The following is a 144,179-nucleotide window of genomic DNA, read 5'->3' as shown; positions in this document are numbered from 1 at the left end:
ACACATATATTTATTACAAATTGTCATCTTTGTGGGCAGCTACCAAGAGGATGTCCAAGAGATTCACTCTGCAGCCTCCATTTTTAAAGATATCCTTAACAACTATGAAGAAAGAAAGTGAAATAATGTCATGAGAAAGTTTTATGATAAAAGACTATAAATCAGGATAATAAAAATTTGAACTGTCTGTAAGATTTGCTTGATGGTCTTATAATTCTGTCTGACTGGCAATAAAATGACAGATTCATTCAGTGTTGAAAATGCAAAAGATGAAAAATGAAGTGAAAAAATCCCTAAATAAATATACATAATTGGTTGCAAATTAAATTTCACCACTTTGGAGGAAGATCTAGGAGTCTTTGTAGATGGTTAACTGAAAATTTGAACTAAATGATAATCAAAACTGTAAAAAAAAGTAGGAATTATTTGGCAAGAAATGGAGAACGAAACAGAAATATTCTTTCTTCCTCAGTATAATTCTTTGGTGCAGACACCTCACGAAAACCTTATGACTGATCAAAACAAAGACACATAATGGAACCAGAAGGATGAAAGGCTTACCAGGAATATCCTTAGAAAGGATTAGAGTTCCTCAATTTGCAAAAAAAGAGCCTTTAAATGAGGAATGTTATATATGCTAACAGGCACCTAGGGAAGTGAAAAAACAAAAAATTTCAAAAGAACAAGACAAGGAACATTTTCACAAGATAAATCCTACAATCAGATCAGCTTAATCCCTCTCAAAAAGCCATAAATTTATTAATGTCCAAAACAAATAATGAAGATCTGCATTTCCCTGAGTTCTCAAGATACACTTTCGCTAATTGTCAGTTTTGATCTAGAGCTATTGTCTTTTAGCACTATTCAGCATGAACAAGAGCTTGAAACCTTCCCACTAGGTATTCCTAGATGTCACACATGCAGAAATGAGCTTATTTTAAGGCACTAAAATTTCAACATATAGAAAATAGAGAAAAGCAGTTCAAACAAGCAAATAAACAAAAAGAATTACAAATATCCCTTTGCTCTGCACATCCATTTTTTGAAGCAAAAAAGACATCTTCAATGTTAGAAGTTAAAGCTAATGTCAGGTTAGGGACTCCAAAAACTGTAATAGCTACCAGAAAGGGGGATCAAAAGAAATTACAGGCATTTGCAGCAAGCACACTTTCAGATATACCTTGACGTGGGTCAGCCAAATCAAATGTCTAAAACCTGCTTATATCAGCTACTTTACAATCAATACATGCATAATTTATATCTTCTAAGTTAAAGTCACTGAAGCATTTAACTTTATGAGCAGAAGAATGAACCTTTGAAAATAAAAAAACCTATGTCATGCTTAATTTATTCTTTTCCCTGACAGAACAACTGACCCTGGTAGTCTGTTCTCTTCAGGCCTTGGTAAAACAGTGAAAGTTAGAAAGGATATCAGTGATTCCTGTGTGGCACATTCTGGATGTACCTTCTTTTACATGTATACCTACAATATTTGTGCTAGGCAATCTAGTGGCATTTACATCATCTCTATCACCGGTCCCAGTTGAACTCTAGTCTGTGGTACCTCAAGTAGCAACTCTTTCCTCAAATGTTTACCCTCTCGAATACTGCCTCTAACAAGAGCAAGAAGCTTTTATCTTCCTCTAATAACCGTTGCTTCTTTCCAACAGTGAGTAACTAGCAACAAGATAGCTGTTTTGCACTCTAAGCCAAACATTTGCTTGCCTGCAGAGAAAAAAAGCCTGTGACAGCATATGTGTGGTTCAGCACAGCACTTGGAGACATCTGCCACAGTGATATGTTTCACCAGCTCAGACCACCAAGGACCAACTAAGTTAGTCATCAAGGGTGACTGTAAGACATAGGTCCCTGGTGCTGTCAGCTCACAGCTAATTTTGGATATGACTATTGAGGACTGAGTGCTGTGAATAACAAATGATAATGGTTGCTAAAAGTTGAGAAATTTATTTTTGGGGCAGTAGACTGTTAATGAATTTTAAGTTAGCACAGTTTAGTTCTGAAGTGCTAACATGGCCTGATTTGCCACCCTCTGCACACGTGTGACATTTCCAGAGTTTCCAAATATCTCAAATAGCAAAAAAATGCTGTTTTGTCCAGCAACATTGCCAACGCTGTGCTCCTCTGTTTCTTTCACATAACTGAGCAAACCTTTTACAATATCCATTCTCACTCCAATATTTCAAAGGACACAATTGTTCACTATTTTCTTACTTGATAGGAGACTGTTTATTTCTACAGTTCAGTTGTTTCCAGTTTCTGCCTAAAAGTGTTAGTGTTGTTTTCAGCCAAGCTTTTCCACTTTTTGAATCTCTACCTTAATTCAGACCTAATTTCTCGATTTCCTTCAGAGATTTACTTTATCTTAGTATAAAAAATTCCCTAAAAGAGTGTTTTGAGGAGCTGCATTTTCTAATTTTTGTAGTAATTTTTCAGATTCTCTTAGAAATGCCAGATAACTTATAAAAAAAAACCTTTTAAACTTTTTTTTTATTTTTCCATGTTTTTATCACCTCAGTGTTCTTGCTACAATCAGAACACTTTTACAATTGTGCAATTTTCTGTCCTTTCTCCTATGCTCTTGGCAGTGCTTCGTTTTGTTCTGCACTGCCAGTCTGAAGAGTAAAAAGGAAGGAGAAAACTATGTCATAGACTGAGCACTAACAGTGACCTGAAGTTTGATGTGTGGGCTAAAAATTAAATTTGATTTATCTCCAGACTGCATTGGAGAGTTCCTACCTGAGCTTGCTATACTGTCTGATTTCTTCTGAGACTTATGAGCCATTCCTCAGCTTTCAAAATGTCAGTCTACACAGGAAACATTTCAATATTCCCAGCCAGAAAATGTCACTCCGAGCTGGATTTCTTTGTGAAATCATGTAAACAAAAGGCCATCAAAGCTGGTGAAATTGAAAATTCTGTGAAGTTAAACATGTCTCAGAGGCCCTTTTCCTGCCTTCTGGCACTGATCCTAAGGAACACAAGTTCTCTGAGCGTATCTTCTAATAGCGTATGCTAAAATTAATCTATGGTATTAGTAGCAGGGAGAGGTGTGCTGGAGATAAGATTAGTTTGTTTTGAACACTGCGCTTCGTTAAGATGCAAAAATATCAAGCAAAAGAAGGAAAAGAAATAATTGTTCATGCAAAAAAAAAAAAAAAAAAAGCCTTTGTCACACAGTCTGTAAGGAGTATCCATGCAGCCAGGATCCCGTTCATACAGAAATAAATGCCCCTTTAAGCAAGTAAAACTCAGCCATAGATAAGAGGAATCCTTCAGAAAGGAGAATAATTGCTAAGTTATCTTAAGACACACTCAAAATAAAAAAAATTGACAGAATGCTTGGATGTTTCCTTTAAAATGATTTCTTGTAAAAATACATGAGGAAGAAGTGCATGCACACACATCCCCCCCTACACGCACCCTCGCGTTCCCTTGAAACCGTGCAGTGCAATTAGTTAGCACCAGTAACTGATTTGCTTAATGACCTTTGTGGGTTTTTTAGCAATCAGTGCTCCTTACTTTGAATATTAACGGGAGCCTGGAGATGGGGCACTCGAAGGTTAGTGCCTTCTGAAGCAATCACCCATTTGGAAGGAGACTAATTAGCAGATTGCCTTCAAGACTGTAGGGTGGTAAGGGTCCGTGGGAGAAGGTCTGAACTTACTGGTCAATTCAGAGAATAATAGACAAGCTTTGGGTTTCAAAGGCCCTGAAAGCAAAAATTTCAAAGTCACTTACAAGCTGAGAAAAACTGCTTTGAATTTAACTAAGCAATGTTAGATCAGCCACCAAAGGGAAAAGATAGCTGTATTACGCAGGGGGGTAGGACTAGCAGACAACAATAGCAGGAAAAGGTGACAAATAGATTATCTCTTATAGATAAGTGAGTGAGACAGGGTATTTATTACCAGTGGTAAATGGAAGGGCTGTCAAGAGCAGGCAGGAAGATTACAATGTGCTTTAAGACTAATATTCTTCTCCAATCTAGGATTTTTTTAGTATCTCATATAGTTGAAGCTTTTTTATGCCTGTCTTTCTGGAGTTGCTTGCTATGTCTCCCTGAGGATTAGCAAGACAAGTGATTGTTTCATAACAAAATGGTAATTCCCTATTTTGCATGCTTTATGAGATCTTGTAAGAGTTAATTCTGATGGATGGAAATGACATCGATTTTTTCACACCTCTTACATTTGGTAAGTTGCTGGAGTGCATTGTGTTGTGCTGTGCATGTGTTAGACCTGCCTGTAAGATTTTGGTCATTCTGCAGTATGCAATACTGCATCTAGAGACAGTGCCACCCTACCTGTCACCTGCAAGGTTTCACATGGCACTCTTTTTTCCTTCCTCAACAACCTCTTGTTGAGGTGAAAGTAGAAGAATAAAACAGGATAAATGAGAAAAAAAGATTGATATATCCTTTAATAAAAAGAAGCTGGGAAGTAAAACTAAACTTTATTTCTATGCTAGTACTGTGGTCTGTATAGATTAATAATGTGCACAGTGAAGAAACAATCTTGATTTTGCAGACTAAAGACAGGTTTTGCACTAACTGGTCCAGCTCAAGAATGGACTCTTGTGGATGAAGTACTTTGATGAAAATGCTAATTCAGTGCTGATCAGGAATAGGCAGTGCAAACAAGATGTAGAAGCTCGGAAGAAATGAGTAAAACACTATCTTAAGACTGTGTAAGGCCTACAACATCTTGAATACTCTATGGATTGCTGGGCTATGCATCTCAGAATGTATATAGTAAAATTGTAAATTAAACCAGGAAGAGCATCAGGGATAATATATAGAGACAAACAGTGAAATACTCAACAATGACTCTCTGGCATGGAAAAAAATAAAATAAAGGAGAATTAAAAAATTTTGAGTGACACAGGTTCAGGCAATAAGGAACAGTCAGTTATCATCTTCACAAACAGAAATCAAATGTATGAAATATAGTTACTGCTCAGCAAGTTCTTACTGATAGTGCACACTTATGCGTGCAGAAGATGCTGCTAGCTAATATGGGTTCAAAAAACCTTTGAAATATTCATGGAAGAAAAAATACCTGAAAGATAAGAATGCCACATGATGTATGAAGTTCAGCAACTGCTTGGGCTTCAGACTGCTAGAAATCAAAAGACCATCCCTGGGTACTGCACTAAATTAGACTTCTGCTTCATTCAGTAAATACATTTTTCTGTCAAGTTCTCCTATATTCCATCAGGATGTCCACTGAGTTCTGTCAGAGGCCTCACCAGGTGCCTTGATGCCTTTGTACAGTCATACATGCAAACTGATAATGGCACCTCTTAGGTATTTCCCTAAATAGCTGGAGGGAACTTACAGGAAAGAGGAGGCAAGACAATTTGCAAGAACGTGTAGTGACAGGATAAGGGGGAACAGGTTCAAATTGAAAGAGGGGGTTTAGATTAGATATTGGGAAAAATTCTTCACTGTGACGGTGGTGAGGTACTGGAACAGGTTGCCCAGAGAAGCTGAGGATGCCCCATCCCTGGAAATATTTAAGGCCAGATTGGATGGGGCTCCGAGCAACCTGGACAGCAGGTGTCCCCACCCATGGCAGGGGGGTTAGAACTGAATGATATTTAAGGTCCCCTTTCAACTCAAACCATTCCAGGATTCTATGATTCTATTTTTGTGATATCATGAGACACAATGGTATTAGAAGAAGTTATTACAAAACCTCATTAGGGTACCAAATCATAGTTACCCTTGTATCACTGATCTCCTTATAGCTATTGTGATTATCTGTTGATGCAATAATTTGAATGTAAACAAAGACTTTTGAGTTTTGGTCAACTTTTTGTCCTTTTCCATAACAGAAAGTCTTTTACTGGGAAAATAAATATTTCTGCCTCTTGCATGTTTGCAGTGAGCCTTGAAAAAAAGTAAATATTTTATATTAAGTCCTTGCTTTGAAGTCACATGATTCTTTAAGAACCTCTGCTTTTATTTAATAAAAAATAAGTCTCTTGAAGCTTGGAAAATGTGCTAGATGAGAAATAAAAAGAACCTAGTGAAAAAATACTCATAACTCTCTTTATTAAAATTGCATGATGAAGAACAAAGAAATTGTGAACATCATGGTTTGTAGTACTGAATAAAATGTCATTGACCCACAACATATTATTGATATTCCTGGTAGATGCATTTTTCCCATTTATGAAATGAAAATTCTTAATAGTGACAACAAAAAATCAGCAAGAGTAGAAAAAAAGAGAGGATACTTTGCAATGAGTTATATCAGTGCTCCTTACATGATCAAAAAAAAAATACAGTAGGGACACATCAAAAAAATACTTATATCAGTCTTATGAGTCACTGCATAAAATACATGGTGTTTTCATTGTCGCTTGGCCAGAAATAAAATGCTTATGTACACCAGGTTCATTTAATGTCCCCCACAAGTGCCCCAAGGCTTAATAGAATATTTTTGACATGTAGATTGCATTGCATTTTCCTATATGCCATACAGAAATGCATAACACACGATATGGAAGTATGTCAAATATATAACTCCTACACATCAATAAAACATTTTGCCTTTAATTTCACAAAAGGAGAGATGTAGAAACAAAATGCTAGAAAAAATTTTGTAGGAGAAATATGTCAGTTTTTGCTCCTCTCACTTAAATAAATACGAGTTCTGGCAAAAGTATCACACCTGTTCGTAAGTCTGCTGAACAAGTCAGAGATGCAAGATCTCACTCTTAGTTGTACAAAATGGTGTAAAAAGCCTGTAAAACCAGAATGATATTTTTATCATCTGCCTAAAATCTGAATGACAAATAATGCATTGTTGTGATTTTGCCACCCAGACTTCCTCATGATATAAAGTGGCTTGCTTGTCCAGTCTGTTTTTATGTTTCACTCCACAGCATTAGAAGAAAAGACATTATTCACTTGGTCAAGAAACTGAAACCAAAAAGTATTAATGGTCTTATCCTAGCTGATAAATTTCAAAATTAGAGGCAATGTTTATACATCAGGCAAATTGAAAAGGGGAACTGGGAGATAGACTACATAAACACTGTTGAAAAGAATAGCTCCAACTCTCCTTTCAATTCTAGACTTTTCTATGTTCTTAATGTCAAAAGGACAAAAGGAGCACTGGTGATGCCTACAGATTCTCCAGGGGTAGTTTTTGCAGTGATACATACAAGTAAGGGAGTGAACAGAAAAATGCCAGCTGTGGAAGGATCACTGGAGGTAGCTAAAACAGAAAAGGGAGTGAAGATTCAAGAACCCCCTGACCAGGAGCAGGAGCATACTGAGACCTATGCGACATTTTTGGAAGTTTCCAAAATATAGGAAACGGAAAGGGGGCATGAAGAGGGAACTGAGATGAAGTTCTTCATGCTTATCAGTTCTCTCAATCCCTGCAGCTGTGAAGTATGAGGCAGGACAAGGGCTAAAATGCTGTTAACAGCAGCAGCAGTACTACCATTGCACTGCACTGATGACGTGGACGTAGAATGCTGGCAGTTAAGCACTGGGGTGAGATTTGGATGGTCATCTGCTCAAGGACTCCGTGACTTTGACTGTTTCATATCTGACAGTCAAGCCTGTGAATGCAGAAATCAAATTAGCCATTCTGGAGAAACTAATTAGGGAGCTGCAAGCCTCTTGGTGATTGCATTCATTTAAGATTTGGAAACAGCTGAAGAAAGTTTGTATATCACAAATGTTTGCTACACACTTATTCATTAATCATTATTGAGCTTGGAAGATTGCCAATAAAAGAAAAAGCAGCAGTTGCAACAGGTGAAAATAAACTTATTTAGTTCATGCCCTAGTTTGGGCAGGTTTTGTTGCAGTGTTGAACGTCATAGTGGTATGCTTTTTTTTTTTTTTGGTAAGAGACTGATCAAAGAAATAGAGTCAAGAATATTTTGCAGGGACAACTCCCTGGAAATTTCATTAAACATGGTCAGATGGTTAAACAAGAAGCAACTCCTCTTCTAGGAACATTTATATCAGACAAATTTTCTTATTACCCTGTCTTCCCAGTTTGGGACCTTGATACCTTGTCCTTTCCCCTAAAAAAGAAAATAGGACATGGCTCAATCTGCATGGTAACCCCTTGCAACATTCATTGGCATGACTAAAAATGAAGCAGTTTATGTTTAATGAACAAAATAAAATTATTTATAAAAATTATATAGAGTATTTCCAGCCTAGGTATTTCTTGCTTGTAGAAGTCAAAGTGCAAAATGCTTGACTTGATGACAAGAGGTTAAATTTTCCCCATTAAAAAAAAAACAAACCAAACCAAACCAACACAACAAAAAACCAAAACCCAACCAATCAAAGAAAATAACCCAGACAAATTTTCTACTTCCATAATAGCTGAATGGAATTGTCAGAACTTCCATATTCCATAGTGAGAAGGAAACAGTTTACCACAAAACCAGATTTAAAATCATATAATATTGAAGTAATTTTTGCCCCATTTGAATCCTATAAAAATATATATTCTATTTTCATTTTCTTAAAATTTGTATGGATCTTAAAATATGACAAGTTACAGACCCAAATTTCTTGCCACAGAACTTGCACTTTGTGAAAAGAAGTGGAAAGACCAAAGTAAGGATTGAGTCTCTCATCTGCTTCTTTTTATGCCTAGTTTTTCAGGGAAACAGAAGAGCAGCTGGTTCAGGAAGGTCAGTACCTTGCATAAAAGGAAATTTTCCATCCACAGAAAAATAAAAAAGACTAGGGACCTGAGATAAGAGTGAAAAATTCAAATTATCAATAAGACTTTCACTAGAATTTAGGAATATCCTGCAGTCAGCAATAAAACAATGGGATCAATGCAAGGATTCAAGGTGTAAAAGTATTATGGTTAGATAAAGAGAATATTGATAGCTGTATTTGGAAAAGCTGGGAGAGGGAATTATATGTGCATTAGTGCAGAGAAAACAAGATCTTATCAAATGCAGCTATTGTAATATATTTATTTTATTTTTGTCCTCTTCTCACATCAAACAATTTCTTTTTTTTTTTTTTGTCAGCTATCAGAAAAGCTCTAGCCAAGACTGAAAAGAAAAACTAATTTCTGTAGGATCAACTGGGCCCAAACAGAATAACACATGACTTGTTCTTCCATCATACAGGAAAATTTAAAAAAGCAAGGAAGGTTTTCTTTATAGCTCTCAAAAACAACTATGAAATTGTATCCTTCCCATAAGCCTAGGGAAGTTCAAACTTACAGAAAAGTTCTCTTAGTTCTGCAGATTTCAGTGTAATTTACATAGGCTTTTTTTCCTTTTTTTTTCTGAAGAACAACATTAATTTTTTTTTTTTTTTGCATGTGAGATACAAGGAATAACAATATGCTTACAGATAATACAACTATAATAGAGATAGTGCCCACAAGTGTCACAGTCAGCAAATGGTAACACCAGTATTATTTTCAAGACATCACAGTGTAAGTATGCATTTATATACTGGATCCTGAATATTGGCTTACACTGACAGTAATTAATTAATCAGCAATACTGCTTGCAATAAAGATATCAGTGCAAAAGAAAATACTTCCATGACCATCTCATATCCATATGCTTATTCACAACAGATATAAATCAATACAGATACGATTTCTGCACTATTAGGCCAGAATTTTGTCTTTTGTTGTTAAGATCCTCCCTTACGGAAATTGAACGTAAAAGCAACCTCATAAAACAACAAAGCCCTGCTTTGAGCAGGAGGCTGGAGGGACGACCCCCTAACACTCCAAATTATCCTCTGTTTCTGTGTCTATAAAAGCCCTACATATATACATAGTTTCAGAAAATCGGTCTCAACAAGTATGAACATTGATATAAGCTACCCCAAAATATGTTGGCTTTTAGAAATGTGATATTGTTTTGTTAATGTGTTCAACCAAAATACACAGAGAGCCCAGGGGCCTTGAAGTAGGTCAGAATATTTGATTCTCTTCCAAGTGCCCTCCTTCTGTGTCATTCTGAAGTAGTACTTTGATCCTGTCTTATGTCTTTGATTTTTCTGAATAATAAATATAACTTTGAAAAACAACCTTTATGGAAAAGTTTGATGCTGTTGTACATAATATTAAATCCCTCCCAAAATTATCAACTCTATTTCATTTGAAATAATTAATTGCAAACAATTTTATCAACATCTGTTTAAACTAGGATTTCTATAGACCCAGTAAGAGATTGAAACAAACACTTCAGCAGAAGCACTATCAATGACACTTGCAGAGGCATATATGGTTCTACTTAATTGTCTCTGGCATCAACCTGCCATAAATAATAAATAATTGACTAAGATAAGACTGATTAAGTTTTCAAGTGATTTAATAGTTCATTTATACAAAAAACAATGTTTTCAGAAAAATACCTTTTTAATCCAAGTCTGTCTGTATGTGAGTCTATGAGGCCACATGCTAAATTTGATGATATTGCTCTGTTCTTCCACAACTTTCAAGAGCATACACTTGACAGGCTTAAATCACTAGAAAAGTATTGATTTAGGAAGGTGCTGGTAGGCATTAATCAAAAAAAGGAAGGATGGCAATAATTTCCAACCCCTTCTCTGTCTCTTAGATCCCAGCCAGCCCTCTAAAGCAGGATGACAGAGTGCAGATACCAGCTAACCTGGAGCAGACCTACAACTCTTCTAGGTCAGCATAAGCTCCTAACCACAAAGCAACACTGTCTGTGTCAGCCCTTGCTGACCACAGCTCACCACAGATGTTGATGCCTTGTTGGATAACAACACCTCTAAACCATACAGACAGTTCTTATCAGAGAAAGAAAAATGCCCACGAACCAGCTCCCAGGTATGAGCACTGCCCTAGCAGAGAAGAGGGAACATCAATGGTGGGGAAGGAAAGGTGATCAGGAAAAAGACAGAGAAGAAAGCATTTGGGGATGGAAATGCAGGAACTGCAATGGACATGCTGACTTTGAGAGAGAAGATATTGTATGAATCCGTGTTGGAAGAAGTCCTCGTGCTGTATGTCATTGAGTAAAAGATATCTTGGAGAGAAAGGGCTGGAAAGGAGCAGGTGAATTTATTACCTGCTGCGGCTTCACTAGGTAAAAAATTATAAAAAGAGATCTGAAAACATCTTATTTTTGACGTGCTGAAGCGGTCTTACCCCCTTGCAAGAAATTTTTCCTGTAACATCTACACTTGTCTCTGAGGTGCAGATCTTTCCCCTAATAGCCCTCATGAAAGACAAAAATCCACACAGCTATTTGAGCTGATATATTAGATGATGTTTACTTTTGAGATGGAGATTTTCATACAGAAGTTTTTAAAATGTGCATTATAAAATTCTGTATAAATTATCACACTGTATTGAAGACATATTCCACCTCTGCTGTGCATTTTTACAATTTCTGTTTACTGCAAAACCATATAAGTTTCATTCCTCTTTCTGGATTGTGTTAACACACAGTGTGCCTCTGAAGTGCTCAGTACACAGAGCAGTGGGTCACCATTCCTTAATTTGTTTTATTCTTTCCTTCAAAATTTCCAGAGAAGTGGGAAGAAATTCACTCTCTTCACTTTGGTGACATTTAGAAAGTTGATGTCACATTAGTTTTCAAATATTTTCAAGTTCACTCATCTTTTATCTTTAAAAATATTAGAGGTGCAACATAGGCTACATGAAGCAAAAAGAATTTTGATTGTCAGCTTTTGATGACTCCTAAATTGTTGGTATTTAAAAGTTTCAAAGTAAGATTGCAAGACTCTTTCCAAATTCACATCATCATTTTCAATTACCACCGTTAAATCCAATTTCTACCTTACATAAGAAGAAGTTGGATACTGTAGGATAGAACTAAGTCCTCAAGAGGCAAAAGAATATTTTCTTTCCTGTACAACTAAAGCAAAACCGTAAAATATGTAAATTGATTTGCTCCATATTAATCCCATGCTATTTTTTTTGTTCTGTAGAAAAAAATTCAAAGTTGCTTCAAATTAAATAAGCTGAAATTTATAACAGCTGAAAATTAAACAAAGGACTGTTTTTCTGAAGGTACCTCTTCCCCAGTGACCCTAGTCCTTTTGAAATTGCCATGGCAAGCAATCTTTCTTTTTGGCAATACTGTTAAAAATTGTATCAAGAGATATTTAATGCCATGGAGTTAAGCTTCAGCTTGCTTTCTCTTTCAAAGGGCCTCCCCATGACCTTCGTCCTTCAAGCTGGAACACGTTGCCAGCATTGACCTAAAGTGTTAAAGTGCTGTTTGTGAAGAATCAATGCCACCTCCAGCAACTGGGGTTCCTGGTGGTAGGGCAGGGAGTCAGACACCCTCCACATGTGATCTGTAATAGGATCACAGAATGGTTTGTGTTGAAAGAGACCTTTAGAGGTCATCTAATCCAAGCCCCCTGCAATGAGCAGGGACATCTTCCACTAAATCAAGTTGCTCAGAGCACCATCCAGTCTGACTCTGAATATTTCCAGGGATAGGATATTGCTGTGGTTCAACCCCAGCCAGCAGTCTCTTGCTTGTTCCACCACCCACAGAATCAGGGAGAGTTGGAAGGGTAAAAGAGAGAAACCTCATGGGTTGAGATAAAGACATTTTAATAGGGAAAGCAAAAGCTACAAAGGAAAGAAAAACAAGGAGGTAATTCAGTGCTCCTCATGGGCAGGCCAGTGTTCAGCCATCTCCAGGAGAGCAGGGCCCCATCACCTGTGATGGTGACTTGGGAAGACAAATGCCATCAGTACAAATGTCCCCCCTTCCTCCTTCCCCCACATTATGTACGGAGCATGATGTCACATGGTCTGGAATATCCCTTTGGCCTTGGGATCACTGTCCCAGCTGTGTGCCTTCCCAGTCTCCCAAGCACACCCTTGCCAGTGTGCCTGCATGAAAGCAGAGCAGGCCTTGGCTCTGTGCAGCAATAATAAAAACCCCTATATATTATCAACTCTGTGTTCAGCAAAAGTACAAAACATAGCCCCATTTTAGCCACTCTGAAGAAAATTAACTATAATCCAGCCAGAGCCAACACAGGCATCTACCAACTTTCTGGGCAACATGTTCCAGAGTGTTTCACCACCCTGATCACAAAAAAAAAAAAAAAAAAAAAGTTTATACCTAATGTACCATCCTTTGGTTTAAGAACATTACTCCCTGCCATAGGCCACTGTTCTGTTAAAAAGTCTGTCCCCATCTCTCTTACAAATCTCCTTCAAGTATCAGAAGGTGAAAAGGAGCCTTTATCCTCTTCAGCAGCTTCCCCACAAGCTTAATGATAGTTTAATTTTTTTTAACATATGGTCTGCCTCAAGAAGAAGTGGGCAAACATCAAATATAATGAAAAGAGAACTTTCTTTCTCATTTATGTGACCTGAGAAAGGCAGTGAAAACAAAATTACATTTGACTGAAGAGAGGATAATAAGATCTTCAGGTTACAAGTGGAGTGGAAATTCTCTATGCCCTGTCCTGATAAGGGCAATTAGAAAGGCATTATCACAATAAAACCAAGTGTTCTCCAATAATCAGGTGCAATTCTAGTGTGTGCTCGTGCTGACAGATCACAGTCCAAAGGCAGAGGCAGATAAGCTGGTGTCTAGAACAAACACCAGTTAAGGAGATAGTTTAGAAAAAGAATTAGCTAGTAACGACAAGAAAAAAATGGAACAGATGCAGAAATAATTGTCATAAATATACATTAGAATGTTCATAAAATAGACATTTTTGATAAAAGTATTATCTTTAGTCATGAGATTGCCTATGCTTCTGAGGTACTGTAGTGCATGGAGTGCCAAACACTTTGAGCTGTCTGACAAACAGATTCTTCCTGGCCAGAAGGTGTGGAAGCCACCCCCACTGCAAGGTTCCCCTGATGGGAAGGCCCCTAAAAAGTTCTGTGCCAGTATTGAGAGACGAACAGGACTTTTGGTTTTTTCTCAGTGTTCAGGTTATTTTTTATTTTTCTCTTATCAGAAGTTCTGCATGCCGTCTACATACCAGACTTAGCATACAAAGAGAAAGGCACCAAAAAGTCACAAGACACACAGGTTCAAGGTCTTCTAAAACTATTTTGTCCAATTAAATCTTAGAACATACTTTATTTCTACCTTTCTACCAATAACTAATTATTTGTCTGTTTTGCAACATCTGCATTGTGGCTCTTTCTAACCAATTACTCCATGCTCCCAAAACTGCAGAGAATGGAGTAGATGAAGTATAAGAAGGAGATCAGACAATGCCCAAAATCCTCCATCTTGTCTCCTATCCACCTCCATACTAAAACCCCAAAACTCTGAGTTTTTCACCCTGTGATAAACTATACTACTATCTATTTCACACACTCGTAGATTCCAATTCATCTCAAAGCTTTGGAAGATTTCTCCATGGACGAAGGTTAAAAGCAGTGTTCTCCTGGGGATCGGCACTTCTCAGCACAGGCAGAGAAATATTCCCTGTGGTTCCAACAAGAAGGTTCTCTTTCTGCATTAATTTTCCTTTTGAAAGAGTTTGTTAATTTTTATAGTTCTCTTGAAAAGAGGGATGGAACTAATTTTTTTATGATACCTAGCAGAAATTGTCCCTGCCCATGGAAGACAGGCTGGAAGCAGATGACTTTTGAGGTCATCTCTTCAAACCCAAATCATTCTATGATTCTATGACTCTGTGATATATATAAAATACCACAGTTAAACTGTTCATAATGCCTTTCCCAGGTGGTTAAGAAAGCTATGAGAAGACTGCAGCTAGTACAGCATTTTTGGTATCAAGATACTAAAACTAGAGACATTTTTTGACATCTATGACAGCTGTATAAAACCTGACAGATGATTTATGACCAAATTAGCATGCTAATAAAGCACTATCAAATAATCTCTTTCATCATGTACCTATCATAGCTTAAGTGAAATTATGGCTCTTGCACACTATTCTCTAGCACAAGGCACTCTTAGGACACAGGACACTCATCTCCAGGAGAAAACATAATGCCTTAGAGATACACATACTGTTTTTACAAGCTCTGCTTCCCTTCTTTTGCAAGATCATAGCTTTACCATCCACATGGTGTTTCATGGCATTGGAATTAGTGCTTATGTTTTGTAGTTGTGTTTATAGCTGTCCTCCCAGTCTTTTCTCCAAAGAAATTGAGACTCTTCCATGAATTAGAATTCCTCTTCCCCTTCTGACCCTGTAACTCCTGCATGAGAGATGACAGGAATAAAGACTCAGATCTCAGCTTCCAAAATTTCTCAATTTTCAGACTAAAGATTCAACTCTGACTTCTGTGTCTAGAATATTCATATTTCATACTCTTTACAGTATTCAAGATGTGCAACCAAACCTGTTCTTTTGCATATTAATCACATAAGAGCCACATGTGTAGCCGAAGAACTAAACTCAAATTTGAATAGAGAAAGGTCTCTGAAGACAGGCCAACAACAGATGCTGCAGCTGCTGACAAGGCAAAACAGAATTAAATAGGTCAATATTTTACATAAAAAACATACCTCCTAGTCAAGGTGAAAAAGTTCAGTTCAAGTGCTTCAAGAAGCAATTTCTTTATCAATATTAGTCTTAATCAGTAAACAGGAATAAATTCAAGGACTAATATACTAATTAACACGGAACATAGTTATTGTCTTGATACCAAAATTTAATGCAAAAGACAGAGGCAGAAAGAAATTAAATAAAATGTGAAAATTCAGAGGAATATAAAAATCAGAATAAAAGCTGATTTGTAAGTAGTTAGAGAACCAAAGTGGGAGCTTCTGAGAACCAAATCTGTCTTGTAAAGCAAAAAACCTCCCACCATTAAGAAGAATAACAGGTATGTATTCAATGAACAGGATCAACAGGAATTGGAAAGGTAATAACTATGACATCACAAGAGAAACAGATAGACTTCACATTTTCAGAGGGAGGAAACCTTCCCATAAATAAATTATTCAGATGAGCTATGAGGAAACAGTATCATTTCATAGAAGGTAAAGTGTAACCTGCAAGGTCCTTGCTCCTCCTGACTAATTTCTTACACCTTCAAAAGCTCCATTGATTTCAATTAGTGATTTCCTGAGGAGCTCCAGTGGGAAGTGCTGTATAAGGGGATTATCAGGAGCTAGACAGAATAATTTGTTTTCTTTTGAAGAAGAGAATGACAGGAAGACATTTGTGTAGAGAGCACACTGACATTGCTGGATTAAATATTTGTGTTTCCACACCCACATTGTGCATCATTCTTACAGGCTTTGCTAATCAGAAAATGAACAGAAAAACATAGGTGAGCATTCTGTTAGCCTCAAAAGGCTTTTATATGAGTCTAAAGGAAAACACCTGTCTTATTCTTAAGGTGCAGATTACTTAGCAGCAGTTTTAGCGAGAGGCAATTGATGTATATCAGTCAGATTTGAGGAAAATATTTAAAGATGTTTGTCTAAAACTTAAGATTTTATTAACACCAAAATAATCAAGATGTTGAACTTAAAGTTTACTAATGTCAAGCTTTTACATCAGGACATAAAAAAATGGCCTGTGAAAGATAGTTGTTATTAAATGAACAGTCATTTTTATAATTGTTCTTAGTAATCACTCCTGATAAGATTTTTTTTTCTTTTCAATAAGAAATAATCACAAGTACATAATAAGCATCAAACTCTTCTCCTCTCTCCCCAGAATAAAACCAAATTGACAACACAAAAATACACGAGTTAAACATCTGTGAGAATTTTTAAGAAGCTTCAAGTGTCTATTAAAGGCTCTTGGTCTGTAATTGTTAATAATGAACTCTATCCTAAATATAACAAATAAGATATAAAGATGAAGGTATAAGCTAAAACAAGAAGATAAAGCTATTACTGTAGTGCAAACGAACAAGAAGGGCTGCATGCAGTATTTTTATGCAAAGGGGTATTCTGAATGCAGGCAGAAAACCCTTGTATTTTATTCAAGGTGAAAAAGATATCACAGCAAGGGTTTGAGAAATATAACTGCAACAGTGGGAGAAGAGAATGAACTGCTGTGAAATAAAACACAAGTTCAGATTCTGTGGAGGTCAAAGTATCACATTTGTCAGTATGACACAGCTCCATGATAATTCTCATGGCATCCACTAAAACCTCTCAAAATAATGATAAACCTCCTTATCACTATACATTTTAATTATCAGTCTGGTGGTAATTTTGGGCTGCTTTTTCTTCCAAGCTCTGTCCATCAGGTAAACAATGCTCTTGCTCTCATAGCAATTAATTTTTAATTAGAAAATAATAAAACATACTATTAATTTGCTTTACCTCATAAAGTTTTATGTAGTTTTTTAGAATTACAATCCCAATTCCTATACCAGATCAAGCAAAAATCATACAGAACCAATTCAGTGGATGAAATGGGCAGTGGTCTCTCCTGCCAGTGCAACTTGTCTTAAATAAATTGCATAGACAGCTACCATGAAAAACCTGTTAGCATTCAAAAAGGAGCCTCCTCTCACTAATGCAAGTCTCAAGTCTCAGAATGTCTGGAATGTTCCCAGCTGCCTTCAATGCAAAGATGTAAATATCTATGCAGAGATGTTCTTATCGCACTGAGATTTGAGGGTACATGAAAACAAACACCAACTTCTGCCTGAAAATTATAGGTTTTGCTGTGATTTTACTATCTTTCTTCCTGCAAGAAAAAAAAAAAAATCCTGTGAATAAAAGAGCAACAGACATTCCGTTATTGTGTCTGGCACAATATTTAGGTAACATATGTTGGGAGCAGTCACATTTATTCTTCTTTTAGGAATAAAGTTTATTCCTTAGGTCTACAGATAACTTCCAAGTGGTTTCACATTACAACTGGAAGAAGACTGACCCTCAGATATGTTATACACCTATGCACCACTGTAAGATGTGGCATTTCAGGGTATTACCTCACTTTAAACAAACTCCAGCTAGACCTTCAATTAGGTGTCCAGAAAGTTTGTTCTTCAGCCACTAGAGAATAACACTCTCTTTAATTTTTTTTTTATACCTGAGTCTCTTTTATTTATTTTTTTCTGCAAGTTTTAGATGTGAAATTAGAGATACAATTTTCTCTATATGCTACAGGCAGTGAACACCTGTGGACAAAGACATGGATCTTCACAGTGTGCGCAGTGTACAAGCTTTGTGTTGATTTAGTGCAAACATCACAAAAGAAACATATTTGATTGAAAGCAAAAAAGGATTTCAGGGAGCAGCAGAGACTAAAGCAGACGTGAATATATTGACAGTTGTCTTCCTACAAATCTACATTTATTGCCTCGATCCCACTTTGCCTCCAAGATACATTATTTTAAACACAATATCAGTAAAATAAAAGGGCTCAATTAATTGATTTTTATTATTCATTCATTTATGAATGAATGAATTTTATGATGAAAACTAACATCTGCAAATTACTATAAACCTCTTGTGGTACAATAGAAAAGCTCAATGTGAGATCCTTTTGAACTCCTCTTATTGCTTTTTTTCTGTCAGCTTTATAATTGCCAATTTTCTTAATTCATGCAATCAGCTTTTGCTGCTTTCAACCTATTGTTGAAATGATCATGTTATTCTTGACACTGTTTTGTTCATATTGACCAGTCCTGATAGGAAAACAACTTTATTTCAGAAAGAGGTCCAACCTATTGCTGATTTATAAAGCAGATCTGGCTTTTGGGGCAACATCAACATTTGGATGATACTATTCAATTCAGTGACAATTGCACAAAACCTGATTTTAATAAGGTGTAGTCAGCAAATAATTCAGTATTATAGTTAAGAGTTTACGTACAAGAGATACTTTATATTGTCACAAAAAAAGCACCCTTCATTAAATATTACAATTTATCTGCTCTGCTTTCTAAATCAAATGTCAACATCCACTGCTAATATTAATGCACTTATTTTTACTGAATTTTAGGGAACAAGTGAATTAAAACAAATCCAGTTCAGAATTGGACTGCTGAAAGAATTTACATTAAAATGACAGGGTATTGAATATTTCTGAAGTTTTCCAAAGAAAATTTTAGAATTAAGTTACAAACTTCAAATGAAATTTAAAATTCAGCATGTTAAAAGTGCTGTACTTAAAATATTTTTCTTTTTTACACTGGGTTGACAGCTCTTCTACATTCTAGTCAAACATCAGGAAAGCCCAATGAGTAAGCAAAATTGCCAAATTCTATGAAGGAAGTCAATATGTTTACAGAGTGTGCAAGGATACACTTGACAGTACATCAAAAGCAGCATATTTGTATATAGAGTAACAGGGATTCACAAGAGGGATTAATTTGGGATTTCATCTTGGTTGCTTAATAAGGAAATTCAGCATGCATCCTTCTTCTCTGGTCAGCTGGTCTTTGCATACCTTTTTAGTTGAATTCACTATTCACTGCAAGGGGATTGGACTACATGGCCTTTAAAGGTCCCTTCCAATCCAAATTGTTCTATGATTCTGTGATTTTGCTTTTAGAAAATAAATCCCCCCCGTAATGAGGTGAGTGACTAATAAAGTATTCCACACCCAAAATTGAAGTGTTCTTGAATATGAAAGTATTCTGACCACTCTGGACAAAATCTATGCCAGTTACACATTGATTTTGGCTACTAAGAGGCTAACTTAATGCATAAATTCCTTTGGAATTTGCTAACAAGAGGAAATTTTCACTGTCAGTTTAGCCAAGTGAATATTACATAAATTAGCTATAATAGGTTCAAGAAAATGTCATTCTATCCTAGTGTCATGTCTCCTAAAATAGTTGCTATGAGATATAAAGTATGCAATAAATGCAAGAATGTAATGATACTTTCCCTCATACATTGCAATAGGAAGAAGTGATCATGAGGACAGTTATGAAGACCAGAGTTTTCTGGTCACTATTTGATGGCTATCGAGGGAACTACTTGGGCACAGCCTTAAAAATTGCCCTGAACAGCATAACTGATAAGGAATGGAAATATGAGAGTTAGGGAATATTTCAGTGAAGTTTCTGATGAGTTTCCAGAAAGGTTTGTGGTATTGTGTAAAACATTTGCATAGAAATGTTTAGGGAAAGGGCCAAAGATGAGGAAAGGGAAGGCTGTGAGTCACAAGCCCATAGCTGTATGTGCCGGTAATTCACTACTGGCCAGACCTGCACATCTGCTGGATTTGGCTGGTTCTGCAGAACCTTTAACAAGAACGTCTGTTGCAATCCTATGACCTCTTTCTGGAATGGTGACAGACAGAACAGATACAATAAATGCCTGTTTAAAAGGCATGATTTTCTTCTCTCCATATCTTGAATATATCTGTGCTGAGTTCCACCTGTCATTTTATTTGTCAGTCAGTCAGCATCACAATGCCCTTCTGTGACTCTGCAATAGGTTGTCATTTTTCACACCCCAGATAACTTTGTGCATCTGTACATTTTGCTGCACTGAGAAAGCTGACCATCAATTGCAACTCTTAATTTTTAATGGGCTACTTATCTATGCAGTGATCATCTCTATAGTTCCGGTAGCACCAAAGTTTCTTTGAGAATCTTTTTGAGCCACTACTCAGAGAAGAGATGTCACCTGGATTCTGCTTGATCACATTGCCTGTGATTAATCCAAACTGACAGATTTGTGAAGTATTTTGTAGGAGCCATATTGACACTTCTCCAACAAACTTATCCATGTTTCCTCATTACAGTCTGTATCCTCACTTCTCTCCTTCCCTTTGTCTGCCCTTCCTCCCTTTCTCTGAATCGTCTTCTGGTGATTTCATCTTATGTCTATGTTCATTGACAACTTGGCAGTCTTCCGTCATAGTTCATAGACTTTCTTATTGGCAAAATATGCTCCAATTATTTTTAATATCCTCCCTTATTCCTCTGGAGCTCTCCCCTGAAAACTTTTCCCTTGACTGAGATAAAGTTGCTTAGTAGTATAAACACCCTTGACTTTGGGAAACCTTGGACCTCTTGTGCACTCAAATTCTGAGTACTTTCATACTTTTTTTTTTAAACTTCCCTCTAGAAAATTAAATTTGGACAGAACTAATCCTCCTGTTTATATTTTCACCAAAATTAAACAATCAATTTGAAGAATGTTGATCCAAATTTTTTGCTTATAGTTGGATCATAAATGAATCAGTCAACCAAAGCAGGCCCAAGACAGGGTTACCTGTTCTTACACTGTGACCCAATTAATGAAAAAAAGAAAAATCTTGTTAGAACCAGAAGTGTTAGACCTCAATATTAGAAATAATATGTGTTTCCTAACAAGTGTTTCAGAAGTTAACATTTCTCACAAGGACAGCATTTCTAACAGCATTTGTATCTGCAGAAAATTTAGCCAGGTCTGACAGTGGCATTCAACAGCAGAATCCAATCATTTACTACTGCAAGGGAAGTCTTTATTCTTCCCCCAGTTATGCCTTTTTAGGAGGAGTTCTGTTTTAACTGTGGAAATGTTTCTAGTTTTGTACTGTCAATTAAAGATAATAGAAGAGGATAGGTAACCCACTATTTCATTCTCCATGAGCAGCACACAATTCACAGTTCTGTTTCAATCATTGCTTTCCAGGCCTGTTTCTGTAACTCCATCCTGTGCTGAATTTCACCTTGTCCACATTTCCTGTTAATTCTTCCATTTGGTTGCCTATAGTCTTGCAATTGCTTTATAAATGCTTTATACACTGGTGTGTTAAACTCACCACTCTCTGTCCCATCTTTCACTAGGTACTAATTGGATTGCAACACAGTTTTTACTGTTATCAATATTAGCACTGTCTTCCTCATTGATCTTTCATTATCTTCTTAATGATATTACTTCATCCACTGTCACATTTTAATTCCTTTTTGTTTTATTGGAGGTTTTATGTCCTTTTTAAACTAAGCTCCTTGATCAGCCATCATGTAGTTTGGCTCTGCCATGCTCCATTATCCCTCAGTACTCCTTTGGCTGCAATCAGAGACAACTGATGCAAAGAAGTTTAATGTAAATTTTAATGATCTAAGAAGCTTGAATTAGATGCTTTTGAAATACAGGTACTGACTAAGCTAAACACACCACAAAAAGATGACAGAGTGGTTTACAAAAATAAAGGGACAATCTTAGTATTATTTAAAACTATGTAATTGTTTGACTGTTCTCAGGTTGAAAAGAGACTGCTTCAGAAATGCAATACTGAAGTTTAGTCCATTTGTTCTTCATTGCAAGGGCTGAGGAAGCTGGGTAATGAGGATTAACATGGGACACATTATTTCATGTTAGCTGTGGCAATGAAAGTCTGTAATTAGGAGGTATTTGAATTAGAGATTAGACCAAGCACCAATGAAGGGAAGAGAAATGTTTCTACTGATTATTTAAAAAAATGTTTAGATTGGTCTGTAACAGTCAGGGTTTGATGCAGCTGGTAGTGAAGTTAATGTGATTAAGGGGAATAGAAGCCAGTTTAAAATGTTTCTCACCTTCTGTACATCTTAGTGTTCTGAGGTTTCAAAAATGTCTGAATAAGGATATGCACAATATTAAGGACAGAGGGCTGGTTTTCCTATTCAAATTTCCTTAAAGATTGCAGGAATCCTCTACAGGTTTTGGCAATTGAGAAATGTATTACTTTTAACAGTAGAGGTTCAAATCTGAATTTTACTTTCAAATTTTTTTCATAGTCCCTTGAAAAATAGTTTTAAATTGTTCACCATTTTTCTGAGGGATTAGACTGAAGAACAATATGTGACATGAAAGATGAAGGTCCTAGAGAATCATAGAGAAAAGGAAAACCCAAAACCTACTTGAGAAATGATGTCTTTTCAGAATCCCCAAGAATCCTACTCTGAAGTATGAGATTTGCTCTTGAAGTCAATGCAGCAATTCTGCCAGGAGTCCAGGTCTCAGTTCCCATACTTATTTAGCTTTCTCTTACACATAGCAGATGATGCTGGGAAGTGTGCTCTTCCCACAGAAGGGGAGTCCTTCAATAAAGAAACTTTTTTTAGGTTTAAAGTCTTCAGCCATTTTTTCAGTATGAGATGTATGCAGTAGAGAAAGCTTTGGAAAGAAAACTGCTTTGAACTGGAAGTAAAATTAGGTCATTATAAGTTTCTGTCAAGAACTCAGGACTCACCTGTTTATACCTTAACATAACTTTTGTGCTAAGCCTTTACTGAAAACTCTTATTAGACTCTTCTTATTAGAAGCTATTAACAGTTCCAAGCAGTAAATGGCACAGTTAATTAAATTAAAATGTATTTTCATCCACCAAGATATTTTCTTTACTTATTAGTCCTGAAAGGTTATTTTCCTTTCACATATTTCAGTTGTGAAGGAAACCTGTAAAATAAGTCTGACAGAAAAGATATTGAAAAGGTAAAAAATAACAGAGTTAGAAACAGGATTTTTTGATTTGCAAAGTTATGTCCTGGGCCTAAAAAATAGTTTGTGAAGATGACAGCACAAGGCAAATTATATTTTTTCCTGCCACAAAGCCAGGATTAAAGCTGTGAAAATTGTTTTAAAAAAATTCATTCATTTTTAAAAAATTCATTCCAACCATGCTGCATACCAAGCAGACATCAAAAATTTATCTTATGGCTATAAGCTACACATATAAATAATATGATACTCCTTTTAGAATAAGAATATAATGCATAATATAATGAAAATACTCTTTGTTGTGATAATGACAAATATATTGTGGGGTTTGCTGACACATTCAGAGCCAGCACACTGAGTTTTTAGATGTATTTTGTTGTGACAATCTGAGTCACAAACTAAAGAAAAATGGGTTCCTCCAGGAAACCTCCTATGACCCTTTAATCCCTTCCAACCTCCAGTTCAGGAATTCCAGCATTTACCCTTGTGATTGCTGTCTTCTGCAGTATCTACTCTCACCATGCCCTACCAACCTTTCTCCTCATCATCACCTAAACTGCTCCCATAGCTCCCAGCTGGTGAAGGCATCCTGCTCCTGGTCACGTGTAAAATGGAACTACTCAGATCTTGATGGGCTGGTTGACACCAACTCAAGTTTAACAGCCTGCAGCAGCTATTCCTCCGCTGGGTGAGGGGAGAGGGGACAGCAGTAAGCTGAACAGAAATCTCTCTCCTCCTTCTGCCTTCCATAAGAAACTAAAGGAACACAAAAGCTTTGTGATCTCTACTGAACCATCACATATGGCTGGAATTACTCAGTCAGCTCCCAAGTTCTCTGGGAAATGAGGGAGAAGATAAAGGAACAGAAATAGTATGATTTTAAAAGCCCATTTTCCTTAGAAAGCAAAGTTAAGAAAATATATAATTGTGTTCTCAGTGATGGTGTTTCTAACTAGATGTCAAATAGTACAGCCAGGTTTTCTTTTGTCAGTAGATTCTGCAGAACCTAGACAGTAAAGAGAGCATCCAAACATCAGTGGCTAACTGTTCTCAAATGTGACATCTTTTGAGGTTTACTGTATTATTCTGGCATTGACTGACCTAAAACTGCACACTTATACACAACAGAGAGAAATGTTGGATACCAAAGGGCTATTTAATCTAGCGGAGAAAGTCATAACAAGAATCAATGGCTGGAGCTTGCAGCTAGACATATTCAAACTTATATTGAGGCAATTTTTAATTGCAGTGGTGATTAACTATCAGAGCCGTCAAGTAAAATGATGATATTTCCCCAGTTGTTGAAATCCTCAAATCAAGACTGACAGATGTTCTGAGACAAGCTTGAGCCCATTACCAGTTATCTGGCTTACTACAGAGCTCAACTAGGTGAAATTGTACTGCTGGTACAATTGCTGGGGTTATATTTAGCACAGTCTGAGCGATCTAGTGATCTCTGTTGGCCTTGAAATGTATGAACTGATGAAGTAAAGCTGACATAAAAAGCTGGAATTTGCAAACTGGCAGAGTTGAGGGAATAGAGGATGTTTCAGTTTGGTCGTTGAACAGCAAAGAGAAGAGTGGCTTGCGCTGACTGAAACACATTTTATGCAGAATTTAAGCAGTGCTAAAAAGGAATGAGAAAGGAAAATAAATAGGCTAATCCAAATACTTTGTTTTATTGTCAAATTATTTTCTTTTCATTGTGGACAGTTATTAAATTAATACAATTTTCCTTCAAAACACTGAAATTAGAAAACTTGTATATAAAAATTTATTCACAACAAAAGTTGTGATGAATTGGCTGCAAAACTGCAATTAGTATTTGATCATAATTCCCTTTTTGCTGAATATACAGTTTTATATACATCACATACAGTCAGGCAAGCATTGAAAAGAATATTGATAAGAAAGGTTACAGATGTAGCTATAAATATTAGCATGGCATGTCCCGATTGAGAAAGAAAAGGTGGATTGACAGTTAGAGATTACTCTAGGGTAAACTATAAAAGGGTTAGTATGACCATTAAGATAAGGTGCCCTACCATAGATTAAAAGTAAAGTTAGTTTTAAATAAAACCTTGACAATATTTTTCACATAGTTTCCAATATGAAATTGAACAAGACAGAAGTGAGGGCTCAACCAATTGATACTTGTGTCAGCCAAGGGTAACAGTTTATTCAGATTAACATATTTATAAAAATGAATCCAATATAATTCTTGAATGAGTGTCTAACCAATATTTTTCAACAAAGATTAATCAAAATAATACTCATTTTGATACTCATTATAATAATACTCATTTATAACAATAAGACATTTAACAATTGTTTGTGATATTTTCTTAATTTATCTATAAAATTTCTACTTTCTACTAATTTATGTTCAAAAACTTTGCCCAGGACAAGGCATATTTTCCTAGTAAAACAAGGTCTTTCAACATCAAGGTGATGAGTGTCTTTTTTTACCTGTCTTCATTCCGTGGCTTCCCTGGGGCAGTGGTACAATATCCCATGGTTCCCCTTCTACCACTGACTTTCCTACATGGGCAGTTGCATTTCTCCAGGTATCTTCAAGGATAAACAGTCAGCTTTATTTCTTTAGAGTAAATAAAGAAAGTCAAGGAGCATGAGGAAGGTCCCAAACCTGCCAGTTTAGCTATTCTACCTATAACAGTCTCTCAAGAATTTCATCAGAAGTGATCAAACATGTAGATTCACCAGCTGTCTGTCTTGAGACTTTGACACTGTGCTGATACAGCGTTATGCATCCTGTTTGTTGTAGGAGCCAAATTTAAAATCAGTCCTGTTAAGTCTACTTCTCCTCACTAGCAACAAGAATTGTTTTCATGTATTCACGCAGAATTGAATTCTCAACAGAAACCACAGCACATCAGTACACAGTTTCACGAGCCATCATAAGACAAGGGTCTGTTTGAACATGTCAGCCGTGCCTGTTTTCTTCACAGATTTTGATTTTGCTGATCCCTGTGCTGTACACACAACAAATCTAACACTTTAAATTCCTAATAGTTTTTAGGCCATCGGTGAAAATGTTTGCAGATTAAAATGCAGTAAAAATGGCAAGGAAAAACAACAATTACTACAGAACTGAGACAGGTGGTATATGAATTAAAAACAAAAAGGAAAAATTCTACTGTCTAGTAATGAAGGATATTTTTTCCTACTACTTGTTTTGCATCTCATACCTTTTCATCCCATTAATATAGATTAAAAATATAATTAAAATTTTACCTAATGCTTAAACTGAGAAATTGCACTCTAGATTGCATGAATATTTTCTCATAATGTTCCAAGAAAAATACACACACACACAGAAAAACACACATACATACAAAATGAGCAGCAGGAACCTTTTAGTTACCCTAAACTGGATCTTTTGTACAACCTTATATATATAGGATAATGGGTCCTGGTTTTTTTAACTATTATTATTTTTCACATCTGAAAAGAAGCCAACATTCATAAAGCTGGATTAAAAATCTCTGCAACATATGTTGTCTTCTGTGGTTACCCAAAAATGTTAACAAAACATCATGGAAACCCTTGCTAGGGCTCAGTCCTCATAGCTTTAGATGAGTTTAGTTTTGTCTTCTTCTTATACAAGATTTCAACTTCAAGCATTACCTTTCTAGTTCCAAGTTCAGCACTGACATTGACTTTCTTCTGAATACTTCGTCATTCTGCTGTCACAGATCTCCTGAGACTGCCCCTTCATTCTTCAGGTCATCATCAAAACAATGATTTTTTTTCCCCTTTCAGTCCTCAGAAAAAACCCACAAGCAATGATGACCTTGCATTACATATAACCTTGACTAGAAGTTCACTTAGAAACACTGATAGAAAGCTTTATTTTATTATTGGAACTAGCCACTGGCATCTTTTTGTCATTAGTGAAATCTATCAAATCTTACTAAAACTCTGCCTAAAGTGGGAGGAGGGTGTTTCAGATGCTACAGAGCCAAGTTTTTGAGAAGAAAATTGTAGTCTTCTGTGAGAGCACTGAGATGAAGACCACACTGAAAATTTTCACATTATTCCTGACAGTGAGTTTTACCTGACACCCTGCAGAAATTAATCAAATTAGTCTAGAGAAGTATGAAACCAAGGAAATAAAGACTTGAGATACATGCAAATGTCCTCTTTTGAAAGATGATGTTTAGTACTGCAGAGACAGAAATCTGCCTGTAATGGACCTCACTGTCAAATGAACTGCAAGACTAACTAGTAGCTACCTTTTAAAATCAGCCTTTCCCTAGGAAATGCTCCACCATTTTGACTGATTAAGAGAAAGACAGCACTTCTTTCCCTAATGCAAAACATCAGTGTATACTCAAGTAAATTATTTAAATACCCCATGTTCTGCAGCAGCAAGTCTAACTTGCTTTAAGATATTTACTGTGTGAGATGCTGCAAGCACAGTTTTGGCTGGGTCTTCTCCAGTGCTTATCCTGACCTCAGCAAATCAGTGTGCATGGAAATTGAGGGAGCCAAAATTTCCAATCATTTTTCCTTCACCTGTCTTAAACAGATATTGTCCAGTTTGCTGAATAGGTGAGAGACTGCTCTTTGCTCAATTCATCCCCTTGAGCACCATAGAAATCATCCAATGGTATAAAGAAAAACTCTGCTCCATGTGCTAATTCACTCTTTGTCCATAACCCCCAGCAGATCCTTTTCATTCACACATAGTACAATTGTTACTTGACACAGCTCCATAAAAATCACTAATGACTTTCTGCTTCTTCAGTTCCTTTATTTCAGGCTCCCTTTGATCTGCATTTTAAAAAAAACATTGGAGATGTTAAAATCAGACTATGTCCATGACACACAGCACAACACAGCTCAAGGATCAACACTAAATCCACACGCCATGTTTGGTAGGATGCTTTACTTTGAGGACACCACATCAAGCTGGAATCAAACTGGGCAAGAAAAATTCCTTGTGCCATAACTTTGAGGAACATGCAGTGTTTGCAGTGTGTTCCATATTTTTCAGCAACTGCACCCACTGAGATCAGAATATCATAGAATCATAGAATAGTTTGGATCAGAAAGAATCTTTAATGATCCAATGCCCTTATACAGACCAACTCTCTTCAGTCCAGGGAATTTTCTTAAGATATGCAATTAGGATAACTGTCCTCTATAAACCAATATGATAATGATTTAATCCAGCTGGAGGTAAAAGTCTCAATTTCAGTACCTAATTCAAATTCAAACCACCTTTGATACCACTACATGATCAGGGATTTTTGGGTGGTAGTCTTCATAAGTTTCAGAGGACTAATAAGTATATTTCATATTTCTTCAGAGGGTCACTTCAGTTGCTCAACTATTCTCATAAAACAAAAATAATTACATGCTGCATCAAACATGTGTCTATAAGTGTGTTGTGAATCACAAAAATTACTGGTTCAATTCCTCATGTTGAATAAACAAATGGATAGAGTTGGTTGGCCAAACCATCATGTTAAACTGTTTTCCACAAGCATTCTATATTTTGTTATCTCTCAATCGTATCATCATGCAACATGCAGCTTTGTTGATAAAATTTCTCTGGCAACTTCCTTGCATTATTTTGAAAATTGACTTTTTATTTTTTCCAGATTCCATTTAATTTTCTGTTCATTTGGTCTCCAAGTTTAGAAGGTGATATTGTGTTCTGTAAGTACTGAATATAATTGAGTGGCTGTATTCTGCCTTAAAGACCACATTCTCAATATGTCTATGGGTCACCCCTTTGTGATTCCCAGCCTCTTATGCATCAGTATTATTTACTCTATATTTTAATGATTAGGTAGCCTGTGAATAAAATAGGGGTATTGTATGGTCATGTATAATTTTTCTAAAATTCCAACTCCTTAGCCTTCCGAAAACACTCTCTGATTACTTGATGTGTGGTAACAAATGAAATTACGTAATTCCACATGTGTCAAAATAGTCTAAAACTAGAGGATAGCTAGTAGAAAATTACACTGGCTTAAGAATAGAAGGAGAAAGTTTTTTGCAAAAGGGGGAATACAGACATTTTTGCTAGACAATATTTTTTCCCTAGAAGATTCAGGAGCTGTCTGAGCTGCCTGAAGCAGAACATATATCTTTAGATATACAAAAGCATCTGAATGCTCTTTAATGAAGGCAAATATACATGAAAGCCTCCCACCTAAGTACTGGGGTCTTCTAATTCATAGTCACTTGATTACTGACACAAACCCCAAAATTTCTGTTCAGTAAAAACACATCTCTCTGAGCTGTTCTTATCCCACACTCAAAATAGTTATTTTGTCTAAATCCAGAAAAAGAATAACCAGGAAGGGAGGAAAAACATTGATTAAGGAAAAAGGCCAGAAAGAAGGTCAGCACAAAAGCATCCAAATATGCGCTAACAACTGTTACTCCAAAGACTCATACATCCAGACTTCTGCTATTGAGTGTGACTAGTTGCTGGGCTAGAAATGAAGCAGACAGAAGTAAAGAGCCATACTCCTCATTTTAAAGACTTACAGTAGCACAAGGATTTCCTGAAGAGAAACACACAGAAGTGTGATGTCCTGATTCACACAGACTTTTTAATAGCCATCAGTGACTGAATTATCAAAAATCTGTATAATACTAAATGAGAATCCCATTGTATTTTGGCCATCTACAACATCCTCCGATTCAGCAATTATTTGTATATCATGTTTATATTCCTCTTCAAGGAACATAATCAAGTAGTTGATTATGACATTAGGGTGAAATGACAGAGCCTGGAAAGACAAACTGAAAAGACAATACAAGATACTTTAGTCAGCTGGGACGCTTTTCTATTTTTGACACCAAATCCCAGTATTCTAGCTCAATGTTTTGGGGCACCTTGACCTGGCATTACTGCAGTTTCCAAGAGCAAGTACAGTAGACAAAACTCAACCCTCAAATGACAATTTTGTACAGATTCTGAGAAAGATATCAGAAGAAAAAAATTTCTCTACCAGGAAAACAGACAGGCATCCTCAATTCTTCGTGTGTGTGAAAGAAGAATCTCGAATAATCCACAGGAGCTATAGAGACACTCAATATGTTAACCATAAAACTGCAGCTTATTAACCATAATAAGCTTACAGAAACATTGTGTACTAACAAGTGTTATAACCACTGTCAATGCAAGGATGCCACATGAGAATAGCAATGAGGAAAGAAGATGATATATCATTAGACTTAGGAAAAATTAAAGATGTTCAGTTTCATTTCTCCTCTGCTAAATCCTTTCAAAACTAGTGTTCGAGTCAAATCTTTGCCTAGAGCAGTGACAAAAAAACCCCAAAACCATATGAGTTTTCTGAGAAAAAGGAGAACTAGTCTAAGACCAGAAAATATGAAATCAGTAAAAGTTTTAGACATTTTGAAAAAATAAACAATAGCAGCAAGTGGGCTTAGAATTGGAAAAAAGCCACAATATTTGAGGAAATGATAAAACAAAGAATACAAGGAGCAACAATTTCACATAAGACAGGCAAGAAAAACCTGAATATATTTCAAAATAGCTTCACAGATATCTCCAAGAGAAACTAATGAAGGAAAATTGGAGGACAGGAACAGAAGAGGAAAAGAAAATTACAAATCTTAATAATAGAACCTGTCAAGAAAGGAATGAAAGTCAAGGTGCAATACTTATAACTTTATGCTTACTGAAATGGTTTGCAAGTAATGCATCACCTTTCCCTTAAAGCTGATGAATGCTACGTGCTTGACAAGAAGAAATCCTGCGCACAAGACATCCTACAGCAAATGGCTGCAGAACAGCTGGGGTTTTTGTTTTCCTCTACTTCATAAAATTCACGACTGGTTTGTTCTCTGAACAGGAGTTCACAGTCCTGATCCATCATTACCAATTTAACAAGATGATCAAATATCACACTCCTAATAAAAAAATAATAATAATCTTTGTCCAGTCTAATGTGAGCATGGATGTTCTCTCCATCCACATAAATTCTTCATCATTTTTCATACCTAGTAAATTCTTGGCATCAGTGATATTTTGTGACAGAAGGTTTAATGGATTAAAAAGTCCTGAAGGAAATGTTGTTTTTCAAAACCTATAATTTCACTTTCAATTCTATTTACTGAATGGTAGTAGTCAAGCATATACTTTGCCTTGTCAGTCAGTATGATTAGTTGTGTGATGCTTCAGTGCTTTAGTGCATCTCTAATAAGCTATTACTTAGCAAAAAGAAAGGAAAAAAGTCTTCAATGGTCTGGAAAAAATCATTATCTAGTTTTCTCTAAACCTTTGACACCATGCAGTCTGTACCTTCTGAATTGTGGTTGTTCACTTTCTGAAGCCTTTTGTCAATAGTAATTTTGACAAGGATTTACTATTTTCAAAATATTCACAGCTTTTTTTCAAATTGAAATCAATAATAAACATTAGAGAAGAGAGAGAAAAACAGCATTACACAATCTACCCTGCATTTTTCTTGGGAACAGAAACCTCTTTTATGCTGGATGGTATCATTTAAGACTTTATAACAAACATTGGTAATCTTGTTAGTTACCAAGCACTGAGAATGGGTGACTAGTATGGGATGTATATTTTTCCCTTTTTCCCCCTTTTTTTCCCTTTTTTCTTTGCCAGAACATGGTTAGTCTGGGAGCACTGCAGCATGACACAGACAGATTGAGGACTGCAGCCTTGAAACACCCTTAAACAGAATGCACTTTTTATCTCTCCAAAAGCAAATTTTCTGTCTAATAAGCAACAAGTAGATAATACATTTTATCACTGGTGTGCTTTTAAGTTACTTTAATAACACAGAGGAAAACTGCATATTAGTTTACTGCTGGAAGAGTTTTTTCCCTTTTTTGTCTTCTGTACAAACCTTCAGTGCAGGTAAAGACGCATATTTCATTTCTCCAGACAGATACCACTTTAAAAGAAGGTAAGTCTCATCCCGTCACCAACTTGTAAAGTTGATCAGTTTTTTTAACCTATGCAAGTCTTCCAGATTGAGTCCAGGGTTTGTCATGCATGGTGTTTGGTTAATTTGCTCATCGCTTTCTGTGTCACGTACTGTGTTTTCTTCATGGTGCAGGATAGCAGGGAGGAAGCCTTGTCCTGGCAGCTATTTTGAATCAAGATGATCCCCCTGAACATAGTGCAGGAGTTTGTCTATCATGGAAACTACTGAGCATGACAAAAGCAAGCAGGTTCCCAGGGACAGAGCCAGGCAGAAAAAAAAGAAGTGCCATGCAAACACAGAGATGGAGACTGTTGAATGAGGAAACCGAGGAACAGTGCTTCCAGAAACAGTGGAAAAACTTGTCTTTAGGATGCACAGACAACTATGCAGAATTCACTTCATGTCCTTTAAAGCAACCCTAAAGAGGACGAAGCTGTCTGACAATTAACTGATGTACAAATTCTTATCTTTGCTTTAGTCATTGCCATGAGTACTGGTTTAGTTAGCTCTTCATTAGTCTTGTTCATAGTCACCTAAAATCTAGATGAGATTCCAAGCTTGTTTTCTAGTTCCATGTGATCTCTCCAAGAGGAAAACATAGACACAACTCCCCTATCCAGGTTAGGATCCCTGCAGACCTTGACTATTTTTAGCTAATTTTTAACCCTGTGCCAAAGACAATATGGCAAGGGGCCATGAATTAGTCTTCGCATGTGTCAACTGACCATTGCAAGTTGAGGAGACCTACAGGGAGCGTGAAATTTCACAAAAGTATTAACTCCTGTAATATGGTAGGGGATACAGTTTCACCCATGCTGCACAAAGACCTGACCTTTTTATCTTTGGCGTAGAGGACTTAGCTCTCAATGGAGGTAAGCTTAACTGAGGTCTTTTATTAATCCAAAATTCATACCTTGACATGTTTTTTTCCTAGTGGGAAAAAAAAAAAAAAGTAGCTGAAGGCCCTAAAAAGTCAAGGTTTTGTGGCTGCAGTCTAACAGCTGAAAAGGAAGGGCAAGAACTGTTCACTAATAATTTTTAGTGTCCTTTGGCCTCATTTTGAGACATGGTCTATTCTTCATTTAAGAGAGAAGGATAGGACTTGAGAAGGAAAACAGAAATGCAGGGATTCACAGCTGAGAAGTGTTGGCAGCGTGTGTCCCTAGAAACAAACATTTTAATGAACACTTCAATACTGTTCCTATACTCAAAGCTTTTTATAAAAGGCACTGCTAACTGTGTGTCACAAATGTGATAATAAAATGCAGCCAAATAGAAATAGATTCAAATAACAGTTCTGTAAACATTAAAACAAATAAAATATTTTTAGTCCTTTTTCTGAACCACAAAACAGACTGGAGATTCAGTTGATAAAAAGCACTAATTATCCTGACTCAAGGAATCCAAGGATACCTCAGGAAATGCACATTAGAAAAAAAAATGGTCTGGCCGTATGTATTCTGGCAAGGTCTGAGTTTTTTGGCTGATTTAACTGAAGGAACCATCATAATTATAACCCCTAAATAAAGTTGTAGTGTCAGGACTAATACTGTTGAAGCAGACAAAGGTCTAGATTGTGCTGTAAGGATGAAGCAGCAAGCAAATGAGGACTCTGAGAAATATGATGGTGTGGCAACCGGAAATAATTTAAACTTCAGGAAGCAAAACCTGTGATTTCAGCTATCTTGGATTCAAAAAGGTTTTATAAATAAAATAGAGAAGCTTACCTGCTGCAGGCTCCTGGGATATCAGAATACAAGAGCACAGCCACTCTATTGCAGAAAGGACATAACCATTGTGCAGAGGCACAAAACCTTCCATTCTTTTCAGACACATTTAGCTATTATCTGTACTGAAGTATTAACCTTTCCCACCTTTGTGCTTCCTTGAAAAGCATGGCAGGAGGCCAGCAAAAGGATGACTTTAATGATACCAGAGTCTGTTGCAAAACTCAAAGACTTTAGAGATTACAGCAGTTATAACTAGTTCCACATACAACATGTCCCATAAGAGTGTAAAAAGTGGGGACAATAAAGAAAGCATGCAACACAAACAGTGTTAAGGAAATGCCACAGTAAAAGGATAGGACTTTGAAGGGATAAAAATTTCCCTTCAGAGCAACAGATGACCTGCTTACCTTCAGCAAAGTATGCAGAGTGCTGTATGCAGCCATAGCAATTTTCATAACCCCCAAAAAACCACAATAAATCCCATTGAGCTTTATATCTGTGCCTATGCTCAGGTTGTCTATCAGTTCAGTTTTGTACCCCCATTGTGTGCCAAATACAATATCCCACAAACAATACTGCCTGCTCCACATGGTGCTATGTAGAGAGACTGTGAAGTCCCTTGTACTCTGGGCATAAAGTAGTGACTGACTAATTAGAACTGCAATGGAAGGTGCGGGTCACACCTAGGTTTTCTTTTCTCTGAGTCTCCTCAGGATAAAATGAGCACTGTTCTCTGAGACATCTCTTGTAATGGACACTGCAGCAGACTATTACACTGTAAACTACCCATGGGGGCACCTTCTTCCTCATCCATCACCAGCAGAGTTGACTGTGCCCCGAGGAAGCAGGATGCTGCATTTTTGCAGCTGGAATGAAAGAATCAGGTCTGCAGGAAGCAGCTCTCCCTGAATCAGAAAATGCCCCTTTACACATGCCAGCAGGAAGATTATTTCACAATGCTCCTTCTGAAGAGTTTAAGGTTATCAACGTGCTCTGTAAAGTCCTGGCTTTTCATCTATGACTGTTACAAGGTGCTATTCATCACTAAAGGTTAGTAGCTGGAGTTTAAAATCAGTGATAAGAAAACAAAACAAAAAAGAAATCTGAAAAAAACCCCAAACAAACAAACCAAAATCCCAAGCAGACTCCAGTTTTGTTCCCTGCTCTCTGAAAGAGGTTAATCACAGTGAGACTTGTCTGCAATACAAATCAAAAATTTTTAAAGATGTGAGTTAACCTTACCTTTCTCAGCAATGGAATAATTCAGATTGTTATAATTCTGGGCCACTTATGATGCTAGCCCTCACTGCTGGCATTTTCTGAGAAGGTTCAATGTCACAGCACTGTCTTTGTCTTCCTAACAGTACCCACAGCATTACACTACATGATATTCAAGTCAAGAACTTAAAACAAAGCTTCTCCAGAGGTGCTGAGTGTGGAATGCCATACTAATTCCAGAAAAGCCAAGGGACACAGATATTTTCTCCACCACTGCCCTTTCAGTGTGATAAAAATGAACTAAAGTTAATTTCCAGAAGTGTAATGAAAAAATAATATCAGCAAGTCTGTGGTTTACAGTGACAGTACTGTGATGCCTAATTACACTTACTGATAATTTCCAGGGGCTGCAAGCTCTGGAAACATACGCATGAGCAAACACACTTACTCAAAAAGGAAAATATTGCACGTTTAGTAGATTATCAAAGGAAGTTTGCTATGGGGTTTATTCACTAGGTCTCATCTTTGCATCTGAAGACTCTGTGCTAAAAAGTGGAGTTAGGGCAAAGAAAACATTAACTCCTCCATGCTCATGGTGATCACACTTTAGAAGGATACTGCCTGCACTGCTCCCAGATGCTTGCCCTTGCAACCAATGGTGTCCCATGTCCCCCTCTCATATTGCCTTCCCTACTGGGTCTTTCAGATCCTCTCCCTTCTTCCAGGGTTGGGTAAAAAGCATGAGTCCCCCGTTAACCATGGGTGTAACTGCGGTAGGTGGTGTGCAAGTAGGACTCACCTGAAAATATAAATAAACAGAACAGGAGCAAGGGAGGAAGCCAAAAGTCAGTAAAGAATACACTACTGACACTTCTGCAGCTAGCTGGTGAACTAGGACAGCAAGATAGGCTGAGAGTCGCTGCAGAGGACAACTGAAATAAAACTAGCATTAATCCTACCCATCTACTCTCAACCTTGCACCTGCATGACACATCCCCATTTATCAAGGTTCAGAAAAAGAGACTGAGGCTGAAGTTCTGAAGCCTGTTCATGTAAATAAAACGGATTTTGGATCAACCTCTCATATTTAAAAGCACCAGCCACTGTTCTCACAACTCAATTTTCAGCATCAACTATCCAGGTCCCTTGTGGCTCTCAACAGAAATCTGCATCAGGTTCACTTATGGCATTTCTGAAGATCAGTAGGCTCATTTATTTAAGAACTTAAATATTGACTCAGATCTGAGCAAATGCTGAGTCCATCAGCATTGACAATTCTTGTACTGAAAAGAAAGCATTTTTTACTCTGTGTCATACAGATTTTAACAGGAAAGACAGGGGGAGACAGCTGTTTACTCTGATACTGCTTCTTAAAATACCGACCACATAATGGATGGTGTGGGTACTAATGAAAACAACTAGAAATTTTATTCCTGGATAAAACCCAGGACTTCAGTTTTAATTAATATGATTGAGATACAATTACCTTGAAAGAAGCATGATGAGTATCAGCTCCAGCATTTTTTAGAATCTGGAATGTGTCCAACCAGTACTTTTTTCCCATATCTGCACAGGCCTCTTTAAATGTGAAAAAAAGAATTAAATGTTTGCTTTAATCAAAGCCCCACAAGTGGTGTTGGAAACCATGAGTTCTTCAGAAGAGGTTGCAGTTGATTTAATACAATTTATAATACAGACAATGTTGTTTCACTCGATATTCCTGCTGCATCAAGGTTTTTCATCCACAGCAAGAGCTGGTATTCCTTCAGCTGTTCTATGACAGTGACTCTCATAACTGAGTTTTACAAAAAAATACAAACTTCTGCTAACCATTTTCTGTATACTCATACAACATCACATAAAATACCAATATCAACTGTCATTCCATATAAAAAGAGACATTCCTCAAAAGTTCCCAAAAAGCAGTGCCCTGATTTCAGGTGAAAAAGTATGAAAAATCACAAAGAATTCAAACTTTATATATCATATGCACTATATGTTAAATACTTACTGTTTTAAGATTTAAATGAGATATATAAAAAATAAATACCTGCATATCTATGTATAAATTTAAATTGAAAATATACACATAATTTATTCCTTAAATTATATATATATAAATATATAAAATTTAAATCCTGAAGCAATAGGATTCATTTTCAATGTGCTTCATTATTAAATTTGGCTAAATGAATCTTAAGAACCCACTCCTACAAACATATGAAGCTATCATTTCAGCTAAAATCTTGATAAATTTTCATTAAAAAATACAAACTTTAACCAGAATTCATCCACCCCGGACTCATCTTCATTATGAAACTCAAGAAAAACTTTGTTTTGCCATGCTGAGCATTCAGCTTTCTGAAGATGCAATGTCTTAATCCACCCTATAACTCATCTGATAAGTTCTAATTTAATAAGCCACAGTGACTTGACTATTTGCAAGCAAGCATTTACCACACTGTATTTATGAAGTAGGATGTTCACTGGTATGTTCCATTTAAAAGCTCTTTTTTTGAATCTGCCCTAATCTGAGTTATCTTCCTTGCATAGAATACTGCAAAACTGCACAAGCTTTGCAAAACAAATCCTGCATACTGTTGTGATAGAAAACAAACAAAGGAGATTAACTCACCTTTTTTGATACCTACAAGAACTGACTGAACTCCGATTTTGAGTAACACACAACCTTAAAAAGTATTCGCCTTCAACTATATAACATGTTTTATCACTGTTTGCATATCTTGACACTGAGTTTTCCATGCCCACATTAGTGGGTTGTCACCATCTTCTGACGAGTATGCCCAGTACTGCTTCTTTGTCAATTTCAATTAAAAAAAAACTTGTATAAAACAGAGATTCCTTCTTTCTAAGCTTTTAATAAGTGCTATTACATTTCATCCTAATGTCTTTTCTTAATTTCTCAAAGTGTTTTGTTATTTCAAGGGAAGGAGGGAAAGAAGGAAGGGAGGAAGGAGGGATAGAAGGAGGGAAGGAAGGAGGGAAGGAGAATCCACATTATCTTTTCTGTGGCTGGTTTTAGTTACTTTGGTTACTTTTTGCACTGGAGTGCATAGGACAGGATGAGTGGAGATGATAAGGAATAAAAATACTTAAAAAAAAATATTATTAAGTTGCATATGTCCCTAGTAAAATAAAGATACCTTTATGCTAATTGCAGTAAAGCCTGAATTTCTAGAATGAGAAATGTTTTTACCAATTGCTGAATGAAAACAAACAATATCTCTGTGTTGTATTTAGCTTCAGAATAGGGCAAAGAATTGCCTTGCCTCTGTTTGCAGTTTCCGCCCTCTCCATCAGGACAGAGAGCCCTTCTGAGGATCTATGCACTTCTTACAGCATTGATTATAAATAGCATGTGTTGCATCCCAGGTTTGGGTTCACATTATGGGATTTTTCTTTGTTAGTTTTCCAGTTCTCTGTACCCTCATGCATCCCCCGGATTTTTCCCTACTCCTGTGGTTTCCGTGCCCGTCTCCCCGTTCTTGCGGTCCCACTCACCCCAAAGTCTCGTGTCCGCCCCTGCCGTGTTCCCATTGGTCTCTGTAGTACACGTCATCACCGCGATGTCTGTACCCATTGGGCGGGAGGGCTCCCCGTCCGCCCTATCCCTTCCCTATTTCATCCCACTCCTCGGCATGCTCGAGGCCATTTGCGTCCATGCGAAGCTGGGAGCGGCTGCAGCTTTTCCATCGCAGCTCTCGCAGCCAATAAAGCATCCAGCCGCCACGTGGACGGATTTGGACAAATTCCCTGCCTCTTTGTTTCTTCCCTCACGCCAACGGCAAAGCGCTGCCAACAGCCCACCCCAGAGCGTGACAGCAAAAGCGCCCGGAGACTGCGGCGAGCCTCAGCCCCGACGAAAAGCTGAGACGCCCAAGCCGGGCATTCGGGAGCTGACTGGGGCAGACAAAAGCAAAGAGCAGCCGCGAACATGCATTTAGTTTCTGTAGATTCTTTTTTTCTTTGAGGCTGGAACCACCACTTGCCAGGCTTTTCACATCTCTGGGTAGCTAGCCAAAGATTTTTAAAATTTGGTGGCTCTCTATGCTTGTATGATCTGTGGTTTAGATTACTTGAACACACGTGACTTGACACTCTAACACTTCCCAGAAGCCACAGCAACTGTTTGGTGGTGCACTTGATGAAGTGACTTTTTTCATGTGCCACTGTGTTTTGACTGAGCAGAACTTTGATCTGCTTATAAATGCAGTTTGAAATAGGTTGGTTCTCCTTCAGAAAATTTGGTGAGATTAGCTGCCTCAGAAAATTGCTCTCTTCAGGCTTTAACACAAAAACAGAGATCAAGTGAAGCACTTTCATGCATGGTCTACAACTCATACCTAGTCTGTGGTTACCAGAGACTAACTGCCTTTGAAATTAAAGCAAGCTGAGAATGTAAAGGGAAACATCCCTCAGGAGATGAGGGTAAGCAAGTTCAGAAAAACATATTATACATGTCTCACTATTCTTTCCAAGAACATAAGATTGTGGGCTTATAATAGATACAGTACAAGTCACTAACTGATAAAATCCCCATGCTCAATTAATCAGACTTTTTTACAGTCTATATAGGGGCAGTACAGGCTTCCTGAAGCAGGCAGAGTGATGAGGCTGCTCTGAAAAGGAGGTCAGGTTCCAACAGTCTGTCCATTTTGTTCACTATAAGCAAAATATTTCTATAATAGAAGCACCAGGAAACAATCTTTAAGATTGCCCAAGACTCAAACTATATTGTTTTATTCTTAAAAACAATGGAGATACAATTCTGAAAACACCATCGACTTCCAATGATGTGCAGATGATGTTTACGGCACATGGGCAAGCTGTATGTAGGTGTCCAAGTCAGGTGAGTCCAGGTGAGCAAGGCATATTGACTTAAACTCACTTAGCTTGAACTCAGTGCTCAGTCAGTGTGATTACTCTTCTCCCAGATCTCTCTTAGGTCCGGTGAGAATATTGCCCATGAGAGGTTAATTCCAAGCTAGAAGGACAGCATTACTTGAGTTTTTCCCTTCAGCTGGACTATTTGAACCACTCATTTTCCTGGGTGATGAATATTAGGTGTGGAAAACCTCATAATTTCCATTGGACTACAACATAATTTTCCAATAACATACAACACTTCACTCCTGGCTACAGTGGAGACACACTGTTCCTTCGAAGTTGTTTTTAAAGGACAGCACAGCTACCCTAAGACTTTACAAATTAATTCAGAGGGTTTTTTTGCAAAGTAGAAGTGCATTAAACCATACTGGAGTTGGTTGTAAGAAAAACGTTATGGTCATAGTTCCCTTCCTTTATTTAAAATCCTGTTTACAATCTAAGTCACCTGGAACAATGGATGAAATCAGAACACTGCATGCTCAGTTTTTGCCTCAACAAAAAGCTTAAATGCTAATCAGAGACCACATGTTATCAGCCTCAAAAGAGTTACAGGTTTCACTGTCTAGTTGTATACTTTTCAAAATAATTTCTGCAATTTATCCAGCACATCATGTTTTTTTTTAAATAGGCAGCTGATCACACATCTCTTTACAAAGTAATTAGACAATTTGTTCAACATTTGGAATCAGATTTGCATGAAGGTTTTTTTCATTATTTATTTGATAAAGAAGCAGAATACAATATCTCCTGCTTCAGGTGAAAGATATGGGTAATTGGTATGACTCAGGAACTGACTATCCTAGATGCATTTAAAGTTTTAAAGTACTAAAGATCAGCAATGTTCATCCCTCCCCACCCAGCTAGCAACTGATCATTATATTATATTTTATTATATTATATTATATTATATTATATTATATTAATTATATTATTAATACATGTCCTGCCCTTTGTCAGTATCAATGGATTTACAAAGAATTATGTGTTGACAGGAATAATTTCTCAATAGCAGAATTAGTTCTGCAAGCTTATGAACCCCTGACAGTGAGCGACATATTGAATATAAAAAGTTCTCAGATCAGGTGCCAAGATTTGCCCAATATTTCATAGTTTTTCTGAGCATATTGTGTTTTATTATGCAGTTGTGAATGGCTATTAACATTAGCAAAATTGCTGAGTGACAATTTCAAGGCCATAAAATTTTAGCAGTGCCTACTGTATCTAAGTCTGGCAACTGTAATTCATGACAGGAAGTTTAACTTCTCTTTCAGAAATAAAACACAGCTGTGAAGGTCCTATCATTTTATATCTCTGGACTGTCAGGTAAAGCTTGTATATCTTACAGTGCTTATCAAATGGCAGCCTTCTGAGAAATAAAGCTGACAATTAAGTGAGTCTGAAAATTACGAGTGTAAATTCCAGAATCACTGTCAATATACTGATTACAATCCAATGACTGAAAGCTGTTTCTTGTGCAAGTATGAAAATACTCATATCAGGCCTAGGGGTGTCAGTAGACCATAACAAGTAAATATTTTATATTAATTAGAGAATGAGGAGTTAAAGTCTCCATCTGTTGAGACCATGTACTGCACACAACCTGGAACTTGCCCCAACACAAGGTCAGTGGAGACAGATGAGCAGTTTGGCAGGAGTCTGGATTCAAACTCCTTGCTTCTCCACAGTGGATTTCACCCACATAAAACATTGGTTAGTGTTCAGATCCCACCTCTGTTAAGATCCTAGCCTAAGTGTAAAGAGGGATTAGGAATGGTGCAGTTATAAACTTACTGGCACACAGGTTTTGTAATCTTCAATAATTGCATTAACACATGTGTGTGTATATAAGGCAAAATGACAACATTTCTCAGAATCACAGAATGCCTTGGGCTGGAAATCACCTTAAAGACAACCTAGTCCAATCCATTTCTGGCAGCTACAGATGGCATCCTCTGACACTTACTTATTAAATCATGCTTCCCAGTCCATTTAATTTTTTCCAAACTTGAACCGACTATATCAAGTGTCTGGTCTAAGCAGGATTCAATAAAGAAGGTTTGAATAGACTTCCTGGAGCTTAGGCAAGAAAACATCTTCCACATCACAAAAAGAAGGATTGGTTTTGAATGGAGAAATAATAGTTTACCCTTTTGAAAGAAAGACCGCTAAAGACCACTGAGAGCACTCAATCGTTGCTCTCAGCATGGGTTTAGTTTTGTCTTCTCCATCACAAATCCCGTGCTTTAGAGGCCTTAATTATTTGAGTCTGACTGCATTCCCAATTACCTGGTCTTATATTCACTTTACCCCCTGGGAAGTTAGGCCCAAATAAGTTAAAGCCAAAACTGTCAAATGCATTCACTAATGTGGGGCACTTAATTTAACAGCACTGAGCCATCATGCTCCTGAACACTTTGCATTTGTATGTTCAAAGCACAATTCCAAGTGATTTCAGCTGCAATTGTGAGCTCAAGACTTCCACAGATCTGTTCCTGGATATTTCATGCTGAGCACACAGAAGTATAAAACTAACTCACAGTTAGTGGCCCACTGTGAAAGAAGCGACTTTTTGCTCTTGGCTCTGTTTGAATTTGCTTTGCTTTTAAAAAAGACTAAACCAGATCATCATGCACTACACAAACCTGATTCATTTTAAAGCACAGTTAATCTTGTAGGTTAACTACAAGTAGAAAGAAGAACTGAAGGAGGCCAAAAAGTATTAGTGAGGTTTGGGTTTGTTTTTCTATTTGTTTTAGATGGACAAGGAGATTTGTGCAAAAGCAAAGGACTCAAAAATGTCAGCAGAATTTTGGCAGTGAGGTGAAGAGTAAGGTTCCTTTTCATAAAGGAAAGGTTTCCTTTTCATAAAGGAAAGAGTGGGAGGGAGTATGGATGAGAACTCTAACATCTCTCATGAACATTCAATCCCCCATTCCAGCTGATCTTTGATGGTGCCTTTTCCCCAAAGACTGACTTATCTGCCTGTGTTCTCCAGGCTACTTCTGCAGCAGAAAGTGACCCCATAGCAGAGGGCCAGGACAGACACCCCACCTCCACCCCATGGGATGTGAAAAAGAATGTGGGAAGAAATGACAAATGCCACCGGGGGAGCCATCTCCCCTATCCCCAAAACACACAGCATTGCTTCATGCCCCCTTAGCAGCAGTAGCAGCAAGCCTGGTTGTGTGTGAGGCTGAGCAGGCAAGAGGCAGCCTGGCTGCTCAACAGCAAGTGCTGCTGTGACAGATGGCCCAAGCTGCCTTGAAGAAGAGACAGAAATTCTTTAGTCATCAAAGCTAAAGACCCTTCGAAGGGTCCCAATATTGTCTTTCCAAGGGACATTTAATTTTAATTTTTCCACTATAGGTAGCCATGAACTTTGTGCGCGATACTGACCTTGTCTCCAGATGCATATCCAGAATGGAAGGCAGGTGGGTAAAAGTGAGTAAAAGAGCCTTTCAGACACTTCCTCATTCCCAGCCAATTGATTTTGCAGTGAAACATACTTTTTAATGTAAATTATTTTGGATGCATCGACACCAAACACATCTAACAAATATTAGAAATCTCACAAAGCCTTGAAAATGCCATTATCCCAGAGCCTGAGAAAATAAATGGACAGCCAATCTGCTCTGCAGGATCTTTCCATCCATCTCTGACTAATATTCAGAAAAAATCTGTCATACCCTTCACCCTGACTTCAAACTAATAACACTTGCATACTAAAGACTCCCATTAAAGTTAACAGTTTTGTAAAGTGCACGGGAAAGGAGTATAACAAAAGAAGGATTACTTTCTCCTTTTCTGTGTACTTTGTAGTGAAGGTAATGCCATATGTCACAAATACTCAATAAACCGGATAGGTAATGTCCCCTGCCTGTAAAGAAATGTGCAAGAAGACACTTTAGAAGCCCCAAATTTATTTTTATCTATAGATCCAACTATACTTTCACTTTGCTTTGAGAAAACCAGGACTGTCTAAAACATGAACAGACCATGAAGGAGATGGTACTGCATGAGTCCACATGCCTACTTCCTTCATCAGATTTCCATGTCTACTGGACATTTGCAATTATTATCTCTTTCTATAGAGTTCTCTACTGGGATGTTTGTTGCTAATTTCATATGCAGCAGAGCTTGGCAGCTTTGTGTAAACTGTGCTCTCTCAGGAGGCATTTGGGACCAGAAAATGCTATTGGAGCTTAAGCTTGTTAAACTGCCTATGACATGAATGAGAGCTGCTTGCAAAGATGAGAGACACATGGTGACCTCAATGAATACAAAATAAAACAACTTTAAAAGAAGGTTTTCCTATAAGAAGCTGCATCATTAACTGACTGTGTAACTTGAAATTGTCTTTGGGGACGTATATATGCATATATGAAAAGAGAAGAAAGCTTAATGCATCTAGCCTTGAAACATCAGTACAAGATCAGGAAATGACTGAACTTTAAGTTCTTCCCTTTGAGGAAATTCTAGATTTTTAACGGGGTTTTTTTTCAATAGAACAGGAACATTATGTATTATAAAAATCCTCTCCCCCAGTATTCACCATGACAAGTTGTGATAACAAGTTTAAGAGGAAAATGTTCTCATTACAACAACCAGTTTTCTTTCGTCTCTTCCACTTTCAGTCATGCTCCTACAACCCAATTTACATGTCTTCATATTGCCCGTTGGCTCTTTATTTAACTCCCGTCTCCTGTCCTTTGAATAATTTAGAGATGGTTACCCAAATATATATGATATGATCACACATCTCTTCATAAAGACTGAATAAAATGTCATTTTTAGATGCATAGTTCTACCAATTAGAAACCATTTTTTCTTTTTCAAATCAGATTCCAGTATATAATTGTTCTAGTACTCCTTGCACAAACTTATTTTACTAAGAATTGCAGTTACTTAACACTTCTCAATTCTTACTCGTATCCTCCTTCTGATTATATATTTGTCTGTTCTTACAAGCTCTCAAATCAGAGCCTTATCTCTTTCAGCACTATATCAAAGCTTAATACTCTACTTTTCCTGACTACGTAGCTGGAATTTATAGCATTAGTATTCACTTTGACCCGTATTTCCAAAGCCTCATCTTCAGCCATCTTATCCAAACTTGAACTGAGGCAAAATTTCACCTGCTATTTGTAGGTAGTTTAAGATTATTTCTTTAAAAAACTCCAGTTGACTGTCCAAATTGCAGATTCATTTCACATCTCCCTTTTGCTCCTCATAAGCATCAGCTGTCAGTGAAGGCTCTACGTATATTTGTCACTCTGCAAACTCAAGGTCCTCGGGACCTTCTCTGCCATTGCAGCCCTGGATTGCTGCGGGCTGCTGTAGGCTTTGCTGGAACAGAAGTTGGGAGACATGAAATTTGAAGCAGAAGTCATTTATTTCATTATACCCCCAGTGTAGCCTCAGCCTATTGCACACTGTTTCTTACACTGGCTTTTAGTATGATGCCACATAAGTGGAAATGTCAAAAGAGAGGAAAATTGAAAGGAGAAAATAAACTTTTCTGGAAAGATTAGGAAAAAGAAGAAAGACTGAAAATGAGGATGATGGTGGAATAAAAAACAAAACCGCATTTGCATTGAATGGGGGGAAGAGGTAGGGGAAGCTGAGATTAAGAAGGGAGGGAGAGAGAGCAAGACCTCTTGGTAAGAATGAGTGCAGTGGTAGTCAGGAACAGGGCAAGAATCTATAACAGAAGAATAAAACAGATTAGGAAAGTGGAAATCTGTAAATGCCTGGGTGACAAGAACTAGAACTGGAAGCCAGGTGACATAAGGACACAAACAGCTTAGCAAAAAGCTGAGAAGGGATGAGAAGCTGCAATACAAGAAGACAGTCTGGGGAAAAGGGAAAAGACCCAACATGTGAGCCTTGGAGGAAACAGTGACCAAAGACCTTGTGATCCAATACAGAAGTTTCTGTGCTCACCAGCTCTCTGCTGTCAGCAGCACAGCACAGCAGCTTTGCCATGCAGGGACATGGCACCCTGCCTCCTTGAGTACAGGTCCAGTGCTAACAGTTTGTCACATTCCATTAGACACTTTATTAACTCAAGTGGAAGAAGCCTTTGCAGAGGATGAAGAAACATTCACCCCTGCTGGCGACCCCAGCAGGTGTAGATACAATGCCATATGCTCTAATGACTTGAATGCTTATCTTTAAAAAACTGCATACAGCTTATAAAAAAATAAACTATGCCTTTTTAAAATACTTCAGACTAAAATCTTATAGATTGCATATTCACCAGCCATTTCTATATACAATATTTTCATTCTCCTCCAACATTGGAGTCATATATTATATTTTTAAAGGATCTTTCCTCTCTTGCTGTGCTGAAGGACTAATATTTTGGGAACAGAGGACATGCATCTCCCAAAGAAGACCCACATATAACACCTGCCTCATTTGTTTCAAAATGAGCATGGCAGGGAAATATAAAGTCTTTCTCCTGGGGAAATGCGTCTACCACAGATTATGTGGGCCTACATGGTACAACAGCTACACTACAGCAGAAGGGCAACATAAACATCTCTGATATTTTTCAATCAACATCTTTCCAATGACAGTTGTAACATGGTCAGTATTTTTGCTGGTGTAATTCTGAAAAATCCTGATAGAAAATCTGTAAGGTGCTGAGGAAGCAGACAGCAAATGAATACATTAATGAGTATTAAAACTTTTTTTTAAATATTGGGATTCAACTTTACAATGATATAAAATCAAAGCAAATCATTAGCACTTAGACTTTATATTCTATTAGTTTATATAGGCACTTGGAAATACCTCAGTCCATTTGCCAAACTGTCTCTAAATACTTCAGAGTGAATACTTAACTAAACTCCACATTTTACATATATATTTGCAAATTTTTAGGGATCTCAACAGAATGAGTGTGCAGAAAACAGCAACTGACATCAAAGGACTACAAATTCTCTTTGTCAAAGCTCAGGTGAAACCTGGACTGTTCATTCTTATAGTCCTTGCCTCTGCCTTCTGTGACAGGAGTAGTGTGACTGGAGCACTTGTTGATGAAGACTGAGGTAAAAAAGACATTGAGTATCTCAGTCTTCTATATATCCCAAGCAACCAGGTCTCACATTTCCTTCTGGAGAGGTCCTTCATTTTCTCTAGTTTTCCTTTTATCGCCAATGTACCTATTGAAGCTTTTATTGCTGCCCTTCATGTCCCTGGCCAGATTTAATTCCATCAGGGCTTTAGCTTTCCTAACCATTCTTGAAGACTGAGGACGTCACTATGTCCCTGGGCAACCAGTGCCAGTATGCTTAGTCACTCTCACAGTAAGAGAAAGAATAAAGCTTCTTCCTATGTCTAAATGGAATTTCTTCTAATTCAAACTGTGCATGTTTCCTCTAGTTCCATCACTGGGTACCACTGGAAAGAGTTTGGCTTTGTCTTCTTTAGTGTCTCTATCAGGTATTTATACACATGTATGGGTCATAGGGCCTAAGAACATGGTGTCAGAGAGGGAGTAAAACCTGTGAGCATGAATGGGAGAAATAAGTTTTATTTAAATTTCACCTGGCCTTACATATGGTCTTACACTGATTTTTATTACATGAATAGCCTAAATGTTCTGCTAAACAGAAGCTTAGAATTTTTCAGCCAAAGAAAATAATTAGGTATGAATATGAAAGATGTATTCCAAACACTGAACAGCATAAAGAGAAAACATCCATGAACAATGTGACACATTCAAGTCAAATTTCAATCAATTAGTCACTGCTGAAGCAGAAAATGAATACAGGTGGTAAAGTGCTGATGAACAACTTCCAGTATTTGTGTGGACAGCCACAGACAGACACACAAGCAACTTCAGTAACACATGTTCCTTCTGAAACTTATTTTTTTTTCACTTAATCTTTCATATTCAAAAAATACAAAGAACATGCTTTAAACACAGTGGAAAGTGCTGTAAGAAACCCGTACTTTCTTGAGCCACAGATTAAATACTTTTAATTGTATTCAAATAAGTGATCCATACAGTTTAGCAGAAATGTAGATTTCAGACCTCACTATGTACCTATAATATTATTTCCTTTGCCTATGATTCAAGGACAAATCCACCCCGCTGCAGCAGTGGCTTGCCACTATATATGCAAGTGACAATTAGAAACTGTGACAAAATCCATTTACACAGATATGAGATTATAAGTTAAAGTAAACACACCACTGTTCAATCTAAATTCAGATAATTTTCATCATTATTCACAACAGAGAGGGAAGAATTCTGAAAGTTCTTTTAATACATCATATTATAATGAATATTCACAAAATAAAGACATAGTAAAAGACCTAGAGTTGAACAGCTAAGAGAGGACATTTTCAAGTGCTGTAATAGTGTATTAGATCATTTGACCCTTTTTTTCACCCATGCCTTGTATCATCTGAGATATAATAACATGATTACAAATTTGACCATGTACCTAACTGGCTTACTCTGACCTTGTAAAACCACAAAAGCCATTTGCAGTGTTCAAATACACCACCACATGACATTATCAAGGCTGAAAACTAAAAGTGAAATAAATGCAAACCTTAGATTTTGTCATCAGGCTACCTGACTTGCATACCTCAGCTAAACAAAATAAAACCATTCTATCAGGCAGAACTAGTGTTATGCTAAGTCTTCCATCTTGAAACTATTGATTTGGCCGATTCGCTCCAAAAATTCTAGAAGCCATTTAAATGAAAGCTGTTGCAAATAATTACCTGTCAATATTTCTTTCCAGAAAATAAATATTTATGATATCACATGCTTAAATGTTTTCAGATAAGTGATCTTATAAATATCTATTTAAAACCCTGGAAAGGTTTTACAAACAGATCATGATCTCAAGGTCTACAAGTCTCCAAGGCTTCATGGACGTCCACTGCACATTAAAACTTGACCTTGCTGAGCAAGTTAAATTATTTAAATGCTACGAATGGAAAAATCAGATTTCTGTTGCCACAAAGTTTTACACTGATAGTCATGTAAAATTTTGAACCATTTTAAGCCCTATTATAGTTATTGTATACAGTAGTTAACATACATTGAATTAAGTATACATAAAAGGAGGTCCCATTGTGATGGACCTACTGCAGGTCCATAAATCTGTAAGCATATCAATTCAAGAAAGTTTATTTTTGCAGCTCTACCCATTTCTATCCATTAATGATTGGAAAAAAAATCTTTTGCATTTCTAAAATGTTGTTCATTAAGATATACTTAACACTGAATTTACTGTGAAACATAGATCCACATTCTTCTTTTGACATGGAATAATTACAGCTCTCAACATTTGATTTTGTTTAAAAATATTCTGGAGTTTCAAAATTATAGGGCATCAGCATTTTTAGTGGAGAACATTCTGTCTTCATCAAAATTTACAGAGGACAGAAATATTGTGGAGCACTAGCTTTTGAGTTCCTTGGCAAAATAGAGATTCTTTCCCTGGAATGATTTTGGCATTTCTCTTCAGCTAACGAAGAAACAATTATGGATGTTTGCAAGAAAATAAAAATGTCAATGGTCAGTTTAGCCAATTTCTAGACAGCTAGATGAGATTGCCTATCATGTCAAGCTGTATGCCATCACAGCTACACATGAAGACCATAAAAAAATCAATTTAATCAAAAATTTACATTTCTGTAAATTTTGTGAACTGTTTAAGGAACAGCTCAAGGAAAAAACCTCAAATTCTAAATACACTCCATTTTCCTAATTATCTTCATATCAGCTATGAAAAGGGATTACTCTGGTACTCCCAAAGTCACTGAGACTCTCAGAACAGGACAGACAGTCTGTCCTGTCCTATGCTTTTTTGTTCACGTCCCTCAGCCATATAGTGAGCTCAGGGTACCAAACCTGGGGATTAACACCAGGACTGTGGCTATGCAGAGACTGCAGTACAGAAGGGTGGGAAGCCAGCAACAAGATAGAGAAAAGGGAATGTAGGTAATGATGTGCACTTCTGCTCCCATTGCCAGACCCAAAACTTACACTCCTGAATCATCACAACAGGGTCCTATAGAAAAGAAATACTGTGAAAGCACAACAGTGAAAGGCACTGGCCCAATCTCTCTGCCTTTCATCTTTCCCCTCTCTGCTTGAAGCCACAGGGGTGAAGAACATTCAAACAGACTGTCAGAAGTGTCTAGATGGCTCAGGTACAGAAAGCAGGCACTCAGAAGGCATCCACACATCAGGATAGAGATACCAGTTTGGGATAGGATAAACTATTTCCTAGATTTCCTTCCTCCTCACTGATCTGAGATATGCACCCTTGTATCTTGCCTCTCTCCCCCATCTAAGTTACACTTAGGTTTGGGCATGAGGTGTAGCCAAAATGTAATTTCCATAGCCTGACAGAAAGAGAGAAGAAGAGACAGAAAGTAATTCGATTTTAAAAAGGAACATATGAACAGTAACATTATTCTTATACACTCTTTTTCTTTTATTCGTTTCCATATTGAGGTACAATATAGATTAACAAAATAAATTTAACCAAACCAAGCCACAACAAACCAATCCAAAATACAACAAACAACAAAATTAAACCAAAGAGCAATAAATTATGCCAGTGAAAAATTATGTTGAATGATTTTTCTCATGTCATGAGAAAGAAACTCTTGTTCTTTAAAAGCCAGTTTGACACAGGTTTGTTTCAAAAAGCAGTTAAGGGAACAACCCATATTAAAATGACCGTAAGTATTTTAATTTTAACTAAAACATATGCATAGTTTAGTAATTGTTCTACACCATAATTTTTTTCACTTCAGGTATTTTAGTTCCCTACTTTGCCTGTAAGTGTAACACTGCAGTCAGTGATTAAGTGCAGAATAAGATCCAAACTTCGAATTTAAATACAGCCATAAGAAAAACAACTGCAAAAATCACATATTAAGAAAAAGTATTAATTTTGCTCAATGAAAGCAGGTGTATCAAATTAACAATACTTCAAAAACTTCTGAAACTCTCAACTCTTAATTTGTACAAGTCTTCTAAAGGAAATTCATAGTAACCAGAGTTCCTAAATATTTTCTCAAGGAAAAACTAATAGGCATGCTGATAGCATCGTACACCCCTAAACCCCATCTCCTAGATGGGTAAAGTAGAACAATAGAAATAGGGGATTTTTGAAGGTCAGTGACCAAAAAAATAAAAAAAAAAGGGAAAGTGTTTGGGAAGGATTGATAAATTAACTTGAATCTAACACAACTTTTCCCCATCCTTCTGTTAGTGAAATTGAAAAAAATACTTTCTGGTCACTGTGAATTAAGAAAAAAAGATAATAAAGAATTAACATGGCAAACTTAAGGGAGATAATTGTAAAAATTGGTGGCTGTTATGTACAGCCAGGTTACTGTAGAAATAAAAAATCATTATAATAACTCACAACTCAAGGATAGCTCCTAGCTAGTGGACTACTACAGCAATAAGCCTCTTAACCTTATCATTGGCAAAGTGTTACTTGGAGCTGCCCTATCCTGTATCCTTCCTGCATCCTGTATGTAATGTGTGTTTCCTACCACTTTGTCAAAAGGAAAAGAAAGCACACCACCATAACTGACATTTAGTGAAACTGGCCTGAAACAGAGGTTTAGTTTCTCTTGACTGTTAATGAAATTCCACCAAAGGGATTTTTTTTATCATGAAACTATAAAAATGAGAGGAAAAGGTAAAAACAAAGAAGGAAGATATTCACTCACCACCATGCTTTAACTTGGTGGGCGGATTACTTTATTTCTCTTATCATCACATTATGTGATAAACTTTTCTGTATACTTTCTATGCAAAGGTCATCTTGTGGGACTGGTGATTCAGGGACAATATTTTTTTCCCCATAACACAAAAAACTGCTTTTTTCAACAAAACACAAGACCTGTCCTAGAAAACTTGTTTGCAAGAGACCAGGTTCTTAAAATTTTTCACCTGCTTTTGGAGAAGCACCAGGAATGGTTAGATTGTGGAAATGTATTGTGAATGACTCAAACCCTTAAACTTTTTTTTTTTTATTTTTAAATGAAATTCAATGCTATGGTAACATTTACTCCTTCAAAAGTTCCATTCACCTTCTACTTTCAACAGGGAGCTACAAGGAAATGGGGGGTGGGGAGGGGGGAAGATTAATACAAATTTCAATTAATTTATTTCCTGGAAATGATAATATCTTTTGGGATAAATTTTTAAGGCAGCGGGATTTTTGGGCTGCAGCAGAGGTGACAGCACAGTGGTGACTGCACAAACATTTCTACCACACCAAAGGTCATTTGCAAACAGCAGTAACTCTAAAATGTCAACTAAGTGATGATGGATGGATGCAAGTACTCCTATACTTTATTTTGGCATCTGGATTGTGAATTCTGTAAATTGCAACCTGGCTATAAAATGAAGGAAGTTCTGTGTCACAATGTGCATAAAGGAGTTGCTGAACAAAATACAAGTACTGCATCTTGCCTGTACTAATTGCTGACGTGGGCTAAAGAACTGCTACAGGCTGAGCTTCCGTTCCTTTTGTTTCTTTACATGGGAAAGTCAGAAGGGAAGGGGAGATATTGTTCTAGTTTGGTTTCGAAAACAAAATTATCTGTAGAAATAGAAAAGAACATTTTTATAAATCCTGTCATTCACTCCTGTGTGGGGGAAAATTATGTGTTTAGTGTTTGCATACTAAGAAAACAGCTACCTGTTTCCAACTAACAATTATCTGATCAATTCAGTCAGACTCAAGTTTGAACATAGTTTTTATAATGCATATATTCCAACTCATGGAAAATTTCCATAGATAAATGAATTGCAAAAAACCATACTCATTTTTTTCAGTAAAACCCCTATAGAATAGAGGAAAATTAAATCAGTGGAGTTCCACAGAAGTGGTACGAGTTTCTGAACAAATCATTGGAGAATCTACAGCATTTAAAGATAATTAGAGGTGTCTGGAATACATAAATATATCCAGGGGGTCTCAGTTCATTGGGCCTTTATTCTAAAGTCTCTCCTTGACTTCAGTTTTAGTTATTTTATCTTAATGTGAAACAACCCATGTTCAGCACTAATAAATTAGTGTTTTCACAGGTTACAATAATTATAAATGCATTCTATTGTGTAGGCAAGGAATGAGTACAATTAGCAGAATCCCAGGGGACCTCAGAACTAGTATATGAATCTCTGCATGTTCTTAAACTGACAGTAGTTTGGCAATCACTGCTAAGGGTACTCTAAGGAAAGCCAGAACCTGCAAGTCTCTGTACTGAAGAAGCACCAAGAGGAAGCTGAGCAAGATTGCTTTGTTTGAACTGGGTTGCAAATTCTACACACATAAATATGGCCGACATCTGTTGTTAAAATATGATTTCATGGAGAAATTGATTTCAAGAAGTGATATTTTGTTAAGGAAAAGGAAATGGAGTACTCTGTAAGCCTAAGTAACATTTCTCCAAAACATTTTTTTTACAAGTATTATGTTGCAAATTTTCATATGCAGAAAAATACCGTTTCCCAGTCATGCTTCAGCATCAGGGCCTGACCAAAAAACAAAGTAATGCTGAGGCTTTTTAGATTAAAATATTGTATTACCATCTCTCATGGTGTCCTAATCAAACAATGTCCTCTCAAATCAATGTCCATAATCTCTGAGACAATTTAATTAACACCAACAACCTGAATGAAAACATAGGACTACCATTACATTTTACAACTCATGCAAATCTCATATAGATGCAAATTCAAGGAAAATCGAGGACCAGGGAAGTTCACTCATCCCATGGCTGAGACTTTTTACTCTTCTCCATTTTTCATATTGGCTATTTCATGGAGGGTTTAAGATTCAAATTTACTGAAGCCAGAAGGAACACAGGTATAGAACCACAGCACAGATAAAGAAAATTAGTTTAAAATTCATTATTACATCTCTTCTTAAAAAAAAAAAAAAGGCAACTGCAGTAACCCCTATTTACACTTTTAAAATTAGGGCACTGAAACAAAGATCAGAGACTGCCTTATCATAGGTCAAGTAGGTCAAGTTATCCCCAGCTGAGAGCTTTGGTGCAGAATAATCACTAAAATGATCAGTCCTCAGAAGTGTCAAGTTATACTTAAGAAAAAACATTTGCAGAATTGGGATCTAAAACATCTGTCTCTGAAGTAATTCAAGGAACATTAGTCACACTAATCTTTTTCAGATTTCATTTGCACTTGAAGAGATATATTAAAAGTATTCAACCAACAACAAGCCAGTTGTTCTGAAATGTACTCTTTGAATCAAACTGCACTAAAGCAAATCCTACACAGGGCAGACTGTTACAGGATTCATGTTTTCCTGGCAAAATTCTCCTCTACAGATTATCTAGGTAACTTATTCAGTAATAAAACACACTAGAAGCATCTGCTTCCATGGTTGACATCTTAACCCTCTCATGAAAAGTCACCTAAATTTTTAAAACGGGACAGCAAGGATAGTCTATTGAAGAACCTGAATCATTTGTTTAGGCCACATTAGGAGTTACCAATGGGTCGAGGTAGTTTATCTTTGTTTTACCTTTGCCTTCTACTCAGCACTGGTGAAACACACTGTCTCAGTGCTGTGACCAATTCTTGGCATCCCAGTACAAAAGAGATCTGAAGTGACTGCAGAGCCCAGGAGAGGGTCCAGAGACCTGTGGCTGTTCAATGTGGAGAAGAGTAAGCTCGAGGGAGTTTTATCAATGTACATGAATATCAGAAGGGAGGGTGTACAGAAGACAGAGGAAGACTCCTAGTGATATCCAGTGTCAGAACCAGAGACAATGGGCACAAACTGAGACACAGGAGGCCCTGCCTGAACATCCCTATTTTACTATGAGGGTGATGGATCACTGGCAAAAGCCCTGCATAAGGTAGTATGGGAGGCAGTGATAGGAATTACAGTCGGTTCTCTTCCAGGGGAGTGTCCTATGTGACAGGATCATTTAACTTCTTACTGACTTTACCTCCTGCCCTTCAAGTGCTATATTTCTCTACATAAAATGGGGCCAGCATGCCAAAATGAATAGAGGCTTAAACCTAGGTTACACAGATCTAGTTTCAAATTAGGGCTGAACCATGAAAAGTAAGGGTTTGAATTCTTCTGTCGGTAACAATTTTACCTGCAGTGAATGTTGAACAATTTACCTATAATAATGAAATGTTGGAAAGACTGATGTACTTCCTGCTCTGGGCATAAGTACTGTGATCTGCTATACTTGCTTATATTATTTTTCCAGATAAAGCCACTTTAGGGACTTTGGAGTGCTGTCTTTCCTGGGAATCGTGAGGGGCAGACAACTGCAGAGATTCTCCATTCTGCTAATAGGGTGGCAATTTCACATGCATGGCTGTAGGATTTTAGCCTTTTATAAGTCTTCTAGAGAAAGGGGAGTTTCTTATAAATTAAATATGATATCTGGACAAGTCTGTCTGTGGATCTTATCTAGAATGCCTCAGTATGCACACCTATTTCTGAAAGGTATAGCATGTAGTTATAGCAACCTGGTCTGATAACAACACAAAGTTAGCCATAGAGTATTTCCTTATTTTCTATTCAGAAAAGCATTTTATTTTCTACCTGTTTGATTTTGTACTGAAAATATCATTCAGAAAGTTTGTGTAGTTTCCATCCTAGGCAGTTTTCAAGGGCTGACTAGATGAATCACTGAGCAACTTCTGATCGCAAACCTGCTGCTGCTTGGAGTGGGAGATTGAACTGCAGATATTTTGTGTCTCTTAATCTCATTTTTCCTATGACCCTATATCAGGTTTTCTGCTTTATCTAAATTTTGCCACAAGTTTTGCTGGTGCTTCTATAAAGGTCTTAAGTAGAAGACAAAATCTGACTGCTCTAATGTTGGACCCATCATCAGGTCATCAGAATATGAGTGTAATTTTATTCTGATAGAAAATGTCTGCCAACATGGTCCTTTCTTTTTGTTTCTAATTGACTGGGGTTGACTTGTCTTTTTTTTTTACCAGGTTGGACAGATAAACTCAAGACAAATTTAGCAATGGATTTTGTCTGTACGAGCAAACACTACTATGGGCACTCACTAAAACATCAAAATATTATTTGCATTTTGAGTTGTGCAAATGATCACCTGCATTGCTCAAAACAGCTTCTGCTTCCTTCATTAGATGGCAGAGCCCTGGAAAAGAAAAGCTGCCAGATTAATTTCAAGCTTCTTATGATTCTGCTGAGAGAGATAGAAAAATAAATGGGGAATTATCATATTAAAAAAAAAAATCTCTTACTTTTAGTTTGTCTGAGTAAATTAGCCCAGGTGAAATTTTCTGGAAGGTAATGAAATGAAATATTTCTTCTAATGCATGTCAGACCTCTTAGCTACTTTCAGCACTGTATATGCCATATCCTTCTGCAACAATGTGCTTTTCCCACAAAAACATGCTCTATGGTGCTGTAATGATGAAGTTTGCAGTTGGCCTCAAGAGTTTCTATGTCTTACCTTTTCACTTGATTAATTGCATCCAAATCTGACAGCTTGCATTCAGGCCGGGGAGCCTCAGTCAAGAACTTTCTTAGCTTCATTTCAAAAGACTTTTTCATGTCTTGCAAGAACAAGTCATTAAGTTAACCTGTTACTGAGAAGTAAATTATTCTAATAGAAAACATGTTTTAAAGCACAGTTTAGTATAAAACCCTAACCCTCTGACAAGTATGCTGATGGTATGTCCCTTACCAGGTTAATATGAATTAATTCTTCTATCAGTTATGCAGGATGGTGAGCATCCTTTATGTGAGAGAGAAGTGGGTATTGGGAGGGCTGATGAGCCAGCTGGGAGCTTGGGTAGAGGATGGGAGAGGATGGGGGAGGTGGGAGGGAAGGGCACAAGGCTCTTTTGGGATCTCAGTAACAAAGACCTAACCACAATTGGCTTCATAGTATAGATTAAGAAAGAATAAAGAAAGGAGAGCAGATATTGCATGTAATGCCTTATATCCTTTCAGATGGCTGGAACCCCCTGGTGGTGCTGCATTGATGGATGGAATCTGCACAGCAAGTTATGGGAAAGCCCATCTAGGTTTTGTCTCTCTCACCTCACCCCTGTCTGCCTTTCTACCCTGCCCAATGCAGAACATGGGCAAGGCTGGTTAGTGTTACACCATTCCCAGCAGTGCCTCACAAAAATACAGAGAACATGAGCACAAACTGAACTACAGGAAGTTAACAGTCAAACACAGCAAAAAACATGATTTGTCATGAGTACAGAAAAACACTGCAATACGGTGTACATAGGGGATGTTGAGCCTCCATGCTTGGAGACACTTGAAACCCTGCTGGCTCTATGCAGTCTGTGTTGGCTGTGTTTTGGGCAGGGCAGTTGCACCAGACCATGTCTAGAGGTCACTTCCCACCACCCTCATGCATTAATTCCATGAACGAAAGTAAAACACATTTTGTAGCCTTTGCAATTTAAGTCATTATTAAGACAAAGTTTCTAAACAGAAGCAAAATCTTTTCTACTCCAGCTAGTACCTTACGCAGAAGATTAAAAAAATGAAAAGAATGTAGGATGTGTCTGAACCAAATTATTCAAAAGCTGAGAAATGTAAATTATGTGACTGCCTTAGCAAACTTTTTTTGACGCTTGCTTGAAAGATGATTTCTAAAAAGTTCCCAAGTATCCTTATCCAATCTTTTTAACTCTTTAATCAGCATTAGTCATTAGAGCTGTCAGCTCTTCTAATGAAACAATGAATACAATATCACCTATGTTCTTGTGGGCATGTATTTTGATGCAAAAAGGAGATGAATCAAAATTAAACTTTATTTTTTTCTTTTTTACAGCCAGTGAACAAGCAATGAGTTTCTAGTCACTATTAGCTTTGCAGTAGCAGGTTAGAAATACTTTCGTGTCTTTAAGATGCAGAAAAAATCTTCATAGCAATTTATATATTCAAAGCACATCTCCAAGCAACTCTGCCTGCAGCTGTGATTGCTCAGCAATTATTTAAAAGAAGCTTCAGGTATCAAAAGTTGGATCCGTTGATAATGCACTTTCAATGTCCAGTTCTGAAGATTTCTGCTTAACTAATTTGCCCTTTCTCACATACTACCTTTGTGGCAGAGGCAGGGACAGAAGGCAATTTCCTGAGCTTACATTCATCTTCTTTAACCTTTCTAGTTCCTACTCTGTTCGCCATCACCCAAATTCTCTGCATAACACTCGGCTTCCTTATCCAGTGAGGCAAGGAACGACCCAGCTACCTCTGCTATGCAACCTTAATTCACCTAAGGGCACTGGACCATCACCAGATGGACTCTGAGCATTAACAGACACATGCTGCCTTTTGGAAGAATTGAATAGAGATTACCAAGTACAAAGCCTGATAGCTAAAACACATTTGAGCTAACAAATCTGAGTTTCCTGAGTAGTCATTGCAACCCTGGCCAACATTGAATTCTTCCTTCCAGCACTGGGTGAGTGTATGGAGAAATCCCCTGTGCTCCTCAAAATTTAATACCAGCATGAGAGGGAAGAATCATATGGAAACAAGCTGAGTTCATGTTCCTTAAATCAGAAAGGGTTTTAAATCTTCTACATCCACCTTTTAAACCAATATACAGCTGTAGCCACAACACTTTTTCATATGGAACAACCACAAGATGGGAAAAAACTGCACTCCTTGCTAAAATGTCAGTGATTTGCTAATCCTGGAGATATGGCAAGGCACCAACCCCCGAGCAGTTCATTTGTAGCTGTATTTTTTCAGAACATCAGCCCTTCTTAACTGTTTTGGTTCTTCTCCTATCTTTGTTATTTTTTGTGGCTAGTGTTCTCATACATGAATAAATATTAAGTGCAGTTTAATCTTAGTTACTGGGTACTTCAAAACTGTCATGATCTCCACTACATCCTCCAGGAATTCTGACTTAGAGTTCAGGATAGTCTGCATTTTATCCAAATACATAGAGACATTTCCCCCCAAACACACACTTTATGATTGATCACCCTGGTCAATCACGTTCTATCACTCCTCCAGCCATCATCAGTGACCTTAAGCTGGTCCTCAAGGAGTGATTCTTCCTAGGATATCAATTGTGTGCTCAACAGAGAAGGATAAATGACCAAAAAAATGTAGAGGAGATATGCCAACAAATCTGGGTGAGATAATGTACCCCTGTATAAGTTCCATTACACTGGAAGAAAGATTACTAAAAAAAAACATGCCACTTAAGATGAGGTCCCTAGCAGCCAAATTCCATGTATATTTATAAGAACAGTTTGTGATGATAGTTAGATTTCCCAAGGATATTCTAGTGGAAAAAAAAAAAAAAGGCTCCATGCACACAGAGAACAAGCAAAAAGAACTGCAATGCTCACTTGTTCTGTACTCCTTGCTGTACTGGAGCAGTATTTATTTTAAACTCTGTTTGTCTTGATCACATTACCACATTGAAAATATCTCTATCATATACTTGTTGTATGTGTGACTCAATCATTATTTATGGTTTCAGTTTAAAAGTCTTCCTTTGACTTAAGCAGTGAATTATCTATTTTTAAGTTTTGTCAAAGTCATTGGTCTAGATATAAAATTATTACTTTCTTAAAAAAATTAAAAAGTTTATATCATTTAAATTGTTTTGTCAGCAATGAAAGCATGATCCAAACAGCAATAATGAAGCTCTAGATGGAACCAAATCCCAACAAAAGTCACATTAGCAGTCAAGAGTCTCCCTGTCATAGAATCACTTGTGTTGGAAAAGGCCTCTAAGATCACCAAGTTCAACTGTCAATCCAACACTGCCAAGTCCATCACTAAATCATGTCCTAATATTGAACATTTTTGTTCTTTTGCAGAGGCCATTCTCCTTCCCTCAGTGTTGCTCCAAGCCCCTTATTTCTGTCTCTGCAGAGGGGTTTTTATAGGGCCAATAACCTTCATTTATACAGGGAAAAGTTATAGCTGAGAGCGAAAAATAATTTCTATGCTGGTAAAGACTTTCAGGAGTGTTTAAAGGACTCAGGAACCACAGCATTCTCTAAAAATAATACTAGCTTTTGAAAATGTCTATCCATTCTTTAGTTCCCCTGAAAACTATGTTTGCAGTTGGTTATACAGAAGCAGGACTAGTAATGGGTGGTTCAATGTTTCTTGAAGATGAAGGACCCATCTGCTGAAACATGAAATAATTTAAGTTATCCCAAGTCAATGCATATAAAAATATTTCATTTCACAAAATAGCTTACATTTTTCTGCTGAAGAAGTTATAATTTCGCTTAAGCAATCAGTATATGATTGAACAGAAACAGTCTGAAGTGAATATTTCATTATAAGGAATTTTTCCCTCAACTGTACTCAATACAACAAAAATTACTCTGACTTGCTTGTAAAACTAAAACAATTTTGGTCTTTTACTCTCCTGTTGTTGTGCAGCTTTAGTACAAAAAACCATTCCAGGCAACTGGCTACAGTTGTCTGCTACCTCATAGCTCAATTTTAAATGCACCAACTGACCAGTGTAAATAAATTTCAGGTATATAAAATTACTTTTGTTATGCTACTATTCTATCTTATAAATGTCTATAATTCCATTAAAGATATACGAAAAATGGCAACAGTACCACCTGAGCAAGCATTTCAAGTGCTGATGTGCTACGCAGTAGTTATAAATGAACACATTCTTTCCCAGTGATTACCCAGAAATAGTAATCCTCTTTTCCTGTTCCTTATTTAGCATCTGGGAGCAAAACACCAATCACCTAAATTCCACAGATTTTTAAAAATAGCTGTACAGAACCTCTGAAGGAAGAAAAGGTTTCACTTCCGTTTCTGGTGGCACAATGTGTGTCATTGCATTCCTATTATAGAACCCTGCATCACAGAAGTGAATGTGGAAGCCATATGCTATCATCTCTGCTGCAAGGCAGCACTTCTTGAATAAACATTTGAGAGCAGTAGACATAATAGCACTGTAGGACCACTTATAGTCCACATAAATAGGGATATATACATCTCTCAGCTAATTCCCATACTAAATATTGAAATAGATCGTAGAAGGTATTGACATGAAGAAGGATACTTATGGGAAAAAGTTCTTTCCTTCTGTTACACGAAATATGGAAAGAATAACCCATGCCTTTAAAAATGTTAAATTTGAATAATTTTTCAGTTTTGTTTAAGGAAACTTTTTTTGTCTCATTTTAATTGTACTGTTACCAATATTAATTCCTTTTACAATATTTAGCTTATGTAATTCTCAGTAAATTCAGTTTCATATCTTAGCTATTATGATTTCTTTTTCTTCAGACTATTAGTTAAAATCAGTTAGCCAAGTGCTTCTGTTACTTCTGGGATCTATTTTTTATAGTAAATCTATTGGCATAAAAGGGCATTCACCTTCTGCTTTAAATCTCATTTACACATATTTGTTCTTCCTACACTTTTCCTTCCCTTTCCCTCCTATACAGATGATTACCACTTTCATTTCAAAGGAAAAACAGGGTGGAGGAAAAGAACAGTTCTTAAAAGCTAGGTTGGAAATTAGCTAGCAGCTATTTTCACTGATTTTTTTTTTCCCCAAATCTTTATAAGTACTCCTTTTCTAACTAACAGAAAAAGAAATTGTTTCATAAGATAGGCTTATGAAAACCAAACAGACGAAAATTTGGTATGGTGCTATGTAGATATCATGGTAAAGGAAATATTCATATGTTTTTTCTTTCACAAAAGAGTCAACTGTAGAAAAGCCTGCCAAAATCAGGGAAATACAGTGCTTGTTCACTGAGGACAGGACAAGGACCAATGGGTTATATTACTAAAGTGCTTGATGTTTAGGATACTAAAGTTAAACTGCTGGAGTTTTCATCACTGGACCTCTCCTCCCTTCTCCTCTCTTCTTCTCCCCTCCACTCTACTCTCTTCCCCTCCCCTCTTCTCAGTTCTTCTCCTCTCCCCTCCCCTCTCGAAAGAAAAGTAGTCTTGATTTCATGAAAGGACTAGAATACAAAAAGATTTTTGCAGATCATTCCTTTTTTAATTAAAAAGTCTTTTAGTTTGAAGTTCATCCATTTGCAATATCTCTTTTTTTTTTTTTTAACCTACAGAAGAACCATATATTTAATTCTATGCCTTTAGGAAATCATCCCCAGTTTGCTGAAGCAAAATGAGCAAGCGATACTCCTTCAGAAGCCCATTACATGCATTTTCCCATCCACGCATGGCATTGGAGCTAATCAGGGAGTTCCCATGGGACAGACATGGGAAAATGCTGTGGCCACAGGAGAAGTTCCTGGTTCTTACATGGAAAGAAAGATTTTTCTGAAAAAAAAAAAATCAGTGCATTTCAGAAGAGGCTGCCCATGAGGGCTTTTCATGTGTAGTCTCATTACCTCCTCTGCCCTGCTCCTACCCTCAGCTCCAGATTCCCAGCTCCCCTGGGGGAGCTACCCTATGCAGCTTCCAAACACCTTTTCTTATCCATTATCTCAGAAAGCTTGCATTGTTATTGAAATAAGGGTACACATATCCAGAATTTGGGGAAGTCATGCAGTTCCCCAGTTTCCATTTACAATTTCTCTTGGTTTTCAGTTTTTCTTAAATTTATTTTTATTTTTTAAACTTGATATAATTTCTTTTGATAAAACTTTAAATAAAAATAGAAAATTATCAGTAATTTCACAAAAAGGCAGTAGTGGATGGAGAAAGTGAGGAAAGCCATGGCATGTTCATGCATTGCTCATTTTTGAAAAGGTAAACACGAATCTGTCAAAGCGTGGCTGCCATCTCCCCAGGAGTAGACATTCTCACTTCCCTCTCAACTCCACCCAGCTACCTTTTATTGATTTTCTCAGTGCAAAGCCCTGCTAGCCATTCTTACTTGTAATCTATGCCACACCTAGAGATAGTGACAGACCACCAGGAGAGAGTATTACACCTGGCAAAAATGGGACATGGCTCCCAAAAGCCCTGAACAGGTAAGACATATGCTACATTAAATGTTTTACCATAACCAAAAGTATAAATGTCAATGGAGAAAAATTATTCTTATGCTCAAAATTAATATTGTAAATCTTTTCTTCTGATAACACCGACCACATTTGCAGGTTTAGCAGAAAATTACTGCATGTTTATTATAAGAGTAGGTTGAAACTTTTGATGGAGTCTGTTGTTTGTTTGGAGAAACTTATGCTGAACCAAGAAATAAGTGGTTGTGTGAGAGCGACTGGAAGAATGATGGTAGGGTTGGGAATTGCTACAGGGAAATCTCATCCCGTGTCTTCCACACATGTCAGATCTAACATCTTCAGAAACTTCCTATCCACAAATCCACCATATGCCACAACAGATTCACTGAGTGGATGGATGCCACCAGCTGTTTTCAAATGATCATGCTGAAGACACCACAAAGAGGTTTATGAAAGAAACTCAGAAGTAGACCTGCAAGTTTGTTGCATGCAAGGGACACAACTAGAAGTTGTGTAGCTTCATGTAATATTGAAGCATAGCAGATTATGCTATCGTGGTTTAGGAATGGTATTCCTCAATTTAATACTCCCACTAAAACCACATGCTGCTCCCTCTCACTGCTCCAATTGGAAGTACAAAAGGCAAAGATCATGGGTTGAGATAAGAAAAATTTGCTGCAAACCCCAATGAGATAAGAAAACAAACCCTAAATGGCAACAATACCAATGACAGAGAGTAAGAGAAAAGTTTGATTGATGCAGAAAAACACCAGATTATTACAGACAATACCAGATGGCTCTCTCCACCTGACTGAACACCTTCTCCCTGAAAAAGAGTCACTTTTCCCTGACCCTAGCAATCATGTAAGGTGGTATAGAATAACCATGTCCTGGCCATGTCCCCTCCTTTCTCTTGCAAAAATTAACCCTGGCTGGAACCAGGACATCTGTCTAAAGATCCCACCTATGTACAATTCTAGGATTTCTACTGTAAATGGAGCCCTTAACACTACCAGTTTCAGCACCACAGCAGTTCTGCGGTAAAGTCATCACATAAACCCACTTAAAATAATTATACTGAAACATAATAAGACGCTTGAAATGCTTTTCTGGAGACATCAGGCAATATGAGATGAAAATCAATGCTCTGTGTACTTCCAGAGTTCATTGCAGCAGCATGAGATCAGTGCCAACACAAGTGGGAGCAGACCAGCTGCTGCAGTGTGACATGCCAACCAGGCTGGTACACCCCACCCTGCACAGCACAGGTTATTTGCTTAAGGAGCACACCAAGCTGCGTCTTATCACTGGGTACCCTCCAGCAAGTGGATGTATGTCCCCCTTCACCACTCTGCATGCTGTGTTCACATCCTCCATTTCATAGTAAGTCAGAAGAAAATATTGTCTCCATGTTTCATGCTCTGGTGCTGCACAGGCAGCTATTACAGGTTTAGAAGTCTTCATTAATTTCTGAACTTTTTAATTAAATACTAAAGAGGAAAAAACCCAGTCACCATCAGTTCTGGTACAAGAAGTCAAATCAAGTAAAAAATGGAAAAACTACAAGGTGTGTAACTGTGTGGGCAGGACAGAGTGAGATACAGAACCTCTGACCTCTGAATTTTTTGGTTAAAATCTACACAGAGCTTTATAGTCAGTTAGTTATAAAAAGTATCTTGCCATTTGACTCATTTCTGTATGCCAAACTTCTGAAGGAAATTTATTCGTAGTTATATTTGAATCACTGTCTATATGCCTTGACACTTCAAATCAAAACACTAGAGGAATCTAATGATTTTAATTCTAATGATTTAAAAAAAGAATTAAGTCCTACCTGGTCTTCTGTATAATTTTACCACTGGGAAATCTCTCAGGAGTCATTTCTAAGTCACAGACTTCAAAACCTGATGAAGTTTCTCACCTGAAAAGTCATCTTCTTGCTCCAACAAATCTATATCTTTTTGGTCATTCCCTTAATATTGTCCATCAAACCTTGATTTGCTGTTCCTCAGGCTTTGTACTGTTTGTTTTCCCACTGGCGGCATGCATTTTCTAAAAAGCAAAAATACACCAGTAGCCAACAGTCATAATATCCACAATACAACACAGAAGGTACATATATCACTTTTGTAGACTTGAATAGCCATAAATTGATATGCTCTTTTGTCCATAACAGAACAGCTGTGTAGTTCAGTGCAATCTGAAATCCATCTAAACTTGTGTGCAGAGCCAATTTCACAGGGCAGTCATCCAATGTGAAAATGTGAGGTCTCTTATACATTAATTTCACTTTTTCTCCCAGATATAATGTTGTCTTTGAGCCCATCTCTATATTTAGATGTCTGCACCCAGGATGTCACAGGTGTGTCATCCCCAGTACCAGTCACAGTTTGTTTAAAGCCAGTCCATATACACAAATGTTTCAGCTACAACATCAGCTTAAGTTTAGCAGAATACTTCTTGACATATGAGATAGAAACCACTGTTTTTACACCAATGAATTATTACCATGCTCTACACACTCAAAGTTAGGAAAATCAAGACAAAGGGAGGAAAAAGACTTGCTTGCTGCAGTGTGTGAATAATCCCCATGAACTACAAAAAAATGCCAAAATTGGCATGTTGACTAAAAGCATTTTGTGCTGTAACTTTCATCCCACACGTTGAAATCCTTTGAAATCCTACAGTTCTTATGTTCTTTCTAATGCCATAGACACCACACTGGGAGACACAGTGATCATATAGGAAAAGAAGTCTGGAGAAAGTGGAAAACAAAATGTAAGTAACAGAAAGGTACAGAATTAAAACATTGAAATATTTAAATCTACTTGGAGATTTGGAAGACAGAAATGCAATACAACAACTTCAAGATGTCCAAGTTTTATGTTTGTTACATGAATTTTTAAGTATAGAGTTGTACTTCACAGAAAAGTGGGGGGGAAAAAAGGTGTAGGTAGCTCCAAAACATTCAGCAAACATCCACGCTGTATCTCAGAACAGCTTAGAGCAAATATAAAGCTAACAGTAAAGCACAATAGCAGCAGCCATGAGGACAGTGTGATAGTAGAGCAACATCAGCACCTTTTTTGGGCATGCAATACTGGAAATTCATCACAAATCATTTTCAGATAGACTGTACTATGTTCTACTATAGAAAACTACAACAAAACCAACATCCTCCCTTAAAAGCATCTCTGTTAACCTTATCAAGGTAATATTTCTTCTCAAGTTAAATCAAGTCATCAGTTAAACTCTGGACTATACATGAAGGGCAGACCTGGTTATCTCCCAAAAGCATTAGTCATAAATCTCCAAGTTATCCAACCAAAAGCCTGTGTTCTGCTGAAGTCATCCTTGAGTGTCTGTATTTAGCAAGGCTCCAGAAACAAAACCAAAGACATGAGTTTAATGAGTTGAATGAAGGAAAAACACTCACATAAGTGGATTCTACTTCATCTGTACGTCCTGTGTAGCAGACATCAAACTCAAGTGGCAGGGGTGCTCCGCTTCTTTAACGAGTGACAGTGTTGATGTCCAGTACCGGTTGGTATCATGCAGACTTCTTGAATTTGCAGAGACCTGGGAAGGCTGACCTCCAACACCATTAGCTGTGAAGTTGTGCTGCTAACCACCAAAGCTGTGCTGTGCTCCTATAGCTCTTCCAGAATAAATAGAATAAACTCATTAAAACTAATACTAGCTGTTTCCACTCATTCTGCAACACTCAAAATCTCTTCACACAGCCTAAAGTACAAAGTTCCAGCTTTTCTCACTTCAGTTCTGACACTGCCTTTCGCCAAAAGAAGAAGGGAAAACGTTGCTCTGAAATGAGCAGCTGAAAACTGTAACAGATGAGAACAGCACAGCAGGATTAGATAAATGCTTAAGAAACAGAAATATTTTAGCCCTTTCATATAAATATTCCTAGTGCTAGATAAAAAATTAAAAGGTATTTTTCGCGGGGGGTTTCTGAATTTTTGAATACTGCTTTTGAACTTATGTATCAGTTAAGCATATTTATCCTTTTAGTGCTGAATGCTGCCATAAAAAGCAGAAGAAATAAGTTCTTGCAAGTTCTGTTCTCAGAAGCTTTTTCCAGTACACTAGAAGCAAAAGCAACACAGGGGATGGACGTGCAGATGTACTCCTCCTATGTTTTTTGTCAGCATGGAGAGAAAACTAACCCAGTGTTGAGAAACAACACTGTACTACCTATTGCTTCTGTAACTTACAGCAGCTGTGTGAAGATTTCTCAGACTTATCAGCACTTCAGAGAGAGGCAAAGGCTAAGTTTTATTATTATTAGCTTAATTTCTACTCTTTTTCTTCGCACAAATGCGTGCTACTGGGCCCTAGTGAAACATTTACAACAGTCTCATTTCTTGTTTTTAATACTGGCTTTAATTAAATGTTGTTTTTTCCCCACTTAGCCAGGTGGCATGGGACACAGGAATTATTTGAAAGGACTTGGGAGTGGACTCAAGAACTGGTACAGTGGAATTAATCATTTCTGTGCAAAAGAAACGACCAGTTTTCTGTCAACTTCTTTTTAAATAGTCATTGTCCAAAGCACTGTGACTTGCTCCTGCAATGTGTCAGCCAAGATTTCCATCAGGTAAAGAAAGCATGATTTCTGCACTACTCCTATGCTTGGAAAAAAAAGGAATATCAGATGTTCATGACATGGTCAATATTGCTGGAAACCAGAATGCGGAGACCCTTCATTTCTCACCTTTATTAAGCTTTTATCATACCTGAAACATTTGTCTGGAAATGGTCAATCCAAGATAGGGAATAAAGATAATTCATTGCTGCAAGATCAGACTTGCATTAAAATCTGCCTCCCTTCTAAAATTTTTCATCTGGCCTCAATTAAGAAAAATAAATTGAATTTTTTTCTCTTCTCTAAAAATGAGTCAATAAAAAAAAACCCTAACTGTATGCTTCTAGACATTTGCCTGTAAAGAACCAAATCTAATGCTTATATGCATGGGGATATCTTTTATGTAGCCAAACCTAATGGGAAAGGAGCAATGCATAACAGAGGGAAAAACAATGTGGAAGAAAGTTGATAATCTCTTTTCACCAAAAAAAAAAATAGATAGATAGATAGATAGATAGATAGATAGATAGATAGAATTCCTTTCAGAAGAAACAGCATGGATTCTAGGTACCTGAATTTCTGATAGTTTATGGCAACACTTTATTCCAATAATTACTTAATTAAAGTACATTGAGAAAAATGTCTTTACATTCCAGGAATATATATTTTTATTTTTCTTCTAAATTTATACTCCCAGTCATCATACTTATCCTAACTTAACAGGGATGGATATAAAGAAGAAATTTTGATTTCAAGTCTAGTATGCTAGGAGCCAGAGAACTAATTTAACCTTAGTAAACAACAGAAAAAACAAGCCACAGGCAGTTTGGCCTACAGTTCTTGTGATCCATAGAGGTGTACAGACAACGTGTAATTACTGGAAAAACACATCTAATCAAATCATGCTCTAACTCCTGGCAACACAGTATCCAGTCTTTTGCCTTTATACTAACTTTAGTGGATTGCTCCCAGCAGCTGTCTCTCTCCATCAATTACCACCATGCCTTCCAAATTCTGTGCTGCTACTTTTGTCAGTGAGATAGAGCTGCCATTCAAAATGGGTTTTCTCTTCTCACTGGTTATTTTGTGGGACAAATACTGTGGTGACAGTAGCTGTGGCAAAGGATTTTGGTGTTTGAGAGACCATGGACTGCTGGATGTGTCTGCATCACAGAGCTGAGCAGTCAGGATTTGGCTGTGCACTAGTGGGTTGCTGGCAAATTCCTAGGGCAGCTGGGTTGCAGACTTACAGGGCCAGAAAGCATCTCCAGAAATCATCTAGACCAACCTCAGTCCACCTCTTCACAGCTGTTCTACAAACTTGGTCTTGAAATCCTGCAGTAGGAGGGATTCTACAAGTGCCTAACACTTTGGATTTTTGGGTTCTACCATCAACAGAACTTATTTACAAATCATCTTCTCTCAACAAGACACATGCTTCACTCATTCTTCTGTTTTGCATAAGGAAAATTAGACTGGAAAAATTGTTTTAAGGATCTTCTTCATCTATTGAAGTGCTTTTCATTTGAAAGATAAACATTCCAAATCTAGGAATAAAGATAGAAATTTTATGCTAACTCAAACAGAACCAACAGACCTGTATGCTTTGCCATTTATTATTGCACATTTAGATGTCGTTCTCTTTATTTCAAATATTCCCAAATATTAACCATTGAAACTGAGAGTAGGGGTAAATTAAATGGCTCTCTCATAACAGTGCTGTGTGAATACTTATGTGCAAGCATGATGGGGACACCTCTATGTTCTATCTGTCTCATTATTTCTAATGTTTTGATATTGCAGAACCTGTCAAAAGAGAAAATTTATACCCACATCTGAAATTCCTAATAGTATAAAACTAGAAAAAAATATTCTTCTGGAATCATTGTGTTCACAATGATATGATCTCAATTAAAATAAAGCAGAAAAATTTTGAAATGTTAGAAATTAATAAAATTTAGAATAACTAATAAGTAGAAATTTTTTGTAATGCCAGAAAAGTTTTTTTTTACTAGATTAATCTTTACATGTTATCAAAAGCTCAACGGAGTATGGGGTTTTTGCTCTTCTTCTCAAAGTATTTTGCAGTTTTAATCTATAAAATATTAAATTAATTTACAATCAAAAATATCTTTAAATAAATTTCAAGAGTTATCAGTCATTACTGCTGTCCAGAACATATTTCCTTTTGCTAATCCTTGGTTTTCAATCAAAATTTCTAATCACATATATGTATTCAGGTCAGTTTATGAATAATTAAATAATGGTGGGGGTGGTATGATTTTTTTAATGTAAAATACATTCAGAATCCATAGATGAAGCTAGCTAATTGTTAAAGGTCATGAGAATGAAGATTATCAGAGAATATTAGATTTGAGACCACAGCATCGAAATTCTCAGAGTAAAACTACATTTGGTCTCTGAAACAGGCGGGTGTTAATAAATAAAAAAAAATAATAAAAGCTGTTAAATCTGGATTATTTCTTTGTTCATTTTTTAATTTGTTCTACCTCATCTGGAGGAAAAATGAAGAACAAGCTGTATTTTACAGTGTGCTTCTGAAGGCAAAGAGTAACAGGAAAATGAACTACAGGATAATGCATATGGGGATACAGAATGACAGGTACATAAATTGCTATTTTTGTTCAGATTTTCCTTTTGTTTTATTAACAACAGCAACTGAAGAATGTTTGATTTTGGCAAAGTGAATAAATGAAAGCTCTCATGTAAACTGTAATAAGTTTTTTACCTGATTAGTTTCTCATCCAAGGACACTTTAACATTGTCTACTAAATCTAGAGCAAGAAAGTAAATGCAACTTGATTGAGGCACTTTAAGGACCTGTCAGCACAGACTAGTGTCTGAGATGTTTAAAGCCAGGGACATCTGCTACATCAATGTGTTGGTGTAGCAGAGTATAACCCACATATTACACAGTGGTTTAATGTTGCTTGAGGAAACTGCCATGTTTTAATCTTGTTTTAATGGTGTTACATGTTGAAGGACATTCAACAGTACATTTGTCTTCCACTTGACTCTCACAAGTCAGACCATCCTCACTGATCAGTGGCAGGGAGGATTTCTTGCTTTTCACAAGTGAATGTGCATATATATTTATAGCAACAGTTAAAAAGGTAAATACTTGTCTTCAAATACCCAAATTTCAGTCATTAGTCATAAAATACACCTCTGATCTATGTTTGCCACAACATCTTGTGAGGAATTGTTGCTATCACTTAAAATAGATTTTTTTTTCCTTGATTATAGATATTGTTCTTCAATAACTAAGAATAGCTCACAGTCTAAGACTATTAGCAGTCTGATACTGGCTGGTATGTACATAGTCTCATCAGAGCTCATTGCAAAAATCAAGACTTACCTTGTTACACTAAGTTCCCTTCACAATGAACTATTTTTAATTCTCTCCAAACACATTAAGCAAATAAAAGGAAAAAAGAGAAGAAACAAAAAAACTTGGATTTTTTCTTAATTTGTAGAGGCAAAGCAAGTGATACTGAATATATGTTCAAAAAGAGCTACATTTATTTGTCTAGCTACTGCCTGTACACCACACTGATAGATTTGGCACTGTTTTTTCCAACCACATTAGGTATCTTCAAAGAAAAAATGAGGAATACAACAGTGCAGTGGAAAAACATGTTTTTCATCCAAGTAAAACCTGAATTTGCTGTGATATAATGAGATGTTTTTCAGTTATTTATTTTCTCTGTGAAATTACAAAAGATTTATCTAAGACCTGAGTAAAGCACAGAACAGAAATAGGAGATATACTGTGAAAACACAGCTATATATCTTACAGGTGATGTTTTAGAAAAACAAAAGAAAATACTGCATGAAATGCAGTTCTGCTTGAATCTCTGAATATGACAATATGACTTGGGTGTCCTTGGAAGAGCACACCATACCTGAATGCATGGTCAGATGACGCGGTGCCCAGTGCACCCGCCTTAGACAAGTGCTAAGAACGAGATTTTGCCCACTGGATAATATTGAAGAAGGTTTCTGGAAAACTCATCCCTCTGTCCCTATCAGATTTTCAGTAATAATTCAGAAATAGGTAGATCTCTACTTACTCACAATTATTTACTCACAATCATTTCTTGTTAACATTTAAGGGTAGCTGATTGCATCAGTGCATGCCTGGGGCAAGCTTTGTCACATCTTTCCTTTACAGCAAGGGACAAAGTTTGAGGAAATGTATGTTAGATTTAAGAACTGTGTTAGTCATTTGTCTGATCTAGAGCTTTTGTAAACTTGATAAACATGGCCTTCAGTAGGGGTGGCACAAAGATATTTCTTACCAAGGCAGAGATGGAAGAACCATGAATTTATAGGTCTCCAATTCCTGCACACTAGAAAGATAAAATACCTCTGTATTTGTCTGTAGACACCATGAAGAAACAACCACTGAGGAAGATGGAAGTGAAGACAGTATTTTCTGTATCAATGCAGATATTTAAATTGATTCCAAAAAATCCTCATTCTAGGATAAGATCTTCATTGGCACATGTAGGAAAAAAAACTACATTTGCACTAAGATAGCTCTGAATTATTTAGTCTAGCCCTCAACTCCTTTCATCATTGTTTAAAGGTTTACTTAACTCCACAAATAATAGAGAGGAACATCCACAGTCCTTTTTGCCAAAACAACACCTGAAAGGTTTTCACTCATTGCACTATCTCAGGTCAACTGTCAACAGCAATCCTAAACTTGTCCAGTAATCCCAGCTACTGGAATCCTTGACTGCTGTTCTGGCCCAAAGTACCATCTCTGTTGACAAGAACAGAGCCCAGCATAACAATATATCCATCCACTGCAAGGTAAATAATCTATGAGGTGAAGCAAAAAACAATACCTGTTTTGAGGGAAATGTTACTGCTATGGGAAAGGAATCACTTGTTACTCTATTGAACTTTGACAAATAGTTTGCATCTACTGCTTGCTAACAAAGAAAAATTCCTGGCTTAAGTATCTCCCTCTGAAGCTAAATACAGCTACAGCACATTGTAGTGTGGGTTTACTTGTTTAGTAAGTTACATCAACCAAGGAGTTTTCTAGTCCAAAATATTTTGTCAGTTATTCAGCTATTGGTTTTCAACTTTGTCAGTGTTAACTTCTTGCCATAGTACAGTTACATAATTTATTAATTGATCTACTTGATGGTAGTCACTAAAGAACTTTCCCATTTCCACTGGGAAGGGACTGAGGCAAAAAAAGGCACACACCTATGCAGGTATTGTCAGCAGCAGAGCTTCATCTAGCACTTTACTCCAATATCTCCTCTACTGACATTAGACTCTTCAAATTTCTTTATTGCACCCGAAAGACCTTATTTTAGTTAAAAAAACTTAGCATCATGCCTCATGAAAAGAATAAAAACTACTAATACTTACATTTTTTATGTCAACTTTTAGGGTGTTCCCCATACATTCACTTTTTATATTGCTAGCTCACGTATTTTATTGATGTGAGGATATACCCTCAAGCAAGTTATTTGTTAGACTTCACCAACTTCACAGCAGAAATTATGGCCATTTGCTTGAAGTATTTGCCTCTAGAGCTCAAAACATAAAAGAAGTTATAGCAAAGTGACGGAGAAACTCAAGTGACATTGAAAATCAGTAGTACAATACTGTGATGTACTGACCCTCAGCATATAAATGTCATAAACCTTCCCATCATCTTTTAGGAATTAGCTATATCTGGAAAAGCAGCCAATGCTTAAATTTCCTAAGTTTTGTCAGCATATTCTGATGCTGAAATGAGACTAGTGAAATAAATCTGGATGACTTTTACTAATCCTTTGGTACTGAAATGGATATTTCAGCACAGTAGATTTTGTTACTTCTTGTTAAATTATCTTGCCTCCTTATTAACAGCACTTGCTGTGAAGATTTGTTTGTTTTCTTGATGATGTCAGAGAAAAGGAGATTTTTCCTTTATTTTTTTTACCAACAACATACCCAAAATTTACAGAATTACTGGTTTGTATATGCCTTAAAAACAATTAGGGTGAAATCACTCAAATTTAGAATTTATTCTGTTTTAAATTGTCCCTTCCCATACATAAGTCTCACATAGGCCATTACCATGCACTGTGTGAAATGTCTCTTCCCTCAAAGCAAGCAAAGAACCACTCAAGATGTGTTCACTGTATGCAGCACCCCAGCTGTAGGCCTTTATTCAATAAACACCTACTAGGAACAAACCAGAAATAACCAGAGCAGCAGCAAGGCAGACATCAAATATTAGCAAGGTTGCAAGGGAACCCCTGCCCCAACATGAAGGATGGGACAGTGCAAGTCTCCATCTCCACATTTTTGTTAGGGTGGAAGGTGCAGTAAGAAAGAGTGGTGCATTTCCATTGTGAGGATGCTGATGGGGCCCAAGCAAAGATTATGAGAGAATAGTAGAACCAGAGCCACTGCTTTTCTATTTTACTGGAGGCGTTACAAAAGGGGAAATATAACTGTGTGTAAAAAGAGTTGAAGGAGGAGCGATCTCTCCACCCACCCAGTCACCCAAAAAATAGCATAAAAGGAGTAGCAGGAACTGAGATGCAGATTGAATTAGTGAGGTTGCCAAGTACTGAGTATAACTTCTTCAGCTCCTTTATTCTTTCATCCATTGTAAAGGAGAAAAGGGAGACCTTTGAGATGTGGAGAAGAATTATCTCATAGCTGCTCAGCACATGGCAAATCAAGCACTGAGCCAACTCAGTGCAACTTTTCCACAGCCATCTTCTCCACTGCTGCCTTTCACCTGAAGTGCCCTGATGACCCTTGACTACAGTTCACCATCAGTCCTGCAGAATACACAATGCACTTACACATTTCACAATTTAATGGAAATAGTATTGAATTTTAAGAGGTGTGGCTGGGTTTTTTTTTCCTTCTGTTAATGGCTTTGCCCCTTCCAAAATGACTCTTTTAATGTTACAATATTTATAGTAAAAAAGTAAAAATTACGGGATAGTTCTTTTTCTGCCCTGGAAATTATTTTGGCATTACTCTTCAGTCCTTAGAAAAATTAGGCAACCTGATTCCGCCCTCCCCCCCGCCCCGTCTGGATGGAGAAGTGTAGTCCACATCTAGCAGTCTCCATGCAAATCCATAAGAAAGAAGAATGCCTTTTAAAACATAAAAGTATTTAGGAACATGGAAGTAGAAATACAGTCTGAAAGCAAGTTTCTTTCAGTAGTTCTACAGGCTGCTTGTGACAACCCAGCTGCAAGTTTTACTTTTCTCTTGAAGCCTTAAAAAAATGAAATATAGATGGAGGTCACTTTTTATTACATCTCCTCTCATTGTGAATAGGTTTATTTCTTTCTGCTTTTACTGCTAAGAAACTGACAGTCTCAGCAACAGAGATAGTAAAACACTTGCATTTCCCTTACTATACTGTAAGATTTTTAACAGATGGGCAAGAAAGTGAAGGGGGCTCTTGATTCATCAGAAGATAGCTTTAGGAAAAGATACCAAAACAGAATCTTCACTTATCCTCTAATTTAAGGACTCATATGAAAGGAAAGCAACCAAGAGCTGAGAGACAAGAATGACTGCAAAGAAGTTTCCTGACTGGGAAAAGGAACCTCCTACTTGTCTTTGCTCCACAGCCATCCACAACCCCCAGAAAGCTCTGAATGCAAATCAAACACATCTGGACCTTTTGCTATTAAGATTAAAGCCAACATCTGTCCCTTCCAGAACAATAGGGGTGCATGCTGAACACAGGCACTCTTCTTTTTTTTATTTGACAAGTGTTTTCCCAGTGAAGTTTCACTTCTTTTTTCATGTGCTCCTGGAGGTCTATTGTCCATACATGTGCATAGGTATGCCAAGAAAGAAAGTATTTGTGTTTGTGCCTCAGAAGGGTAAGTTAGACCCTGTTAAAAAGCTAGATTTTTTTTAATCCTACTTTTTTGCTTTTCTTTGTGGCATCGTGGAAAAGTTTCTCCCTTGACGGCACGCAAATAGTATAAAAAAACCCCAACATAAACAAGCCCTTTCATCTTTTTTTTAATGATTATATCATGCTTTACTTCTCTCAACAGTACAGAATCAGTAAAACATTCAAAACTTGTAACTAGAGTTGTAACAAGGAAAGTATCCAAATGTAAGTAAAATCAAACAGAAAGCAAAACAAATTAATTCCTCTCTTCTGTTGATTACAGCTGTCACAGTTCTGGGAAGGGAGAAACTGTCCTGAGTTAGTAGCAGCAGCAAAGTCCTGAAGGGCTAAAACCATATAATGTGTGTATTTGTATGCACAGGGCTAAAACCATATAACGTGTATTTGTATGCACAGGGCTGCAGTGCCCCAAATGCCCTGACATGGCACATCCAATGGCAGTTGTTACAAAAGGTTAACAGTTTAACTGCATTTACATACTGCAATAGATATTATAAATATTTAAAATAACAACGGAGTGTCTTTTCAACCTTTGAACTGCTTAATGCATTATCATGAAAATCCCTCCTATGATGGGCAGAGGCTTCTCCAATGCTGAAAGTGGCTGAGCTTATAGCTCTGCTTTTAAGAAATCCAGCTAAAATATACAGAATGCAAAGCGAGCACACAGAGCAGCATAGGAGATCTGCTATGGATCTGCTAACGACATCAGATGCGGAAAAGTGCAGCAAGACTCCAAGAAAAAGAGAACCTAGAAGAGTTAGATTTAACAAAAAGTAACTGCAAGGATCTAATAAGTATGCTTTCTGTTTCCATAGCAACTTGCATCAAAGAAACGGAAGGCACTTTAAACATCAATCATTTTACCCTCAACAGCACCATGTGGAAGGCAAAATATATATTAGAAGAAGTAAAATTGCTTCCTGGTGATTGCTGGGCTGTATTTTAGAAGTCCTTTTTCCTACCTCTGCACTAACTTTCTCATTAACATTCAGATTTTCAATCTGTCTTTTCCATGTTCTCTCACACAGATTGTTACCTAAGAGGAGTGATCAGAGACGTTGGGATAAAGAATGAAGATCTTGGGAAGTAATGAATTTAGCTATTACTGAACACCAGATCCATATAGCAGTGTCTAAGCAATCTTATCTCACTGCAGGAAAGTCTCTGCAATGGCAGATGCCAGAACAACAGTGGCCTCTTTCATCAAGAATTTTGCCAAAACACTTGTACAAAACCCATATTTTGGCTCTCTATGCTAGGTAGGTACAGCATGCATGTAATGCTCAGTGGATAGGCCCCATGACCCAGTATGTGCCTGTAAATGATGGTTGGCTTTAAAATATTTTTTTAAATAACTTTATAGAGTCAGTATGTCTAGAGATTAAAGAGAAACCTAGCAGATCTTCAATTAGTATGTTTGACATGTGTGTCCTCAACGAAAGAAAATAAAGTCAGCCTAGTTCTTCCTGCTCTTGAATAGGAGTTGGGGAATTTAAAGCCTGAAAATAATTTTTCTGCTCTGAAGCCCACATAGGCTGAAATTGAAATGGTCATCTATTGGCAAAAAGTTGTGGTAAATCTTTATGCTTTCTTTTATTATTCAGATGGCTTGGCTGGCTGGAATGAAAGTGAAGATGACAGACAGGATTTTGGTCTCTGTAGAGAGAAGATCTCATTTTAAGAGTGGATGTTGCATGATCTCCACCACTGTGGACAAGGTTACAGCTGGTCATGGCCAATAAATTACCTCCCTTCCACCACCTGGTTAGGTTTCTTTGCTAGAGAGAAGGTTAGAGTTAGACCGCAAGAGTCTGAAGAGTAATAAGAAGTTTTTCCTTGCGTTTTGAATGACTCTTAAGAATTTTTGAGAAATACAAAGGTCCTTCACACAGTATTTCATATCCACTTTTCCAGAAGAAGGAGGTCCTCTAAGTAAAGTCAAGCTGACAGTTAGCGTTAGCATTTGGGATCTAACAATTTAAGATTTTGGCTGAACGGCATTTCAGAGTTCAAATGAAAGTAGATGCCTCTGATGAGCAGTATTTTGATGGGTTTACTATTCACAATGAATCCTTGGGATAGAATGAATTTGAAAGTAAGACTTAGGGCTTGGATTTTTAAATCTAAAAACTGAAGAGTTCCTTTTTTTGCTGTGTGCTAAATGGCTCTGACTGATGGCAAGAAGGCAGGTGCCACCTTCAGTATTCACTGTTTCAGAAAAGATGTATTCCCTTGGCTAGAAAGGAAAGGGTAGAGTTAGGAATGGTGTCAGGATTTGCTAATCCAGAGGGACAGAGTTGTAGGTCTGTAGAGTTAGGCAAACATTTTGTGTCAACTCTTGTCGGAACCCAGAATGTCCCTTGGACACTCTTGGATGTTCCGGGCCCAGGTCAGAAGCATTTGAGACCCTGGCATGCAGTTGGAAACCCCTGTGGCTTTGAATCTGACCCATGGAACAATTTACCAACCTTGCAGGAAGAACAAGAAATCACAAAAGTTTAGATATTATAGTAGAAGTAGCCACAAAGTGAAAGGAAGAATTTTTGAGTGCTGTACAGGGGGGTTTTAGGCCTTGTACAGAGGGGTCTAAGTTTTGTACATGGGGGTCAGAAGTTCTAAGATGGAGGGATTTGGGTGTGCCCTTCTTTCTCCTTCCTAACCTCCATGTTCATGGTGATGTTAGCACTCACAGATTAGTTTAGAGTAGAAAGTCACCATTCAATATAGGTGATAGGTATTGGGGAAAAAGCATAAACATTTAACACGTAATGTATGATATAAAAGAAGGCACCAGCCCCCTGGGAGTCAGTGTGTGCCTTTGTCTGACCTGCTGAACAGACCACAGCAGTTCAGGAAGAAAATATTTTAGATAACATACAATAAACTACCTTGAGCCCGGACGACTAAAGAATACTGAGTCTTTCTTTGAAGACACGAGTTAGAAGAGAGACTTTTCCATCTTTCAGAGTCACCCCAATCTGGGGGAAAACCCTAACAAACTCTAGGCAGCATGAGATTAATTTTTTGATTGCTGGGTTAGCTTCCCTGTAATTAATTACACTAAAATTAAGGAGAAAGTAATATAAAATATAAAATACACTCTTTGCTGAACGATAATGAACCTGAGAGTAGGAAGAGGTAAAGTATTTCTTAAGTCCCATACCTTATGTACATATTTTCTGAGGAGATGGAACCCTAGACTATAATTAAGGTTAGAGTTAGGGCTACTGGTTGTATGTCAAAAGCAGAGATCCTGACTTAATGCTCAGTGCTGCATGTCCCATGGTGAAGAACTGCACTGCTGCTGTCATTTGTGGCTGATTATTTATGCTTCATTTCACTACTCAGGTACTTCTGCTAGCTATAATGAAGGCAAGAGCCTGTTAAAGATTCAAAACTCACAGGCTGAAGAAATTATCTCCTTGAACTCTGTGAGCTACAGAGGTTTTGTTGTGTATTCCACAGAGCTGCTACACTAAATAGATCTTGTTTCAGCAAGAGTCAGCAAATCAAGTTATGTCCACTATATTAAATCTCATATTTAAGACTGAATACATGGATATAATTCTATAATTAGTTAAAAATTTAGATAACAAAGAGCAGATGTCAGAAATTGCTCTGAAAATAGGGAATGAAAGTCACCTGGCTTCTTTTTAGCTTTGAGATGTCTCTGAGAAAAGGACAGTTTTTGGAGAAAAATGTTTCTTAAGTTATTGCCAAACACTGTTAAGTACTGCTGTTTTTTTTGGGTTCCTTGTAAGTTGTTATATCTTGTTCAGGTAGGAGCTTCTTAGCTAAATATACATCAAGCCTTTGTTTTAATTTTGATTTGAGAGGAAACAGGTAATTATGGTTTCAGGGTTTGTACCAGCTTTCAGCCTATGCTTAATACTGAGGAAAAAGAACAAATCATTTTCAGATATTGAGAGTATGCTGTAACCTGCAGGTCTAGGGGAATAAACTCAAGTTTATGGTATTGGAATATTTAATAGCTTTTTTCAAAACTGATAACATTCTTGTGTTTCTTTGCTTAATTTATATAACACATGAAAATACATTTTCAAGAAATTAAGTTTTTATGTATGCTGATTTTTATAAACTACTTCAATACCACATTTCTGGTATGAGTATGTTTTTCTTTACAATTAAGGTTTTATCATATTTGACCTGAGAATACCTGAAAACTAACATGAAGGAATAACCAAATGCTTTCAACATCTACTAATCCTGTCTATGCCTTCATCACCAGCCTTCTGCACAGAGTACACCCAACAAACCACAGAGGAAAGAAGACAAAAGAAAGGAAGCATTCTTTAACTGCTTGCACATATTATTCATATAAACTATTGCTTTGATCCATCTAGACCATGAAAGAAATGACTTTGTTATCTACTTCCACTCATAAAAGAAACATCTCAGTTAATCTGAATTTATGAGCTATAGATATCACAGCCTTTCAGAAGAGAAAGCATTGATGTCAAAGGCAGTGATGATGTCACAGAAAATATCTCTGCCTTCTGTTGTTGGGGAGATATACCTCCAGCTTATCTCCTGAGTGATCTTCAGTAAAGATAAGTTTAGGAGCTGATGTCCAAGTTGTTTTGGAGAAGTTCAGTTCCAAGAAACCTTTTTTACTGAGGTCTTAAAATTACCATTTTTGTTTCATTTGGGTTGTTTCTGAACAAAAGTGTAAGGGTTATTGGAAGACAGGACACAGCCTGCTGAGATGCGTCCAAGACATATTAAACAAACAAACAAACAAACAGGATATCAGACCTCTTTTGTTATGTCCTGATCTTATTAATGAGAATTGAACCATGGGCACACTAGGGCAAAGGAACCATCTGTTGCAGTTGAGGCTCTGGTTTCAGAAACAAAGTAAAAAAGAAAAGAAAAACCTGCAGGTTCATACCAGACTTGATCACATTTCTACAGGCTTCAGATGACTGATTTCAGCATTCTCTAAAAGCTGTTCTATTGGTGAAATTGCACCACAGGCAATAAGGAAGATCTATGCTGCACTTGCAAGTGAAATGAATGGGCACAAAGCATGCTACACTTTTATCTTTGCAATTCATCATATTAAAACTAATCATGGCAGGTGTAATTATGTGAGCACCAAAAATAAATAAGTAAGCAAATAAATAAATAGCTCTCAAATTTCCCTAAGCATTCTGCTTTTCCTAAGCATAATAAATCTGTGGGTTGGAGAGGAGGTTGCAATCTTCAGTACAACAGAAGGTATTTTGGGAAGAAAATGCCAGTTAGGAAAACTGCTAAGTTTCTCTTATCACAGAGAGAAAGGATGAGAATGGACAAAAGAAGAGGGAGGGGAGGGGAGAGGAGGGGAGGGGAGAATGATTTTACTGTCAGCAGTTTCTCAGTGTGTAATCATTTTTGACAGAATAATCCATACCTATGTAGTATATTCCAAACCAATTTTGTTTTTTACTAGTTGAGTCAACTCTATTCCAGTTGCAAACATTGTGACAATAGCAAGTTATTTCCCAGACTGATGGTAACTCCTCTATGCCACATTAGTGAACAGAATAAAGTCCTCCAAACATCTCACTTAAATCCATATCTAGTTGGTACTGGCTTTTGCACTCTGTTCACACTGAGTACAAATTTAAACAGCATATCTTCATGTAACCATTGAAGGTCCTGAAACAGTAACTGCTATGAGAGGTGGGCTCTATTCCTTCAGAGAAAGGGAAACAACATCTTGAAAGTGGAAACACAAATGTAAACATTTTTGTTGTTTCAAAAGAACAATTACTGAAACACCTACATCAAATGAAAAAGTTATACCTTTTAAAATTAATTTTCTTTCCCTATAACTATGGTTAGAAGCTACTGATTTGAAGAAAAATGCCAGTAATCTTTCACAAGGAAAACAGTATTTCAGGCAATGGAGAGTTCTTTCTTTTAAATTGACTGTCTCTATGTATGAAGAACTTTATTAGAGTGGATACAAAGAAATGTGGAAGAGTCTCTGCCACCAAGGAGTTTATAAACATGAATATTTCACTGCTGCTTTTCTCATTCATAGTATTGTACAGGGAGCAAGCTCCTATTTTTTTTCCCTATCTGTTGCTTTGCTGGCATACACTGAATTTTCACAATAAGTGAGAAGACTGAAGCATGAGGTTACATGCTGCAAAGTGGCAGTGAGAAGAGCCATGTGTCATATTGTCTATCTTGATCACAGTATTTCTAAAGTAAAAAACATTCAGGAGATTCGAGGAGCTATTCTGGCAGGGGTGGCACTGAGCAAGTATGGTTCATGGTCTGTCAGATAAACATTGTTGTGTCAGATTTTCATCAAGACTTCTTTGACATACGTTTAAAAAAGTAATTTTAAACACTGTTCCCATCACAGTCAAAATCACAAGAGAATATGTTTCCTCTGACTCCTTTTAGAACTTGGGTGCAGACTGAAATCCCTAAAACAGATCATATATTGTGATCCAAGGTTAGCTGAATGCAAAAGATCAGCATTTTGCTGTTTTCTTTTCCTTGTGAAATTCCCTGCACCAGAGCAAGATGTTGTAGAAAGAAATTATGATATTTGAAGGATACTTTTCTGAAATACCTGATGGCCCTGAAAATATGGTACTACTGCATTTTGGAGGTAATATTAATAGTGTTTAGTATCAACAAGAAGACATTCTATCTAAAAGATAGCAGCACATCGCAGCTCAGAAAGGGCATTAGGATTTTTTGAACATTGGTAGCCATATATCTGGACCCATAGTTTTCCTGGTATATAAATACATTCGCCTTTGAAATAAAGATAAAATTTCTAGGATGATAGACATTATAGACTCTAATAGCTGACCATAACTACAAAATATGCCTGCATCCCAAAGCCACAGAACTCCATATGTTACCAGAAAATCCTTAGCTTCTCCAAATTTCAAGAAATATATTACGACAACTATTTAAAATACTAAATATCTTCAAGCTGAGATCTTCAAAGTTCAAGAATCTGTTAGATTTTTCATGCTTAGCAGTTAACACCTACCACTGCAACCAGTAAGTAAAAAGCTTGATAAACATATTTTTCAATCAAATATGTGTCTGGTATGCCATCATTACATTTCCTGATGCTGCCTACAAATCTGTTTGGTTCTCTTGGAATATATATTTCCACAGTTCTTTCACAAGAAAAATATGAGAATCAAATCTGACCTTTTTTTAAGTCTTAAAGAAACTCAAGAATATTGCTCACCCTGTCAGAACTAAATTAATTACTGCAAAACTTGAAGCTGGATAGGAGTTTTCAAATGATGAATATTTACTGGTTGTCAATATATTTAGATGTTTTATGAAAGCAATAAGTTTCCCATGGAAATATAAATAATTACAGTGTTTTCAGTTCAGACTTGTATAAGGTACTTGATCTGAATGCTAAATTTATAAACCTAGTGATGATTCTTTGCTTTTGGATTTAACTTTTCATTTCCTATTGCTCATCATGGTAGCAAGTATTGCTCACTGGGAACTAAGTTGTGCCTGAATATCTGCAGATGAAGGAATGTAGGAGAGAGATTAATGTCTTACTTATGGTAACCACCCAGGTTGAGCATTAATCCACAGTGTGCAAATTGCAGAGTTAAATATCATCTGTACTAATCATTATATCTGAGGTTGACTGAACTGAAATCAATCTGTGGTATGTTGTGACATCTTAGTGCTCACTGTCAGCTTATTTCAGGAGAGAACTCTCATGACATGCTTCTGTCTCACATAAATAACCAGAGAGTCTTGACTATACAACCCTCACTTTTCTTAATTTTGCTCATTCTCTACTGGCGATATTACCTTACTAAATAAATACTGACTAAATCAGGACAAGTAAAGGCTGGATTTTTATGAACTTTCTCAATATCTTGTTCATATATTCACAGGATATTTTCTAGATCATCAACTGATTTGATTACTGTATTATTTAACTGATCTTATTGTTTAGGATCATTCTTAGAGATGGCCATACTGGGATATACATACATGAGTTTCGTGGTTGTGCAAATAACACAAACAATATTTGTTTTGAAGTTTGTAAAAGTGGAAACTGACGGTGTTTGTTAAACATTCACTTTTAAAGGCCCTGGACCAAAATTTCAAAATACAATCTATCTGCTCATGACTAACCTTCTTTAGGACTTGCTGCACAGTAAAGTAACCTCTGGGTATACATTAGTTTTTCAGGCAATTTCATGCTTCCAAATTACACACAAAGAAATTTTTGAGCACTGCAAACTTTTATACAAAAAAATAGCCACACCTGATTGCATTCTACTTTTGAGTATTTTAAATAAGTTCTACCAAATGTCACCATTTGTTTCAGCCAGTTACTGGCTTATAACACTACTAATAAATTATTAATAATAATTAATTAATAATATTAATAATTAATATTAGGCAGCCTCCAGTTTGTGTCAGATATGTTAGAAGAATGCAAGACTGGCCACACTCCAGTAATTCAATCATGTAAACAGTAACACAATAGCAGACAGAGGAAGAGATTAATATCTTTTATGTCTCTCTTTTTACCTTTTCTAATTTTTTATATACTAGTACACACCAGAAGAATCCTCTGTCTCTGTTCATAGATCCCTCCTTACCTGCTGAGGCCAAAATATATGGTGACACTCAAAAGGCAGTAAATGTCTGCCCCTGCCATTCCCAATATTGCTCTGGGGTCTCGCTGGGAAGAGAGAAGGCTCTTTGGTAGGACTCCTGGTGGTTCCTTGAGGAGAGAAGGAAACCTTAGGTGAATGCAGCCAGCTCATAACTCCTGCAGTCTGGTGCCCTTACACTCTCCCCCAGTTGCATCTGTTTTACGTTTCCCCCTTTTAGTCCAGTAAAGCTCTTAAAATGTAACTGGTTGAGAAGCCCAAAAGTTCCAGACTGCTGCTTTTTCTTGTCAGGGGAAGAGGTTTCCTGTGGAGCAGACTGTCTTTTTTTAAAGGCTCTCTCTCCAAACTGACATACAGGAGGAGGTTGCCCCTAGACACTACCCTTTGTTCTTTTTATCCTTGTCCTCTCAATTTTATGTTACTAAGGTTGATTACCACAGTAAAACATGTAAAATATGAAATGTTCATGTGCAGCAGTGTTAAATCAAAATCCCAAAGGTGTCTGTTATGTCATAAGCAACCTCTCCAGAAAAAAAAAATGATTGAGCATACAGAAACTTGTGTAAAATCAGAAATCAGCTCAAGATAAGCCTAATCACAGCTGTGCTTGCACTCCTCTACTGTACAAACTCAGGCTGATCAAATGAATTCATCAGGACACCACAGGCTCCTTTCCTATTTGGCACTGACTGAGCATGACCTGGCAGGGACAAGGGCCACTAAGAAACCTCCTCAGAAAGAAGATTCCTGAAAAACATGGACCAAAGTTTTAAGCTCCTCAGAGGATCTCCACTGGAGTCTTTTCAGGCTCTGTCTTCTATGAATGGTATCAGTGGGTGCTGCACTGGCATTTGGCCAGTGCCTATGCCTTATGGTTTGGATTGCAGAGCACATGAGCATAGTTAGTGCTACTTAAGGGAACAATAACTAATCAGTTTAGGGAAGAGATGATAATGCTTTCTGTAATTGAATGCATGCTTTACTCTCTTACCTAATCACATCCTCCTTTTTTCTCAAGAACACAGGAACACTTCACTGGAAACTGAATGGAGATGAAAATAAAAAGTGGAATGAGAGCTGGATTTAAAGCTCATGTATAATCAAGCTATATGAATGAGATGAAGGCTCAGTTCAGTCTCCTCCCCTCTTCCCTGCTCAGCAGATGCTGACACAAGGGTAGAACTTATTGCACAGTAACTATACCACAACTGCTATTTGTAGTAGTCTCTTTTCAAGTTATAACATTAAGAAATAATATTTCAGGGCCAGCTGTGCTATTTAATCACTCCTCTCCACTCTCCTTCTCCATTTTTGTGAACATTGTTAGAAAAATAGGATGGTGAATAACAAATTAACATAAGGTCCTAACCTGGATTGTGAGGGAGAAGTTGTTTTATTACCTGTCCTTCTTTTCTGTAATCTTCTCATAGTTTCATGATTCAGAAGGCATAAGTTCAGGAAGCTGTGATTTAAAAGCATTCATGCTTCCAGGTAACATTCTGAACTTGTTTTGTGAAACCCATCTCAGAGGTTAATCTATATGAACTCCTGCAATATATACATCAGGAGGAAGCTGTGTTCTGGTTTTGACTTTGGTGGTCACCTATGGGACTGTCCATCCTAGAGTCTGCATACACAAAGAAGGCTGTTTGAAGATCTGAAAACTGAAAATTAGATACGCCACTGTTTGCTAGCCTATTTTAAATCCAGTTTCCTTCTTTTCAAGGGTTGGAAGGATAGGATGGGCAGGTACACAATGCCCATCAACCTGAAAATACAATAAACAAACATAACCAGAGCTCTGCCTGCTTTTTGCACTGATTAAAAAACCCAAAAAAACAAATATCCCCCAGCCTGGAAAAACAAAAAAACAAAAAGAAAAAAGATTGGGGAAAAAAAATAAAACAAACCTCAGCTTATATGAAATCTTATTTTTCTTTCATCCCCAGAGAAGGAGAAATTCTTTCTCCAGTTCTCTGCAGAACAATTATCTAGAATTAAGGGACCTTTTATCAAATAGGTCTAAAGCATTAATTGCTATTTCTGGAGCTCCAAAACCTTCTCCTTGTGAACAGTGCTTCAGTGCAAAATACTACTTCTATAGAATTCATAATCAATAGGATCTTTGTGATTTTAGTTCAGGCCATAAAGAATCAAAAAAGGTCTTGGTCTTTTTGACACTCCAGGAAGAAACAGAGACAGGGAAACAGTCAAAGTTTAGAAAAAGCAAAGAAATAAACAAAAGAATATCTTTCCTTCAATGTTATGCACAGCAGAAACCACCCTGTGAACTGCCCTGTGAAGTCATGTGAAGATATAAAACATCCAACAGGGATCAGTAAGAATGGGAAGTTTCCTTCTAATCTTCTTGTCAGTTGGTGTTTTCAATTAGCTGCAGATGATCTGACACAATATCAGGTTCTGGGAGTTAAGGACTTAATAAACACGCTGAAGTGTGCAGTGGCATCAGAACTACTCTTAAGACACAGTCTCCAGACAGCAGGTACATTTCTGAAGGTCAGTGTGACATTTTTATCAGCACAATAGGCAAGTGATGCCAAAGATGCTGCATCAAGACAAAGAGAAGCATATGAAGAGACCCAGAGATAAAACACTAAAATAAATATTTTCTCACTAATCCTATTGCATTTAAAGAAATAAATATGAGGAAAAGGTCTGTGTTTGGCCCAGTGCAGTGAACCAGTTCAGGAAATCCTACTCTGATAAAGTTCCAAAAGGTATGAACTAAATCAGTTTGAGGCATGGCAGAGAGATCCTCCCACTCCCACAGCAGTGTGGTCCTCTAATCCTTTAGGTCTTTTTATTTAGCCCCAGATTCGGAGTCCCAAAATGAGGCCAGGAAGGGCAAGAGATTTCCTTGTTTGCAAGCATACAAATTTGTTGAATCCAGCTTGTCCTTGGAAAGTATGATATCATCACAGATCCTGATGTCTTTTTCCACATAATTAAATTACAAAAAGAGGTTAAAATAAAGGTCAGTTAACAGTGTACCTTAGACTTTTTGCACTGGCTGCTGCTGTGTTAAAAGACAGAGCTCTCATCTCTTTCTCTTATTCTGATATGTTCCATCATCCCTAGGACCTGGTCACTCTTCTGAATGGTGAAATACATCTAAGAAGAGTATTAAGATCAGAAACTCCAGTATGAATTGAGAAGGTGTGACTGCAGGATCACCAAAACTGTGCTAACCCACAGCACCTTACTCTAAGGAATACCATTTTAGTCTTGGAAACATGATCCATAATTCAGTCCTGATGTTTTTCCTCAGCCCTTGCTTTCTGAAACGGATAATAAGAAATCCACTGCTGTGATTTTGAGCTCTGCCTGACTAAAGACGATGATCATAATTCATCCATGTTCTTGAATGACTTTTGCAGTGGAATAAAACAAATATCTACTTCTGTTGAACAATGCATGCAATGCAATAAATCCTCTCCTGGTTATAAAAGGAACAGGGATGAGTACTCCACACATGCAGGAGGAAGACAGCAGAAGAAGCTGAATGAACAGATCTTACATGTGAAGAGGCAAATAGTGTTCAATGGACAGAGTGATGTTCTGGGAGAGAACCCAGAGGTTATGCTGGGCACTGCCTCGGGCTTTCCTGTGCAGGCAGCTCAAGTGACAACAGGGAAGCCATGCTGCAGAAGGAGTGGGAGCAGGAGCAGGAGGAATCTTCAGCATCAGTGCTCAAAACAAGCAAATGCAAGTTTTTGGGTTTTAATACTTCACAGGAAAGTAACCAGGGCTATGTATAGAGATACTTACCATCTTTGCATAATTGTTTAGCCCAGCCTAAATGTTCAGCTTCTTTGGTATGCCATGTAAGAAATTAATTGTAGGGAAAAATGTGAAGAGCACACTAATTCAGTAGTGCTTTCATTTGAAGTTTGTAATCTCAAGCAGATTCAACATAAAAAATGGATAGCAAAATAGAAACCAATGACAATTTTCTGTTCATGCCCAAATATTTCTCAAGGAGAAAGGAAATTAGGTTATGTCTGGACAAGAGTTCCCTTTCACTGTCTTATGTAAAGACTGTCCTTCTTTACAAGAAAAAAAATACGAGTTTTCCCTTGATCTGAGAGCTGAACATTAAAAGAAACTTACAGTCCTCTAAGGCATGGCCATGAAACTGATTGATACTTGATCTAAAGACAAAAGTTTAACACAAAAAAAGTCTTTATACCTTATGAGTCCAGATATTTGAAGGGACAGAACTGAGAGAAGAGGTAGTGAAATAAATGAAATACAGCAACAGAGGCATGTCAGGACACAGGGACACCTGTTGTCTGACTATACAGAAGTATAATACAAAATACATAAATGAAGTTAGGAATTTCAGTGTTGAGATTGCAAGCAGCACTGGCTATGTTGAGCTAGACAAGGCTGCCAGATGACTCAAAACTGCATATGCTTATTGCCCAGAAATGTGTTTGCAAATCAAGTGATACATTACCAAAGCCAAAATTGGGAAGCCACAAAAGTCCCTGATCTCTGCATGCTTAGGGTGCTCCCTGTGCAACAGCTATGTGGTGGCAGACATCATGTATGAAAGCAGACCAGTAGAGGTGTTAGCAGCAAACCATCTCTTTCCTTTTCACTTCTCTATGGATTGTGAACAAGCACACAATAGCCAAATCATTCAAAGCCGAAATTTTTAGCTTAGAGTAAACATTTGACCTTTACTCAGCCAAGGGTGGTTGGTATTACCTATTGTTCTGTGTAGGTAAGATCCCACAGATCTTTCATAGGGACCCATAGAAGTGACACCCTCTCTAAAACACAGCAGGAGCCTCTCCAGCACTAATTGCAGCTTTACTTCCCCATGCTTGGGACTATGCTGATTAAACAAAGCCTATAAAAAGGGAAAGGTGCTGCTCAGGAGCACCAGAATAGGCCTCAGATTTATTGCAAGTTATAGACAACATACCAAATAAATAACTCCCTTAAAAAATCAAGTTTCATATTTAGGGATTCAGGTTTCCTACAAAAATCTTGGTTTGCACTACTGAGCGCTGTACTGCTTCAATTTCCTCACTCTTCAGGATCACCCAATTCCTCCTGAATGCTAACCGAGTTCTCTTTTGAAGTAACAACACTTTTTTAAGTTTGTGAAATCAGTAACTGGTATGGGCTCATCTGATATTCTGTGTGATAGCCTGAGTCTTCAGTTATTCTGCTAACTTCCAGCTTCTCTTCTCTTTCTTAAGAAAACCTGATAATTTTTCTTACACCAATTGAATCAAGCATTTTACTGAGACTGAAGCAAATTAGATTTAAGTCACTTTCTTTTCCTAGAAAATTAATTTTCTCTAATGTCTTAACTACTGACCAAAGACAAATCTAAAGGGGTATCACTCCCTTGGATCAAAAAGATTTCTTTTGGTCAATAGACCTACCACCTGTTGTATCAAGGCAAAAGCTGACCTTATATTTATTTAAGAATCTGTTCTCCAGTACATACCTTGAAGATTACAGTCTTCCATAAAAAAATTTTAAACACAATTTACACACTCTTGACCCCTCATCCCCCCATGACAATTAAAACCAAAATTCCCCACAGGTATTCCACAGTCTGGCAATGTTAAGTCCAAATTTTACCTTCTATATCTTGCAATTACTGTCATTATCTTGAATTCTAGAGCACTACTCTTGAGCTCCTAGGTTGACCTTGGCTGCCAGACACATTCCTACCAAGCTGCCTTCTTACTTTCTCTCCTCAGAAGTTTAGGGGGAGAAAATAAGACTAAAATCTAGTGGTTCCCTATAAAGATAGTTTAATGATGAAAAGCTAAGGCACATGGAAGCATAGCCAAAAAAAAATAAAAATTCTTCTCTACTTCCTACCAGCAGTGATGTCCAGTCAACTCCTCAGAAGCAGAGCTCCAGTTTGCATAGCAGTTGGTTTGGAAGAGAAACATCTGAATAATAAATTTTAATTATGGATGTCCCCCTTCTCTTTTCTTTTAGATGTTATTGCTCAAGACAAGGTCGTGCATGCTATGGGATATGGCTTTACACAGTTTGCGTCTTCTGTCCCGTGACCCCTCTAAACCTCTGGCCTGCTCCCAGCCCCCTGGCCCTTGTAGGAGAGGTTGATGCTCCACTAGCACTGCTCAGCAATGCCAAAACACTGGTGTGTTATCAACAGCCTTTTAGCTACAAATACAAAGCACAGCACGAAGAGAACTGCTTTGGGGAAAGTTAACTCTGTCGCAGAGAGACCCAATATAATATAACATGAAATGTTGCTCTCACACAACCTAAACAGCAGTTACCAACTTAGACTGAATTTAAAGTACACGTCTCTGGATAAAAGTTGTAAGTTATGCAATGGTAGACCAAAGAAAGGCCAGAAGTGGCCCAGTTTCATGCCTATCACTGTGGACAAGAGCAGAGATTTGCAGGAGGGGTGTAAAAACTAGGAGAAATATTAAGTAGTCTTTTCCCTTGTATGAGGAAGTCCATGGCCTCCCTGAGGCAAACCAGTATGTCTGGAGACTAATCAATAGGTCTATCCTTTTCCACTTTTATTTTAAGGTCCTAATGTCCAGTGGCCCAAAACATTAACAATCAGTTTCACTACGCATTGCTTGCAATATGCATCCTTTACCTGAACAATCTCAGTGGGTACTCCCTAAGTTTTGGATTGCAGTAAACAGAATCAGCATTCCAGACACAGTACCTCCATATGTTTTATGATTTTATGGTCTGCTGTCATATCTTTAGTCATTCTCTTCCAAGCCAAAGACTCCAACCATGCTGAGATCTTCCTCTACAGAAGTGGTTCTAAGCCTATGGAACTTTGTTGTCTTTTCAGTGCCTTTCTTAGTTTGTCTGCATCATTTTAACACCTCCAGTATAATTAGATTCATTTTTTCTCCCCACATTCTCCTAAAGTGTGGGATAATTTATAGGAAACTTACTCCATACATTTCACACTGTTGACATCAATAAAGTTTACATTAAAGTGACATGCCAAGCTGCACAATTTTAGGATACTTAAGTCATGGAACTGACTCCTTTGAGATTATGTATTTACAGTATAAATATTTATTAGAAAACATATTTTTTTAAGAGGAAGTATTAAGATCCTTCTGATAATTTTAAATATCATATTTTCTCTTGAGTATTTGAGTATTCACAACTTCCTTTTCAAGTTACTAGCTTTTAAAGAAATCCTGCATGGTCTGCTACTTTCTGAATACTGTGCAAGGCATTTTGTGTCTGACTCAGATTCATATCTCATATGTATGGCAATGCTTCTGCACAATTCAGGAACATACTTGGAAGATTCCCATAGGTTATGATCCCAGACACAAGAGAGGTCGAGGAAGGATTTTTAAGGATCACCTTCTCCAAGTTCAAGGGTGACACATCCTGATAAATAGGAAATCAATCAAAGGTATCAGGAAGCCTGCAGGTATGAATGAGGAGCCCCTTACAATAGAGGTGGAAGAGGGGAGAGATGACTCCAGAGGAATACAGACACATTCTCTGCATGCATAAGTAGGATAGCCAAAATCCACCCAGACTAAAGTCAGGAGAGAGGGGCTTCTGCAGGTACATTAACAGCAAAAGGAAAACTAGGGGAAATGAGGACTGATGCTGAAGAGGAATAGGAGACTGAGGTGCTCAATGGTTTCCATGCCCCAGTTACAGACAGAAAATAACACCAACTTTCAGGGATCCCAGGTCCTTGAGAACAGTGGGAAAGTTCATGACAAGTAAGGTGGAGGAGGATCAGGTGAGAGAACATTTCAATTAACTGCACACAAATCAAAGGGATCTGATGAGATAGACCTGCAAATACTGAGAAATCTGCCTGAGAAAGCAACACCACTCTCAATTATCTTCAAGAGATCATAGTAATTTGGATAAATTCCTAAGGACTGGAAGAAAGTGATCACTCCAACATTCAAGAAGGGCAGGAAGGAGAATCCAGGGAACTAGAGGATAGTAAAATTCACCTCAATCACTGGAAAGGTAACAAAGCCAATAATCCTGCAAATACTTCCAAATATTTTTAAGGCAATAAAGTAATTTAGAATATTCAGCATGAGGTAAGAGCAATAAATAGGTGCTGTTTACCCTGATTTTAGGGAGACTTTTGTCACTGTCCCCATTTGACAAAATTATGAAATACAGACTAGACACATGGGCAGTAAGACTGAAAATGGTCTGAAATGTAGCTTTTCTTAAAAAGCTGTGATCAGCAGCACAAAGTTTGTCCAAAAGCCAGTCACTAGTGGTGAGGGATCAATACTAGAGACAACTATTCAACACCTTCAAGAATGACCTAGATGATGAGAACCAGCCCACCCTTTACATGTATGATAGAAAAATAAGAAGTAGCTGGTATATCAGAGGGTTGTGCTGCCATTCAGAGGGACCCCACAGTCTGGAGAAATTAGTTGACAGGAACTTCATTTTTGATCTTTTGTTGATGTAGTTCAACAAGTGAAGTGCAAAATCCTGCATCCAGGGAGTAAGAAACTCATGCAGCAAATATGCTGGAGCCAACTGTATGGAAAGCAGATTGACAAAAATATCCCAGGAGTCCTGGTGGACTAGAAGTTGAGCATGAGCCAGAAAGGTGCATTTTTATCATAGAAGGATTTACAGCATCCTGGACTGCATAATGGAAAACATTGTCAAGGAGGTGATTCCTATCCTCTGTTTATCACTGATGAAACACATCTGGAGTTCTGGATCCCATTCTGAGTGAGCTCTCCAGTGCAAGAGAGACATGGACATACCACACTGAGTCCATCAGAGGTCATGGGGATGATTCAGGTACAAGAACATCTGATATATGAGGAGAGGCTGAGAAAGCTAGTACTGTTTAGCCTGGACAAGAAAAGGCTCAGAAAAATCTTATAAACAAATATAAATTTCTGATAGGAAATAGTAAAGAAGATGGAGCCAGGCATTTCTCAGAGACAGGGGCAAGGGACAATACTTACAGGAAGCAAAAAATACTATTTAAACATAAGAAAAAACCTTGTTATGTGTTTTTGTTTGGTTGGTTTAGTTTTGTTTTGCTTTACTGTGCAGGTCATCAAACACCTGGAACATGTTGCTTGGAGAGGCTGTGGAGCCTCCGTGAAGATATTCAAACCTCAGGTGAACATGGTCTTGAATTACCTGCGCTAGCTCACTATGCTTTGAAGAGGAGAATTGAACTAGATAATCTTCAGAGATATTTTCCTACCTCATCCATTCTATGTCTCTATTAATTCTTCCAGTTATATTTGATCTAATAAGTTAAAAAGAAGATTGCATATAAAATATCTCCATAAATATCTATATCTTTGAATTACCTGTGACTTCAATAATCACAGGTTAGTCAAGTTTGTACTGTAATCCTTTCCATGGGGTTCTTCCACTTAAAATTTTCTGTTTTCTCCAAATATGTAGGACAGATTACTTTGTCACCTAGCGATTTCTTTAGTGCCACTGCGTCCTTATATCGCATAATTTTACCCCAGATGACTACAGGAAACTCTTCATTTAAGTGACTCCTTGGGTTACTAGAATGAGTTGGGCCACTGATGCAGAGGTAATACGGCCTTAACTGAACACTAAGTGAGATGCGTATTCATTTCCTTGGTTTCTGAAGTGCTATCAGTATGAAACATCCTTAAATTATTCATAGATCTGTTTTAAGAGATGAGACCATTTGGTGTGATGTTAATTGCTGCCAGAGAAGGGTCCCTCAATTTACCAACTTCTGTCCATTATACTTTTTTCAAACCTAATACTTCAAAACCTAAGGTGCATATGTAAACATAGATTAATATTTCACACCCATTAGTTTAATGGAGAAATTGATGGATGGTTTCACTCTGTCTTCATGTCTCCCTTTTGCTTGACTCAAATTCATCCAAATTCATGTAAAACTTATTGGCCTTTTCATTCTATCCATTATCTCCTTCCAAACACAAGATGATATAGAATTATTACACAAATATAAAGCATATAGAGAAAAATTATATTTTGGTATGTATCAGCTCCTGTTCTGTCCATCTGATCACTATCAGCTGTCTGCTAGTGTAGAAACCCTTTTTGTTGTTGTTATATAAGGTAAGGATGTTTATAGCAGCGGCAAGGCTCATTTAGTTATTAACAGATCAAAACCAAAAAGTGTAAAGAGCTGTAATCATTTTGTACCTGTTGGGACCATAGGTCACCAGTCTTGTAATGACTGCTCTGTTCCAACAAACATGAAGAACCATAGCATTAGCAGGTCAAGGCAGGAAGCTGAAAGATGTGAAGATGTGCTACAGAAAAACTCTGGGTGAGATCCAGTTTGGAATGAGGGCATCTGAAATGAGTTTTTTATATATGCACTAGCTGTCTAAGCACCTATTATTCTGAATGGATTGCCACTCAGTGCAGTTAATGGGCCTGAAAAGCGCTCAGCATGCACTAAAGAAGGTGTTTGTTGGATGGCCATTTGAATCTCACCCTCTTGAAAATGAGGACAGACCATGACCAAATAACAAGAGGGTTTGGGTTTACACTGAGCACTGAGTACTCCAGGCTGCATGAAGCACACTAGCTCCCAAAAGTCCTTCAGGGGAGAACACTTGAAAAATATAACTTTGTGTAAAACAGTAACTATTTTCCATGTTCTTCTAACACATCAAAGTGAACTTGTGAATACAGTTAGTTAGGCAGTAAGCGCCACCCATCATAGACAAGCTGAAAGTTCAGCCTCATGAGGAAAGGAGCAATGACATGGGCCACTCCTAGCCCTACACCATTGTAAAGAATCCCAAGGGAAGTTAGACCCTTTCCTAGAAATGAGAAAGACTACACTTAAGCATGATTTTCTAGGTCCGGTGCCCTGTGATAATGCCTCACGGGAGGTTAAAAACTCCCAGAAAATGTGAATAAATTAACAACTATTCAAATGACTGCAAAGAGAAAGAGGAATTTCACTAAAGACAATATTGGTGTGACTAATATTCATGGCACAACACTGAATAAATACTGGTTGCAAACCTCCTGTTGGTGACTCCCACATTGTGCCCCTCAATCTACCTTGCTTGACTCAACATTAATGGATTTAAGAGAGGAACAGCTTGAGATTTCACACACTTAGCTGAAGAAACAGGCAAAAGGCTGTAGCTGCACTCCCAGAAGACCTCCATGTCTCTGTACACTTCCCTTGCACTGCAACATCTTTGCAATGGAATCTGGCCTCATTTGTGGCTCCCTGATGTCCAGTTCTGCAGTCTCTGCCTCTGCTCTCCAGCACAGCTATGTGAGATCGTAAACCTGGAATTGAAAGCTTCACGTAACAGTACAGATGCCACATGCTAGGATAGCTGCCATGCAGTCTGCCAGAAATTCACTGGACTCCTTCTTCTACTTTGATAACTGAATCAGTTGGCTGCTGTTGTGCCAATTCACTCCCTGCTGACCAGAAACCATGCAGTCCAGGGCAAAAGACCAACTTTCTCATGCAATTTCCACTACATCTGGGCCAAGACTGTAAACTATAGAATAAAGAACTCTAGTATAAAGTTTCAAGTGTCCCAAGACCTGCACTGTGGTAATCCCTGCTTCAATATGTCCAGTGAATAACACATAATGAAGTACATTGACTCCAAATGCTCTCCAAAATGTTTAATATGCATGTGAAGAGATGTCTTCTGTGACAGTTTCAGGTTAGGTTTCTGCCTAGGTAGCAAGGCAACTTTTTCTTCCTGGACTTCTGACATAGATTTTGAATATGAAATTATTTCAGATGTCTTTGGCAGTTCCTCTTGCTTATTTGCAAGTTATATAATAAATTAATTTTTCATGTTTTTTACTGATAGAGCTTGGCTTTTCACAGTTTTCACTTTGGGCAAAAGTCAGCTGGAAATAAGTTTAGCTGGCATATTTTTCACCAAGAAATAGAATTGCATCAAATAAGATCTTGTAGATTCTGTTGCAATTTTGTTGTGGAGAGAAGAGGGGAAAATGTTCAGATACTGTCAAAATATTTTGTCATTTTCTTATAAAGTGATTTTAAAAATTGTTTTCTTTTGCATGGAATATTATAACATAACATTTAAAATTGTCAAAATTCAGAACATTTTTGTCAAAATACAATATTTTCATAACTCTAAATAGCATTGGGTGGGGTTTGTTTGTTTTTGTTTATTTTTTTTAACATTATGAAATTTGGAAATGTGTTTTAGGCTCTCTTTTCAACATGAAATATACCAGATAGAACATTAACATTTAGTTCAGCAGTGCTGAGCATGCCCCTCTCCAAAGGACAACAGGGTCAAGGAAGCAATAAACAAAGAGCTGTAAGACGCAGGTGACTCCTAGTGTTTGAATATGCCCATCAGTTATAGTTGCGAGGAGCTGCACCTGATTTTGGACAAGCATTTTTAGAGAAAAAGAACAATATGTAAAGATGGTGCCAGAACAAAAAAGTGTGCAAAGATTAACAGAGAAGCTCATGCAGGTGAAGAGCAGTACCAAAAGTGGTATAATTATTTGTATAGAAAGATTTAGCCTGATATTGTGAGACATCTGTGTAAACCTCATGCCAGAAGAGTTTTGTAGCTTCCAGAATACAATAATTAAATTAGACAGGACTCCAGAAAAACTGAAGTAAAACCAAAATGTATAGTGCTATAGGGGATACTATGTCAAAACCCTGCTTATATCCATGCCAAAGAAACAATTATCTTTGTATTTATCCATACTGTTTTATCCACATGTCTCTGACTAAAGCATGTGGTGCAAAGTATATATGCAGCAATAGGATGTGGTAATTACCTTGAGAAGATTGAATAGATATCTAGAAACACTAATTAATTTTATACAGAATAGAAACAAGAATTCTGCATCAGCAATCAGCAGCTACAATCCTTAAGGAACGAATGTGAAAATACTACTGGTGTCATGATTATTTATAGACTTACAGATATACACACATGCCTATATGACAGATGTTTCTAAAGGCTTTTTTAAATTATGGCTGTCTGTCTTACTGGCATGAGCAGTCTTGTCTGCCAGTATTTTCCCCGTGAACAGCAATAAGGAGATCCTGCAGCCATCACTAAGGCTCACAGGCTGTTATCAGAAAACAAATGGCCATATTCTAAGCAATTATTCGAGATTATGTTCCATTCATTACACTACATCTCATATTATTAATAAAAATTCCTTTGAGAGCTCAAAATTCATTGAAACATAAAGCATACATTTATATAGTAAGCCAAATAAATTATTTGAGCCAGGATTCATCCCAACTAGCTTCAACTAGAAAACCAATCAGTCTGACCCCTCTTTATATTAAAAGAATAAAATACATTGCAATAGAAAATACAGGAGGGTCCAACAAAGATCTGTGTCAGCACCTGTGGGTGCTGCATTACAAACCCGAAGTGACTGCACCTAAGATATGGTGTGAGTACCATCCTCAGTGCCATTTCTAGAGTCTGTTTGTGAGCATAATTTCTCTGAACTCTTTTAGGTGCTTTATTTGACTTCCAGTCATATACTCCAGAAATAGCTTTTGAATACTGAAAGATAAACACACAAACACACATGTAACTAGTTGGGTTCAGAAGGAGGCTCCTCTCAAAGTGCCCAAACTGAGCTATTGGGCTCCATAAACCCTGACTGCCTGCTTTGATCTGTCATTTACTGCCTCAACTCATGGTAATAAGACCTCACTTTTATTCATAGATGCAGATTTGGATAAAGCTGCTATTGACAGTGTGAACATTTTGCTTTTGTTTTCCTTCTAGAAAAGTTACATGCAAGCTGAGTAACAGAAACAAGATCTTTAACCTGTGTAAAAGGCAGGATGCATAGGGCAGCTTAGTTCTCTGGCCCATGGATCCTTGCACTCCACCTCTGCTGCGATGCAGGTCTCCAGCTGGCTTGGGCTGCTTCCCAGATAGCCTCACAGTCTGAAAAGGAAGACTCATTAGCATCTGACTTGTTTCACTTCTAGTCCCCCAGGCACAAACTGTTCTAAATCACTTTCTCCTTTGGTAACAGAACCAGAGACAACTTCAAAAGGTTCAGAGCCCAACATGCGCAACATGTGTTAATATTAATGAGTAGTAAATAAAAGGGACTTTCAACTAGGTAATGAATGCCTAATATTGCTTAATCAAAAGTGATGCCTTTTCTGAATTATCACAGTTATGTGGACTTTTTTCAAGCAGAAAATTGTAAAATCAGGGAGAAATTGAAGTGTGAAATCCCCAAACCCCCTACTTCCTTTGTAAAGAAAAAGAATTGTTTAAGAGCTTGAGAACATAGAAATATTTTGTACCCATTGAACTGAAATCATGTTCACTGATTCAGTGGTCCACAGTAGAGGTCACCTTGCAAATATCCTAGAGAGGAATCAATAGTTTGATTGTTCATTAAGATCTTTTATGTTAAAAAAAAAAAAAAAAAAAAAAAAAACCCAAACTTTTTCTTCTCTTCTGAAGATCTTTAAAACAAGGTGCACACACCTCCTACAGCATATGTTTTTACCAGACTGAGTAGACAACCACCACAGTAGTGCTTATATTTGTTTAGAATTTCAACAAGGTGGAAAATTCCTCTGTCTTCTGTGCCTGAAAATTTTCCTTCTTCCAAAAGGGCTCTTAGATTCGTGGCAATACTGTCTCTTCTGCAATGCCTCAAAAAAACCAATTAATGACAAAAGATACACAGCTTAACTTTTGAGGTGCTGCTATTTATGACATCTTAAGATTTGGGAAACTATATATAAAAAAAGCTGAAAGACAAAGTAAAAGACTTTCCCTACAATGAGAAGTTTTGAACTGAGTATGAATTACTCATCTAATAAAATTTTACATTATGACATGTCCTGGGTGGTTTGTATCTATGCACCTTATTATTGCAAGGAAGGAAATTTTCAGGTACCAGCCATGTAAAACATTTCACATTTGAATGTAAAGTTATTACATGTAGAGGCAGCTGAAATGGCATGAAACTGAGGTTTTCATAGCTAAAATCCACTCCATGAAGGACTATTTAGTGTTCCACACATGTGCAAAACTAATTAGGCAATGCATAATAGGAATTAAAGATGGGACACATCTGTTGTGGTACCTACTGTGTCTACACCTGTACTAGTTAGCTGACGCTTCCTTTACAAATTAAGTTCTTCCAAAAGATGATTTATTATATCTCACCCAAAACACAGCAGACTAAATGGGGCTAAAAGCACATTTCTTTCTCCTGAATATAAACAGATCTTATAGCCACAAGCTCAGATGAATGTGTTGTGCTAGTTTTGCATTAATTGACATTTGGTAAGGAAGGAAGAAGCCACCTTTAGGAATTATTTTTCCGAAAGGACCTGCTGAGAGTTTCTTCTGTGTCTAACGCCAGTCCGTGGCTGGTTTTGAATATTGATACTTTGTTAAACCACGAGAAAGCTGAACACACCTTTGTGAACACACATGTAAACATTAACAAACTTTGGTGATTTTTTTTCTTTTCTTTCCAGCTTGGGAACAAGTGACAAGGCCAGCCCGGCCCCTGTCTCGGCCGCGCTGGGCTGGGAGGGCCCTGCTGCAGGCTCCTTCCCGGGGAGCCCAGCGGGCCCGTCTCGGCCGGGCTGGGCATCGGCGGCTGCCGGGCAGGGCAGGGCGAGGTGAGTCCGTCAGCCGCGGAGCTCCAGCCTGGCTGCTGAGGTCCTGGCCCTGCCCCAGCGTGGCTGCCGAGTAAACCAGGAGGCGGCCCCTGTAGCCCGCGCAAAAAGCAGCCCCGTGGCTGGAACTGAGCACAGCAGGGCCGAAGAGCAGCCGTGCAGCCAGAGTGGCTGCCGGCGTTCTGGCCGGGCCCTTGAGAGCCTGACACCGCGCCCGCAGTGCAGCCTGGAAATCCATGGCTGTAAGTACTCCGGCTGCCGCCCGGCAGACTCTGTGTGACCATCTGCGGGCCCCGGGCGAGATACAACTCCTTCAGCGCGCAGGTAAGATTTGCAGACCTTTACTCCTCCCTTGGGTGAGAGAAAAGGACAGAGTGAAGACACGTGGAAAACAACATGAGACATGAAGGTCAGTAAGACATTAAATACCAGATGGAAGGTTTGAGGAGATGCCTTTAGTTTTAGGCTGAAATCCTCTTATAAAGCTATGAAGAAGAATATATTTGATACATCAAACTCTTTTTTTCCTATAACTCATTGAAAGCATGAGGGGATAAAGTGTTGAAATTGTTGATATGAACAAAAGCATCTATGTTGAAGCAAGCAGATGTTGAAGTAGCTGTGATCCCATTAAAAATTTAAACAGAGAGAGAAGAGTGATGGAAGACCCTTTGCCCCCAAGGAAAGAAGACCTCTATTCCCAAAAATAAAAATTATCTCAGAGCTAGATAAAGAAAACCTTTGCTCTTGAACAGCTCATCCTTAAGAAAATACCCCTTAAGTTAACATAGTTCATAAGCACAGCTGCGGGAAGGCTGCAAAAAAGATAGGAGGGACTTCACAATTTCAGATTCCCTGGTGGCTGCTGTTTGTAGAAATTAAAAGCCATGAGAAAACAGTTTTCTTGTAGAGAAGTCTCCATAAAATGACAAGAAAAATTCTTCTTCCTAAGTGAACTGAAGAAAAACTATTCTAGAGGTGATAAACTGACTAAATTGTTTCTATACACTGCTAGTGGGAAAGAAAAAGTTGTAGGGGGGAGGAAGAGTGTTTTAAAAGTTTTATTGTGATTCTTATTATTCTTTCTTTTAGTTACTGTTAATAAAATTTTCTTTATACTCTTTTAAAATCTTGAGCCTACTTTGCCTTCCTCCTAATCCTGTCACACAGCAGGAAATGAGTAAGTGTACTCTAGTAGGTACACTAGTGTTTAGCCAGCACTAAACCCACCACACGTGTCTAGCTAGTGGGTGAGATGAATGCCATCATAGGCTACTACAAGGAATTCTCTACCAGCAGCAGAAGGGAATAATGATAGATTATCCATCTAGAAGCATTTGGGGATTATATGAACAAAGGTGTCGTTGACTGCTTTATTGAATTTCTGTTATAAGACATATGATCTTTTTGCCTTACCAGGCTCAGAGAAGAGCTCTTGCTGCAGAGGTTAAAGAGGGTGGGGGGTTTTGTGTGCTTCTGATATACAGTATCTTTACTCTCAGGAATCAGAGGGTTTTGCCTCAATTTTCCACTGAGGCGAGATAATAAAGTATTAATAAAGCTTTTTTTCTTTTTCATCTGAACTGCACAGTGTAGATATGTAGAGCTATATAGAAATACTTTGAAAATTCTGAATACATAAAGGTTGCTGCAGGGTTTCAGTAGTACAATGAAGAAAACCAGGAAGTTGTGATCCAGCTCTGTATGGTCTTAGCCTTCATCCTGGATACAAAATCTGACCCTATTCTGAAAATTTTATCGTTATGAAAGATGTAGCATTGACGTTGCAGGAAAAGAGCTTCTGATGCAAAACCAGTGACCTGACACAATTGTTAATAAAAAGTCCACTTTAATGATTCAATTGCAATGAGTACCCTTCATAAGCAATTTAAAAGGAAGCCTATAACAGCATTAAAACCCAAATGAGATTTTAATGCATGACACCTGCATTCTGAGGGCTCAGAAGAGACAAGAAAAAATTACTGGATCTCTAGGCTGGATAAAATTAGTTGCCTGACGCATTATGACACAAATAAATATACCCACCAGATTTCTGAATGTCTTGAGTTTTCAAAATTAATTTCCTTCATACATATATTAATTTATCTACCTGTTCTCAAGGGACACCCAAAATGTTTTGGGGATTTATGTTCATTTTTCAACTGCAATCACTACTCATATCCCTTCCTTTTCACAGCCACTCTTGTTGTATAAAAGGTGGCTGAAAGAACAATTACAATACAGAAGAAACAGCAAGATTAGTTATAAGGTCAGTGTAAAATTTAGAAAAAGACTATTTCAATTAAAGGAACTGGGCTGCTGTTCCAGGTGGACTTGATGGGCTGTGGGCTGAAGGGAACTTCATGAACCTTAAGAAAGGTGAATGTGAAGTCCTGCACGTGGGATGTCATAACTCCATGCAGGAATACAGGTTGTGGGCCAACTGACTAAAGGGTAGTCAGGCCCTGAAGGTGTTGTGGACAAGCTCAGCACAAGCCAGCAATACAACTTTACAGCAAAAACCAACAGCCTCCAGAGCTGTATGAGGAAGAGCACATCCAGCGGGCTGAGAGGTGATTCTTCCCTGTAATCTGCTCCCGTGAGGCAGAGTGCTTGGTCCAGATCTGGGCTCCCCAGTACAGAGGAGAAACGGAAACCACAGACCTATAGAAACACACTTTAAGCACAGGGTGCAAAGCACAGGACAGAGGAGGAGAAACTGAGAGAGTTTGGTTTCTTCAGCCAGGAGAAGAGAAAACTCAGATCTTAGTGCTGTCTGCAAGTATCTAAAGGAACAGCGCAGAGCAGCCAGAGCCAGTCTATTCTCAGGGGTGCATAGTGGCAGTACAAGAGGCAGCATTCAAAAGTAGAATAACAAGAAATTTCAATGCAATATGAAGGGGAAAGAGTATCACTGTAAGAGTGTTCAAATACTGGTGCTGACTGCTCTGAAAGGCTGAGGAGGTGCTCAGAGCTTGACTGGACACAGTCTTCACCACCTGCTCCACCTAAACCTGCTTTGGGCAGGATGTTGGCTCAGAAGACTTCTGGAGGTCCCTTCCAGCCTTATGATCCTAAAGCTCTTGAGTCTGATTACAGCAATTACTACTACTGTCTCCAAATCCCTGTCTTCTTTTGGATAAGAGTAAGGCTAGTGTGCAAGATGAAGTTGGAGGCTAAATTAAGTTAGACACAACATAGGACAGGGACTGTCTCTTCTCTAAAGACACCATGGACTCTTCTTCTATTCCAGCTCAAAGCAAGTCAGTTTGTTTAAAAATATGTGTGCTTCTTTTTTTTCTTTTTTTTTTTTTTTTTTTCTTTTTTTTTTTTTTTCTGGAACAAAGAGGAATAGATGCTTTATACGGCACTGACACTGGTTTTGATGCAATTATAACCTAAGAAAAAAGTCTCAATCCTTGTCATAAAATTCACTGTGCCAGACCATACGGTTTACAACCTACCTCACACATGTGGGCATGAAACACTGAAAAGGAATAAAGCTGAACTGGAAAGAAGTTAAGAGAGGAAATCTGTGAGGAATAGGAGAAATCTCCCCACATGGTAGCACAAAGCAATACAAAGCATGTGATGGAAAACAAAAATCACTGAAAATGTCCTGTAATGCAATGTTAATCCATGGAATTCATTACCATGTACAAATTTGAGGTCAAAATCTTAATGAGATCAAATCCTAAAAAAGGCTGGAGAACAATATCCTGAGTTTTGGTAGTTATACAACAGTTTTTGTACAGTGTATAAATCTTCATATTGAAATTTACATCTCATTCTCTTGAAATATGTAAAATTCAACACCTACTGAAAAGTTTCTTCTTTCAGATGCAGCTGATGTTTAGCTTTACCTTGATCCTCTGTGACAGTTCCCATGTACCAAAGGAGACAGGACTGAGAGCAGAGCGTGCTGGGAACCAAATGATTCCCGTCACCTGGATTCATATTTACATTCAAAATAAACAAAATAACTCTTGGGAAAGAAAAAAGAATGTGCAGTAAAGTAGCTGCAGGAGAGATTTTTCAATGGAATCTGAAAGTTCACAGATCCATAGCAGAAGATGAATATTTAGGCATTGATGGTGAAGGAAAAACTTAGCAATAACTATTGGTATAAATCAGTGGAAATGCATACCAGTAGTCGTTCTTCCTCTAGCCTGGGAGCACTGTCACCCAACACAACTGGGACAGGCAGATTCCTCTAGAGGTTCCTTTGGTAGAATGAGGAACGTTTATAAGGGTGTAGTTAAAATTAGAGCTGTCTTGTTACATAAAAGTTTTAGTTACCAGCATAGCTTATTGTTATCTGTGATTTCTTGTTGTTAATGTAGTTTACTGCCACACAGAATTTCAAGAAATATCATAGCTTTCAGTTAAACAAAATTTCTAGTAATCAGTGGAGCCTTTGTACCATCTAGATTCTTTGGTTGCCTAGTCACTTGTCACGTGGACCTCTGCAGATAGGGTCACATTCTTAATAACCAGCAAGAGATATGATAAGAACCCCCCCCAATTTTTTTTTTTTTTTTTTTGCAACAGGATCTCATTAATTATGCTGACATGTAAAAGACCACCTTGTTGTAAACGTTCCTCTCTTTTAAAGACATGAAAATGCCTAATAGCAAAAGTGCTCTGTGAGATTATCCAAGGATATCTGGGAATGTAGGTGAGGTGACATACTTGTCTAGATCCATTACCAGTGTTACATTTATCATTGATAAAAATGACCATCCCAATGCTTAAAACAATTAGAAGCAAAGAAAGCCATGGTTTCCTCTGCAACCTGAATTGAAGCTACTAATTTTGCTTCCATTTCTGACAGCAGCTTTCTACACATGGTGATTGTGATAATCTGCAGTAATCTGGTTAAAAAAAAGGTATTGCACATCTCTATTATAGGCAATATTCTGAAGACCTGTTTAGCCTTGAAGTGTGGCTACCATACATTCTTGGCAATCACCATATCTGGAATTTCTGGATAAGATTCATTCTATCTTTACACACCTTTAATGAACTGAAACACAATAAGGGTTTACAGGGTTGGAAAGAGGAAGAAAGAATGTAATTTTTTTGTTATTTAATTGATGAATTGCATAAAAGTGGGAGGTTGACAGTTCTAGATACATTCTGAGTCAGTTCACAATGATGTACGTAATACCTCCAACAAATGCTGCTCATGCCACATCAGTAACTCTTAAGAAAAAAATATTTTTAATCCTCTGAATATTCATCTGTACATCATATATAAGTAAGCCAATACAATCCTGCATTGGCAACTCATGTGTCTATGTGGTAAAAGTAGGCAACTATATTTACAGTATCAAAAGGCGTTGCAAACACAGTTAAATATATTGATTACAGACATGCAGACGTCCTGCAACTTCAGAATGCCATTCTGCTGAGGAAAGAAATAGTTCACCATCTGTTATTTTATTTTCTGAATTTGATTTGCATTGATATTTTTATTATTGCATTATTAATGAAATGCCTATCCAGCATGTGATTTTTAGAAGGTGAAGGCTGCTATAAATACTGAAGAAATGGAGATTTCATGAGGTAAATGCTACCATTTCTGTCAATAAAAAAAAAATATAGACAGAAGCATTTTGATGTGTATTCTGGTCCCATTAATATTAGCATTTTATAATAGCAGTATAATTTTCAAAGCATTTTGATGTGTATTCTGGTCCCATTAATATTAGCATTTTATAATAGCAGTATAACTCAGTCATAGGAGATCACTTATTAAAAAATGATAGTAATTCAGGATGGTTTATCTAGAAAGATAAAATCTCTATGACACCCAGAATATCAAAGAGGATTACATAAATCTGATTGTATTGAAATAATAATTACTGTTCTATTGCTGTAGAATAATGTTTAAGGAGGTATTGAATTGTAGTCATCTGCCTCAGAAGCCTCAGAAAACACAATGCATCAATACCAAAATCATTATCTAGTTTGAGAACTTTTCCTACTTTTTATTTGAACATAATAAAATGTCAAAGAAAATAAAATTATATTGATGTTTAATTAACTTAAGAAGCCTAAGTATTAGGAAAAGAAAAACAACTCAAATTATGCAAGAAGTAGAAGCAATTGGATTACAATATGAGATATATATATCTTTATAAAAACATTCAAGACAATGTTTTCACTCCTATTTTAATATTTATTGGTTATTACCTATATATACATGTTCATTCAAGTAAAATTTTCTCAATTTTTCCTATATTTATTGTCACTCTTATCCATCGTTCTTCAGAACTGCCCTTGCATTATTGGTCTGAGGCTCTGCACACAGAGCTGAACAATGACAAGCACAATAGTTTGTCTGGTATGGAGGTGTCACTGGGGTCAAGGCTTTTGTCAAAACTGTTTCCACAAAGAAAAAACAATGGGACATTGCCATAGGACACTCCCTTCTGAGGGGAAAGAAGACCCCATATGCAAACTGGATCTGTCTCCTAGGAAAGTCTGCTGCCTCTCTGGGGTCCAGGTTAAAGACATAATGGGAAACCCTTCTGCCCTGGCTGGGTTTTTCAGGTTGGCAGTGATGGACAAGAAGTCTGAGGGCAATCACAATATACTTCAGTGGCTTGAGACAAATATTTAAGGGAACAGGAGTAGAAATAGGGTTCTTCTCTGTCCTTCCAGTTATAAGGAATGACCAGGGAACAAACAAGAAGGGCCAACATCAATACATGGCTGTCCCTGGTAGAGTTTTGGGGTTTTTAATCATGGGCTGTTTTACAGGACATCAGGGCTGCTGGCGACAGGCAGGGTACATCTTTCTCAAAGAGGGGGAGAGGATCTTTGCACAGGAGTCAGCAGGACTCATTGAAAGAGCTTTAAACTAGATTTGACGGGGGAAAGGGATTAGTTCAGGTTCACTAGACATGAGCTAGGGCATGACAGCAAGGCTGTTTGGTCTGTCATCTCAGTGGTGCCAGGGGATGGAGATCCCTGTGGCAACAAAGACCCAAGGGTTATTGATGGATTAGAAATCATGGAAGAGGGTGAGAATTGTCATGTAGGAATTAGGGCTTCTTCCCCCAAAAAGATGTTGGCATCAATACTGCAACTGCAGAGTATTTACACGAACACACGTGTGAGCAACAGACAGGAAGAGCTGGAAGCCTTTCTAGTCATTCTTAACTGACTCAACCAGTAGACCTCCTCCAAGAAGATGATCTTGTACCACCCCCTCAAGCTGAAGAAGGAATTTCTCTCTTCCAAGAAACGTAAGTACTTACTATTAGATAAGCAAAGGTCAATACAATCGCTACTCCCCCTACTCTTTAAAAACCTATTGCAAGATTTTCAGATACTATGGGACTTATTCCTTAAGTTATTGTGAGGGACTGAGTAAGGGAGTGACTGAAAGTGCTGTTTGGGTTTCTTTCTGAAGTATGTGTGAAAATGCTTAGCCCAGGAAAGATAGACACTTATTATCATATACAACCTCTAAGTACATGAGAAACATTACAATTAAAATGTAAGCACCAGGGGTGCAAGTTCTGAGTCAGGAAGTAAATCCACTTCTTTTCCCCTTTGCATCCCCCGGGGTAAGCTGTGACAGCTGTGACAGTGTATCCCCTATCTTGAAGTAAGAAGATCAAGGAAGAAAAGTTTTCCACTGCAGTGAAATTGTAGTCTTGGCAGTGCTGCAGTGATACTGCCCCATACCTCTCTGCATGCAGCCATACCTTGGCAGAATTACAGTCAGCACAGTTCAGTCTCAGTAGCTACACAGGACACAAGTATTTATAATGAAACTTTTATGAGGTCTCTTTATGTTTTTCCCTTAGAGCACCCTTCTTCTCGGCATAACAACAACAGAATATGAGCACAAACATGTAATTACAGTAATGACTGCTAGCAGTAAAAAAATGTTGCTGTCAGTTTGCTGCTCAGAAGCTAAGGCTATTAACAATCCCTTGTCAGAGCTCATTCTGTCAAAGAAGAAGAAGAGATCTCAGTCATAGTGATGGAAGCAGATGGTCAGGATTATATACCTTTGGGGGGAAGGGGAAGTGATCCATCTGTAAATTAACAATGGAGGGAGAAAGGGAAAAGATTTAGTTGTATCCACAAATAATTCTGTGACAGGAGTGTAAGTTCATCCCTATAGGGGATTTCTGACACAAATGGAGAGAGGAGTCACATGGATAGTGTCACTTTACAGTATTTACCACGGGGTTAATTTACATAGCTGCGTGCTGTGTTCTGTTAGTAGTGATACAATCTTGTTCTGTATATATACTGTAGGCATTCCTTGCTTCAGTGTTACTGGTGTAGTAAACACCAAGTGAAATAAGTGTATCTGCTTAATTATATTGGTATTTTTGAAGGTTAAATTCAACCTAAGAAAATGTATCACTATCCAAATTAGAAGACAAAGTCACCCACTACACTTGCTCCAGTTTCAAGCACTGCAGCATTGCAGAAGACTTTAAGTCAGCAGCAGTAATCATCATATTTTCCAATCAATTACTCCAGTAAACATGGTGTAACAATTAGCAACTGAATATGTGAGGCCTCTGTGAATCAGTTACTATAAAAATTTACAGCCATTAATATGAAATAGGATGGTCTTAGCTGAGAACGAGCCTAGAGGCTGAATTAAGACTAAGGTAAGCCTCCTTAAAAATTTCTTAAGGAGATAGTTTAGATTTAGTTGCAATGCAATCAAGAACATAAAAATCACTTAAATCAACCACCACTTGATAATTTATGTGGGACATGAAAAGCCTGAATCAATTTAAACAGCACCATAAAACTTGGCTGTACCAATACTTTACCCACAGATGAGACAGAGTCCTGGGCCGCACAGGGTTATCCTTTCCACCTTTCAAATTGATGAAATGGTCCCTGGCCATTTTGGGGCCAAATTAAATTATGTTCCATTGCAAACAATTCTTATGCATAATTGAAAGGTTAGGAGGCTGAGGACTACTCTTAATATGCTGGTTTTGATAATAGTGCCTTCCTTTTTATTTGATTCATGTAATAACACAATCAAAACTTATATTCAAAATGATCATGTGCCAAGTATTCAAATAAAATATTTCAAAAATGTTATAATTTTTTTTAATTAAACAATGTTTTTGACATTTTAGTTATTGCAATACCATTAAGCAAGATCATGTATTAAAGGTACAATAAGATTCTACTGTGTGCTTAAATTGCAATAGCTAGAACATTAAAGGTTAAGAATACATGTGTATATATATATATATATATATAAAAATTTTTTTGACATTTTCATTGTTATAATACACAGTATGTATTGTATAATAATGTATATGTCATATATATAAAATCATATATATAAGATAAATAATATCTTAAAATAGAAAATAATGTATATAAATTATATATATATGTATAAAAATTTGAATAATATAATAATTGGAAATATTTACATGCATTTTAGTCTTAAATTGTGAATAGTTTATATCTGGTGTTTTGCTGGTAGCATTGCCATTCAGTTTAAATAATTCTGATATTTTCTAGGTGTTTATGCTACACTGTATTCACAAAGAGCAATCATATCCACTTTTGGACAATTTATGTAAAATGAAACATGAGAAACTCTTTTAATCTCTGCCTGCTAGAAAGGGTCTTTGTTCCTTCCTATCTTAGTAACCATTCTCTTTGTCCAGAGTTTGACTAGTTTATAACATTCTACATGAGATCTTACAAGACTGAGTAAACTGACGCTATTTTTGTCCAGAAATTAGTTGTCTTAGGACCTCTTTGGCTTTCTTTTGTCCTCTTAGTCAACCAAATGCATCCTGAACCAAATAAGATTACTGGATTTTTCATCAGTTCAAACTGATGAGGTCTTCTAATTTTAAAGAAACATGTATTAGCCATAACCATAACAGTGGTCCAGGTTTGTGTCATTATCAGTCATCAGCACATTCCTAATATTTACACTAGCACATTAAGGAAAACTTTTGATAAAATCTGTAGCAAAATGAATCTTTGACAAATGCCAAGCTCCAACCACCAAGCTCTGCTCTATTCAATAAGACCTGATTTTGCTGTTGTCATTTCCAGTACAGAAAAATTTCTGAATACCTTTCTCTATGAGGTTGAGACAATTTTTTTCTGTATAGTACTCTATGAAACTTATGAAACTTATCACTGAACTACCAAGATCTTAGACCTATGGCATTTTCTTTGCCTAGAAAATGGCTTTTAAAAGGAATTTTGAAAAAGTGCATGGGGAAGATAGAATTTTATTAACAGGTAAATAAGCCAGAAATGAGAAGCAACTTCCTACATAAAATTTCTAGAGCAGCTGTTTCTAAACAATGGCAGCACTGTAGGGACATAGAGGCTGACATGGTTTTATATAGTCCTGCAGCACCAAAAATCTTCTCTATGTATCAGAAGATACATGATGTCTTACTGCCTGGGTCTAGTAGATTTAAGTTGGAAAGGGGAACACACCTTGTTATCTCAGTTACACTACACACAAAACAGAATTTCTCTTTTAACAGGAAGGGAGGAAGGAAGGAAGGAAGGGATGGAGGGAAGGATGGGGGAATGGAGGGAGGGAGGGAGGGAGGGAGGGAGGAAGTAAGGGAGGGAGGAAGGGAGGGAGGAAGGGAGGGAGGAAGGGAGGGAGGAAGGGAGGAAGGGAGGAAGGGAGGAAGGGAGGAAGGAAGGGAGGAAGGAAGGGAGGAAGGAAGGGAGGAAGGAAGGAAGGAAGGAAGGAAGGAAGGAAGGAAGGAAGGAAGGAAGGAAGGAAGGAAGGAAGGAAGGAAGGAAGGAAGGAAGGAAGGAAGGAAGGAAGGAAGGAAGGAAGGAAGGAAGGAAGGAAGGAAGGAAGGAAGGAAGGAAGGAAGGAAGGAAGGAAGGAAGGAAGGAAGGAAGGAAGGAAGGGAGGGAAAGAAAGGAAGGGAAAGGAAAGGAAAGGAAAGGAAAGGAAAGGAAAGGAAAGGAAAGGAAAGGAAAGGAAAGGAAAGGAAAGGAAAGGAAAGGAAAGGAAAGGAAAGGAAAGGAAAGGAGGGAGGGAGAGAGGGAGGGAATACATATCTGAGTCAGCCACAGTCTCTTATTCAAATGGATATTTCAGCTGCTGTGTAAATTGTAATAGTACTTAATGGATTCGGGCTTGAGTAAGGAAATCCTTCCTCTCTATAATCAGTGGCAGCTTCATTACAAACAGGTTAAATCATAAAAAAGACCTGTTTGAAAGCTGTCCAGGTTGATCTCAAAAGCTTTTCTGGTCATCCAGAAAGATTATAACACGCTGCATGCTGGCACTGTTCGTCATTTTAAAATATTTGGCAGTGTTAAGAAATGTGTAAAATCTCTTATATATTGCACCTAACTATAAGTAATTTTACCTCCAAATGGGCTTTGGCCTTTCTCCCTTGTCCAATAATGTTTGAACAATGTATTTAGATACTCCATTAGTTGTCTATCCTTAATTTCCACTTTTTATGTTCTTTTTTTGCATTGCAATCCTCCTCTGATACTATCTTTTTATATTGATGCATGATAATTTTTTTCTTTGGTTATATACTAAGCATAAATCTAACTAAAAAGAAGAATGCCAAACTTAATAGGCAATAAAAATGTCATATTTGACCAGCACTCATTTTAATCACACTAGCATTCATTTTATTATTTCCAGCACCTCTTTAAGCATCAGATGAAATCAAAATTCTCTAGTGATAAATGTCTGCCTCAGTCACTGTTAGATGAGAGACAAGTGGTTGGAATGAGTCAGTACCTCTGAAGAAGTTTGATTGATGGATCCTTGAAACCACAACAAAGAGTACACAAATTCAATTGAATCTGTCTACAAGATTGCACTTTAAAAGACGCTGAAACACTAGCAATTAGGAATAGTCACATACAAACATGCCTGCACAGCCATTTCCCAATGTGCAGACAGATACAGTGCCAGATTCTAATTCTGAAAACACTTATAAGCTCAGTCATGGGATTCAAGGTTGTAGTTATTCTAGGATTCAAGAGTGGTCTTTCTGAGTCAAAATCTTTCAGGCATTTATTTGTCGAATTGCTTTCAAATAACAAGGTAAGAGAGTGTATCAACACTCTTCAAGTCACATGTCATTCGGGTAATTTTCACTAGATCATTCTCCTTCCAAGTAGGAAAAAAACATGTTTCCTGAAGTGTATGTGTTTGCTTTTAGGTGAAAAGGAGTGGAGCTTCCAAGAAGGATAGACTTGGACCTCTATTCTAGATTAGTCTTAAGAGAACATTCACTAACACAATACTTACACAAGAATCACCACTGCAATGCACTGCTTTTGAATGTAACACTTCAACACTGCAGGTATTAGATCTGTTGGGGAAAACAGTGTTTGGCAAACAGCAATACAAATCAGATAAGGGGGGGGAGGGAATTTACGAAAATCACTAGTGTATCTGTCTTATATTTCACAGATACAGAGTAATAATAGAGCATGTTTCAAGAGAGTGCTGGAGATGCCGTTGTCTCTCACAGAAAAAAGTACTGTAACTAACTTAAATAGATATCACTGCACCTGTCATAAAGATGTAGGAAATTTTACACACTTCAAATGTATTTAATTTTAGCTTGTTTTAACTGTTTTTATGCTCTAATTGAGTATTGATTTAATTGAATTCCCTCCCACAAACACAATCCCAATCCTCTTTTACTCATTATGTTTAATAAGGCATACTGTTTCCTTGGTTTTCCTTGGATGTTAGTGGCACTTCAGTGGTTTACTTGTGCCAGACCTCTAGATGCAGAAAAAAAATAAGTTATGTACCGTGATAGTCACATAACTTCCAATTCATGTGAATATTTTGTGTTGTGTATGACGAACACCTTGGACGTGATCCTGAATTGTCCACTGGGCAGAGTAGGAAGCCAGCTTGAGTAGTCAGATAAAGATTTGCCTTGTCCAGAACACTTTTTTATAATAGCATTAATTTTGCTTCTTGGTAGGACAGGCTATATGCAAGCAGAGAAGCACTATTCAGACATGTAGCAGTTCTACTTATTCTTTTCCTAGGCTGGCCAGAGCATTCTTGGATCATTTTGTGCAAAGAAAAGAATGTTTCTTTTCTCAATACAGCTATTGTTAGGGTGTCAGCTTCACACACCAGAAGTTTCTTGAATGAAGCAACAAGTTTTTAATTTAAAGATTCTCATCTCCTTGACATTCTCATGTCAAGGTGTGACATTTAGCTTTTGTTTGTAAACATTATATTTAATAATGTTAAATATAAAAATTTAAATATCAAAATCAGTTTTATTTTAGTTGTAAAAGAATGCAAGCTTGTATGGGAATCAACCAGAAAAACTCAGATGTTAGTTAGAAGACCTCATATAGTACTGAAAACCACCCACAGTCCTTGCCAGCATCAACGGCTGTCATGCTGAGCAATTAAGTGTACTTACTTATGACTTTGAACATAGATCAAGATTCTTATAAACCTTATATGTAAGAGTTGCAAAATGATGACTGAACAATATGTCCTGACATGTGTTTAGCCTGGATCTTTTGTGTGGCTCAGCAGGCCTTACTAACAGAAGGAAAAGAGTTATCAGGTGGATGTGAGTGAAAATGGATTGCTCATCAGAACTGGAGAGTGAGCCTGTCAGCTTTCACTCAAGGATATATTGACAGTGCTTACTTAATTGTACTCAAGTAGTGGCTTCCTTTTAGAAACCTTTAGAAAGAACAAATTTCATTGATATTGGACAGAAATGGACTTCTTCACAGAAGTAAGAAAAGGGTAAAACCAACAACATGAATTGATTTCAGCTCATGTCAGCACAATATATTGCATACTTAGGAAAATTAGTCCAGACATTAGACAAATGTCACCACACCAGCATCGTTAGAAACTGATGTTCACAGCATCCACAGTATGGCATTTGACTCCTGCCTATTGTTTTTAGTGCTGATTGTCTTCACTTCTTTGTCATTGTTCCAAGCCTGAGCAAAGTTGCCACATTTCCACAGTCAGAAAATGAAACTGCTTGAATAGTACAATATATGTCAAGTTTAAGGAAGGTGAGAAAAACTCCTGGTGTCATTGAAGGGACATTGACTAGTCATCTTACTGTTCTGTTAATTACCAGCATAAATCCAGTCATCACCCTCCCCTCCACTCTTTCATATTAAATAAAGGTGACCCTTTTTTTAGCTTTGTTGCTGCACATCAAATGACAGACCATCAGAATGCAATCAGATGTCCTTACTGCCCCAAAACCCAGCCATTCAATGCTTAATGAAAATTGTGTCATCATTATCTATACATTTATTAGACAATCATTTTGATCTCAGACACTACAAGATGTGGGCCCTTCGAATCTGTAAGCAAGGCAGTATTGGAAAATGAGAAAGGGGATAAACATTATTATGTGTAGGGCTTGCCTACCTTCTGTCACAGCTTCTGCTGCTGTGGAGGAAGTCAAGCATGCTTTATGTTTCAAATCACTTGTTATTATATTGTTCTTTCTGGGCCATATCACTTTTGTCCCTCAAAACTTTCAAATGGTAAATAACTCTCTGTCAGAGTTTCTGTCAGCCTTCTTTCTTTAATGGAATGCACTCTGCTTTTGGCAATGTTAAACTAGATTGAATCCAACTTTGACCTTATAAGATTCCTATATTCTAGACTGCTCTTCATTCCAGAATCAATGTCATCAGGTGAGGTCAAATCACATATTTTACTTTCAGATTTTGTTGGGCTATTTTTTCCTTCCACCACCCTTACCTGTTGATTTCCTCCATTCACCACTTCACACAGAGGAATTTCTTGCAGATCTCTGGTAGGGTGGAAATATGCAGCTTGCTCTGGCTTTCCCTTTGGTGTAAGTCCCTTATCAGCCTTTCCACAATCCTGCTGCTCTGCTGCAGAAGTACTAAAGCCTAGGTCCCCTCTCCCTCTAGTGGAACACACATCACAGTCATAGCAGAGTGTGATTAGTATGACCACCCAATATTTTTTTCCTTTTAGTAAACATCAAATCTTTTACATTTGACTGCTCCATCTTTGCATCACAGTTGGAAACAGGATCCAGGTATTTTCTTTTATCATCCTGTTTTCTCAGAGTATCTGAGGGACTAGCAAGGAGGTTTACTTGAGTGTCTACTTTAGATAGACTCCTTTTTTAGAGGTTTCCTTTCCAAGTAAATCACCATAAACTGGATTCTCTCTTCTCTTGAAGAGCTGGTATGATTTCCATATGTAGGACTGCATGAATCCTAAGTTTCCTGTCTTTAGGGGATATGTACTTTAACAGGGAATTTAAAGGGGTTTCTACTAATACTTCTATTTTCATAGGTCAATACAAGCCTATCCAATTGATTTTTTTGTTTTTTCTCCCCTGTCTTAGTGCTACTGCATTTTTAGGCAGCTTGTGACTCATGGGAACAATTCACAGCAAAGACCCTTTAGTTGTAAAGAATACATGGCCTGAAGTAAGTGCAGGAAGAGAAAAGCCTCAGGTCCAGGAAAGTGCATAGAAGATTTATTTGTAATTCTGTTAATATCAAATCTGCAACACAACAGAGTGTGTATTAAAAAAAATACAATCACAAAGCAATCTTAAGGCTTCAGCTGAATCATCTCCCAGCTGCACTTAAGCAGTGACTATGCAGACAGGATCAATTAGACTCATTTTTAAAAGTTATGAGAATTAATCAGAAAGTTCTTCTAAAGCTCATTGGTTATAGGAAACATGCACACAGGATAAGGATGGGGACTGAGAACTGTGTTCATCAATAAAGCTAGAATAGCAAAAAGTATACTTACTTGTAAGTGAAATTTATCAAAATAAAGAGTGAAGGAGAAAAATCAAATCCCCACTATGTCCATAACTAGGAACTTGTGAAGGCATACTGATGTTAGTGCAGTATTTTAGACAATCCCTAGATCCTTTTACAAGTAACAAAGGCTGAGAACATGCTACAGATAGATCATATTTATCAGTGTAGAAAACTTTCCAGTTCTCAGTGTCAAGGTATATTCATCACACATATCTATTTTAGTTTACAATTTTGCTCTTCTGCTATTTACACAACTTCTTTTGCCCCTTTTTCCCATTCTCTGTTTCATCAAACCTAATTTATATTCTAAAATTCTAGAAAAAATATTATTTATTATTTGTATTAGTGTAAAAACCCATGCCAGCATATGAGATTGTTAACTTCTCATTCTCTTCAAAAATTTCGATATCATATGGTACAAAAAGCAAACTAAAGTAAGACTAAAATTACAATCAGCCTCCCTGAAGAAAATCAGTAATTTACTTATGAACTTCTAAGGCTTCTGAGCCATAGAAATTGTTAGACAGGAAAAAAGCAGAGCTGCTAAGGAATGCACGTTCTCTTTTCCTGTTCACACAATCTTAGTCAGTCTGCAATTTGTAATGAGGCTTCTCCAAAATGAATATTTTGGAAGGTTTTGTACCTTGAATGTCTATGTTCACGTCTTTTTAGCTTTCTCTGTACATTATGTTTGTTATATTTCAGATGCTGGTAACATTTCTAACCACATATATTTGAACACAGAAATTTATAAATTCATTCAGTTTTTTCTTGACGAGTATATTCTCTATTAATTTTTTTATTAACTGTTCTCTCTTCTTTAGGGGTTTGTAATACTCCCGTTATTTATCTACTGATGTTCTTTCCTTCATAACAAAAGAAAAATTTACTGCTAATATAGTATTTACTTATATTAAAAACTACTGGTTTTAAGCTGAGAGTGAAGCAATGGCCCAAATGAAATCAACAAAACTTGACTCTTGCTGACTTCCTTAGTACCAGCATCTCATCTATAATTTCAAAAAGGAGCATGAGAGGTTAGCTACTATATCTTTAGAAGAGTGACAGAAGGATTTGAAAGCAGACTAATCAAATGTTACTGACCTATTTTTTTCCTTATGTAGTATCAATGCAGGTGGGATTCTTAGTCATGGATTTGATGAAGATACTTCTAGTATAGACACATTTGCAGATTAAAAATTATACATGCAAGAAGATCTAGATATGCAGTGATATGCAAGGTCAATACACTCATTTATTTTTAAATGTGTACTTACAAACCTGTCAAAACAACTCATTTGTTTACAGTACTTACTGACTTGTGCCATGTTTTACTGATCTATGAAGTTCTTAATCAAAAAAATAACCTTTTCCTTTTCTCCTTTTCCTTTTCCTTTTCCTTTTCTTCTGATTATACTAACTAAAGGAGAGGGAGACCTAAACCAAAATTATTAATGTGTTCCATCTCCTTAGTTCTTGAAAGCTTTTTCTTCTCACTAAGTTCTTGAAAGCTTTTTTTGTTCTGATAAACATTGACAGGTGATCCACAGAATGCTACTAGACAGGCATGGTCTTGAGGTAAAAGGCAAAAAAATAATATGATTAATTGATGACTGGGTAGAAACTGCTAATTAAATTAGAGGATTCAACAGCATTATATTTCCTTCTTCATTATAACATTGTGATGATATATCTTTACCTTCTTTACCAGGTTTGATATTTAATACACACACAAGTGATTTAGAATGTGGCAAGAGGGAATACCAAGGCAGCTGAGTTTGTAATGAGATAGAATAGTTCTGTTAGAATCAGAAAGCAGCATGAAAAGCCTTCAGAAGACATGAAAAACTGCAGTGAATCATAATGGCAAATGAACATCCATACCAATAAAAACAAACATTAGAGGGGAAACACTGAAATATTTTTACCACATTTAGGGTCTAAAGTAATGATTGCAGGGCAGGAAGTAGACGTGAATGTCATTGCACTCTAGTAAATTAAGATTTTCACCCAGTGTGCAGCAGTAATTGGAGGAAAAGGAAATATTTAACAAGATTACTGAAGAATGGGATAAAAATAATTCCAAAATTGTTCTAATAAAATAATAGCAGGCAGTGTTTCACACTCAGTTGGACTGCCATCACTTAGTCTCATGGTTAATGGAGCAGAAGAGAGTTTTCCATGAACACACAATGCAAAGTAAAAAGAGTACATGAGTGAATATTTAAATAAAAATTTTAAATCTTTTCACTAATGAGAACAGAAATGAGCATGATAAAATATGCAAAGCTATTAATTCTACAGAGAAGATCTATCAGGAATTTCTATTTGCGTTGTTTAGAATGCAAGAATGTCAGTTAGTCATAGAAATGAAAAGTTGGATAGGAAAGAGAAATTCAATGCAAAAATAATTTTCCATACAATGTACAATCACACTATGAAATACATGGTCAGTCGATAGTACTGAATACAAATTTTAGCAAGGCTAAAAAAGTATTGGAAAGCCATGTGAATAACACCAACATCAGGAACTGCATGTGGCAGTATCTCACTTAGCCCTTGCAAGTGTTTTCTTCTGTTAGGCTGTAAATGGAAATGTACAGGCAATCATAGTCTGTATAGGTTGTTTTCATGCAATGGCAATAAATTTGCATTTGAGGGACTTGTGCTGGCCACTGGCAGAAAGAAAGAAAAATAGCCAACACAAACCCCTATTCTTCTTCTAGTACGAGTTATCTACTTAGTGTGTTACAATGAACAAATCCATCCTCAGAGCATCTAAATCTAGGACCTTGGGCTGAATTAAAGTAGAGGTATTTGCCCTTGCACTTTCTTCTTTTCACTGCTATCATCTCATGTCATCCTTCAGATCACTGGTACAAATATATAATCCCAACCACTTTCATTCACAGTCCTTCCTCAAAGGTACATACTATATCACTTGGAAAAAAGGAGAGTTCACTGATATCAGAAAAAGCACAGTTCTTCTGAAAACTCAGTTTGTGGATTTCACTAGCCTAGCAGGTTAAAGAACAACCTCAAACAGTAACTTACTGTGGCTAAAAATTCACTATAAATTTACTCTATTCCAAGATTCAAAATAATGCAAATTTAGGATTAAATCTTTTGACTATTGTAGAGGCACAATATTAATGCAATTTCTACCCTTCTCCTTTTACCAAGACTTGGGGTGGCCTGGATTTTTCATCTCTTTTTAATCATCTTTTAGTATAAATCTTCCTATTTCAGTTTCCCCTGTTACTGGAGAAGAGCCAAATACAAACAAAATTTAGTGCTGGCCAAATATCCACCTGGGCAATTTCATTTCATGCTTTGCATGCCAGGGGTAACCCATAGCAAACTGTTGAGTCATGAGAATCCCTGTCTCCTGGGCTGTCCTGGGGGTGAGATAAAGTAGCAGAAAAGACACTGGTGTGATCATCAGGTCTACTTAGAAACCATCCTGTTTCCACTGAAGTGCCACCAGAGCAGATATATTACCACATCTGCATTTTTGGGCAGAAAAACACTCCCTCAAAGAGGAGCTGAGTGAAGCTAGAATTTGAAGCTAAAACTAGGTCTATGTGCAAGCCAGCATTGTAGGTTTTGAGTTTCAAAAACACTACAAAAAGTGTTATTCTGACAGAATTAAACTTTCAGCTACAGGGACAGATCAGGACCAACTGCCAACCAAAATGAGTCAGAAAACAGATTAACTTCAGGGCTTAAGTACATGTCATTTCTAAGTGTGCAAATGTGTGCATATGTATGATTTACACTGTAAGATATAATTGGTTTTTTTAAATACATAATTTTTTCTGATCTATTTTATATTTGCACATGAATATTTATATCCATTCTTACCTAACAGATACTGTTGAACTCCCATACATTTGCTACTACTATTAATTGTCGCTTTTCTCTCTGTAAAGGTGTAAATTTTTGGTTCTGTTCCATCAAAAACCATACAGAGACCAAAGTTTCAGCTTGAGAGGATCTGAAAGCTAATTCATTTCTTGTCATAGAGGATTCATATATATCTAGAAAATAAATAATCTCTACTGTTAGTTTGCCATTTCCTGCTGGATTCATGAGGAAAAAAGAGGAAACAAATTTTTGCTCATTTTAAACAAAACCTAAATTCTAAATATGAATTCTTCATGCCCTTGCATTTCTCAGCAAACAAGATGAAATAAAAGGACTGATAAAGAACTATGGTGGTTTTAGTTCCATTGTATGTATTAGCTTGGTACTCAGCTGATTAAATAAGCAATTTCAAGAGAAATTTAGCTTTCACTTTTATTAGACTTTTTAAGTACCTTTCTCATTATTTTGGCTGTGGTGAAAAGCAGGAAGTCTTAAGTCAAAAAGGTATATAAACAAAATTACTCTTCAAAAGGAGTGCTATTGTAAAAAAATGCCTTCAAAGGTAATTTTTTTTTCTTTTTTACCAGTTGCATGGGATTTACATGGTTAAAGGAGATAGAAAAAGTCTGAAAAGTTTGAAAATGTCTGCAGTTCTTACCTTCAGGACAAGTACATAGCTCAGAAAGACAAAACATACTCACTTTTTCATAAATTTCATAGAATGTAGTATGTAATGTAGTAACTGCATTACTTCTAGTCTCAGAGGAAAATAAAGCTGAGTTGCAACTGCCCCTCAGCTTTCTCTCTAATGTATTAAAAAGCCTTGGACTATATCTGGGTTGTGCAGACTTAGCCTTCAAATCTCCACGGCTAGGCTATGAAAACAAAAAGCAAAGCAAAAGCTTGCATGAATGAACAGGTGTTTTGGTGTTTTGACCATGGCTGGATGCCAGGGACCCACCAAAGCCATTCTATCACTCCCCTCTACAACTGGACATGGGAGAGAAAATATAGCAAAGGGTTCATGAGATGAGATAGGACCAGGAGAGATCACCAAATACCCTCACGGGCAAAACAGACTGGAATTGAGGATATTAATTGAATTTATTAACAGCTAAATCAGAGCAGGACAAAAAGAATTAAAATAAATCTTATAAACACCTTCCTCCTACCCCTCCCTCCTTCCCAAGTCTGCCTCAATGTCCCCAGCAGTGCAGGGAAATGGGGAATGGAGATTAAGGTCAGTTAATCACAAGTGACATCCATCCATGACATACTTTTTATGCTATACTTTCTCCTACAGAATAAATAATTTTGCTTTGACCTGATCACAACCCATAGAACTTCTTACAAAGAAAAATCAAAGGGTTTTTCTCAATTAAGAAAATTCCCCCAGTGCTTAACAGCCTCCCTTTAACATTTTGTACTTCAACATCAAACTAGAATGGTGTGTCTGTTACAAGTCAAGCAATTTCTTCTGTAAATAACACTCATAAGAATTGTAAGTCACCAGAAATCAGTTCCGTGACTGTAAATGTCTTTCCTCTGGGATAATGTCACAGGGATGGGGAAATAGGTATAAGAGGTGGATGGGACAGGCTGTGGATGTAGACCTCTGACAGAGTTTCATATTTCTTTCATTTCTTTAAGAGTGGTCTCCATATTTCATGGCTCTTGTATCACACAATCCTGTATTCCAGCAATGGAGAAAAGGTGACAATGTCCTTGTCTTTCATTTCAGTGGGTCTCCAGCCTCAGGGGAGGCAGGCAGGGGAGAATAATGCTGGTCTGCAACTTAGTTATCAAGCTGCACTCTTGCCGTCTATGACCATCTTTCCAAATTTTAGCTACTCTTCTGAGATATGGAGTTTTCAAATCAGCCATATGGAAGAATTTTTCTCCATAGGTTGTCAGGGACAGCCAACTTCTGGTTCACCTTCATGATAAGACACAGCCTCTTTTATCTGACCTTTTGTTAGCTTCTTTAAAAATCTTTGCATACATCCATAAAAAGCTACACACTGGCTTGGAATTCATGCTTTCTTTTCAGATGCCTCTGAAATATCAGTGTTTCTGGTGGGCCAACACAAGGTAAAAAGAAAAAACCTCCCCTAAAGTAAGCTAAAGGCATTTTATTAAAATTATACTACACCACACTGTACCTGCAATCAGAGTCAGAACTCTGAACTGGTTTTTTACATATTTTTAAGCTGTTTTGTTTCAATAATTACTGTTTTCCATTCAGTTGCAAGAAATGTAGCTATGTCAGGGTGTTCTATTAAGTATCTATGCAATCTACACAAAACAATTAAAAGGCTCACCTTAGGTCATCAACTCAGAAAACACAAAGAATTACCCTTAAATTTATGATTTCTTTGGAAATAAATAATCCCTTTTGCAGTTAATTAAATTAAAATTAGTCAAGTTCAATATGTATGGGTTATCAGTTTGCTTCCAACTCAGTACAAAGATGAATTGAGCCTTAATTCTGAAGAGCAAGATGTTCCCTGTGAACATTCTTTTATTCACAAGGGGAATAGGGACCTACAGTACTCCTCTAGTTTTCTGCCCCAAGCCCACCTTTTTGCATTTGACACGAAAGCACAATTGACACATCCATCCCTTGTCCCTTCTGCATACTTTGTTTACATCCATTGCACCCAGAATTTTACTGGGTGTGGATTTTACTGGGAGCTGCAAGCATCATAAATGGTAGTCTTATACTAAAAAGACATCTTTGCAAAATAAAGAAAATATAGATGGACTAGTAACAACCCCAAAGCCAGAGCTATGGAAGACAGCAGCTGCTAGAGTCAGAAAGAGAAGGCAAATCATCTTACACTGCCTAAATTGGAATGACTCCCCATAATCCTAGAAAGCCTGTGGAAATGCTAGTCTGATATACGGATAGCCAGCATTTCCAGAATAAATGAAACAGGCAGAGTCTGACCTACATAAAACAAAACAGTGTCCAAATGCAGCAGACAAAAAGGGGTACATTTGGAATAAGCCAGTGATTTTGGAGTGGAGGTTCTTCACAGAAAATCCTATTCTTAGTCTCTTCTTTTCCCCCATTTTGCTCTCCAAAGCAGTATTACAGGTGCAGAACTTAATATCCAGCATAAACAGAACAGATGACTGGGGATACAAGGATCATAAAGTCACCCCAGGACATGAGCCTAAATTCATCTCACCCAGTTTATGCTGTTGATCATCTGGGTGGCTGTTCTCAGCTAGGCATCTAGGGAAAGATTCCTTTCAAGATTCAGATCCCTACATTTGAGCATCCACACGTAGATATCTGCAGGTGCACTGGGAATTTCCATTTACCTTGTGTAGGACTTAATTCAGTTGACTGACATCTAAAACCATTTCCAGTCTTCTGCCTGGATTACTCTCTGAAGTGTGCAATTCTCTATAGGACCAGTGTCTGCCTGCCTTTTCTCCTGGATCACCTAGATGTTCTTCATATCTCCTCAGCTTTCTGTCTACCTGCTCCTCAGGTCTAGTTTTGACAGACCCCCACTGCATAAGAACAGTTCAGACTTCTTAAGATATTGCTAAGTTATAAGGAAGAAGTGTGAGAACATCCATAGACCACAGCTCAAGAGAAAAGCTGTGATCAGGAAACATATAGGGGCCTTAGTGAAAGACCTGGGAGTCAGAAGATAAGTCAGAAGCAACAAGGATCAGGGCATTCAGTGAACACCAGAGGACCACTCTTCCCTTCCTGACTTATGATTTCTGATCAACAAAATCTCATTATCAGTTTAGTGGAGATGAAAAGCATAGTAGTGCCTGCCTGGAGCTCATTAGTCCTGACTATCTATTGCATACATTCAACAAATAAAGAACTGCTTTATGCCTTTAAACATAGTACCTTGTACTAGCAGTGTCACTTGCTTACCTGCATTAAACTCACTTGAACAAGTCAGTACACTGGGGGAGCAATGCACAAACCATCTAAAACAGCCCCAGAAGACCCTGTGTTCAGGCTGATGTCCATATGGTGAAACCTCAGTGCAGCCAAAGAAACCTGGGCAGATATTCCGCTAGATGTTGGCTGGACCTTCACTGATTAAAAAAGGAGCTTAGATGTAGACCACTCATGTAGATGCTGAATTTCAGGTATCTGAATCTCACCCACCTATGGTGTCAGAGGCAGATTTACAGTGACAGGAAGTGGTAGGGCCTCTTTTGGCCCTCCTTTATCAACCCTATTCTCCAGTCTCTAGAGTTAGCCCCAGCACCATCCTGATGCAACTGATAAAAGGCCAAGGAAAAAGAGACAAATCCTGTGGCTGCAGCAAGATGGGGCAACATCATTCTCTTCAGATCTGTTGGTCCATGTCAGGAGATGGTTTGCCCAGTCACATGGCTTCAACCTGCTGTAGTCATGACATTCATCACACCTTCACCAGGTCTGGGCTCAATCTCATCCTGAGCTCTGTCACAAAGCACTCCTGTTGTTTCATGTGTATCTGCTTCCAGGTATTGTAAAGCAAAAAATTATAAAACAACTAAATTCTGATAATCTAAGTCATCTTAAAAGAAATATATGCAGTAGGAATTTAAATAAGTCTTTATGCAAGGTCTTTGTTATACAGCCATTATTAAATTCTTATTTCACAAAATCCGACACAATCCTAATTTTCTTAAAATATGTTTTTATTCCCTGTAGACAATAAAAATAGTGACTTTTAAAAGTGTTTTTTATATATTATTGTCATTTTCTAAATGAGTAATTTTCTGTTATCTGTTATCTCATCTGAACATACTGGCAATTATCTTGTTATGTTACTGCTTTGTGTAATTTAATATTCAATTATATTTTTGGACCAAAGCCACTCTTTATATCTGAGAAGTCAATTTTTTATGGTCACTATTACTGATTTTCTTAACAGCCTCTACCTGCAAGCCATTTTTTGATCAACTGAAGCACATACTGAGAGAGAAACTATCACTCAATAATCTTTTTTATTACATTAACTTGTCTCTAAACTTTGCCACTTTCTCTGTCAGAAACACTCCACTTTCTTCAAAGGTCTAATATCATATTTCTGTTTTTCTCTTCCCTCTCCTCTCCTTCCCACTCATAAATTGTAATTTGATCTGTGACAGCTTAAGGAAAAAAACAAGTCCCATTTTAGTAACTTTCTGTCATTCTGTGTTTCGCTAAGTAGATATGCAGAACTGAGATCCAAATACTCCCAAATTTGGAAAAAAATCAGATTCACATTCAAATTGTTCTGCGTTATGCTATAGAAAAATCCTTCAAAAATCCCCTGTAACACAGAGTGCAAGTCAACACACTTTTAGGAAAAGCTTTATTTTTTCCTAAGCAAAATAAAAGATAGTTTTCTGGTAATAGCAATTAAGGGAGAATGTACGAGAAGGACTAACATTTCTGTGCACAGAAATGCCTATCAGAAAGAAATCCAGGTTTCATAATCACTGTTAAATCTACAGCTGATGTTACTATCTCTTTATATGTACTATTTGCTGTAGTATCCTCACGAGAACCAAGTCACCCTCCAGCATCACCTGCTGCGAGTGCTTTGATCATGCTGTATAGAAGATGACTTCAGCTTTTTTTATGGAGTCATTTTGGTCTATTCTGAATGTCTTCCCCAGAATATCACCCCCTGCTACTTGGGTTATTATGTACTTGGTAACTGGCTTCTGGGACACTTTTTTTTCTGTGTTGCCACAATTCATCTGATGGGAGAGATCAGACCCACTGAGATCACACTGGTGACCCATGGATGCTGTCAGAGGAAGCTCATCTTTTGTACAAAACAAAACTAAGATGTTTCTTCCAAGACCTAGGCCCTAATACAACATTGATCCATAAGTCAAGGGTGCAGCCCTCTCCAACACACTGCAGCTGAGACATAGAATAAGTCCATTGCAAGGCACAGAGTTTAAAACTAGGAAGTATTTGTTTTGCCTAGAAATCTCTTGATAGCACAGAAATGAAAGAAGAATGGTGCATTTTTCTAAGGTACAAACTAATGGTGTAAGGAAGTAATGATAGGAAAACAGCTCTCTCAAAAGAAATACAAGAAATATCAATGACTCAATAGTGCCATTTTCCCATGACAGGATTCAAGATGGAACTAAGGACAAAATCCTCCAGTGTTCTTCAAAGAGAGAAGTTTGAAAGCATGAATTGTGCAAGACACAATGTTTCTGAAAGGTAGATGTACCTATGGCGGGCTTCATGTCAGATCGTATTTGAAATTCTATTACATATTTCTTTCTCATAGGTGGATTCCAAGCTGTCTGAAAACAGAGATCAAGGTAAGCATATAGATTTTTAACTGCAATGTTGTTTAAAGTCCTCTTACAAAAACTAAATTTGATGGGAATCTGTTTTGCACTATGATCAACTTTATTGAGATTCCTTGAGACTAACTTTTTTGTGTGCACTTATTACATATATAAGAAATTTCAATTGCACTTTCAGGTTCACTGCATGCACATTCTATTTCAGTCACTGTGTATAGAAACAATCTTTTGTAGATAAAACAACCCCGCATTAAAAAACATTTACTTATATAGCATTCTTGATTTGTCTTAGACAAAGTAAATTAAATAAACTTTGAAGTCTCCCTCAACCAAGTTGCAAGTTGAAGAGAGAAAAGAAATAAAAAAGGACATGTTTTTCTAGTTTTGCTCCAAGTTAATGTTTGGGTTTGTCCTTATTTCTTATCCTCTTTTTCCCCTTCAAATTTTAAATTGTTTGCCTCACCAGAGCCAAATTGCTTTGATCCTTTAATTATCTGAATTATTTTTTTGTGTTCCTTGTTTCTCTGCCAATCTTTAATTCATCTTGTTGTGAACAGACTGATACAATTTCAGGTTTTGCACAGCATAGCAATGAGGTATAATATGCTTAGCTTTTACATCCAAGAGTTTGAAGACTTCCTGATTCATCATATGAGCCGATGAACATGTTTATCTAATACTTTGCAAAAAGAATAATCTTGCTCTGTTGTCATTGTTTCCCTTTTGACTATCATACTCACTCAAGTGCCACTGTCAAACTGACTTCTGTCAAAGCAAATTAATTCCTCGAGGATAGTATCTTTAAAAGAAACACTGCCTCTCTCTTCATGATAACATGATAACATGATAACAATAAACCTAAGAGCTGATCCAGTTAGTGTAAACTGCCAAATCTGAGTAACTGCTCCTCAAAATTGACATGCTGGGAACACCATATGTTTCTGTCCTGGCAGGTCTCTGCAGTTACAAGTAGTTTTCAACTCTGTACTACATATTTAACTCACTCTTCTGCCCCAGTCATCAGTTTGAGTTCTTTCCTTATACAGCCCTTCATCAACATTCTCAGTCTCTCACTGTCTTACATTTCCTTTTTCAGTTTTGGAAAATTTCCCAGTTTCTGTACTCCTTTCTGACTCCTTTCTGAAACAGTGATTCCATTTCAGATATCCCCTCAGTCTCTAAATTCATGACATGCACTGCCTACAACAAATACACGAGCTTCCTCTTCAGTACATGGTTACCTTCCAGCTTCACTTCCAGTATTTCTGCTCCACTGAAGATACTGCTGTCTCCAGGACCCTTTCCAAAGTCAAACATCAGGACCCTTTCTTAATAACTTTCCATTTTACCTACTCTTTTGTTTCAGGTATCAATCACCATTTTAGCTTTACTTAAATTTTATTCTGGTACATATATAAAGTGAGGCCTTTTTCCTTCTGCATCCTCCCATGATTTCTTCAGTAGTCCTCAAGAAGGTAATTTTTCCTGAGAAGATACCCAAGGTTCCTAAGCTGGTAATTTCCCTTTTAAAAATCGATTTTATGATCAGTCACCTAAAGCAGACCTTCAAGGACCATAAACCATCCCTTTTTTAGAGATGCTAAAAACCATACAGCATGTACTTGAAATTTTGCAATCCAATATTTTTACCTGAATTTACCTGATCTCAGGTAGCCAAGTGTCAGTCTGGAGTAATCTGATTGCTCTTGAGAGCATGACTCCAGATTTATGCTCACATGCCTAACAGTTCAATCTGGCCTCTAGCTTTAGTAACTAGTAAATTCCTTCTGTTCAGGTTTTTTTACATTTCTGTCCATGCCTCATGGTCTGCTGTATGAAGTCCAAAAGTATGGAGATACTTTGACATTTTAGATTATTATTTATTTTATTATTGATTGCACTGAAAGAAGACACATCATATAAAGAAAACAAAAAATTGTCTAAGCCAAATATTTGATTCTTATTCTTTCGGGTTTTTCTGCAAAATAAAGCCTTCAACAAGAACAGAAGACCTAGTAAACTTTGGGAATAATTTTTTTTTCCTTAAGGCCGACATTTTTGAAATATCTTTATTCTGTTTCAAAGACCATTTTATTAGTTTGATATTTTAAACCAAAACATTGACTCCAATATGACTGTCCAAACACTGGAAATTTTCTGTGCTGGTGGAGAATCAGCAGAAGTAGGAATCTGGTTGTGAGTCTTGTTATTTTACAGATAGACTCATCCTGAGTGTGTAGCCTGCCGTCACAATGCAAATAACAAACAAGCAGGCCAGAAAGAGTATAGGAAGAGATTCTTTAACACTGAGTGATTCCTCCAAAACTCATTATTTTAATAATGAACACAGCCCATCCATGACAGGCACAAGACTGAGACTTTATGCAAATAGATTCATCAGTTCTGGAACCACTCTAGCCCTGAAGATCAAATTAACAACATCCATCATGAGACATAATACAATTGCAGCAGAAAGAAAGGAGGTGTTACCTCCTTTAATAGCTGAGAAGGTTAGAAATATAGCTTATGGTTGAAAATGTCCTTCTATAAGTGGAAGAATACCATAGCAACAGTTGCTATTGTTTAGGTATAGATGTTAAGGTTTGAGTACAAGAAGTACTTGACAAATGCGAAAAATAAAACAATTGAATAATTTAAGAAATAGCAATATTGTACATCTCACACTGTTCATCATTGATTAAGCTATAAAATTGTGTGAACAGAGACACTGAAACATTGCATTTATCTTCCTAAAGATGCATCAGCTGCAAAAACTATGATAATTATGATTCTTAATAGAAGCATTATAGTGAATAATTTTAATTATGCAAAGTTAAAAAGTAAGCTTAACTCTTTAATAGATGTCTCTTCAAGACCTTCCTGTTAGGAGGAGAAAGCCTGAATGACTCCACTATGGTGAACAGGGATGTGAAAGGCAAACTTACTTTTGGTCAGCTTATCCTAGGGATCTGCTTTACCTGGGTAAAACAGCTGCAGTTAAACAAAGTCAGGACTTCTAGCTAGGAAAGGGTAATAATGTCTAATTTTAGTCTAACTTCAGGTTTATGCAAATACAGCAAGCCACACAGTTACAACGCAAAAAAAAAAAAAAGGAGATGTACTGCCTTTTTTAAAGGCTTTCACAGATGGATGTATGGAGGTCTCTGCCTTATAATGTAGTTCTACTAGCATCAACTGTCCATTCTTGGCATCCATTCGTTTCTTAAAATTTTTTTTTTCTTTTATCCCTCACCTTCTAGGTGTGTGTCTGACAGAAGCAAGTCTAAGACAGCAAATCTGCCAAAAGGCTCTAGGAATTAGACAGCCATTGAGTGGACAAGACTGGTGAGCCAACACAGAAGTAACACAGAGGAAAAGGAAAAAAAAAAGGAAGAAGAAAAGAAAAAAAAAAAAAAACCCTGCTTTTCTCTCAGACTACTGAGCCAGTCATATTCAAACTACATTTGTGGGATGACTTATGCCAGAGCAGAAGACACCATGCCAAGGCTAGAAGAGGATGAGACTGTTCAGCCTCAGTGCAGACCTATGTCAGCTTAAACTGCCCAAAAAGCCCAATCTGCCTCATCTTTGCATACTCTTTAGGAAAAATGAGCTCAACTGCCACATTCTAGTGTTAGAAAATCATTTTTCTGTGTATAACGTAATGCCTCATAAACTGACGTATCCCTTTAGGAAACCACACCAGCTATCCCTCTTCTTCCTTTTTGTCCTTCATGTGAATGAAGATAAAACTTCTCTGTAGCAGTGACGAGAGAATTAATATTTGAAATATCCAAAGTTACTTGTTTCCCTGTATTCCAAATGTTTTATTTGGTACCACTTGTGGGAGAAGGCGGGAGGAAGGGAGACGAAGAAGCAAGCTAAGGAAACAGAAGCATATTCAATCAAACTATAGGAGGCAGATGCAATTTTTTTTTGTTTCCTGACAGGATCTGAAGTCATGTCACCCCTTAACAACGACCTAGCTACAACATTGTAAGATATTCTAGAGGGGTTTGTTCACAGTCTCTCCCACTGATTCTGTTCCATCTTGTGTGGACTATTTAAATATTCATTAAGCCAGTGAGAAGGAAAATTACTCAGTATTAAAGCACTTTCCTGGAAGGTGACAAATCTTGGCTCAAGTCCATGTTTTGATTCAGAGCAGAATTAAGAATTAAGGTCTCTCTTTTCTCAGGAATTTACTCTAAGCAAGTTGCACTTACTTTTTTTTCTTATAGTCTTAGAGAATGTTTAGCCTCTATAAAGTGGCAGAGAGTCAGTGGAAGGTGTTGTACACTCAATACAGAATAACACAGTAGTTAAGACATCCTGAAATTTGCAAATTTAAATCTCCAGAGGAGGGGGCTTGTGTGAACATGAGATGAAAAGGCCAATTTCCTCAGCTAGAGGGCATGGAACCACAGTGTAACCAGTTTTTCCTCAATCACAAATTAAATTTTGCAATTATACCTACACATGCTACTTTGCACCTTATATCAGAGTTCAGCCCTACAGCAGAAAGCAGTAAGTAATTTTCTGATGGCAGTTAAGAAAACAAGAGGCCAGGTTGCAATTTTGTAACTCAAGTGTCCAAGATTTCATAAGAAAAAGACTTAATTTTATCTCACGGTGTTAGGATTTCTGAGGAAATGAGTGGTAGAAGCAGTCCAAAGAAAAGGTCCCATTTTACTTAAAGGCCTATCAAGTGGAAAGGCTGTTAATAATCTATGTTTCTGCTAATCTCTGGTAAATGTTAATACAGTTCTGCTGTTAAAACTGAGTCTGTCTGCCATCAGCAAGTGTGAGGAGCAAAACCAAAGACAACACTGCAGGACACATCTTAGTTTAGAGGCTATGGAAGGATAAAAGAGCAGATTACTTGCCATAGCTACCATATCCCTGAAAGCTAAAAGAAGACTTTAGAAAAGAACCCCAGCATTTCAGCTCATGGAAGAAATGAGATCTGTTTTTTCTTCAGTATCTTCCTTCAGAAAAAAGACAAAATTACAAGGATATCTTGAACAAGAATGCACTATTTTAGATGTTGATATTCTGAAACATCAATTATTTTATTTATTTAAGTTGCAGGAATTTTTTACTATTTTAAATGTCTGTGATAGTCCTGACTGAAAAGTAATTTAAGATCCCTTAGAAACTAAAAAAAAAAAAAAAAACTCCAACAAAAAAAGCCAAAACCAAAAAAAACACAACCAAGCCCACATTCAGACTCCCCCCCAAAAAAGCAAATAAATACAAAACCACCAAAAAACTTACTCTTTGAAACACTATTTATCTGGAGGAACAGTAAGTCACATTTCATAGCATTCAGCCAGGTTTCAGCAGAAAACCTGAGGGTAAGAATCTTTGCATTCTTCCCTTTGCCTCACTGCATAAACTTGAAAGGCAACGAGTCCCCCTATGTCAGCAGAGGGACACTGCAGTGCCAGCCTGTGCAGAGAAAGAAGAAAGAAAATGAGGCCAATTATGCAGAAAATATCAACATCACCAGGTCTGCACTGCCCTCAGGGGACTCTGCCACCCCCCAAACTCAAAGGCACCCAGACAGCACAGCCTTCCCTCTGGCCTGCCTTTCCCACTGCCCTCCCAACCTCCTCCTCCAGCACCAAAACGTATGCTGAGCCCTGAAAAAAAACCTCGTAGGACATCCCTGACTTAGGGGATGCTGCTTAAGACTAAGTACTAATTGCTCCAGGGTCAATGCCAATGAGAATCAAGAGGTGGGACAGCAATTTGACTGGTTTCTCAAGCTGTGTATATATTAGAGAAAAAAAATTTCTGTTGACGAAAAAGTGTACTCTGACCTCTCTGTAAATTGGAATTGCATTTACCATATCAATGACATATGATAAAAAGATCCATTATTTTAAAAAAATGCTTATTCCCATCAGTTGTAAGTCCATAAACAGCAGATCTGATGAAATATTCCTTCAATCTACTGCACATGAGTAATAGTGTGCACCCATAGACACATAGATTATATATTGCCCAGGCAAAGAGCCCAAAGCCCCTGGAATGCAGACAGCACACTGGCACATCAGAGTTCCAATCCCTACACTAAGTGCAAGATCTATGCCTTAAATGGCTGTGCTTGCCTCATGGGTTACTTAGATTTTTATTTTTTGATGCATGAAAGAAATTATTTTGTCGTCAACAGACAGAGCCTGCAGCAAATGAGCAGTACAGCAATTTTAGACTTTCTTGCTGACAGGAGTTCTCTATTGAAACCTTCTGAACTCTATTAATGAGTTGGAAAAGGATGTTTTGCACTTCCAGTACTCCAGCATTTTACCACTGAGGTTCCACAGAGGCTGAATCTTGCTGAGGGTTCAAAAGTGTCCAGCTGCCAGCTGGAACCCTGCTAAATGCACATCATCAGAGCAAAGTTTTACAAAAGTTGCCTTAGAACATGAATGTGTTGCAGTGAACTCCAAACATAATTTAAATTCAAGGCAATTTTAAATAATTTATCTAAATAGGAAAATAACATCTAGTTTTAGAAGTCCTTGTCTTGCTTAGGAAAATAAATTCAGGAGAAAAGGACACTGATATCAAATTATAATTACTGTAATATGAATTTATTTCAATTAAATATAACTCCAGTATCTTTCTGGCACTATGTAAAGCAAGTTTTAACTTTAGGTATTCTCTTCAAAAAACAAGCTGAATGTTAGTGCACTAACCTAGGCTAAAGTATTAGTTTAAAAAAGAGCCCTGAAAACCACATCTACAGTGACAGGTCATGAAGACCCATACAGATCATATTCAAGGGCAGAATGCAGTTTCTGAATTATATTAAAATAACCTTAGAAGCTAGTCACCATATCGAGAACTCACGAAAAATGTCAAGTTTGGCAAATTGTGGCAAAATTTACCCATCTATTTTATTCTGTAGCTTATGCAATTATCATTTCTAAAATTCTATACTATCTACAGGTTTTTGAAGACATAGTTCATTACCTGCACAAAATAGACTTTTGTAAACATTTAGATATTATTCTCACCATATATAATTTTAAATAGAAACCATGATATAATATATTAATCTGTGTGTACCCACACAATTAAAAATAGAGATTTGGCCTTTGTTTTGTCAAATCACTGACAAATAAATGGCATGTGGATATGCAGAGATGAATGGGATGGGATTAATAAATTTATTTCTTTATAATGCAGGGGTTTTAGTTACCAAAGCACATAACCATTCTACAAAAAGTGGTTTAAAAACTCCAAATATGGACTTGAGAACTTTGTTTTCTGTTGGGAAGCACAGACAAAAGAGGCAGCATGTCTTGGAAGGCTTCACTAATCAATGAGAACACATCATACATGCCATTATGTCCACTCTCAAGAGCCCAGGAAGAATCAGTAGCCATAGTAGCACCACATTCAAACTCCATTGGCCATGGAGTGCATGCAACCACAGCTCCAGCAGCTCCAGCTTCGAGGGCATTTGTGGGGACAGAAAGAACTGATCTGTGTAGCATCTGAAGGGTGGACTCCGCAGCTGAGTCTTCCTTTATCCGTCAGAGGTCAAAAATACTGTCTACAGAACAGAGAAAGACTGAAGGGCTTCTGACTTGATCATAGAATTATAGAATAGTTTGGGTCAGAAGGGACCTTTAACATCATCTAGCTTCAGCCCTCTTGGAAGAGATAGGATACCTGCCACTAACCCAGGTTGCTCAGTGCCCCATCCAACCTGGCCTTGACCACTTCCAGGGATGGGGAAGCCACAGCTTCTCTGAGCAACCTGTGCCAGTGCCTCACCTACCTCACAGTAAAGAATTTCTTCCTAATATCTCATCTAAACCAGTCCTGTTTGAGTTTCCTATTCAGTGACATGCCCATGTAAAAAAAATCTCTCTCCAGCTTTTTTTTTTTAGCCCCTTTCAGGTACTGGAAGGCTGCTTTAAGTTCTCCCTGGAGTGTTTTCTTCTCCAGGCTGAACAGCCCCAACTTTCTCAACCTGTCTTCATGGGGAAATGCTCCAGCCCTCTGATCATCTTTGTGGCCCTCCTCTGGACTCTCTTCAACAGGCCCCTGTCCTTACACTGGGGTCCCAGAACTGGAAGCAGCACTGCCTGTGGGATCTCACTGCAGAGGAGTGGAGGGGCAGAATCTCCTTCTTCAACCAGCTGGCCACACTGATTCGGATGCAGCTCAGGATACAGCTAGCTTTCCAAACAACAAATGCACATTGTTGGGTCATGCTGAGCTCATGCTGATACTTACTTCTTATTAACCAGTTGCATACTCCATAAGTGCTTCATCTCATTTGGACTCTGATCGTTTTTACTGTCATAACTCAGCCACTAAAGGCAAGCTTGCCTGGCAGTTAATGCCAGCAGTAGTCATGGCAGCAGTGCACTTCCATTCCAGGAAGGGAGCCCAAGTCACAATTCAAGATACCAAGCAGAACAGTAAGGGCATGCTTGAACTCCTAATGCTTAAAACTTGCCTGCTATACAAGGGAAAAGAAACCACATGTGTTTGGCTCCACTGTCAAGTAATCACAATCAAAGGACAGATATCAACTGTCTAAACTCTAAACTTGTTTCTGAAATGGGAATTTCATGCTTGCATTTTTTTATATATCTGTCTATTAATATCTGCATTAGGTGCTAGATAGCTCCTGATACTATAAAAATAAAGGGTCTCAGAAAAATGAGGCCACTTTTTCTATGGTTTCAGCTTTATCAGCATCATTGCATTTTTCCATTTTCATATACAAGCTTAGGAAAAAAGTTGACATTGTACTGGAATATATAAAACATATACAGTGTGCAAAACACTTGAAGTAATCCCTTCTCTCTGAGCAACATTAGAAAGGACTCATCTCTCTCTAATTTCAGGCGTTGTTCTTCAAGAAATTTGTGGACCAGCTGAGCAGAATCCTTAGGAGAACGATGGAGAAGTCAGGAAATCATGATCGATGGAGAAGTCAGGAAATCATGATCTATAAAGAAAGTTTGGAGGGTCATTTAAATTAAAGCATTCCAAAGAGCTCTGCAACATTATTCAAATACATGAAAGGCTGCTGAAAGGAGAAATAAAATAATTGGCCATGCCAGTGGTGCATTGTGGAAGAAGTAATTGATTTGAATTAACATGAAGGATTATATAAAATACAAGCAAAAATTTTCTGAAGTTAAGTGTACTATAGCACTGGAATCAACCTGGAGAAGCTATTTAGGCTCTAGCAATGGTGATTCTTGAGAACTGCTTAAACAAACATCTGACAAGAATGACCAAGACCCAGTCACCCTTGTCACAGAGCAGAAGAACCTACTGAGGGTCTCATGAGCTCCTTGCTGGTCCTGTGCTGTGATGTCCATACACATTAGTGTTCCTTCACACAGCAATTTTGGGATGAAATGCAACCTTAGCTGTCATGCTTAAATTAATTTGTAATTGTTATATGTAATTGATGAAATACTGTGTCTGCTGGAAGACAAAGCTTGGAAACCACTTTGCATCTTTTCTGTATTGAAAAAATCCATGATCGTGATCTATAGGAAAGAACCATAATATTTAATCTATTTATCTATTTTATATTTTAGAGTTTGTGATTCATATCAGCTCACTTTTGCCATCTAAAAGTTAGATAAGCACTATGAGGCTCCTTCTTTAAATGCAAGTCATCTCTTATGGTGAATTCACCCGACTCTTACTGCCCAGATTAAACAAGGTGCTTTGTTTACTGTGTATGTCTGTCTCTTGGCAGCACAGGGAGCTTCATCAACTAAACAAGTATTTCTGTGCATTGCCAAGATAAGCTTCAAAGCAAATGAAGAGATTTTGAAAGGAACAAATAGCAATCCTAAAGTGGAAATGGCAACTGCATCTCAATTCATATCACACTACTCATTAAATAGCACCAGTGTAAATGATCAAATCTGCTTTAGGGGTCATGCTGAGAGGGTACTGCTTCTTCCATATATCTAGTTATATTTGCAATGTTTTACAACTTGACAGGGATTGTTTGAAGGAGGTTGTGATGTTATGAGTCAGTACATTCAAATCAGATGGACTGTTAAAAAGGAACTTCCAGAAGGCAGACATGTAAAACAATTTCTTTCTAAAACCAATATATGATTGCTTCTTTAGCTCTGGGGCTGGATTCAAAAGTGTAACCCTCCAGCTGTAGCACTCCATTGTCCACTGTAGTATGTGGTACTTCTGTGTGCCTTCGACTAGAAGAAAACATTCCTGATTTCAACAAGGTTGACAAAGTCCTTTAAATTGCTTTCAATATTTCATAACAAAACTAAGCCAATGTACATTTGAATGCAAATACTAGTTTAAAGAAAAGTTCCAAATGGTAACCCTTATGGATTACAGGAAAATCTTAGGCCTGGTACCAGTAAAGAGATTTCTAATTAGGGTCTACGAAGAAGGAAGATATACATTTATATTTGTTAGGTTTTTATTATAGTGCTGTAATATTAGTAACCTTATTTAATAGTAACCGCACTTTGAAGCTGAATACATAATTTAAAAAAAAATTAGTACAAATTATGTTTTGCGGCACAGATATTATTAAATCAAATTTCATTGTGTGAGGTTGTGGGCACACACACAAATCAGTCTTTCATAAGTTATAACTGATGTTATACACAATATGCAATTTACATAATTAACTTTCCCTAGGGCATGGAAAAATAAAATATATTTCTTAATTTTTCATACTGCTTTGAAAAGTCATGATAAATGCTGTTAAATAAAATTTAGTTTTGGTTTGGATGCTCTAATATTTTTTATGACATGAGCTCTAAATTAATTCCAAAATCAAAACACAACCCAGCAGGGAGCTGCAGCTGATAGGCAAAGATCTGCTCAGTGCATGATATATTAATTAACAACATTTTAAATGTGCCCCTGCCACTGAATACAGTCTTAAATAAAAGTCACACCCATCATAAAGGTAGAATGGATGAAAACAGACAATTTCACCATTTGAAAGGGTCAGTGGAAGAAATTGCGTGGCTGTAAACTCAGATTGCATTCCAGAAATGTGTATATCCTCAAAAAAAAAAGTGTTTCCTTCCCTCATAAAGTCTAAAGATATTCAAAATTTCACTGGAAAAGAGACTGGACAGTCTGCTCTTTTTAACCCTTTGTGGGCAGACTGGATGAGCTCCAGAGGTGCCTTCCTACCCCAGCCATACTGCCTTTATGCCATTCTGTGAACAGGCTGGTCGACCAAGAAAGCATAGACAGTAACTGCAATGACATATGCAAACCTTTCCTTTTTCTGGAAAGTTCACTTTCCTTTGGAAAAAGATCATTATTTTGCTCAGCTACCCAGTACTATCACCCCAAATCTCATGCTTGCAGATAAACTAGTTGTCCCAGAGGGGATTAAATCACAAAGAACAAAACCCAACACATCACAGACAATGCTCATAATGCTATAAGAGAAATATATATACCTGAGAAAAATAAAAGTAGCATTCTCTTCCAGTTTTATTACCTCAAAACCTGATATCTGTTATAGCCTTACCATTCAAGACCCCTTTATAAAATAGGTGGGATTAAGGCATCTGTAGTGGATGATAACTTTACCAACTTAAAAAGCACCTTAGGAGATGATGACTTGTTTAAACTGAGCACTTAAATTTTAGATAGCAAAGGTTATGAGACAGGAATGTCATTGGGAGAGAAAGTCACACAGAGAACAATAATCTCAGGTGAATGTTCGAAATGTGGTGTTAGTTGGAGAGAAGCCAGCCAAACACATATCTTACAATAGATTTTTATGTGTTTAAACCTCCACACAGATTTATCATCTGTCTTCATAAGTAATTAGACCTGAGTAATTCTTCTGCAACAGGCATTTTTTAATTGAGAATAAGCCCCTGCTTGGAGAAGTGCACAGTAATAATTCCCCAGGACAATATTTTTGCAGAGTTGGATATGCATTTTCACCACTGCATTGTTTGAGCATTTCTGTTTCTGCTCACATTTGTTCAGAGCAACAGCCCAGCCTGCGTGTTCCAAAGCAGACCTGGGCAGACACAGATGAGCATGTGCCCATTGCCAGGAAAGCTTTAGAGAGATCAAGTAGGATTTGCTGTGAGAGCATCTCACCAGCACACACTGCTTGGTAACACTTTTCAAGGTACAGTACCTTCCTTGTGTGTTCAGTCATTTCCTCTGAACAGAACTGGACAGCCTCATGAAATCACACTCCCTATCTCTTTGTTCCACCATCTAGCATCCCCTTTAAATGAACGTCCCTTTTCAACCTCTTGCTGTCATTCTTTCCAGGTGGAAAGGCAGGCCCTTGCACCATTGTCAGACTGCAGAATATTACCCTTGGGACAAAAGAAAACCTGTGAAACCTGAAGACCTTCTCTGAGGAGTGACAGCAACACTACTAGATCTGACTAATCATTCACAATTGTGGGGAACTAGGAAGAATTTACATGCATTTGGTTATGATATTTCTGCAAATTAGTGCCATGTTTGTAAGCATAGTATAAGTATTAAAATTAAAAATGTATTTCTTGTCTCAATCATTTCCATGTGCTGTTCACTGGAGCAGTGCTTCTAGCCCCAAAGGCTGCAGTTTGAGGAGACCACTGGTGGAAAGGGATGTAACACCTGTGATTGTGGTGCACAGGGGATCTCAAGGAAAGCACACTAAAACTCAAAAGCAGTTTGCAGTACAAAAGAAGACATGGAGGTGTCAGTACTGTCATACCTTTTCCTGAGATAAGGCTTGAGAAGTTTTAAGCAAACTGGTTAGAGGCAAATATCTGGACCTCCAGTGCCTACCTCTACTTCCCTTGAGTGCTACATTGATTTTAAGGGCCAGTTTAAAGGATTAAAAGTTCTATGTGTCAAGAGTACAAACTGACCCTTGCTGCACTGCATTAACTAGCAATTACAGAATACAACGCACTCAACGGACAAGCAACCAAAATGTAAGAGAAAGATTTGTCTGGGTGATAAAATTCAACATTCAAATCATGCTCCAGGGAGCTCTGTGGGTCATAGTCTAATAAAATGGGAAAAGTCAGCTTCACCCTTTTTTTTTGGTCATGTTTTGCAGGTGCCTCACAGTAGGAATGGAGGGCAAAGACTCCGGTTCCTATTAGAAACTAATCCTAAATGCAGTCTTGTGGCTGGCTCCCAGCAGTTATTGGGCTACATGTCAGCTGCAGCAGCTGGTCAGGAACTGGAGCACAAAGCAATAAAGAGTTGATGCTGAAGGAGAGTAGTTTTCTATCATCCACCACTGTAAGAGACACGGCCTTTTTCTGATAGAAATTATCAAAACTGAACAAAATCTCCCTCAGACCCCAGGCTTTTTTCCAGAGATGTGCAGGCAAAGAATCTAGTTGCATGCCCAGTTGGGCACCTAATACTCTATAAGTGAATTTCATGCACAGTAAGTTTTGATTAGGATTTCAGCAGATGTGCACAGTGTAGTACCATTCAGAACAGATACAACAAAGGGAAAAAAGGTAAAAGGTCTGCTTAGAAAAGGCAGAGCCAGTGCTGATTTTTCTCCTGGCTTCTGCACAGCTTGTCTTGAATAGGAACCCCTCCAGGGAGGCTGTGAACTCACAGTATCTCCCTAACAATGGGTGCTTTCAGGCATGGAAAAGAGTAGGGAAGGAGGGACAGAGTCAAACTAGAATGATACTGCAGATTCCTTCTTTCACTGTGGCACAGTGAAAATTGTTCCAGAGAGAAAATGATGATGAAAAATGGAAAGTCATTCCATGCAAGATTTCTGCACTTGTGAAACTTCTATCAGTTCTACTTCATGCACAAGGTGAAACGAATCACCATGGCAGAAATGAAATTAAACCATATCAGAGTATAATTCTGCCATGCATCATGAGTCAGTGTCCATTACACATGGCACTCCTTCCCTCTGATGGTGAATGGATGCAATAGAACTGACTGTCTCACAGAATGACTTTCCCACTGCCCAGCAAATTCACCACTGTATCACTGAAGCTCAGGTGGGCTCTCCAGAGGTTTAAACTGCTGCACAAAACACAATTAACTGCATATGCCATTGAGAATTTTCACCCATTATTTCCAGCTCAGAGTTTCCATTTTCTCAGAAATGATCACATTTTCCATTGGTGCAAATTTTCTTATTTTTCTATCTGACCAAATGCAAATACAAAAATCAGGACAATTGGAAAAGTATTTTCAATTGAAAGATGCCTTTACAATGGATGTGGTGTTGAAAAAACTTTTTTATTTTTTTGTGAAACAAAGCTGTTTAAGACAAGGCATTCCAAGCAGTCCTTCTAATCTGATTGCTCTTCCAGGGATCTTTAAATATGCCTCTCCTGAGCTGCTGGACTGCACAATACTGACATCTACAATTTCTAATAGGTCAGACAGGTTTTTTCTTTAATTCATTTACATAATGCTTTTGCCATCACTTGTAGTTTTGCTTTTAATTAAGCAGACCAAATACACCAATGAGCTCTAGTTCTGGATTATATGCTCAAAATATAACAAGCTCCATCCACAATTTTTCCATCCTGTATTTTCTTTATATAAACATTCAAATTATATATACACAGATCACAGTTACTTAATTGCTTGTAACAAAGTTGAAGGGTGTATTTTGCAATGAGTCTTACATTATAAGAATATAATTAAAAACCAAGTTGATAATCATTTGAAATTTTGAGTAGATAAAAATAGATGTTATGAAGATCATATTGATTGCAATTTGATTGTTTTAGAAGAAATCATTGTAAAGTGCTATTTCTAAACAGTAGAGGACACATTTTAAATATTCTTGAGTATAAGTTGTGTCGACTTACCATCGGCTATGGTACTTTGTAAAACAGTCACATTCTAAAGATTTTTTATTTATTTTTTCTCAAATAACAAAATTGGTAATGTTATTTATATAATGAGTTAAATATTTTATCACCCTTTACTTTTTAAATATGTGTACAGCCTTATTTTAAAATGTTCTTTGCTCTCCATTGGCATAATCTTTCAGCACTGTCAAAATACTAGGTACACTTAAGCGATTTGGAGTATTTAGTGATTTGGAGAACATTGCAATTTTCTGCATCTACCTGGAAGCATGCAAAATAGATGTGACTAAAAAACTCAGTTACAAAAATCAGTAATTTGAAAAGAGGCCCATGGTTAGGAATACAAGGCCAAGTATCACTTAGCAAATTTAGAAAAAATTACCATAGCTGGCTACTTCATGTTCATATGAAGTACATTTTGCTGAACATAGATAAAAAGAGGTATTTGGAATGCAAAGCATTGGACTTCTAGGTTACAGTGAAAATCAAAGGTATATCCACAGAACTTCAGCTCACTCTCCCTCCACAATTTAGTGTTTTACCCTACTCATGCAACATGAATTTGGCTTCAAATAAAAAGAATTGTTAAAATCAACCAAGCTTTTAAGCAGGATGAGATCCAAATCTCAAAAGTGAGGCTCAGAAAAGCCAGGTGTCCTCTGTTTTAGCACAGAAGTATCTTGCAACTTTCAGGCTTGAGCACTTCTAATGCAAAATCTGCATTGTGCAGACCAGCCTACATGGTAAAGGTTACAAGACTGACTAACTTCATGAAGCACTAAACTCACTCAGAACGTTCCTCACTGAAATGTAGTATAGGACCAAGCCTGCTCCTTATGGTGTTAAGCCTAATTGCAGATGCTCCCAAATGCTATGTGGCATCAGGCAAAATTGATAGCATTAAAATTACAAAAGAACTAGGTTGAGGGGAGAGGAAAACAGAAGGAAAACAGGCCTTTTTTGAAATTTGTATCTCATTGAAAACATGGCAGGGTGTGCCAGTATGCTGGGTAATACACAATGTGATCACATTAATTCTAATTTTTATTTTCATAATCTTTATATTCTTTGATGAATTTTTAGGCAGCTGAACTTTATTAGTATGAATATTTCTCAGAAAACAACATAATTACATTTAATTTGCAGTTCTTGGGGTAGACATTCTAGTCTGTTATGAAAAACAAAACAGTAATTTCCATTTTATAGAACACTAAGAACACTCAACCACAACAAAACAGCACCAGATTTCAAGTGAGGAAAAAAAAAGATTCCTAATAAGTTGATAAGTACTTTTGAACAATTAATTTCTTTTGAGCAATGAATATTTTTGAAGTGTTGCAATCCATTCAAAAATCTACTTTTAAATGTGAATAAGGAAAACTCAGATATATTCTTCAATAGAAATCACTTCTGAGCTCTCACAGTAACCATTTCAACACATAATAGGCAATTACACTTTTAACATCAGGCTTTCTCCTGAAAGAGAAAAATCAAGTTGTTTTGCTAATCAAGTTGCTGTCCTGCTGAGCATGGTGAGCATAAGGTTATAACACACTTCTGTGTGTCCTAAGAACGGGACCCTGCCTTATTTTCTAAACTGGGGCAAAGCCTATACATTTTGACAAAAGTCTGAGGATTTTGTCTCATTTGTTCTCTATTCAAACAATGTCCTCCTTCAAAAGCAATCTTGGGAACTTTTTTGGTACTATACATGGAGGAGAATTGTGGCTTTGTCCGCTTTGCACGCAGGCAGAGCTGGGGATTCCATCCTCATGGGAGCAGCAGGATTCCAAAGTCTGAGCTGTAGCTTGAGGTCCTCATTCCAGCTGACATTTCTGTAGGTTAGAGTGAGAGATTAAAAAGGTTCCCGCGGACACTAGAACTAGTTGCTCACCCATTGTAGTTGTTTGGGTCCTTCAATTTTGTTGTGGCTCGCTTTTTTAGGGGTTTTTCAGTGCTGGATTTGATGTGTTTCTGCATTTGCATACTGCCTCTGATGTCACTTCCTCCTCACAGTCCCAGGTGCTATTTTCTAGGAAGTAGCAGGGGTGAAACCCAACCCGACAGAGAGGGATTTCTAACAGGGGATGAACAACAGGTAATTGATCCACAACAAGCCAACAATAGGCCTTTAAGAAATAAGCAATTTCTTATTCATAACATTAATTAGTTTCATTAAGCATAAAAAGCAAGTTGTAGTTATTTAAATTTTCTGAAAGTTTGTGCATTGTATCTCACCAAAAAAACCTTTCCTCTCTACAGAAAAAAAATTAAAATACCTACCAATAACATGTGAACCCTTGTTGCAGTTCATGTTTATTTCATTAAGTTATTGTTAAATGGTTCACTCTGTTATCATCCCACATTTCCCTAAGCTGTACCCTCCCTTAAAGCTGTCCCTCAAGCTATTCCCCTCCCTTTGTTCTAGTTCCTTCCCTGCCTATCAAGGCACCCCTGACCTCCTTCCCTGCCTGTCAAGGTGACTCTGCCCCTCTTCCCTGAATGTCCCCTACCACTCACTCCCTGGGCCAATCCCTGATTGAAACACCCACTTGGAAATCCCCTAATCCAGGATGCCCCCACTGGCCCAAGTGACCTTTCCCCTCTCCTCTCCTGATCCTGACTGGTCCCACAGTGTTGATGTAATCCCCTTGCTCCACCCTTGAAATCCCCCTATTGGTTGATTTTCCGTAGCTACCCCCTGGTTTGTAGCTGTATTTAACCCCTTGTGTTGAGATGCTTGGTGCTGTTCTGCCTTATCCTTTCACCTGGAATGAACTTTCTCTATGTCTATGAACCTCAAGACAAAGAGCCTCCTCCTTCGCCTAGTCCCTGCTGTGGCTGTAACACTGTGCACCACAGCGCTTGTAGCACTTCAGGTTCAGTTGTGGGCAAACCCCTGTCCCCCGCTGTTTTGGTTTAGATTAAAGTTTAGGGATGGGACGGGGGTTGGAAGCAGATCATCTTTAAAGTCCCCTTTCAACCCAAAACATTCTATGGTTCTATGAATTTAGAAGAAGGAACAAATAATTTTACTAAATTTTTTCTGATGGCTGTTGAATTTTGTTTATGTCAGTAAATGTTCATTAAGCACCTCTAAAATACAGTGAAATGCATTTATCGACAATTGGAGAGATAATTACACACTTCAAAAACAAACTGCCAACAGAGTGATAATTGCTTGCCTTCCCAGGTTTCCAGTCAGTGGTGGTGAGAATATATATTTACCAAATAATGGTATTTTACCTGGGCTTTTCATTGGTTAATGTAATGCTTGGGGACATTGCTGTGAGTTTTGTTGTCCTCAGTTCATAACCTAAGGCTCGAAATACTAATCTACGGCAGTCCTTTCAAAATAAGTATATGCTTTTGTAGATTGAGGGTGGAGGTTTGATGCCAAAGGAGAAAGG

The 144,179-nt window shown here is 37.4% G+C and overlaps 3 long non-coding RNA genes across 3 annotated transcripts; 2 read left to right on the top strand and 1 right to left on the bottom strand.

Annotated features, from left to right (window-relative positions):
• Positions 1-63,977: 63,977 nt before the first annotated feature.
• Positions 63,978-143,137, bottom strand: LOC137469872 (uncharacterized). The gene is made up of 3 exons (XR_010996736.1): positions 143,053-143,137; positions 64,954-65,171; positions 63,978-64,609 (listed from the first exon to the last, which is right to left on the bottom strand). It is a non-coding gene; the product is annotated as an uncharacterized lncRNA (long non-coding RNA).
• LOC137469871 (uncharacterized) lies at positions 67,554-77,468 on the top strand. Its single transcript, XR_010996734.1, has 3 exons — positions 67,554-67,734; positions 76,687-76,917; positions 77,263-77,468. It is a non-coding gene; the product is annotated as an uncharacterized lncRNA (long non-coding RNA).
• On the top strand, positions 100,274-104,097 carry LOC137470469 (uncharacterized). The gene is made up of 2 exons (XR_010997076.1): positions 100,274-100,376; positions 103,808-104,097. It is a non-coding gene; the product is annotated as an uncharacterized lncRNA (long non-coding RNA).
• Positions 143,138-144,179: the final 1,042 nt, after the last annotated feature.

This window comes from Anomalospiza imberbis, chromosome 3, assembly GCF_031753505.1.
Source record: "Anomalospiza imberbis isolate Cuckoo-Finch-1a 21T00152 chromosome 3, ASM3175350v1, whole genome shotgun sequence".
Lineage (NCBI taxonomy): Eukaryota > Metazoa > Chordata > Aves > Passeriformes > Viduidae > Anomalospiza > Anomalospiza imberbis.
Note: the sequence above shows the minus strand (reverse complement) of the source record. Positions and strands in the feature narration are given on the sequence as shown.